At 44.0% G+C, this 144179-nt stretch overlaps 1 protein-coding gene across 1 annotated transcript; it reads right to left on the reverse strand.

Moving 5' to 3' along the window:
- Nucleotides 1–13249: 13249 nt before the first annotated feature.
- On the reverse strand, nt 13250–85773 carry LOC144828839 (transthyretin-like). Its single transcript, XM_078687374.1, has 4 exons — nt 85623–85773; nt 81601–81746; nt 23672–23807; nt 13250–13519 (listed from the first exon to the last, which is right to left on the reverse strand). Exons 1-4 carry the CDS (start codon nt 85683–85685, stop codon nt 13412–13414), a joined length of 453 nt encoding a protein of 150 aa, XP_078543500.1. The 5' UTR covers nt 85686–85773; the 3' UTR covers nt 13250–13411.
- Between the last annotated feature and the right edge of the window lie 58406 nt (nt 85774–144179).

Below are 144179 nucleotides of genomic sequence, written 5' to 3' on the forward strand. Positions count from 1 at the left end.
TGAATGTTTTAGGTGCGGAATAGTAATTTAAATATATGGCACTTGAGTAGATCCAAATTCTATAAAGGATTGAAATGTATTTACATCCTATGTTTGTATGTCACAATAAATAATTCAACTCAAGAAATCTTTTGAAATCAGGTAGATTATCAGCAGTGGCTGACATTAATTCAATATATGGGGCCAAAAGAAGCGACCACATCACACCTATTTTATCCACCCTCCCCTGGCTTCCCATCGAGGCAAGATCTATCTACCAGACTGCCTGTATCACTCACAAAGCCTTGCACTCCTCCTCTCCTAGCTACCTGGCGAATAAACGGACACTCTCTGGAGACTCTAGACCATCACGTAATGCGGAACCTTTACTGTTTGAACCCCCCACTTTGAAGAAGGAGAGATCAATGGCCCAATCCTTTTCAGGCAATGCAGTGAGAATCTGGAACTCACTTTCGCCTCAGCTCCGGACCACCACCTCTTCCCAGGCCTTCAAAACTGACCTCAAAGTTCTCCTCCTTCAAAGACACTTCCAAATTTAATTCATGCCTTCTCTATTATCTGAAGGAAGTCCTTCCATTATAGGAAATTCTATTCTCCATGACTATGGAAGTGCCTTCCCAGTGTGTTCTTGTGGTTTGAGTGTCTGCCATTTATTGCAGTATTATCCTTCTACTTGTATTTTGTACTCTTTTGTAACATGCACACATCACTTTTCTCTTGTAACGTATTGTTTGCTACCTCTTGCATTTTGTTTGCTTTTGATACTTGCACAAGTGACACCATTGCCTACGTTACGTTTGTTCTTGTGTTTTGAGTGTCTGCCAATTATTGCAGTATTATACCTCTACTTGTACTTTGTACGCTTTTGTAACTTGCTCATGTGTCTCTTTTTTCTCCTGTAATGTACTGTTTGCTACCTCTTGTATTTTGTTTGCTCACAATTGTCACTATTGCCTCATGTAACATAACGTTTGCGTTTGTAATTTGTTCACTTGTAATTTTCTCCTTATGTATCATTACTGTTCCTATTGTGAAGTGCTCCTACACCTTCGGCTCTATAAAAACGCGTAAAATAAATAAATAAAAATAAATAAAAGCTTGTACTGATTATGAATTATTCCTCTAAATCTGTATTATGAAGTGTAGTTCCAAGCTACTGCTATAATATGCCAAATTCTGACTACATTGCCTAATTGCTGATATTAATTTATGCATCTGAATTTAATACAACACCTACTTAAATCATAATTGACTGGGTCTCTAATTTTTCAATATTTTTCTCCCATAGAATGTGGACATATCCTTCCGATCTTGATGCTTAATAAGGAGAATCATAGTTTATTCAGAACAGAAGGTTTTGCTTATGTTATTTAGTAGCAGAACGTCTGGGCAGTATGCCATATGCTTCATCAGCTGTAAGTTAAAAGTAAGAGAACTGTCGTAACTGTTGTCCATGCTTGAAAATACATGAATGTGGTGTATGTCATGTATGCTGCTATTTTGTGCAATATTACTGATGTTATGATTAGATGGAGGGTTTCACATACAGTTGCACATTGTTTGTGACACGTGTCACTTAACTTGCTGTGTGTCATGTCAAATGCGTGACATGGGATGGTACATTGCTGGGCTTCAGTTGCTGACTGCAATGTGTATTGGCTTGGATTCTGTTATGGATAGCGGGGTCCCTATTATGTATGGTGCACACTTTCCCTATTTGCGCATGGCACAACTTGGAGTCGGTGCACTGGACACAAACATGAAAAGTGGGACCTATTACATAGATTGTGCTGAACCCATGGCTACCATGTACACATGCTGCCATGAGGGCAGCACTGTCAAGTGAAATGCAAAATAGCTTTCAATCAGCTGCTCCATATTTCACTGTACATACTGAAAGGCACATGCAATTTGAGAGGGAATTTCATGTTCCCTTGAAGGCTGGTGCAGTGATTGGCTGCACCTGCATGCAAGGCAATGTCTGTGGTAGCCATGGGATACTCATTAAGCCCTCCTGAGGGTTGCTCTTAGTGGGCACACTGACAGTGCACCACATCCAAGGTGGTGCACTGTTAGTGTGCATAATGAGAGCTTCTTGACCTCTGCGCCTGGGCCTGTGATATAGTCCAGGTGTAGACCCAATGGTATTTCCTCATTTGACTGGGAAACACCACCATGTAAGAGTGGAGACGCCCCTTTTAGACAGCTCTATTGCATTATGGGCACCAGCCCTATCAGCATTACACAAGGTGAGGTACCTGCATCTGTGGACACCTCTGTAATTACAAAGTCCCCTGGGTGCGCGCATAGGGGCAAATAGGCTCATGGCACACCCAGGGCACTGTTATGCTGCCAATGTGTATGTACCTTTCGACTGCATGTTGTGTGTTTATAGTGGATATGTGTGTTATCCTATGCACAATAACTTATTGAGTCAGTATTATATGAGGCCCAGAGATGTGCCTGAGGCCCAGAGTTGTGCCAGATGCCCGGCTATTGTTACAGAGAATTTTAAATGTTACTTACCTACAAGTAGACCATTGCCATATTGTCCATTTTGGAAGCGGTCATTGATGATGCTGTTGTGGAAAATATATGCATTATGCAGGCTATCTGGATATTTGGCCAGTACATTGGTGAAGAGTTCCCGATGATCCAAAAAGGTCTTGGACACTGATTGAGTTGGTATGTTTCCTGTTATGGTATAGATGGGCAGATGCTGCAGGAGAGACCAGTTTTACATGCGTGCAGTCTATTGCCCCAAGAACATGTGGAAAGCTTGTGATGCCATAGAGGCCTTGTTTTATCTCCATCTGCTGATGTTGTGTGTTGTGTGTTGGGGAATTGTGGCTACTATGGTGTGAGGTGAATAATGGCATCCAGGACGGATGGAGGAAGGTTGAAAACGATGTACGGGAGACGGATCGCTGAAAGAATATCGACGGACAGAATATCGACCATCAAAAATATCGTTGAGAAAATATCGACAGTCAAAATATCGAGTTTCTATCTACAAACAGGTAAGTACAAAAATATCGAGTTAAAAATATCGTTTACAAAAATATAGTTGTAAAAAATATCGTATTTACTAAAAACAGTGTTAAATTAAATTAATATTAATAATTAATTACTAAAATATACTTAAAATTACTTAAATTAACTTATAATAATTAAATAATTAATGAAAGTAAAATAAATATTTTTTTATTTCATATTTATTAAACATATATATATATATATAGTAATAAAATATAATAAAATAATACCCAAAAACTGAAAACTGACCCTGAACCCTAAAATACCCCTTTACCCAAAAACTGAAAACTGACCCTGAAACCTAAAAATACCCCTTTACCCAAAAACTGAAAACTGACCCTGAACCCTAAAAATACCCCTTTACCCAAAAACTGAAAACTGACCCTGAACCCTAAAAATACCCCTTTACCCAAAAACTGAAAACTGACCCTGAACCCTAAAAATACCCCTTTGCCCCAAAACTGAAAACTGACCCTGAACCCTAAAAATACCCCTTTGCCCAAAAACTGAAAACTGACCCTGAACCCTAAAAATACCCCTTTACCCAAAAACCCAAAACTGACCCTGAACCCTAAAAATACCCCTTTACCCAAAAACCCAAAACTGACCCTGAACCCTAAAAATAAAAACGATATTACTTCACTTACCTTAAAAACGATATTACTTCACTTACCTTAAAAATGATATTTTGGCTGTCGATATTCTGTCCTGTCGATATTTTCTCCAAACGATATTTTGGAGTCGATATTATGTCCAAACGATATTTTGTAGTCGATATTATGTCTGTGCACCACGGGGGAGACACCTGCCACTGGTGCTGCTGTGGTCTGGAATGATCTGGAGCCCAACATGTGTAAGATGGGCAGGAACTTGGACTGTGTTGCAGTCCCTGTCAGTTGGTGGCTGTAGCCATGGTGAGATCTGATGCAGCAAGATCACAATTGACGCCCTCCTGTGGCGATAATATCTTATGACATCTTCATCCCTCAGCCCAATGAGGGTGATCCTCTGGCGATAGATGGGCTCCCTTCTCCTGCGCTGCCTTTGAAGTGGTGGAGGTGGGGGTGGTTGTGGTATTTGGTCTGCTGGTGGTTGTTGTCTTCTCTGTCCAACTACCAGCTGCAAGATTTGGAGGTCCATGTTTTCTAATTTGATGCCAGACTGTTCTGCCAGGCTTCTCTTTTGTTTCTATAGCACATGTGTCATTTTCTACTCATGGGTTTGTGAGGTGCAGGGATTCTAATGCACTTTTAAAATTCCATGGCGCAGCCCAGAGATGCTTCTGCACGCAGAATGGTTGTAAATATCCCTGCATCAGTATTGCAATACATTTTACGTAGGAACGCCTACCTTGCATATATTTAAATTTACGTTTCACAGCAAATTTTCCACGCAGATCTATTCCAATGCTGGGCTGTCTCCCATGATGCATCCCCCTCGATGCATAACTTTGTAAATGTGGCCTAAAAAACTTGCATCACAAAAAATTCCCCCCACTTTCTAACAACTATGCTGGCACCTTCCTGCTTTCCTTAATCTCCTTGAGTCTTTTCATTCTGAACCATCCTCATTCTAAACATAGAGCCCTGGTTAAATGACTTTAGGATCTATTTATGTTGGGAAAGAGGAATGTGAATTTCTTTAAGGGACATACATTTTTATTTTTCACTATTTGTGTTCTTGAGGTTACACTCATTGCTTATCTAATTCTACTGAAACTGAATTTACTTCATCTAATCACACATCCTTTCTGAATTCTGTATTTTTACAGTGCTTGATTTGCATTGATTTATTTGATGACTTGTAATAAACCCACTTAAATTTAGCCAGCGATTCCAGGTCCTAATTGTGTAGCCAAATGAGTGAAACAAAATGTAATTGTTTTGTTGAAAGCTAACTCCTTTTGCCTCTCAGTCAACCAGAAAGATTTATCGGATGAAAAATGGTAACCGCGTTCCAGTGCACCATCAGATGGTAGCAGAGAAAGGTTGGGTTCTGAAGCAAAGGTAGTTAGGACATCCCATTCTGAAATTGTCCAAATCCAGTCCAAGCCCCTAAAGCCCATGTGTTGCGTCTGAGGATTGATGGAGTTCCAGCAGTTTGGGAGACACTTGTAACCATGGAGAAGTGAGCATTATTTAGGTGGTTGTTTGCATTTACATACATCTATCTTGCGGTGTTATGCGGAGATTGTGTGGTTGATGCAGTAATGTTTTAGGTTGTTGTGTGAGTGTAGCACTTAATGCAGAGAAGTAGAGGGTGATATTAGGCTCTATAAAGTTATTAGGGTAGAAAACACTGTTGTTATTGTCCGCTATATTTTGTGGTGCTTGTCGTGAGACGTCATCGACGGCACAATTGAGATAGGGAAATTTAGCTTTGTGTGAGAGTAAGTTGTGGTTGGTATAGTGGATCCTAGTGCACAAGGAGAAGCTACATCAATTTGGGTGATTCCCACTGTTTGAGGAGGGTGAACTGCTGTGAGGAGTGAGGATTGCGTCCCAGTGTGCTGCACTGAGATTGGTCAGTGGGTGTTAAGCGAGGAAAATCCACCTCCTTGTGATATTTTTCCTAGCTCACCCTCCTCAACACCAAGTTGACGGGCACGAGCGAGAAAAGTCCACCTCTCTGCAAGATTTCTCAACGCAGGCGGTCGATTTCTCAATGTGGGCGGTCGCGGGTGGTCACGACCTCTTGTATTGTGAAACCTTCCGTTCGCAGAGAGAAAGTTGCCGGTCACGTAGAAAATCTACTCGACAGCAGAATAGAAGCAGCGCCCTCTTGAACTGCGCATGGTGCTGTTCACATTAATTTTCCAGCACAGGGCAAACACCCGGTGGTGAAAATCAACACGAAAGGCGTGACCAAGCGGAACTCCATTTGGCGTGGTGACGTTTTTGGGTCACTTCGCAGAGTTCCACGTAGCGGAACTCCACAAACTCCATCCAAGCTTACCTTTTGTAGGGAATGTTGGCTCTATACAAAGAATATGTCAGCAGGGAACTCCTATGATGCAAGGTGGCAATGGCTCCCCACCACAAGGTAGAGGTTGTGGAGTTTTGATTGACCTGAATCATGGGGTTGATGTGGCAACTTTGAAGAGAATGAATCCTTATGATTATTTCAATAAATTGGAGCATTGGAAGTGGGAATGTCATCTTAATCCCCATATCATGGTGAATGAGAACCAGGTCTAGAATTTAAGGTTTGCACTGCCACAGAATATTAATTCCCTGGAGTCACAGTATGTACAGAGACCAAGAATGCTACATTTTTAAGTGCCACAAGCTCCAGTAATGCAGTCTCCACAAGCTCCGATTCTGCAGCAAAATGCGAGCGGTCCACGATTTAATTCATATTCAGTCCCAAATTTGATTCAGCATTCTTTCTAAAATCAGAGTGTGTTTCAACAATTTCCTCTGTTTGAAGCATTTGAGGATTACAGTTCTGACCTGTCACAATGATCGTGCCTGAGGGGGAGGAGGATTGCGTGCTTGGTACAGTCTTAGCGGTAGATCAGAGTGGTCCATTTGTAGAAGGTGAGGTGAATGGTCACCCGTATAATTTCTGATTGATACTGTTGCTATCTGCTCCACTGGCAGAACAGTGTAAGTTTCAAGCCTACCTTTGTCAGGAAAATGAATCCAAGTTGTAGAAATTGCAAATAAGAAAATGGCAAGCCTAGTGACAGAAGAAGAACCTGTTAAAATAGAGTCCTTTGAGGAGAATCACAAGTTTGTGGTGTGTGACTCGATGCCTGTAAATCTAGTAGGGCATGATCTGTTGTGCAAATTGAGCCCCACCATTTACTCTACCCCATAGGGTGTAGAGTATTAGACCTATGAAGAGGATGTTTCCATTAAATTGCCAAGACAAGGTCCAGACATTTGACTGTTCCCCGTGATGACAAAATTATGATTTACCTTCAAGTCTTAAAGATACTGTGAAACAAGAGGTCTGAGATTTTTCAGGAAAAGACATAGGTCTCATCAAGAGAGTTGAGCCGGTCCGCAATAATGTAAAACCTTGATTATCCAAGAACACCGCAATATAATCTGACCCCTGAAACTTTTGCTGGATCACTCCAGTGATTGACTTAATGAAGGTATTTTGAAGTAGATAATGGTAAGTCCATGTAATTCACCTATTATGGGCTTACAGAAGCCCAGCGGCAAGCACTGCATAGTCCAGGACCTGAGAAAGATAAACAACATAGTTATTCCATGTTGTCCGTGGTACCAAATCCAGCTGTGATTTTATTTCAAATTCCACATGAGGCTGAGTGTTTTACTGTCATTGACTTACATCCAGCTTTTTCCCATACTGTTGCATGAGGACAATCAGTTCCACTTTGAATTTCAGTTCTAGAACCGTGTTTTGGCTTGGTGCGAGTCTTACAAGGGTATATGGAGAGCCCCTCAATTTTCAATCAGATCCTTTAAAAGAATCTTGAGTTTTTGGTTATGCCCGGTAATTCAGTTCAAGTATATTAACAACCTGCTGGTTGTGTCACCTACACAGGAAGCTTGTAAACAAGGCACTATGGCTCTGTTGAACCACCTGGCTGAGAATGGACTTAAAGTGTCTCCAAGCAGGTTACAGTATTGTCAACAAGAAGCCCTGTATTTTGGACATCACATTGACAAGGGAACGAGGAAAGTGTCACAAGAAAGATTCTCAACAATTCTGAAAATTAATCTATCAACTACTCAGAAAGAAGTCAGGATGTTTTTAGGAATGGAGGGCTACTGTAGCCTTTGGATTCCCACACTTTCCGTAGTGGCCAAGCCTTTAAGGAGGCCAACACACAAGGATGTGTCTGATGTGGTACCTTGAGATACTAACTGTTTGATTGCCTTCCTAGAGCTGAGAGAAAGTCTCTATTGTGCCCCAGTGTTGGGAATTCTTGATTACAATAAAGCATTTGCTCTTTTTTGCAGTGAGAGGGAGGGCTGCACTCTCTCAGTGCTAACACAGTTATATGGAAATGGTCAAAGGCCAGTGGCCTATTTTATAACTACGCTTGATCCCGTAGCTGCAGCGCTGCCTGGAACCCTTAAAGATGTGACAGCAACAGGTGTCAGTATAGAGCAGTGTGAAATTATTGTGATGGGTCATCCCTTACCGTATTTGTGTCCCATTCAGTTGAGATATTGTTGACCCGTACCCAACACTTAACAAAGACTCACCTGACCAGATATGAGCAGGCCATAGGGGCAGCAGATAATGTGACTTTGAAAGGATGTACTACCTTGAATCCTCCTACCCTCATACCCCTGCCTGAAGTTGAGGATGAGGAGTGGCAAGTAGAGAATGACTGTATTGATGTCACTGAACTATGCACAAAGCCAAGACAAGATATTCAAGATGAGCCACAGCCTGAGTCCAATTTTTTACTGTTTGTGGATGGGTCCTGCCTATGAGACAATGAAGGACACTTGAGAGCTTCCTATGCAGTTTAGTACAGTCTCAAAGATAATCAAAGCTTCCTGGCTTCAAGGAGGGACATCAGCACAAGTGTTTGAATTGATCGCTCTTACTAGGGCGTGTTGGGTTTCTTCATATCTGAAATTGACAATTTTCACTGTTAGCCAGTATGGCTTTGATGTTGTTCACGGCTTTAGACAATTATTGTTACAAAGAGGAGTCATGACTTCTTTAGATTCCCCTATTCATATTGGCGAGGATGTAAAGAGGTTGCTAGCGGCATTACAGTTGCCTGGCCAGATTGCAGATGTGAACTGAAGTCGCACGATACTGTGCCCATGGTGCTTGTATATTAGATAGTGAATATTGTAACGAATCTGAAGATGAGACCAATCACACACTTTTGTAAACCATAGCTAATATGTGAGAGGAGGTTAAGAGGGTACAGGAAAAAGTGTCAGAAGCAGAACAGCAAAGTTGGGTCAAAGCCGGTTGTGTCAAAAGAGATGATGACATTCTTGTTTCGGCAGATGGAAGACCTGTGTTGCCAGACAGTCTGTTGCCCCCAATGGGTACCATTATCATGGTCTGCCTCATGTAGGAAGGGATGCTATGTACTGTGCATTCCTGCAGACTTGGTTTAATCCCAGATTCAGATTGATGGCTTAATGATTGTGTCACAGCTGTGTTGTGTGTCAGCTGATGAATGTAGGGAAATGAACTGCAGTAACATTGAGCCACATAGGGAGATCAGGAGGTCCATTCAACAATATGCAGTTGGACTTTATCGAGATGCCTCTATGGAACGAGCTGAGAAGATTCGTACGGTGTTTGCGTGCATCTTTTCCTATTGGGTTGAAACTAACCCGACCAGAAGAAATAACAGTCTCGTAGTAGCTAAATTGTTGTTGAGGGGTTTAATATCAAGGTTTCATTTCCTGACTTCTCTGGAGTCAGACTGAGGGACTCATTTCAATAAACAAGAGGTCCTGAAAATGTTATGTGTGGCATTATAAGAAAAGCAGAGACTACATTGGAGTTACCGACCTGAGGCTTCAGGAATAGTGGAATAGGTGAATGGCATGCTGAAATCCAGACTAGCTTAAGTGTGTACATCAACATTTTTAATATGGCCTGATGCTTTGGCCATGTGTTGATGGGTCTGTTCAGTGTTCCTGATTGTAGGACAGCATTGTCCCCTCATGAAATAATCATGGGCTGAACGATGAGATTGCCAGCTGTACCCGTAAATGCGCTTGTGAACATTACAGATGACATGATTCTTGATTACTGCAAAGGACTGGCTCATGCGGTGCGTTCAGTGTCTCACCAGGTTGGAACCACCACAGCCCCACCACATTAGGAGCACTGCCATGACATCAGGCCCGGCGACAGGGTTCTGGTGAAGAAGCATGCTAGGAAAACATGCATAGACCCTCATTGGCGTGGTACTTACCAAGTTATTCTAGCGACAACCACTTCTGGCAAGTGCAGGGGTCTCCCCAAATGGGTGCACACTGCCAATACTTGCAGATTCGAAAGTCCCCTTGATGATGTGACAGAAGTGACAGTTGTAACCAAGAGAAATCGGAAGTAGGTTAGATAAGCTGTAGGGGACTACTGAGATTCTGAAATGTCACATGTTTGGTCCGAGTGGGGTCTTGATGAGTCAACAGTTGAAGCTGGGGCAGGAGAGTCCGACCCTGATGAAGGTCCTAATGCTGTAGTAACATGAGCGAAGGCTGGGGAACGTTGGCCAAGAAGGCAAGAGAGCGAGATACCGAGATTGTCAGAGGAACATGTGCTACACACTATTCCAGAGGATACTCAGCATTCTGACCTAAGTGACAGTGAATGTGAAGGGCTTGCACTCAGGAGGTCCAAAGAGCTAGAACCCCTTGTCGAAGATACATGTCACTTGACTGGACATACCTTGCTGTCAATGACTGAGAGTGAGAGTTTGGGGATTTTGAGGCTAACAGTACAGTTCCAACTGAGCCTTCTTGAACTGAGTGTTGTGGCTGAACTGCATTTTGAACTTACTCTGCCACTGAATAGACTGGCACAATTTATCATTGACGTGATCTCACATTGAATTTGTATTGTACCTTTATCAGAGGCATTTAAATAGACTTTGTTGAACTAAGAAGGTTACCTAGGCTCGACACTGCTGAAGGAATGTAAGGGTGTCATGTAGAACACTGAGTAGGGCTAAGTATGATTCACAAAGACTTTGTAAATAGTTTAATAGCACATCCTTTGAACTTTATTTTGCCATTTGCACAGGTGGAAACTGACAACGAAGTCTCTGATGCTGCTACTTTCCACGCAAAGATCTGATTCTAGAAGAGTAATGGAAACCAATAACAATATTAGACATAGGTTCATTATAGCACGTGTGTTAAAAGCTGTAGTTGCAGTACTAATTATGTTGCTTGTAGGCTTATATTCACCCATGTCCTGAAGTTTAGCTAAGACTAGATCTAGAACTACCCTTATCCTACCAAGACCCACTGATAGTAGTTTGCATTCACTCGATGGGAGTGAATTACATGTAGAATTATCTAGAAGATATCTTTCCTCAAATGCTTACTTTAAATTACTTAATGAGTGCATTGACACTATGGCTGGAAGAGATTGCTACCTCTGTACACAATTACCTGCATCAGCTGCAGAAGGTATCGCATACGAAGAAATATAACAAGAACATTACTGGTCCGAAGGAAGATTTGAAGGAATTAGAAGTGACTGGTGCTTGGAAAGGAATTGGAAATGGATTTGCTGCAGTAGGTAGAGGGTTTGTAAACCTGGGATTTGGGATATCGAATCCCATTTTGGAGTCCCTTGTGATAATTGCTGTTTGTGCAATAGTCCCAGTTGTGATCTTTAAGTGTTATAAAAGCAAACAGGCAAAGAAGGGAGTGAAAAAAAGAGAGTGGCTGTGGAATTAGATGAGATTCAGTGTAGATACTATGATGACATGAAACATTTGGAGTAGTCCAGACGTAATTGTATGAAACCCATGAAGTTCTGACTGGTCCATCTGATAAGATCTATATCTTCATTGTGATGGCTAGATTCACCATCAAGAGGGCATTGGAGCAGCACAATTTAGGCTCCACCTTTGCATGTCACAGTTGAGCAATGTCTATGTGCACTTAGCACCATGTGCTCTGTGTGTTTTAACTTTATTAATGTGACATGGTCAAATGTACTGCTGAAATCCATTCAGTGTAGAAACTAGAGATTCATATATGTGTGCACTTTAATATTTAGCTTAACCATGAAGAAATGTAGTTCTCATATCTATTTACACTTATATTCCAAGTTATACGGCATTTAGTTGAAGGTGCATTGTATATGTAACCATGAACTACTTTATTCATGTATTGAATGTATTCATGTTGCATTTATTTTGAAGTTACGCGTGCACATATAATCATGCATTTGAAGTGCACATTGTAATGCTTGACTTAAGTTAACGTGACTAGGCCATAATGTTGAAATGCATTTTGTTTTCTTGCGTGTTCTCTTCTCTGCAGGTGCTTTCCCAAGGTTTCCTAGCTAGTGAAAGGAGTATTGTTGAAATGGTGAAAAGGAGACATGAGAAGGAAATCTTGGCAGAAGTGTGAGGAGCTAACGAGCTGAAGAAATCTTCTGTTAATTCTGTATAAGGAACCGCGAGGTATCCAAGACTGAAACTATCATTTCTGCTTGTGGGATAGGATAGTCTGGAGATGATGCAATCATACTGGTGGACTTGAACGCCATTGGTCCCTAGAGAAGTGGGGAGAGATACCGGCTGATGTTGAAGTATCTGTGTTTTAATTAATGTATGTAATGTTAGAGTTTAGAGCAGACCCCTTTGAACTTTGAAAGATACTGACCTCTGTGCCTCCCTTTATTCTCATGGCTGTGTAGCTATATGCTGGATACTTATTACCTGTTTTAGAAGACTTCTACTGGAGTTTTTACTGTGCTGACACCTTCCAACATTCCTATCTCTCCCTGAGACTTTTCATTCTGAACCATCCTCATTCTAAACTTAGAACCCTGGTTAGATGACTTTAGAATATATTTATGTTGGAAAAGAAGGCTTTGAAATTATTTAAGGGACATCAATTTCAGTTTTCCACTATTTATAGCCTTGAGGTTGCACTTATTGCCTATCTAATATTACTGAAACTGAAAGTACTTCATAAACACACTTCATTTTGGAATTCAGTATCTTTATGATGTCTGATTTGCATTTATTTTAATTACGTGCTCACTTGCAATAAGCCCACTTAACTTTAGTCATTGATTCCTGGTCCTTATTGTGTAGCCAAATGGGATACACAAATTTAAATTGTTTTGTTGAATGCTAACTCCTTTTGCCTCTCAGTCACCAGAAAAATGTTTTCGATGGAAATGGTAACCGCGTTCCAACTCGCCATCACTGTTTTGTTCCATTTGGACAATGAAAGTTCTATTTTTATCCAGTGGAATGTGTGGTCAAAGCATTCAGCCATGTTTGTCCAGTTCCTTGGTTACTGTTTTGGCACATGTCGATGTGGGTGGGAGCACACACTTGGAATTAGATGTGGTGACTGTCTAATATAGTGGATAAAAAGTTTGAAACAGCAGAACTTAGAAGCAGTTTGAACCTGACATTTATTTGCGTCTGGTAAAAACTTAATTTGCAGAAAATCCACTCAGCCCTTACATGACACACTCAACAGTGTATTCCACAATTGCCATACTCTGTCAATCCTGCTGCAAACCACACAAAACAAGGGAGTCGATAAAAAGTGAAGACAGCTTTTATATTTGATACACATTTTAACACAACTTGAAGTACGAGAAATGCGTTTGCACAGAACAAACAAGCCATACCAGTCATAAAACACACCTAACAGTCATATACCGAGATTAGAAAAGTAGGTAATTTTGCAATTTGATGCTTAACTTAATTTACTGGCTCGTTAACTACTGCGCTGATTGTATGTGAATAAGGGCTGAGAAGAGCAGCAATGACATAGTTGCGGCGTACAACTTGATTAGCCTTGAAGATCACCTGGAAAAGAAACAGAAAGCGACATTAAAGTACTAACAAATTCAAGGTAAGCGAAAAAATATGTGAAATGCTTCGTAGCTGCACCCCAAGCGGGGTCCTATCCGTGGGTTATCAACTTAAACATAAATAGCATTCTTAGTGTAACAATCACTTTCCAGACATTTCTGGCAATAGTTTCCTGATTTCATATTCTTTACTTCTTAAATTGGAATTTGCATGTTTGCAATCATTTAATGGCATTTTTTTAATTAATTTGAGTGCCTAATTTTTTATTAGTAGACTAAAACAGTTGCTAGGACTAGGTGTGGACATTTCCCCACGAATTTTGCTTAAAATCCTGCCCCATCTCACAGATTACCTTCAGTAGGGGCATGGTGTCTGAAGAACTAACATTGTAATTCGCAAATCCGAGCAATCACATACATTACTATTTCACCACAAAATGTTTTAGTGCACATGGACAGTTTAAAAAAAGCGATTAAGTCCATTCAGCATAAATTGCAGATTGGGAAGTAATTTAAAAATGTTTTTTATTAATACATCACCATAACGCAGCAATTTCCATTTATATTTCGACATATACGCCCCTTTCACGTCCTACCTACTTGTGAATCGGAAAAAGATCATAAAAGCCTTTTTGTGAATCGCAACAAATTTTGCAACTATTAAAAGAGCTTTTGTACTTAACAAAAGCTCTTCTGCCATTGCAAACCTTAAATGGCCGGTAGAGCCAGCTATGGAGTGCACTAAGGCTATTAGAATATTCTGCCCCTAGAGGGAAAATGTTTCTAATTTGTAAAAACAAAGGCCTTTCGGGGCCCAAGGGGCTTTACATCCCCTCGGGCTCCGAGAGGCCTTTGTTCACAGCAACAACTGTGAAATAAAATAAACATTGGAACGTTGCTCTACGGGGTTCTACCAGCCATTAGAAGCCCGGAGCACTCCATTGTTTTCAATGTTCTAATTCATATTATGTTAATATTCTTTCAGCAGGGGTACTAGTGCTATACAACTGTTTGTAACGTGCACTCATTGGGTTCTCTATGCAGTATTACTAAACATACACTACACGTTGGTTCGATAGCACAGTACATATCACATGTAACCATAACATGATTAGAAAGGCCCCTGCATTTCTTGGCAAGACAAAATATATATACAAGGAGTCATCTGACTGCAAGAGAAAGTTCTGAGGTAATCTTGAATAAGTAAATGTAGGTAGTTAGCCTGTAAGGTAATGGGTAGTATAGGTTAGCTGAGGCTAGTAGGTGATGAGACCAAAAGGAGTAGTTATGGAGCAGAAAGAATTTCTTTATGCAAGACAGAGGCTGACAGGCCACCAAGAAGTTTGATAACTAGGGAGAAAAATTTGACATCCTGCATTTTGTACATAAGCAGATGTATGGAAGAAATGGAGAGATTGAAGGTTTTCAAAGTAGAATTAATTTTCCTAGGCAAATGAGTGAAGTCGAGATCAAGAGATATGTTGCAGCTGTTGACAAGTTTGGTGATAGCTATGACTTAGCTCAGAGTTTTTGCTGAGTGGGGGAGGGGTATCACTGGGATGAAAGTAGATTTTAGTGATGAACTACGCGAGGTTCATTTCACTGTCAAACTAGAATTCACATTTGTGGCCAAAAGAGTTGTGTGTGTTAGTGCATATTGGAAAGGAGATGAGAAGCATACAGTTTTTGGAAATGCACAGAACTGAATAGATGTGGTTTTCGTTTCTGGCAGAGATCAGCTGTGGACACTGCATGCGGCTGGCTAATCGCTGTCAGTATAGCAAGGACTAGAGGATTACGCTAGAGTCTTGTTCACTGGAACATAGAACAGGGATTTCGGGAGCATCTTTCTACTCACCGTGCATCCTGATACATATCCGTAGCATCGTCTTGAGCTGCCACAGCACTCTGACGTCATTGCATCCATGCGTCACACTGTATCTTTTGTGCACGCATGTCAGAATGGCAGCCATCTTTTCACTGTAATTGGTCACCAAGCAATGAAGCCTAACTATACAATGTGGAAATTATTGGACTGTGGCACATACTTTGCTGGAACAGGATCCTCAAGAGCTTCATATATCTAAAACTCAGAGCCTCACTTCCGGCCTCACCCAAGTCAGATATACATGTAGATCCTCATTATTGGTATGGCATGCTGGTACATTATAACATTTACCATTCTATCTTTTTTTATTATCCCACAATCTTCTCTATTCTAGTGTGTCACCTCTTCAACCATTTGGGACAGATTTACAAGAAACGAACACATTTGTATGGATGCGTCAGTTTCCCTGTGCCTCTATGCTAATCCCTTATGCCACAATGGATGCGCTGTATTTACTGTTTACTGCTGATGCATCTGTTGGTGCAAAGTCACACATTGCTGGAGTCGTGTTGCAAGCACGATGCAAATCCAGCAATTCACAGGGAGGCCTATTCCCAATACACAGTGTCACTTCTAACACCTGCTCCAAGCAGATGCAGGGTTTCGCAGCAGTGACGTCTAGAAGTGGCGGAGTGAAATCTTGTAGATTTCACTTTGTCACTTCTATGGGGCTTTTCTACCTGGGAACGCCCACCCAGCATACATTATACCTGACGCAGATATTATGTTGCGCAGGGCTTTACATGGTGACACATCTCCCTAGATGCGTCACGGTGTAACTTAGGCGCAATGTGGCGCATTGTTTACGCCGCCGCTGCGTCACAAAAAGTGACGCAACAGCAGTGCGAAAATATTGCAAGGGGTTTGTAAATCTGCCCATTAGTGTGTACATTTAACTGTTTTTGTAAACAATGGCTACTGGACAACATGTGATTCAGCCTCTGCCATTCATACAGCTTCCTGGTAAACCTCCCTTGAGGTGGAGTGGCTGAGAGTTTTTGAGAACTACCTCATTGCCATCGATGTCAGTAAATATGATGGTATGTGATGTACTGCCCGGTTGGGCAATCATTTAGGGGAGACTGGCTAACACGTTTTTGACAATTTGTCTGACATGGTAGCACCTCAATCTGGCTTGGTATACGAGAATATAGGATCGGTATTGTGACGCTGTAGCCCAGAACGAGAAACAATATTCGGATGAACCATCCATATTTTCAGAACAACACAATTTCTTGAAACCGTAGAAGGGAAGGGAGGAGACTATTGAAGAATTAAAATGCCATCTTTATGTATCTAAGTGGCTATGAGTGAAACTGAGTATTTTGTTGACATTTACTTAATTTGGCAGCACATAGGCTATACTTAGATACAGAGAAGGGGACTAGCAACCTGCAAGGTGCCCAATCTAACTATTGTGTACGCACTACTCTCCAATCGCAGCCCTGTGACGAGGATCTCCCCCGGCTCCCCCAATGAATCCCCTGTGGTCCAGGGATAAATGAATGAGAGTGCCTCACCTGAAGTTCTCAATAACAGCATTTGTCCACCTTTAGCTAAGAGGAAGCCTCAATCGAAGCACACTGGCACCGCCAAATTCCCAATTAATTCCCAAAGGAACTGTGACTACCCTGACCTCTTCGGTTACTTCAAACTTGGAAAGGGGCCATATATTTGTCAAACATAAGGACACCATCCCACAGTGTGTTGCTCCACTAGTGGAAAGGCTTCATTGAGTCTGTTGTGTCAGATTTATCCAAGACCATTGTGACTGTTAATGTAGCTATTAACTCTCTTCTCTTTGTAGACTCTGGTTCCTCTGCCACTTCCAACATAACCAGTCATGTGTATTCGTACCCTCCCTGCTCTACGCTGAAGATGCAGTATCACTGTCCCAAAAAGCCAACAGCCTTAAAGTGCTTGTTGACCTTTTTCGTAGCTTCATGGATGAGCTGCAGCTGGATACCAATATCACTAAAACACATTATATGGTATGTGGAAGGAAATCACCAAAATCCATGCCCATCACCATTAGGAGGAAAACGGTTTCCAGTGTGTCTGCATTTTCTTACCTGGGGTTTACATCCTTGATAGGGAGTAAACTCAATTTGCCCTTACTGCAAATATACCAACTGAAATGTCTTCCTGTACTGCTGTGTGGTGCTGCAATTTAAGGGTACAGCAACTGTAAGGCCACCAGCAAGAAGAGAACCGTTTTTGCAGGAAACCTCTGGGTTTGGGTCTAAACAGTCCATAGCTACTGGCCAATGTTCGCGATCGCAAAGAACCCAAAACCTCAGGATTTCAGCTTTTCTTCACAGTATGGGCTCCACTGATCTCAGCCAAGGGTCCAGGACCTGGGCAGACTGCCCTTATGGATCAGAAAATTACTCCAGCAAAGGGCAACAGGGCTCAGGCAGGTCCATTTGCAGGTCCATTGCAACAGGTCAGCTCAGCAGTTGCAGGGAGGCGTCTGGAGCTCGTTGTGTCCAGGTTGCTCAAAGCAGGATGGCAACCACCTGACTCTTGGAGACACTCTTGCAGTCATGGGATCAAGCAGCAAGGCATGCCTCAAGCAGCAGGGCAGTCCTCTGAGAGTACAAGGCAAGCTTCAAGCAGCAGAGCAGTCCTCTGAAGTACAAAACAGTCCTTTTGGGAGTCCTCTGCAGGTCCGGGAGTGAACTGAGTTTGTCTGAGGGTCCAATATTTATACTTGGTGCCAGCTTTGAAGTAGTAGAAACTTCTCGACTTCCCTTACATTTGGTTCTAGAATTTCATTCCTTGCGCTGCCCAGGCTCTAAGATGTCTCAGCTGACAAATGACTGGTGTCATGTCCTTTGTAAGGGAATTGAGGCAGCCCCTTTGAAATGTAAGTGGGGTGGAGAACATCTCTGCTCCTCCCATCCTAGCAGAATGGCCCATCCTGCCAACATCGAGGACCCTTTTGTCTCACTGGGAGAAATACACAAAGGCCAACTGTCAACTACACCTAGTCATGTAGCCCAGGAGACAGGCTTCAGGCACCAATTGGTTAGGACAAGAAAATTCCAATTTCCTAAAAGGGCCATTTTCAGAAATGTGACTTAAAATCCGACTTTACCATTAAAGAGATATTTAAATTACAAACCATTTCAGACTAAACATGCCATTTCTACCTGTTCCCAAACAAGAGTTACAACGTATTACTTATAATAAGGTAACGCAATGTTATAGTATGGGAAAGGTAGGCCTCACAGTAGTGAAAATATAATTTAATTGTTTTCCACTACCAGGACATGTAAAAGGTAAAGTACATGTCCAACATTTTAAATACACTGCTCCTTATGCTAGTGGCTGGTTAAGTCGAATTGGCAGTTTAAAACTGCACACAGGCTGCAACGGCTGGCCTGAAACATGTTTTGAAGTGCTACTTAAGTGGGTTGCACAATTTGTGCTACAGGCCCACCAGTAGCATTTAATTTACAGGCCCTGGGTACATTTAGTACCACTTTACTAGGGACGTTTAACTGCATTAAATGTATCAATCAGATGGAGGTCAATTTTACTATGTTTTAAGGAGTGAGAAGAAGCACTTTAACACTGGTTAACAGTGGCAAAGTGCACAGCCAGTGTTATAGTGTGCAAAGTCCTAAAGCCAACAAAAACAAATAGCAACAACAGGAGGCAAGTAGACAAACTGTTTGGGGAAGACCACGTCACAGACTGTCAAATCTAACAACAGGAAACTGGTTTGTAAACTGTTAACACATTGCAATGCAGTAGTCGTTACTTGTTTCCTTAACTGGTGAAAGGTTTTGGCGGTCATGATGGATACAGGAATGTTGTTTGAGATCCTGGGTGCAGTGATAAAAAAGGGCTGCTGCCTTGTTTTTTTCTTGTTTACACTTTTTAGTCTGAAGCCTGTTGTGTACTGGCTGAGGGTGTAAAAAAAGTCACAAGAAATGGTAAGGTGTCTGCACGATACAAGCGGGTCCTGGTTGTGATGGTTTTGCAAATAATGGAGCTGGTTTTGAATATGGTGCGGAACGGCAAGGGGAGACAATGGAGTTCCATCAGGATGAGGACAATACAATCATACTTATACTGGATGAGACATTCTGCAAAGTGTAGAATGCCTTTTAGGGGTGTCAATGTGGAGTCTGGGAGGCCAGGGAAAAGACTACTAGGATGATCCAGATGCAAGAGTATAAGAGCTTAAACAACAGTTCTGAAATCGTATCAGTAAGAAACAGTTTCATTTTCTTTAAAAGAGTAACCTGTTTCAAGGCTGTCTTTGTTTTTTGGCAGTGTGTTTCTTATGGGTGAAGTCACTGTCTAAGGGGGAATCAAAGTAACTTGACTTTCAGTGAAAGTTGGGGTTTGAAGCCATCAAGGATTATGTCATTGAGGCCAGGTTTGTACTGTTTCTTGCTGGTTGTTCTTGGCAAATAGCAGGTATTCTGTCTTGATTAGGAGAGGTTCAGGTAGGCACTGGACCTCTAGATCTGGATGATGTGCACCCTGTGTTTGAGATGCTGGCTGTCTGAAGCAGGTGCAACATTCATCAAGTAGAGTTGTGTATATCATCAGCATATTGGTGAATATTGATATTGTCATCTGTGAGTAGAGCATCAATCATAGATTTAATGTGCTATTGCTGTTTTGTTTGTTTGAACGTGCATAACCTGAGTATTTGTAAAGCCATGGTCACCCAAGTGTATCTTGGCACTAACAGATGTTTATTTCTACCCAACTCAATGGTACTCAGTTTATCGACCTTGAAAGTATTAAAGGCTGAGTGGACCCGTTGGGATCAGAACCTGTGACTATGAGGTAGAACACAGGCCCCTACAAGTGGACGCATTGGAACCAGGATTAGAACCAATGACCATGAGGTCGAATAGAGGCCCCTACAGTGGACGCATTAGTCCACTAAACCACCAGACTCAGCTAGCAGGGAAGTGGTTTTGAAGCTCAGTAGGAAAGTTTTGAGGCTCAGATGGACTATTCCTAACTCCAGCAACATGCTGTGATAAGTTTTCAACATAACAAGGAATCACCTGTCACAAAGGTTTAGGATGGCATGTCCATGTTTATGGACCTCCCTTAAGGAGATTGGTAGATTTACACCAACAAGTAAGAGAGTTAAATGCAGCCCAAGAGAGAGTCAGCTTGTCCTCCAAAGTACCTGAGAGGAAGTATAAAGGTGTAGACATCTAGAGCATCATATTGGTTAAGATCGATAAGTAGATTTTGAACCATGTGATCTTGAATGCCAATGAAAAGCGTGTTGCCTTAAATATCTTAAAACAGTGGTATCTCTTGAGCTAGGATGTCTGATTGGATCATAGAGATGGAAGTGGCAAGAGTATCTGGGACCCCAACACAGGATACAGAGTCAGTGTAGGCACAGGCAGGGTAGGTTGAGGTGGAACAGGCATCTAGGCACCACTGATGCAGAATGTTGAAGAACTGGAGAGTACTATCCTCCTGAGATGGCAATCTGTGATTTTAGGCAGATGATAGTTTTAATGCCAGGGAGAATGATCTCCGACTGCGATTCTGTCCTGGAGTAGTCTGAATATGATATTCACGTTATTCTCCTTTTTCATCTTGTTGACCCATTCAACTGATAAGTAGAAGGACCTATAAGGTGATGATTTCCTCAATGTCAAGTACCTCCTAAACAATGATATTGTGTTTGACTGCGACCTGCCAGACTTCAACATACGTACCTTCCTTGATGTCAGCACTTGACAGTAAGCACATCACCATGTATCCCACCTTGGATAGCATGGATCTCAATATCAAAGTGCTGTGTCCACGTTTCTTTCCTGGATACTCCTAATGAGGAATCCCTGGAAATTGTGGAAAAAACTGTGGTGGGGAAGCACCATCTCCATGACCCTCAGAACTTCTGGTATATCCTTCTTCATGCCTCTGCTAGACCTCCACCGGTCTCTGTAACTTGATCTTCTCCCTGTCCTTGAAACCCAGGATATTTCCTGACAAATTTGGCAATAGTATAGATGATATGAAGTGAGGAGGCACACAATACATACAGCATGAGGGTCTGTTTGGGCTTTCTTTCTTCCCCAAGCTGGCCACTTCACAAAAAGGGAAGGCTCTTTGTGAAGCCAAAATAGTTTCATTTGGGTAATCAGTAAAAATTTACTCTTTGTCTCTAAAGACGCTGCATGAAGATGTTTTTGAAAGGTAAGAATAAAACAACTTTTGAAAGGTCAAGCTCAGTTCTTCAGGATTCTGTCACCAGGAGCCAGAAAAAATAATTTGCTCAACTGCTGCCTACAGGGCGTGATAGGACACTGGTGGCAATTTTTCCAGCCTTTCAGATTTCAATCTATTGGACTACATTGTCCCTATTTCTTTTCTCCCTTCCATTATAAAAGGACTGGGAAAACGTTTTTATATTATTAGTAGTTGGCACCTACGTGGGACTTTTGAAAACAGAAAGCCTAAAGGAAGATGCCCTGGAGTCCAGGGGCGGCCGTCAATGGTAAGCACAGTGGGGCTGGGCGGGGGCGGTGAGGGGAAGAGGCGGGGTGGTAGGGGGGAATCAATAGATTACGGAATAGGTATAATTAAATAATACCTATTCTGTTGTCTGTCGACTCCCCTTTCCCCCAGCGGCTCCTCGACCTGCCCCACTGCCACACCATGCTTACATTTGCTGCCCGCGGCTGCTGGAGTCTCAAGTTAAGGAAGCTGGGGGTCCGGTACTATTTCTGTGAGGACAATGAGGGCAGTAAGCTGTAAGAATGCAATCATTAAACTCAAGATGTTTCATGTAAAGTCAGCTTAGTCAAACCAAGCCACTTTTGGCCACAGGCTAGGGCGGACTGAAGACACTTCCTCAGACAACATCTTAAGGGGATCTTCAAATCTAAGTGCAACCAACTCCACCTCCAAGAATGGATATTTTTTTCTATTTCAGGAACATTGGCTGGTTCGAAGTATAACTGTAAAATGCGTATATGATAAATGTATTCATAATGAGTACAATATTGATAGAAGTTGGTGTTGCAACGCAGTATATTATAGACTCTTGAGGGGATTTTCACCCTTGTCCTTTTTAATATGCCCCATAGAATGGTTTCCATGCTGGAAAGAAAAATCTGCAGACCGGGATGTGCACTTTTCACTTGAAATCAACTGTTCAGAAAAGCATCTGTTTTCTGACCAAGCATTAAACGGAAGAAGTGTATGCCTGGAAATCTACCAATTTCATAGATTTCAATGCACACCATTGATGAATTTTTGTTCCTCTCCTAAAGCAGATACATCTAAAAAAATATATAAATGTAAGCCTTTGAGTAGTAGACAAAGGGACATATTAGCAAGGACAATCGATAATTATCGCTAAACACACATAGCGCGTTTTTAAATATCTCTGTCTATCGCTGTTTTACTTTGCCGTGTTAGCAGTAAATCAGCAATGCTTAGCACTTAGGCGAAGTAAAACACAGGGACAGATGGCAATATTCAAGATTACAGAGGGAAATCCAGCGATAATGTCATAGAAGCTTGCTAATGGGGGAGTGTGGATTTAAGCTGTCAATCCTCCTCCCAGTGTGAAGATAGCTAAGTAAAGTTGAAAGCAGGCGTTACAATACGGCGATAACCGCGGTTAGCGTGGCTTTTCTTATCACTGGGGCTTCATTGTAAATAGTGCGATGTTGCGTTTGCATCGTCTATCATGCAGACATTGTGAGGAACGCCCACTTTGCATGTCATTAGCGATAATAATCGCTGACATGCAAAGTGGAGTAAAAACGGCTGCCAACTCAGGGAAACATGCGCTAGCGTGTCCTTGATAAGAGTGAGAGATTTTAATCGCCACTTTTCGGCTGAAAATGGCCGCTAAAGCAGCGATATTGGGTTTGATAATATGGCCCTTAACCTCAGGGCAGGTCTTAGGAACTGAAAAGCAGCCCTTCTGCCCTGGCTAAAAAGCTCTAACCAGCCCCGCTCTCTTCGTCTCCTCCATCTGGTCCTAAGGTTCCAGCCCGCCCGGGAAATGTCCGTGGAATAAAGGTCCTGCCCAGCCTGGATTGGACTGGACAGACTCCTTTTTAATAATCGAACCCAAATTGTATTGGAAATACAATTCTAGAATGCTGAACATGGTACGACTGGAAAGTTTGTGGTAAAAAATATTTACATGCTTTCTTGGAAACAGAAACAGCATAATGAGGTACATGCCTCAGTTTGTTTTGAAGTCTCAGGTGATGCTTCCTGAAGGCACAGTATACCACTTACTTGCACATTTTCGTAGAATGGGGTGATGCTCGCTTTCTTCCAGTACGCCCAAGAGCAAAGTTTAACTTTGTAAAGTCCTTCGCCAATTTCTTCGTCTGTTAAAAGATCCGAGATCTCACCTAATGTTGATGTTTTCCTGTTTAATGCATAAAATATAGACATATGAGTTTGTAGGCATGGAACTCCTGTAATATTTATCTGAATCCGAGTTATTACTGAAAAAAATCAAAAGTTGATACATTATATGACGTATTAAGTTATCAGCATTATTATGTTAGGTATAATCCCGAATTACTATGTCCACAAGTAGGATGGTGGTTAATTTTGCAAAGACTTGTTGCTTCCCCATCCACATTACATTAATAGTATGAACACTAGAGGCTGAATATCGGAAAAACTTCTGCATTCACAAATCCTATTCACAGAGTTGCAATCACAAAAGTGTTATATGCAATACACTTAGGGTCTTATGTACAGGGCCCCTGCTCCACCGGAATGTAACTTTTTGAGATGCTCAGGTGGCACTGGGTCCTGCTCCATATTAACCAGGCAGTTGCTTAACGCGGCCTTGTAAATATCATTCCCTTTGACGTAGATCTCAACATTAAAGTGGTGCTCCCAGCAACACCTCTGGCTTTTTGAGACTGCCCCAGATTTACAAGGAGTCAGAAATCTGATGCAGCACCAAAAACCTATGCTTGCCCAGAAGAGGTATAAGGGTGGCACAACAAGGAGAAATACTTTTATTCCTCCTCATTGTTTGCTCTTTCAATTTGTGCTGCATTCTGCAGTGCACACAGAAGGAGAAAAACACCATTAATAATTGTTTTTGTGTAGGAAGGTGTCCCTTCCTGCACAACACCAAACATCGCTGCAATGCAGACACCCTGGCACCATGGTGCAAGCGTGACTGCGTTGGTGCTCGGTGCTGTTTGTGCACCAACCAGCACAGTGGTGAGTACATGAATGCGCTGTATTGTTCTGAATATCACGCACAATTACTTGTGGCACCATTTGGAATGCAAGTAAGGGAGGGTTAAAGAGGGAAGCAATATTGGGTGGGTTTAATTGAGATCACGAAACAACAGATTACTGTTTGTTGCATTCACATGGTGCAGCGGTGAGGAGGAGCTGAGAAGGTATAACGACTAGGAACAGCATTTAGTATGTGCAGGTACAAATGATTATGGATATTTTGGGGAAGTTTGCATGACATGGGGGACAGTTTGGTAGACACTGGGTGGCATGGAGTTCCACAGGAGGAGCTTTTGGTTGATGTTGTACATTTAGTTTTTTCATTCACAATGTTAAGTAAGACAATTTTGGGGATTTAAGAGGCACAGGTGTATGTATAATTGTTTGTACCGAACTTGTATGGATAAAGAGTGTAAGATGTTGTGAGATACAGCAGTTTTTGCTTTACGTCTAAAGTGGTAATATATTAATTGTGGTTTTTATTTTGAATTTATAGGTACCCCTGAGGAATCGGGTCAAAGCGAATACAGCTGCCTAGGCTGAATTATGTATTTCCACATGATACTAAAAAGGCCTGGATAGGCATTATTTGAGCATTTGAAACAAATGGGAAAATAAGCAGACTTGTATGTGCATGGAGAAGGCAAAGAGAAAGTTATGAAATTAAACATTGACCAAAAATGGATTAAAATGGATGATTTAACTAATGATGGAGTCTTTTTAATATTTTCCGAATTGACTGTGCGACTGGTGGATGGAACGTAATGTAGCTCCACATGGTATGAATTCACACATCCCTGTGGGCCATGCCTACCAAGCACTGCATGTGGTGTAGGTAATTCATCCCTATGGAAGGACTTACCACCCTAAGGCAGGGTGCACTATACCCATGTGTGGGTATATCTGCAGTAGTGGATGTGTTCCTGTGAGATCTAAGCTCACCCATAGATATTATAAGTTTACAGGGATGCCATGATGAGTACATGGGACACTCATGGTGACAAGTTCTCCAGCTACATGATGGCTTCCATGTACGCCAAGGTGTTTGCTACTAAACACCTCCTCTTGATAAACCCACACATATGTCAAGGCTGGATTTATTAATAAATGCACTCAGAGAGCACCTTGGAGGTACCCCCTGAAAACCTAAGTGGAAGTAATATCACACACCCTTTGACCCTAATGAAATCACTGGATATTACATCATATGACCTTTGACCAGGAATGACGTACAGGAAACGGTGTCACATGGCCTTAACCATGAAGACATCACAATATTTCACAAAGCTGAAGTTCTATGATAACTGCATGAACAATTTAACATAACACAAGCGCATGTCGATTTTGGATACCACCTATATTAGGTTGCTAACATGATCTTTGAAAGTGGTAGGACGTAATGCCCTAATTTGTAGCATGCAAATGAGCCAGACTTCTTCTATGATGGCTCAGATGAGGGTTGGGTTCTCCCCCACAAGAAAAGTTTATACAAAATGGGATTAACTAGTGCATTTATAAGGACAATGTTCACCTACATTTGCAAAAATAGCTGTAGGATCTGAAATGGTACTTGTGAGAAAATGAATTATCAATTGCGTTCGATGGTAGACCACCAGAAGTAGTAATGTCACTAACTTGTCAGGTCCAATCAAAGGTTTCGTTACTTTAAACCTGAGCTAAATCTCTTGTAGTTATGGCACAGAACAGACATGCTTAACTTAGAGATATATGCAAAGCATTTAAAAGTAATTGAACAGTTACAATTTTAAAAACACAACACAGTAAAAATTCCACAAAAATGTATGAAAATAGGGAAAATGTTAATAAATAAAATGACACCAAAATCGCAAATATTAATCAAGGACCATGGAAGTAGAGAAGTTTGAAAAAGGTTTAAGTCCGAGTCTGAAAAGGGACATCGTCATTTTCCTGAATAAATACTCTTCTCTGCCTGGGACAATCTTGAAAGTCAATCTAATTCTGTGTAACTGCAAACCGGATACTTTTCACGGTAATTACTCGAAGATTTTGAGAAACCGTTTTGAAAAAAATCACCAAATTTCTTTTGGTACCCACACAACCACAAGTGTACAATCCTAAGCCCTCACCCAACCAGGACCCCATGGGTGTACATATTTATTTATAGAGACTCCCAGGGTCAGTCAGAGGGCAACAGCAAAGTTCACTCCTGGTCCAGTTGCCCCTGGCCTGCTGGGATTCTTCATAAATGTTTTCTCATCAGCTTTTTTTTATTCCTGGAACCACCCGTGGGATCAGCAATTCTGATCCTTGGGAATCAGCCATTCTGATCCTTGGAGAGCAGGATTTTTGTCCTTCGGCTTAAAGTGGAAGGTGCTCCAACCTCCTCAGGTCCTTCTCATGGGTCACAGATGCCAAGTGCAGCAAGTTCGGTCTACCTGGTATCCTATTGCAAGTCCAGCAGGTCCAGCTTTGTAGGGTTCACAAGCTTGTGGGTTAGGAACACTCTAAGACACTCCTTGTCCTTCTCTGACCAATGAAATAATGGTTCAGAATCCCTGATCTTTCTACTTTCGTAATAGTTCCTGTTTGTTTTACTTTCAAAGTGGCACAAAAGCACTGTATCATGGCGAATTCAAGATGGAGAAGGTCTTCGTCCACACTAAACTTGGACTCTGAGGCTGGGGGTGTGAGTGGGAAGTGTACTATAGTAATACTAGTGTCCTCCCACATCTAACAGTAAAACCTAATTTGAAGCAGGTACTGTACCCATAACAAACCCAGACACAGAAATCTGGTAGGACAAAAGCAGGGTCCATCACCAACCAGACAGGGGATGCATACGCATTACCCTGGCATCCTGTTTCTCTCTTTGAAGAGGGCACAACTTTTCATGTGTATTAGACAGTTCTGTCATGCATGATTTGACACTGTGGTGTCAACAGGAGGCCACATGCCTCAACATGCATAATCTACTGAGCTCAGAGGAGTCATATCTGTCCATTCTGGTCATCCTATTATGTGCTCTTGGGAGGAATGTCACACCTTATTCAGTCCAATTACAGGCTGGGAGAAACTGGAGAGGTGACTTTCGGTTAATATTTTTTAAAAATCTGACTGCACCACTGAAATGGGCTCTTAATAACTATTACTATTAGTTGTTTTGAATTATTTGTTTAGCTGGTCCCATTCCCGAAATGCATTATTAGGGCTTGATTCACAAAGGTAAACTTATACTTTTGTGTAATTCTACTCTTTTTGGGTATTCACAAAACACAATTTAATAGTAACTTTATGACTCCCCAGTCGGGACGATAAATCTGCACATAGGAAGATATGTCTGACCTATCTTTTTATATGTGGAGTTCTCTGCCCCAATGGCAGAGGCTCCACAGTCACAAAGTTATTATTAAATTGCCTATTTGTGAATACCTAAAAAAAGTAAACTTACACAAAAGACTAAGTTTACCTTTGTGAATTGGGCCCATGGTATTTTAATTTGTACTTTGATTTTCTACATAGAACAGATAGGCCTGCAATAGTGAAAACATCTTTTAGGGCATTGTCACTCTAGGACATGGTAACATTAATTTTCTACAGATTTGACTTGTAAATACTATGCACCCTACTTGTGTGTTACAGGCCTACACAGGGGTGACTTACTAATAATTAAAATGGAGGCTTTTACTTGTGAAAAAGGGGTATTTTAACAGGTAGCACCACAGATTTTACACTGCTGCAGGCAAGTTTCCGAGGTAGGCCACTGGTGAATTGTACAATAAGTGTTGCAGTCCACGGGTGAATTTTAAAATGTCATTCCTTGGGTCTGTTTCCACACCATATATTTTGGCCTTATAGCAAAGTTAAATACACCAATCAGGGATTAGCCAATTTCTCCATGTTTTGGGGATCAGAGCACATAGACTGGGCACTGGCATGTATGTTATCATGGTTGCACCATTAAGCCATGGTTTTCCTCTTTTATCCCAAGAAGTACCTCCAGTGAGCCTGTGCCTGTATTTTGCTACAGGTAGTCCAAGAATGTTCTCAAGCAGACCAGCATTCTTCCACACATGCCTCATATGCCGCAATTACACCCGGTATGCGAGAACCAATATTTATCATGGGTGCCCATTGTGCCAAGAATTACTTCTAGACCGCCATTATGCCAGTATTTAGTCAGAGCTGCCTCTCATGCCAATAATTGCCTCAGGTATGCCCGTGAGAGCATTATGCAATAGGTGACTATGTAAGGTTTTATATGCCCAGGCCAATTGCAGACTCGCATGTATAACACCATATTGCCACTCATTCTCACTCACTCATGCCCATACATTCATTCTCAGTCTCTTTTGCACTCACTCTTACTCACTTCATATAATAGATTTATTTTCACTTACATAAACACACGCCCACAAATGCCCACAAATACACACACTCACATACAAATACACTCTCACCCGCAAGCACCGACCACAACATAAATTTAGGATTTTCTTTTTATACTTACATCATCTGCCACTGCAGGTCTCGTTTCAGTTCCTGGTGCTTTATGTTTTTTATTACACGAATAGTGAATAACAAGTTAGTATTCTCTATTAGTGTCATGACAAAATGGGATGGAAACAAGCCATTTATATGACACAATTGAAAATTAAAACATCACCATCCCTAGAAAGTGGCCAGTGCGAGGTATCAATTTTCTGAATTCTGCATCGGTTCTGCCTTGCCCGATCCAATTATTCATGGATGCGTCTCATGGTATCTAAAGCCCCAAACTTATTTTGTATACGTTTAGATAGTCAAGCATATATTCATGCCGATTAGTTAATGAAAAGCAACTGCAATGAAAATGCTATTTTACCTGGGTGCTCTGGCCACTATAAGGCATGCAGGCCAGTGCCCCCCGCCAGCCAAACAACGTTTTGGGTATTTTGTACTGAAGTATCTTCCAACTATTAAGGCAGAGCTGCTTTTGTGAGAAAAAAACCCAGAGATGGCAGATCCATGGTGTAAGGCAAATCTGTTAGAACTTTTGTTTTCCCAAAGCTAGCCGCAAAAGTGACAGTCTGTCTTTGGAAATTTAAAACCAATGGTGGCTCACATAGGGTGAGCTGCGGCCAGTGGGGCGGGGTGGGGGGGTTGTAAACTCAGACATACGACTGAACGGAGGAACGTAATAATTACTTTTCCATCATTTGTCCGAGTTTACTACCCCCGCCCACCCTGCCGCTCCCCCTCCCCCACCCCACTGCTCCTCAGCACGCCCTATGTGTGCCGCCACTGCTTAAAACCAATGTTTCAGACGGACTGGGAGATTTCTGCCAGCAATGTTCTACATGGCAGACACACAGGGGTAGATTTAAGAACTTGTCACACAGTGCAGCACAACAATTCACTGTGCTGCAGTGCAATGCGTGGCAGGGAAGGGGCAGGAATGTGCCTTATTTAAGTCAATCCGGCACATTCCTGCCTTTTCCCATGTGCTGGCACCCTTTTGGCAGCCTAGCGCCAATGCAGGCACCCTTGGGTGCCTCCATTGCATGCAGGATTGTTTTTGGGCAGGAAAGGGCACCTTCCTGCACAGAAACAATCCTGTGAGGCATATTCCTCTTTCTATGTGTGAAGACAGAAGCAATGAAAACAAAGTGGGTAGCTGAACCGTTCCTGAACAAGGGATTATGTGTATTTGGCGTGACCGGGGGTGTACATGTGGCACCCTGGGGCATCCATTGTGTTGGATGTATTTGCCTCACACACCCGAATGGGTGTCATGCTTCATCATTGGCGTTTGCTCCTCGTCGGGGAGGCGGTGCAATCCCCGACGGGCTCACCTCAAAGAGGGGCTCTTTATCGGAGATCTTTTGATCCAACTGCCTTATGGTGAAGTGCGGGTATGTGGAAGAATGGGGCAAATAGCCAAGGAAGTGATTAAAATGTAGTAGGGAGTACCAAAAAGTACTACTTTATTCTGGGGGTCTCCCGCTACGGTTAAAAACGTGGATCCAACTCACTTGATACCACCTAGTTAGGTGTGGTGGTACTAGATGAAGATGGATAGAAAATTGGTCAACATGTTTCTCGCATGAGGAATTATCCGCGATTCATCAGGACCTTAAAGGTGAAAGAATAATAGAATATGCAGTCATTCAGCAATATGCTAGTGTCATGTGTGGAATGCAAGCAAAATAGGTTTAAATACCTCTGTAGTCATGTCCTATGCCTAAATTGGGGAATAAGAACGAGTTTGAAAGGTTATTTGCATTAAATCATAGCAAAAACACAGTTTAATCGCGCCACAATTACACATAATGTGTCATGCTAGTGTTGATGGAAATTCAACTAGCTCAAGTGAACTGTGGCCGTATGATAGCAGCGTGCAGTGAGCACAACAAACCAATCGTCTGTGTTGAGGGAAGTGCTCTTTAATCAAACTATGGTGTAGAAATTGGTAAAAAAGGCAATTAAAAACGATTAAAAACAGCAGTGTGATGAGGAAACACCAACTATTTATTGTGTGGTGCACATTTAATATTGAAAGTGCTCACTCAATATACGTAGTGTGATGACAGGCATACATCCATCTCACCTAAGGGTCGAGGATTATGTACTGCATGAGTGTTCGGCGGTAAAAGAACATCAGGAGAGCACCTTAAGATGTTGCTGCGGGAGGAGGAAGTTTGTATATTAGTAAATCTGAACCACTATTGCCGGGGGGCGAGGTTGCAAAATGCGTGGACAACAGTTTTACCATAACTTCCCACCACAGGGACCTCCTTTGGGTCCACAAATGTGGCAATATCCACAATTCCCCCACTTCCAACTACCCTTTGCCCCGCAATATCCACCCTACTATGCCCCTCAAGGGGACATACGCCCCCCTTTTTTAGGCAGAGGCTGGGGCAGAGGGCGAGGGCGAAAGCGAGGCAACGCTCCGGAGAAAACAGTACAGTGGGAAGACAAACGCCCACAAGGGATGGACACGCGGACCATGAACCGGTCGGGACAAAGATAAGTTTGGTGGTAAACTTATCAGACCATCCCTTGACAGATAAAGAGGAACAAGTTTTACAAAAGGGACTGGGCTTTGTACCGACCCCCAAAACTGACCTCTTTCAACAAACGGGAAATCCAATCTTTCTTCCGTAAGATCAGATTGTAAGCCTTCTTTAATGAGAGGCCCATTGACCTGACGGAAGATTCGGGACTCCATAATCCCTCAACCTTTACACCTCATAATGGGATGATTCCGAATGAAGTCCTCACCTATGAACAGGCTGTATTAAAAGATCTGAAATTTGTAGACCAGCAAACAAAACATTGTAACATCTCCCGACAAGAGATGAATATTCTAAGATCACTGGCTGAAAACCCCCTGATCACTATCAAACAGGCGGATATGGGTGGTGCTACAGTGCTGCTGAACACTGTGGATTATGACCATGAATGCAACAGGCAACTCAACGATAGACGGTACTACACACCGATCCCTTGTGATCCTACACCACGCCTACATACCATAATCACAGGTCTGGTTGATAATGCAGAATGTGAACAGTGGATTACCAAGAAAGAAGCAGACTTCCTATCAAAAAAAGATCCCAGGGTCCCGTACTTCTACATTCTTCCTAAAACCCACAAAGAGTCTAGACCGGTACCCGGGCGACCAATCGTCTCGGGGATTGATTCCATCTTGGAACCATTATCACAATTTTGTGATCATTTTTTACAACCCCTTGTGAGACGCATCCCCTCATACATCCAGGACACTTCCGATGTCCTACGCATACTGGACACTGTCCGGGACACAGGGCAGATTAATCTTTTAATCACCCTCGACGTAGAGGCCCTATATACGAACATTCCTCAGAGGGCCACACTTGAGGTAATAGAGGAAAGACTTGGACTAGAAACCTGGAGTTCAACCACTCCACAGACATTCATCATGGAGTGTGCGACTTTAGCACTAATGGAAAATTATTTCGAATTCAAGGGCCAGTTTTACCATCAAACCCAAGGGACGTCTATGGGCAGTACGTTTGTTCCTTCGGTGGCCTGCCTCTACATGGCGGAATTCGAAAACAGACATATACACAATGAGTCCAATCCCTTCCTTGACAACATCAGGTTGTGGAAAAGATTCATAGATGACATTTTCATTCTATGGACAGGACCACCAACCTCACATGAGGCCTTTTTCAATTGGGTGAACACATTTAACCCCTACCTTCACTTCACGATGTCTGCTTCACCAAAGGAAATTGCCTTCCTTGATCTCACGATAAAACTGAGTGAGGGAGTACTTAGCAGTACTATGTACAGAAAGCCCACCGACCGGAACAGCTTGCTACACTATTCTAGCCACCACCCCAAAGCCCTACGGTCCAACCTTCCTTTTGGACAATTCCTCAGGGTCCGGCGAAATTGCAGTGAACTAACTGATTACAAACAAGAATCTGCAATCTTATCTAGGAATTTACTAGACAGAGGCTACCCTAAGAAAGAGGTCACCAGGGCCCAAAAACGAGCAAGGAATAACAATCGTGAGGCCTTGCTTGAACCACGGGAGACGGTACCTATTGAGAATCAACCAATTACCTGCGTAACAACCTTCACCCCTGGTTCCAACAAAATCAAAAGTGTGATCAAGCGACATTGGGACATCTTAAACACAGGGAACCTCAACCTTGCAACAACTAGGTTTGCGTTCAAAAGGTCCCAGAATGTTAAAGACATCTTGATAAGCACGAGACCTAAAGTACAAAAGAAAGGGACCCAACAGACTCTGTGGAACTTACCTCCAGTTAAAGGTCACTATCCGTGTGGGGGTTGTGGAGTTTGTGCCTATACAACCATACATAAGACAGTCCAACTAAGTGACACATTCATCTGGGACATCAGGGGGCATACCAATTGCAACAGCTCCCACTGTATTTACATGCTTACATGTCCATGTGGACTACAATACATTGGGATGACGACCCGTCCAGTCAAAACCCGTATTATAGAACATCGCAGTAATTTCCGCTGCAAAAAGACTAACACCAAAATGTGTAAACATTTTGTTGAGGCAAACCACACTGCAGATTCACTCAAATGGCTAGTGCTTGAATCCAGCGCCAATTGCCCCAAACAAGCTTTGTTTCGCAAAGAGCAAAGATGGGTTCATCCCTTAGCGTCTGATAGCGGTGGCTTGAATGAAGACATCCCATGGCATGCCCTGTGACATGTTCTGCCACCATGACACCTACTATACCACTCTACACGTGACCTGTAGCTGATGTTCCAACCAGGAAATCCACTGTCACACTCACTAGTACTGCCTATTGCTATTGAGTTCATTGAGACACTATACATTGATACTGCATACGAGGAATAACTGTTCATATTCCAAATATATCCTAACCCCCAGCATGTCAATTACACACAACCTAAATTGTTCGTACAGTTTGGATCAATAGGCATACTATATCATACTCATAGCCGCCATGTTGATACTACATACTGACGTTACACAATACGGACAAACCCCCAGCCCCGACGCTGATGTATTTTCCTAGACCCACAATTGTGTTTTACCACCGATAACAGACAACTCCGTCACTTGGTGCCATTACAGTGTTGTTCCGTTCCGCACACCTACTCCAACATGGGCGCCGTATTGACGGATCCCCCGTCCGAGTGCGCACGGGCGACCCGTGTACTTGTGAACACACCCACCCTAATCCACGTCGTGTTTTATCCATTAGGTGTATCCACATACATAATCTGGGCAATGGCTAATTAGGTCTTGCCCGGTTTTACATCTGCGGGATACATGATCAATTAGCCAGTATCCATTCTAAGATGGCGGCCACAACGAACACCCGCATCACGTGACCTACACCGAAGGGCGGAGCACTATCCCGTTTCCAGGACGCTCACCACTAGATATGGCGGGCGCCGCCGAGCACTTCCATCTACTCGAGCTCGGCGGTGATGGGTAGGTCACAGAGCAGGAATACAGGCTGACAGAGGTAAGACTGGGGGTCCGAATGGAACTCTCATTTAACCGACTTTGACCGCGAAGTGGGAATAGGGGACGCATTTTGCAACCTCGCCCCCCGGCAATAGTGGTTCAGATTTACTAATATACAAACTTCCTCCTCCCGCAGCAACATCTTAAGGTGCTCTCCTGATGTTCTTTTACCGCCGAACACTCATGCAGTACATAATCCTCGACCCTTAGGTGAGATGGATGTATGCCTGTCATCACACTCCGTATATTGAGTGAGCACTTTCAATATTAAATGTGCACCACACAATAAATAGTTGGTGTTTCCTCATTACACTGCTGTTTTTAATCGTTTTTAATTGCCTTTTTTACCAATTTCGACACCATAATTTGATTAAAGAGCACTTCCCTCAACACAGACGATTGGTTTGTTGTGCTCACTGCACGCTGCTATCATACGGCCAGAGTTCACTTGAGCTAGTTGAATTTCCACCAACACTAGCATGACACATTATGTGTAATTTTGGCGCGATTAAACTGTGTTTTTGCTATGATTTAATGCAAATAACCTTTCAAACTCGTTCTTATTCCCCAATTTAGGCATAGAACATGACTACAGAGGTATTTAAACCTATTTTGCTTGCATTCCACACATGACACTAGCATATTGCTGAATGACTGCATATTCTATTATTCTTTCACCTTTAAGGTCCTGATGAATCGCGAATAATTCCTCATGCGAGAAACATGTTGACCAATTTTCCATCCAACTTCATCTAGTACCACCACACCTAACTAGGTGGTATCAAGTGAGTTGGATCCACGTTTTTAACCGTAGCGGGAGACCCCCAGAATAAAGTAGTACTTTTTGGTACTCCCTACTACATTTTAATCACTTCCTTGGCTATTTGCCCCATTCTTCCACTTACCCGCACTTCACCATAAGGCAGTTGGATCAAAAGATCTCCGATAAAGAGCCCCTCTTTGAGGTGAGCCCGTCGGGGATTGCACCGCCTCCCCGACGAGGAGCAAACGCCAATGATGAAGCATGACACCCATTCGGGTGTGTGAGGCAAATACATCCAACACAATGGATGCCCCAGGGTGCCACATGTACACCCCCGGTCACGCCAAATACACATAATCCCTTGTTCAGGAACGGTTCAGCTACCCACTTTGTTTTCATTGACTCCTTGGGGGCATTGGCTGACACTGGACCTTCCACTTGGCTAAGTGGTAAAGAATGCCCCGCTGATCGATTGATCACCCTCCCCTCTCTTGAAAACTACTGAAGACAGAAGCACACATAGAAAGGGGAAGTAACAAGGTGAAATAAAGATATTTCTTCTTGCCATGCCTCTCCTGAAAAGGCGTATCTTTTTGGTTCATTCCCAGGTTTACCAATTCTGGTAAATCTGAGAATTGTCAAAACAAAATACATGAGAGTTGCATGGGAACAACCATGCAACGCCCATGGAACACCGTCTCAGGGCAGAGTAAGGCAACAAATCGATTCAGCTGAGTTGCTTTACTCCAGATTTATGGAGCCACTCAGGGCAACGCAAAGATTTGAATTGCGCATGTTGCATGGTGGAAACATGATACAAACTGGGTCAAGGGAGTATAAAAGCTAGCAGACACAGGGGCATATTTAACATATTTTGTCGTAGGGCAACGCCGCAAGCCTTCTATCTGCGCTGCCCTGTGTCAAAAGAAAAGGGCCGGAATGTGCCTTATCAACAAGATACAGTGCATTCCTGTCCTTTCTGCCGGCGCACAAACTGCAGCCGAGCATCAACTCGGGCCCCCTTGCACCACGATGCGAAAGTGTCTGTGTTGTCGGCATGATTGTTTTTGTTCAGGAAGGGACACCTTCCTGCACAAAAACAAAAATAGGAGGCATTTTCTTCGTTCTATGTGTGCTATAGAATGCAGCACACGTGGAAAGAGAAAAAAAACAAGAAAAATTGCAAACATTTCTCCTCTTATGCCTGTTTTGGAAAGTTGTCAGATTTGGTGATGCCCCAGATTTACACTATGCTGTATATCAAGGGCAGTGTCAATAACCATAAGTGTTGCCTGGGAACACCCAGAGCAACAGCCATAGAACGCCCCTTCCATGTAGAGTAAGGCATTGTCTTACGCCATAATTACAAGGCCAAGAAAAGTCACGCAATATGCCCCACAGTGTCAGAAGGGCTAGCCTAAACATCACAGGACAGATTTTCTAAGCCTTTGCATTGCGCAACGCAAGGACAATGAAAAGGCTTCAGTAAGATTTACCAAGCCACACAAGGGGCTATTCGCACCACCTTGCATGACTTTCTTAGATACATATAACGCAACGCTGCAGCTTGTGCTACATTGCATTACATTTCGAGCTGGTAGTAGTTCCATGGGTGGAGCATGTGTGTACCTATGTATCCAACCATCAATTTGAGGCTGCAGACAAAAGCCTATGCACACACTAGAATTATAAATGCAGTCCTGTAAAGGTCATGTAGAGACGATTAGGATAGTTCCAAAATAACAATAGTAATACAATTTCAAAGGCAGTTGTAATTTCAGTTTCAAGAATAATTTAATGGTTCCACAACCAGCCGACACATGTTTTGTCGCGTGTTCAACAGTGTGAGTGCGACTCCTCAGGGCTGGGAAGGATACAAAAATACATCATATAACATCTGACAAGATGTGTACAGTTTGGCGTTCCTAATAAGCATCCATATTGTACGAAGTCCAAAACGCAAATGCCACCCTGTAAGACGACAGTCAAGTGTGTTACTGAGCCCAGTAACAGGTATAAAGGAAAGTAACATCCCATCTGTTCCTGCATGCACAGATGTGAAGAGACAGAAGATGCATTCACAGAAACCTATGTTGTATTTCATGCAACATCAAGGATGCATCAATTTGTGGATTAGCGGAGTGCGTTAGCGTGACGGAAAAATCAATAAATATCACAAATATATCTCTTTTTAAAGGTGCCTAACGGTGCTCTGTGCTCATTAACCAGGTTCTAGGTTATAATAAAAACCAAACAAACTTGCGGTGTGTATGTAGAAGACGATAGAGGTCTGGTTTGATAAAAAAAGGTAGAAATAAAGCAAGAAAAAGGGGACAAGGGTCTGAAATGAGAGCAACTCTGGAACAGAAGGTTGTACAAGTATGTGTGTATTACACATCTGCATAGTTTGTAACAACAAAGGGAGAGGAGTAAGCTCACCGCTCCACCGGTCATACTTCCGACCCAGTGGGGCCCGTGACCAAAAAGAGGGAATCCTTAGCAAGGATTTTTCTGTACACACTCCTAGCACCCATGACACCACAGCGCCTTCCCACTTAGCCAACAGCCCACCTCCAACCTCACTGCCAGCTAGGTACTCAGAACCTCACGCCTCCCTCCACCCTACTACCCCACCCCACAACAAGACCTTTCCCCCTCCGACCCTGAGTCCCCACTCCCACAGCTCCACCCCCCACCCACTCACACACCTCCACCCCCACCCCTAGTCACCCCTCCTCCCCCACCATCCCTCCCCCTACCACTAGCCCCCTCACCTCCCCCACCATCCCTCCATCTACCCTAGCACCGCATCATACCGACACACCCTTCCTCCCCCACCCCAGTATTTTAGACACACACTCGCCTGCTATAGTAACCTCACCCTCTCCGTTTCCAGGCAGAGGTCACTCCTCTTCTTACAACACCCCCACCCTCACTCCCCCTTTCTTGTCCCATACACCTTCCCTACCACTGCCAGCTGGACACTCAGAACCTCTCGCCTCCCTCAACCCTAGTCTCCCACCCCACAACAGGACCATTTCACCTCCCAGGACCATTTCCCACTTCATCACCCCTGCCACCCCTAATCCCCACTCCTCCCCCACCTTCCCTCCCCCTCCTCCAACCACCAGTCCTCTATCCAGTCCCACCACCCCTCACCCTACCCTAGCACCGCCTCATAATGACACACCCCTCCTCCCTCACTCTAGTATCTTGGACACTTACTCACCCCCTTTAGAAACCTCACCCTCTTCGTTTCCAGGCAGAGATCACTCCCCCTCTTACAACGCCCCTACCCCCACTCATCCTTCCCTTTCCCATATACCTTCCCTACGCCACTTACTCACCAAATCAAAGAGGATCTTCATACCTTCAAAGAGTTGTTCTCTAATAAACCCAGACACCCCTAACCCACCAGTACCCTGTCACCTAACAAGTCCTCCACCCATCTTACACACTCTCGCAAACAAAACTCTCCATACTGGACCTCAATCCCTGCCTGTAATTCCACCTTCCGCCCTCGATGAACCATCAATCCACTCTCAGGGTACGACATACGCTCCCTCCTACGTTCTTATGATCCCGCTCTCCTGACCCAGATAGCCACCACACACCTTCCCATTCCCACTATCCACTCAAACCCACATAGGTCCCCCACACATAACAATAGAGGTACCGTCCCTAATGACCTTAAAAAAGTCTCCCTCACGCTAGACCCCTCCTCCTCCCTCGTCACCCCGCGGCTCAAGTGCACGCTACTCAACTGCAGATCTGCCCCTAGACATGCTTCTGACATAGCTGACCACATCAACACACTGGACCTTGACCTGACCATTCTCACTTAAACCTGGTTAACAGAATCCTCATTGCCACTCATTGACATTCTAGTACCCCCCAACTACCACATCATCAGATTGGATAGGACTGTCAAGACAGGCGGTGGAATCACATGCATTTATCGGAGCAACCTCTCAGTTACTAGAGCCACTTCCCCTATACTCTCCTCTTGTGAACACATCTGCCTCGACGTCATTAGCGAGGGCAAACCAGTATGCTCTCTGCATATCATTTACCATCCACCAGGGGACAACCTCACCTTCACCCAACAACTCATGGACATGATCACAACTAACTCTGGTCGTCAAAACACTCAAATATTCCCTGGTGATTTCAACATCCACTGGAATGATCACAGTGACGTGGTGGTAAATAGTCTCAAAAACTTCCTCAACGCTCTAGACCTCCACCAAATTTGCAACAGCCCCACTCATGATAAAGGCTCTATCCTTTCCACCAAACTTAAGGTCTGGAAAAGAGACCTGAGGAAACTCAACCCCAACTCATTACCTTCCCCCAGCTACAGTCTTCTCCTACCCCCTACCGATGCCTCAGACGTTCAGGCTCTCACCGACCACTACCTCAACTCAATGACCTCAATAATCAATGAGGTCGCCCCCCTGCAACTTAAGAGAGTCTCCGCTAAGAACTCAAAACCATGGTACCATAGTATGCTTAACAAAGATAGACGAGCCATGAGACTGGCAGAAAGCAACTGGAGATCAGCCCCCTCGGCTATGCACCTTAAAACACTTAAGAAAAAGAGAAACGCCTACTTTAGGAAAATCAAATGCACAAAAGCAGATTTCTTTAGCTACCAGCTTGACCAAGCAAAAAAACGACCAAAAAAACTGTTTGAGTTAATCAAAACCCAATCCAAGAAACAACCTCAACAATCACATAACACGACTAGCACTCTACCGTCATGTGAAGAATTCTCTGCTTTCTTTAACCTAAAGACAGATAACATCAGGAACGATCTCCTCAATGATCTAAGCCTTTACTCCAGCACCCGCAGCATAACACCCATTGAATCAAAAAACAATGCCACATGGTCGTCCTTTGACACCCAAACAGAAGAAACGATAGGCAAAATGCTCAGTACCCTGAAACCCTCTAATCACCTCACGGACCCCCTGCCTGCAAACGCTGTAAAGGACTTCATCCCACTGCTTCTCCCGCTTTGGACCAAAATTATTAACAGCTCACTTCAACAAGGACTCATCCCTGACTCCCTCAAAGTGGGACAAGTCTCGCCCATACTTAAGAAACCCACAGCAGACCCTACGGACCTAAACAACTACCGTCCTATTTCCAATATTCCTACCCTGGCCAAATTGCTGGAGAATGTGTACACCTCCAATTGACTAAACACATTGATCAGTTTGTCCTCCTCAACTCACACCAATCAGGCTTCCGAGCAGGACACAGCACGGAATCAGCCATGACACACATAATTGATGACGCACTTCAAATCTTAGATCAGAACGATACTTGCCTCCTCATCCTACTCGACCTCTCAACAGCCTTTGACACCGTCAAACACGAAAACTTAATCGAGCTGTTGAATATCAGAATGGGTCTATCAGGGACTGTACTCTAGTGGTTTACCTCCTTTCTGCATAACCGGACTCAGAAATTCTAGATCAACAACACAATGTCCTCACCCGTTCCTGTAACACTAGGTGCCCCTCAAGGATCCTCCTTATCCCCAACATTGTTCAATCTAGTCATGGAGCCACTCACCACACTGCTGCAAGCATCTAATGTACAGTTTCACATGTACGCAGACGACACCCTACTCTACCTCAAAATACAATCCCCTGAAGACATCAAACTACTCAACACAGCACTTAGGAACACACAGTCATGGCTGGCCGAGAATCATCTCAAACTTAACGCTCTAAAAACGGAATTCCTTCTAATAGCACCTCCCGCTAAAATCCCCATCACTCAGGCTCGGCTTAAACACCTAACTGCACTCAACGTCCAACCTACCATCATGGACTCAGCGAAATCTTTAGGCGTAACACTTGACGCCAATCTCAATATGCAACATCATATCAGCAAGGCAACTAAGGGAGCTAATTTCCAAATCAATACTTTGAGGAAGCTTAAACCCTTCTTCCCAGGCAAGGACTTCCAAACCGCAGTACAAGCCTTAGTTATTCCTCGGATAGACTGTGGAAGTGTCGCCCTCTGTGGTCTCCCCATATCTACAATCGCACCACTAAGAGCCTCTATGAACGCCGCAGCGAGACTTATCACTGGATCAAAAACGCTTGCACATTTCTCTTGACTTAAAATCTCTGAACAGGCTGCCTTATGAAGCTAGAATCCATCTGAAAATCGCTTGCATGACACACAAGGTTATACACCACAACTCGCCCAGCTACCTCACTCAGAAATTGACAATTTCAGGTGGTTCAAGAGCCACAAGAAGCACACAAAATCTTCTTCTGAAACTACAAAGATTCCACAAGGAAAAAACCTATAAATGCTCCTTCTCAGGGATGGCACCAAGGATCTGGAATGCCCTCCCTCCAGAAACCGGACTTATCTCCTCCACGGCATCTTTCAAAAAAGAAGTAAAAGCAATCCTCATGGCTAAATTCACCTGAATATATGCTATGGAACTCTCGAGAGTCGTCATCTATCTTTTTACTACATGTCTGGACTGATCTACTATGTACCCTGTTACCTTACCTTACTTTTCTCTCCCCTGATAACCTTCTGCTACTATGTGCACAAAACCTTTGTTAATCACTCACTTGTTTTTCTTATCCCATGTATTTGTAAAGCGTTCTGATATCTGCAAGGATCTTGTTCGCGCTATATAAAACTTTCAAAATAAATAAATAAAAAATAAACATCCTTTACAATGCATTCTTTTACCTACCATGCAATTACATCGCATTTTTAGAAATTACCTTTACAACGCATTCCAATACATTGCATTATACCTTTACAACGCATACCATTACAATGCATACCATTACATTGCATTTAGGGTAAGTGTTGGATAGTATAGGGGTAATAATTAATATTCTAACTCCAGTGAGTGCAACAGTAGGGTAAGTGTTGATAGTGTAAGGGTAAAAATTACTATTCTAACTCCAGTGAGTGCAACAGTAGAGTAAGTGTTGGATAGTGTAGGGGTAAAAATTACTAATCTAACTCCAGTGAGTGCAACACTAGGGTAAGTGTAGGATAGTGTAAGGGTACTATGCGTTGTAATGGTATGCATTGTAATGACTTGCGATGTAATGCCTGCATCGTAGTGACATGCGTTGTAATGACATGCGTTGTAGTGGCTTGCAATGTAATGGCTGCGTTGTAATGACATGCGATGTGAAGGATGTTGCAATGTAATGACTGCTATGTAAATGTAGTGTGATGTAATGACTGTGTTGTAAAGGTTGTTTCCCGTGTCATCACCCTCTATATGACCATTTCTATGGGAAATGGGCATATGCCTGACCATAGAAGGCTAATTCCATCCTAAACAAGATGGAGGAATCTGAAACGTGGGGTCCACATCAGCTGGCCCCGCCCTAGGGGTGGTTCTGGCTGAATGTAGGCCCACCTTCTAATCTTACTAATTTTCCCACCTATCTTGCCACCAAAAAGTGGGGTTGGTACAGAGGGTTGGGTATCTCCACTCTCTGGAAAGGCCTGGGTCGCATTACAAAGGTGGCAGGGCCTTCCCGTGTGGAGGAGTTGTGAACACGTCCGCCTGGAGCAGGCTTTGTCCCCGGCCTCCGAGAGCAAAGGCTCTCACCCCAGGAGGTCAGAAATATGTTAATGGTGACTGGCTGGTTGAGACTGGTCAGTCAACATAGTCATAGTCGGTAGGTTTTCAGGGGTCACCACTAAGGTGCTCTCTGGGTGCATTTATTAATAAATCCAGCAATGGAATCAGTATGGCTTTATAGAGACGAGGGGTTTGGGACCAAACACCATGGGGTACAGTGAAGCCATCATGTAGCTGGAGAACTCGTAATCAAGAGTGTCCAGCCTATTTACTCATCATGGCTTCTGTGTGCACTTGTAATATCTACGGGTGAGCTTGGATATCAAAGAGACATATAGACTACCTCAGATATGCCCACACCTCGGTATAGTGCACCCTTCCTTAGGGCTGTAAAACCTGCCATGGGGTGACATACCTATACCACATGCAGTGCTCAAAGGGATGGGTGCCATGTCGACTCTACATTTTTCTCTGCACAAAGACACGCAGGCTGCAATGGAGGTTTGCATGAGTTTGGTGAGGGGTCCATTAAGTTGGCACAAATCGTGTTGCAGCCCTTAGGGGCTCTCTTTAGTTCCAAGGCCCATATGGACCAGAGGTACCCCTTATTAAGGACTCACAGGGATCCTAAAGGGGTGCCAATTGTGGAACAATCATACAGTTTCAGTCAAAGTTGCACCAGATACCAGGCAGAAGGTGGTGGGTGACCATGTCAAAAGGGGCACTTTCCTACAATTTACTTCCAAAAATAAGAAAGCAAGATGCAGTCAAAAGTAAAGGGATGACTAACCTAGCTAGGCTGCTGTAAATGTATCATCATTCTTATTGTCTGCAAGCTTGGAACCATAGTAACAGTCTGCGACCTTTCTTTTACAAACCAAATTAAAGGTCTCATTCAGCTCTGCACCAGAATGTGGACCACCCAAGACTACTCTTAATGGCCAAATATCTAATCAACACCCAGAAGTAAACGTGCAAATGGCCTGGCTATCAACAGTGAGACCGATGCAGCGGTCCCCGGGTCCAGTTGTGATAGGGGTCCAATGCATTCAAATTATGGGTGTATTTACTATTGAACAAATAAATGATAGGTGGTGAGGCATTTTCCTTGCTTGCACCTGGCCCTATTAATGCCCTGCTATGCCACTGAGACATTCCAGAGGTTTCTTTCAATGAAAGACCTAATGCACATGTCTCAGGGAATAAAACATGTGAACACCATCAAGAACCTATTCCTTGTTTCCAAACACATAACAAAAACAATATTTGCATGCCTTTTTTGCAAAAGCAGTTCAAGCTTTTCCGGGATTAGCTATTGGCCTCTCTAAATCAGGGGACTGTGAGGTAAGGTAGGTGATAAGAGACAAAGAGGTTAGATGGATTTGGGTAAAAGTTCGAGTCCAAGCAGTCCCCTTTGATCTGCTTAATTTGTATGGCCCAGTACCAGATGATAATGGCCCCTTGAAGGAAATATTTGCTCCTGCAATGATGGAAGAAGGGCCCTCAATTTGGGGAAGCAATTTTAACGATATACAGGACCTCAAACAGAATACTTCTAACAGAAATAAAAAACAGTTGAAACCTTAATGGCACAGGCTATTGATTCCATGAAATATAATTTAAATCTGGTCAATTTGTGGTGTTTGGATCATCCGAACCAGACACAGTTTACATATTTTTCAAGTGGATATAAGACAGCTTCACAACTGGATTTCTTCTTAATCACAATGTTTTTTGAATTGGGGCAGAACGATGATTTGGGCTAATGTATTCTCAGATCATTCAGTAGTGGGGATCACAATAGAGATGGAAGCTTCTAAAACTTCAAACTCACAATGGCAGTTTGATAGGCCACCCCTGGTAGATCATATTTGGCTAGGTGCAACATGTAGGTTTATAAAGGATTTTTTTAAGGCAATTCAAAGTACTGCCTTGCCTTTTGCCATATGTGAATCATTCAAAGCCACATTTAGAGGTAGGATAAGTGCATATAATTCAGCTCAGAAAGCTCAAGACAAGGACATACAATGTACTCTACATAATGTACAAGATGCATTAGTAAGGGGAAGGATAGACTTAAGACCAGGATTTGGAGGAAAACATGACACGGCCAAGCAAAGACTGAGAGACATTTTTATCCTTGAAGAGATTAATAATACGAAAACGTTTCAGCATAAACTGTATGAAGAGAGCCAGTTGGTGGGCAGGCTGTTGATTTGGTCAACACATCTGAAACATGTTACATTGTGTACTGGGGAAATTAGGGATGCCAACTCAAATGAAGGGCAAAAATATGACCTTGATATAACACAGATATTCCTGCAGCATTATAAAAAAATATTTTCGGGAATTCTAATTCCGTCTCCAGATCTAGTCTTGAGGAATTTTACAGGCAGTTTCGGCTTCCGTGTTTGACCTACACCAAGGTAGAGACTTTGCTGCAATATATTTCATATGGGGAGGCAACATAGGCATTACAAAAGATGCTTAATGCCAAGGCAACTGACACCAACTGAATACCAACTGAGGTATAAATCAAATTCAGAAAAAACTTATGCCGCATCTGGTACAAATGTTTAATGAAATAAGAGGTGGACTGGGCATTTCTTTGACATTTAAGGAGTCAGTGGTGATAAGCTTTTTAAAAAAAGATAAAGATCTTGTTAATACAAATTTTATTGCCCAGTAAACCTGCGTAATGGAGATTACAAGCAATTAAAAAAATAGGGGCATTACGTATAGTTGTGGTGGGTCATGCGCTGATTCATAAGGAGCAGTATGGGTTTCTACCAAAGCGAAAAATAGCAACAAATACACAGTATTTGGTCCAGATTATAGACTACTTCTCCAGCGGTCAAGATAAAGCTGTAATAGTAATGTTCAATGTTGTAAAGGCATTCAACCTCGTCAATTGGGTTTGGATTTCCAGCTAGAATAGTGGCAATACTTATTAAACTATAGCAAGGGGGCGAAGCTTGTCTGATAATTAAAACAAGGTTTGCAGGCACTATACAATTTAAATGTGGCACGCGATAAGGGTCCCCAATGTCCCCTATACGTTTTGCCCTATTTATTGAACCATTATTGAACCATTAGGAGAAGGAATAAGTAGTGCCATAAAGATCATTACCCTGCTGCAAGGGATGTGCAAACTTAAGTTATTTGCGGATGATAGAGTCCTATACTTAAAAGCTGACCAAGTTAATATTAAGGTGGCGTTGAACGTTATTCAAGAATATATAAACCTGGGGGAATACAAAGTTAATAAAGATAAAACTGATACATTGCTTTTTAATAAGCAGGCATCAATACTGCCTGCGGACATAATTAAGAACTATAATAGTAGTCATCCCATTTGCTATCTGGGGACCTATGTGACAAATAAATACACTGATCTCTTCAAACTGAACTATTTGAAGATGCTGAAGACGGTGAAGTGTCTATTGAACAGGTGGTCCATGTTGCCTCTGACATTATTAGGAAGAGTGTTGTTAATAAAAATGTCTATCCTGCTGTTGTTTTTATTTTTATTCACAAATCTCCCATAGGGTATGCGTAGATAGAGCATACTTGAAAGAGCATATAAGTAAACTATGCTAGAGCAATCACGTAATGACGTGGCAATATTAGTTCTGCTTATCCCTTTGCTATCTTTTTACTATTTTTTGTGAAGCCATCAGATAAGGGTATATATAGACAGGCAAAAACATCGGTAAATTAGAAAGTCACCAGTCCAAGATGGCCGCCGGTATCACGGGTGAATGCTGAATCACGTGATATGATCGGCGTACACATAAATTAAATAGGAGTTTTTTGATTAAATAAAGATTTTTCCAATACTGTTAGCCGTTAAATAAGTTTTGGAAGCTGGGCTGAATGAGAGAAGTATCAGCAAATAAAGATCAATATTACGAAGCGGTGACCCCTGACCCGCACGTCCGTGTACGTAAATACATGACGCATGAAGCAGTACCTTTCTGCAATCAAAAGGGACACAGGTTGGATGCAGGGAGGCCTTCACATATTACGAAGGTGAGAGACCTTTCTACAAATTAAGGGTTACACACTGGGAGTTGTGCGCAGAACCCGCCCCGTGTATTTACATATTTAAATATAGATTGTATAGGAGATGACCTAGAGATACTAGTGGATTGGTTATTATATGGAGGTCCCCCTTTTTTACCTTGTATCAAACTGCTATACGGGCCTCGTTGAGTAGGTGGGGCAATTGGGAGGCGATTTCGAACGTACGAAAGACTACGGGATATACTTTTTCCTGCTGTTGTTCACAGCAGCATTAAGATATGGCTCATCGGGTGGTCTACGGCCACGCTGCGTAGACGTATAATCGCACATGTAAATATATTTGTAGGTAGAGTGGTCTATAAATAATGCCATAATAAAGCCTAACCATTCGATAATTGTAATCAATAATGGTGGTAAAAAACGCGGCGGTTAGTAAGCACACCTGACAATAAGAGAAGATTGACACACTCAGAGGGGCAGCGCATGATATTACATTAATCAGCTTCATTTGAATTGAATAGGGTGATTTCACGCAACATTAAATATAGGTCAAAATTGAAAATCTCCTTTATATCGACAGGTCTGTCAAGATAACAAGAAAATACTTGACCTGCACAGAGTGGTCGAAAAATACACGACCAGGTAATAGGCATTAATTTTGGGACATTGTAAGATATAGGTAATTGAATTTAGCGCTGATAAATAAATATGGCCTTTTTAATACCAGAAGCCTATTTCTCGTAAAAACCTTTGGTGGTATCTCGAGTATCGATGACATCCAGTTGCGACTTGCAAGTAGACCCTATCAGGCTTCTTGACATGCATTATTTAGGCAAGTTACGAATTTCATGTTTTCAATTATAGAATGGAACTATAAATATATAGGGAAAAGGACTTATGTAGTTTATTTGTTTTTTGCCCTTTCAGCCTATGCTAACTGCATTTTTAATCAATACGGTGGCTCCAACTAAGGTCCCCAGACTTTGAGTTATTTTTCTATTGGTACGTATAGAACGTCATCCGCTATTATATAAACTTTAGCAGTCTGGGGTGATTTACTTACAATTCATGATGCCTGCCTTAAAGACTGTTTCTATAAATTTTCGGTATACACCTTGGGTGATATTTGAATTGGAACGATTGTTCTTCTAGCCTTGTACAAATCTCATGAAAAATAAGGTACGATGACGGTAATGTGCCTGTTTATCGAAATGTATCTTTAGTCAATTATAAAAAATAAAAAACAATGGCACAGCTAATATGTGCTTTAAGTTATGCTGCCTTTTGCTGCTCACTATATGAGTTTTGTAGATCTAAGAATGTCTATTTGTAAATAGATATGTCTATTTTGAAATGTGTGAAAATAATGTGAAATTGTTTTTAGATATAGTTAAATATGTTTTAGAATAAGAAGGGATATAGTGGTTGTCGTCAGCAACACGAGTATGTAATAATAATACAAATATTCTCTACTATTTAGAAAACTGTCCTGAAGAAGGTGAACACCCTTTTGAAATCACCGAAACGCAGCGTCGACTTTGTTTTCTGAAGTGTATTGTAAATTGGTATAATGAAATGTTTTTATGGAATAATTCTGTTTTAATTGTATGTGTAATAAATTGAACAAACAGTTTTTTATACATTGCTTTTTGGATGCAAAAACACAAGTCAACAGCAGATGACCAAGGTTTAGCACATTAACTTCCTCTGTTTCTTATGTTGTTGTGGTGCTACCGCTCTCCACATCCACTGCCAAGGATGTCTATTTCTCACCAGCAACTACCAAAATTTGAGAGGAGCACTCAGTAATGTAATTAACAAACAAATGTTTATGGATTGATATGGATCTTCCGTTCCTTCTTTAATCGTTTCTTTATTTCATTTCTTTACAAAATGCAGAGGCACAGCCAACGCGTTTCATTCCCTTTTTTATGTGCCTTGGGAATTTCGTCAGGGCAATAGTTTCATAGTCTCAATCCCCTGTTCAAAGGGAAAAGCTCACCATGGGCGCAGACGAATAGTTATCAATAACCAACTGTCCAATACCTTCATAAAAGATGATATCCCAAGGGGAAATCCAGGTGCGTTCCTCCGTGTGTGGGAATAGGTAATGCTTGCAGGCAGGGCAAACAGGAGTTCTTACCCCCAAAGGGCTGTAGTAAGTCCTGTTTCCCAACAGTTCCTTTGTCTAGAAGCAAGCGCAATACCGGGTAGCGTCCATGAGAGTTGCCAAGAGTAATATAAGGTGCTACCGTGATACCTTTAATAGGGTTCACGGCACCGTCAGTTCCTTCAACCGTGTTCGGAAAAGTGATCCTCAACAGCCCGCCATTACCGGAAAAGGTATGCTTTTTGGGTTCATATGTGTATTATTTAGTGTTTGCTGCCGCAACATTTTTTAGGTCATGTTTTGTGATTAATGAGTGCTATGTAAGAGATTTCATGTTGTTTTTGTGGATTATATCCGTATATCTGTACTTATAATCTTGGGACACCTCTGTCTTGCCTTCCAAGCATTAAAGCTGGTACTTTTAGGGTATATAGTCAAACTTTGCAGTTGGATAAGTATTGCTTGAATTTTATTTCTCCATCTCTAGCCATGGCCAGACATCGCTGATATTACAATATTGGCAAACAATTATACGGTGCCAACTTTTAAGATGTGAATATAGAATCTTCAAAGGACATGGCTGTTTGAAGAAGAAGATGACTGGAGGATGGGCAGCTTGAGAAAATACCTTCAATATCCTCAACATCATGGTGCATCTTGAGGACAGATCTACAAATAAGTATGACCCTTGGGAATCTGTCCAACAGTTCAAGTGCCATATACTAGCTCCATGCAGGCATTGGGCCCCCAAGGGATGTAGGAGTGATCCCTATATGATCTCTGTGGGGCTGGGCTCTAGCCTCAAAGGGATGCGCTACGTGAAGCTACAAGGTTGTCTCTCTTGAAAGCACAGCTAACCACTGACTAGAAGTCTCTTCAGGATCCTCACCCGGGGGCATATTAGCAACAACTTGTGATAAGGATCTCAAACCGCCCTTAGCGCGATTTTTTATCGCCTCCTATTGCTGGATTTAATCGCGGAGATAACGCCGTATTACCAACGTTTATCTCCACGGCGAAAAAAAATCCAGAGGTAGCAGCGAATCCCATCTTTAATGTGAGATTTTCAGCGATAAAAATCCTATTGCTAAGGAAAATCTTGCTAATAGGCAGGTGGGGACTTAGCTGTAGAATCCACCTCCCATTGACTATTATGGCTAGGTCAGGTTTTTACCACGTGTAAAATCTTGGAGCTAATCGTGGTTAGAGTGCCGTGGGTATTGCTAATAGGCGATAGCTGTGCTAGCGACTTCTTTCAGTCGCTACCAGTTTTGGTACACCCACTTTGCATGCCATTAGCGATAAATATCGCGAACATGCAAAGCGGGCCCCAAACCAGTCGCTATCACTGGAAGCTGTCGCTAACTGCTGTTAGCGACAGCTTGGTAATTGGGCAATAGAAAAATCGCAGCTTTATCGGCAAAAAGTGCTGACTCTCCCCTGCAAGCTGACATCCAGATTCACTCGCTGTCACTCATCAAGGGGCATATTAGCAACAATTTACGATAATTATCGCAAACAGTGCTGAGCGCACATTTTTTTATCGCCTCCTATCGCTGGATTTTCTCGCAGAGATAACACAGTATTACCAACGTTTATCTCCACAGCGATAAAAAATCCAGCGATAGCAGCAAATCCCACCTTTAACGTGAGATTTCCAGCGATAAAAATCCTAACGCTAAGGAAAATCTCGCTAATAGGCAGGTGGGGACCTAGCCGTAGAATCCACTTGCCAATGACTATTATGGCTAAGTCAGGTTTTTACCAGGTGTAAAATCCTGGTGCTAATCGCGGTTAGCGCGTTTTTTTTAGCGCTGTGTTAGCGACTGCTTTCAGACGCTACCAGTTTTGGTACGCCCACTTTGCTTGTCATTAGTGATAAATATCGCTGACATGCAGAGCGGGCCCCAAACCGGTCGCTATCGCCTGGAAGCTGTCGCTAACTGCTGTAAGCGATAGCTTGGTAATTGGCCGATAAGAAAATTGCCACTTTAGTGGCAAAAAGTGCCGAAAAAGCAGCGATCTGGCCCTTGCTAATATGTCCCCTAGATTTTTCTCAGGCATAATCAGTGACATTAGCCTTCCTTCCAGAGCAATAGGATACAGTGTACCTCCCAGCTTCCTAGGCACTCTAGCTGTGGCAGCCCCAGAAAATGGCTACAGGTGCAATGCAACACTCACACAACAATGAGACCTTGGCCCTATTATGATTGCCAAGCCTGTGAATCGCGAGAATGTAGGTTTTACAACAGCAAAAATAAACCTTCAAAGGATCTAAAACCAAGGGGCTTATTTATGTGTAGCTTGCAGCACCGGAGTTCACTTTTTTTGATGCAGCATCCATTTGCAAAAGTGAATGTTGTCCTTGAAAGACAGCTTCTCCTTTGTGAATGTAGGCTGCAGGCATTGGAGGGAGCACACAGTGATTTAGGCAACTCCATTCTGCTTCTCCTATGTATCTCACGTCATTAGCTGAAATTGCAGCCTCTGCCACTTCAACGGACAGGTTCGTCAAATACCGGACTTTTTTAATGTCCATTTTGGTATGGGTGTGAGTGGCGCACTGGCATCCCAGCATTTGCAGCCATATAGTAAAACTTGCAAAGAGAACTCTACCTCATTAATATGCTTGAGGTAGAACTTTTAAAAATCCAATTTAATGTCAGTTTTACAGATGTGCAAAATTCGAAAGGTTGGTCAATTTTCCAGTTACTGAGGTTTGGGGTTAGGGATAGAAATGGGGAGTCTAAAGGTGTTGGCAGTGCTTAATTTGAGCCTGTGGTTTCCAGCGCTCGTCACTGGCACTTAATTGACAACACCGGCACTTATGATTAAGTCTGAGTCTGTGTAATTTAGAGATAAGCACAACAACAGTTATTTATTAATTCAGTAAACATTAAAAAAATGACGAATACCTGCCACCCAAGCCATTCTTATAGCTTTAGGGGTGTGGAATAATCTGAGGTGTCCCACTTGCAGGAGTGTGATGGCTAGTAGATGTGGTGGTGCACTGGCAGCCTGGGGAAATGGCGGAGGATGCAGTGGCCTCTTGACAAGAGCCCTGGCACTGGGTGATGGTCATTCAAAATGCCTGGAATAAAAACCAAAAAGTTGCCCCCACTGCAACAATTGGAGAGCAGCACACAGAGCAAAAGGGAAGCATCTGTCTTTAACAATGCTTCTTTTGAGTGTAGGAGATTGTTAAAAACTGCAGGTTTGACTACACAAATCATCATTACTTTTACTTTATACATTTCCTAATAAATTATAAAAAGTAATCTCAATAAGAGTGCCTGGGGGAAGTGTCTACTGTTTCGTGATTTCATTATTTCATTATTGGATCATTCATCCAGTACTATATAATGGAGTGCGTCAGCATATGACATAGTTATGACATATTAACAGCAGTCCACAGTACAACCAGAAGTAAAATAAAATTACAGAGGTTTTTAAAAAGGAAACACCTTTGCCCGTCAGCGGTAGTGAAGTTAAGGGAACCAAGCCAAGGTCACCACATTCTTGCCTAAAGACTGCTGGCTTCTTACTGTGTGAATGTGCTTCTATTACACACTGGTGTTTACTCCCTTCCCATTCATACTTCCTGGAGGAAATTACAAAACAGCAAAAATGACGAAACACTTCTGAAAATGGCGTTCTTAGGAGCACAGAATAATGCCAAAGCCATGACTGAATTAGTAACTAGTGAAATAGTGATGTTGGTATACAAATCAGACACAGAAGGACAGGGGTATACCCGTTAACCCATTCGAGACCCGGGTAAAGTATGCATACACAAAACAATGTCGCAAATGGGAAATATTTCGCAAGGCAATTTAAATACAAAGAATTAATCATAAGGAGAGTTGGAACAAAGGGAGACCCAAAAGAATTGGTAGTAAAACAAAAGGTTCTTATTTGCAAATAGTTATAACAGCACCACAATACATTGCATGTATAAGTAACCATAATTGGGTTGTGCACTACACGTGTTTGTGACAGTGAACGGCGCAGTGACACAACGGTCAGTGTGGTTAATAACAAAAAGAAGGTATATACAGGGTAAGTATTTTGTTTTTAAATTATTTAAAGTGACCACATTGGAGCCAAAGGTAACGTTGGATGGTCGACGGTGTTTCGACCTGACTGAGTTCAGGTCGTCATCAGGACCAGGTTACTTGAGTTTGTAATAGTGCTGTATAGGTAAAGAAAAACAGGGATGAGGCCCAGGAGTGACCAAGGGTCAAGTAATAAAAGAGTGTACTATCGGAGAGCGCACTTCCAACTCATACAATTCTGTAACTGCAAGACCACTAACGTGATCTACTCCATCCGCTGCCCCTGTAACTTAGTATACATTGGCCAGACAACCCAAATGGTCAAACAATACATCTCACGACATAGGAGCCGCATTAGATGCAGCGTTGAGTCAGCTCCCTTTGTTTCGCATTACAAAAACCATAATCATTCTGAAACCGATATGGTCTCGCAAGTTATTCATCAACCAGTACTACCCATGCGAGGTGGTAATTTACATCTGCTTCTGAACAAATGCGAATGCCGTTGGACCACAAGATGTGATTCTGTCAATAATGGTCTCAACACACTTGATGAGTGGAATACGGCTATTGATACACCTTGACACCCCCAGTGCCCCTTCTGACTGTCCTCCTTGTTGTAATCAGTACCTTATGTTTTACCAGTTATTGTATACAACTATGACTTTTAACTTCAAACTGTACTGAATATCTGCTCTATGGCATTTGCAGTTCCTTGTATTACATTGTGTCCATTACAACGGTGTCCTTGTTTGCATTTCTCTCCATGTAATTATTTAAATTGCTATAATGCATTAATCCCTTTTTCACCTTTAGTTATCTTCCTCGAGGTCTTCCAGTCGTTCAACCCTATACTCACCATCCAGTCTATTTCCGTTCTGGTTTTCTTATTTACCCCTTCATAATGTTTCCATTCGGACAGGTCTACCGTATCATTAGTCCTGCACTTGTTCGTGTTTATTAACTTTCAATTCAAATTGTAATTGTATTTTTTATCTGTATTATTGTATGCAAACTGATTTATTCAAAGTGTACATTTATTGCCAATAACTAATGTTTTCTTGTTATAGACTCTGTGATTTAATTTAATTAAAATGTTACATGGCTCCACGTGTCACACAGAGTACCAATGTTTCGCATGTCACTTTCTAGGGTGCTCCGTCCTGCTTCCATTCCTTCTTCTGCTCCCCTGGAGAACCACAGATTGCTTCCTAGCTCTTGGACTAGTTCCGCCCGTATCACGTGACCCACCTCCCTCCCCTGTAAAGTAGTTCCACTCACTGGCCCCCAGTGTTGCACCATTGTATTTTGGGCACCAGCATGGGTCGTTTCGTTCCACTCGCTTGCCCCAGTGTGTTACTGTCCTTCGCTTTGACCGCACTTTACTTAAGGCGACTCAGCTTCACTTTCTCCCTCGCCCTGACCGCCATCGACCGTGGCAGGTAGTTGCTGCGGTGCCTCCTTCGCCTGCACACTCCGGATTGCATCCATTGCCCTCCGTAACGACGATCACTCCTACTATTTGCACCTTGTTTAATCTCCATCGGGTACTTGCCTTTGCTGCCCGCATTAGGCTTGACGGTCTCTACACCCAGACATATTCTTTTGTTAAAAAGTGCCCACGTTAGGTTTGATGGTTTTCACCACCAGCCATATTCTTTTATTAACCACTGCACCCCTACCCCTTTTTCTCCCGCAGCCAATTTTGCTTCGGGCTTAATCTTCCTCACCTATTTGAACTATCTTTTGTAAGCCAAGGGGACAGTCATCAATCCTACGGTGTTCTACCTGTCTCCTGCAAGTATCGATATGAGCTTCTGGCCTTCAATACTTCACTACCCTTTCCTTGTTCCATTCCATTAATCACCCCCTTCTCCCCTCCACCCTCTGTTTGGGACACTTCCACCCAACCTTCAGGTAGTTTTTCCTCTCAACTCTACCTTGCTCTTTTATTAATTGATCCATGGTCACTCTTGGGCCTCATTCCTGTTTTTCTTTACCTATACAGCACTATTACAAACACAAGTAACCTGGTCCTGATGACGACCCGAACTCAGACAGGTCGAAACGCCGTTGACCACCCAGCGTTATCTTTGGCTCCAATGCGGTCAATTTAAATAATTTAAAAACTGAATACTTACCCTGTATACACCTTCATTTTTGTGATTGATCACAAACTCTGTTATTTTAGCGCTGTTCGCGCAGTTTTCTCACTGTATTGTGTCTCTGCAGCATTCACCATCACACGCACGTACAGACCACAACTCACTTATGGTTACTTATACATATAATTTCTTGTAGTGCTAATATAACTACTTGTAAATAAGAACCTTTTGTTTTTCTAACAATTCTTTGGGTCTGCCTTTGTTCCAACTCTCCTTTTGATTAATTCTCTGTGTTTAAATTTCCTTGCGAAATAATTACTGGTTGAGACATTGTTTTTTTGTATGTGTTGGTAAACAACTGGCAAAAGAAGAACTTCATCCAACGTCAAAAGTACATTCATAAAGAGGGCATCCCGTCTTTATCAGCTAAAGGAGGTAGACCAAACCACCAAGATGGTATGGTGCATGCTGGACGGATTCCTGTCTGCAATACAGTGAGGACCCCTATATTCAACAGTGCTGACACTCTAAAGTCTCAGGTAGATAACATGCAGTGGGGTCTTGTGTGCTGCAACGCAGTGCAGACCACCCTAGCTAACACAGGCCAAGCCTTCAGTGCTTTTTGAGGAACCTCGTCTAAGCCTTCTGCCTCTGCCCTCTTAGACGCCTGAGTACCTAGGGAAATGAAGAGCCCTCTACCTCATTCTTACTTGCTTTGAGCCGATGTGTGACTGATAAATGTATTTATTCATTAGAATAAGAATAGGGCATCTCAATGCAGATACCGTGGGTAGTGAGAGGAGACAGTCCTGATGAGTCCAGAAGTTCTCTCTGATTGACCCTAGTACATCTTGAACGGCGTCCCACCTTTAAAAAAATAAATATCTGGCATAACCGGATTCGCCTCACTACCAGCCAGGGCCCTCACTATCCATGTATCCAGGACTTCTTCACCTTCCTTGCTTCTGTTCCCCAATACGTTCATGTTGGTCCTACACTCCCTGCCTTTCTTCATACATGCCCATACAACACCTAGGACCTGCTACTCATGGGGTATTAGCATTTTTCCTGTTGTGATATTGGCATTTTAGGAAAGACAATAGAGGGCCTGTCATGATCTTAAGCATTTCCTGTTTCCTACAGAACTATTCTGACTCGGTCTCAGCACCCCCAGCCTTTCCAAGGCTCTTATTCACAAACCAACTCTTTGTTTCATTCTGCCAACATTAATAACCAGTAGAGAAACCATCATGCTCTAAATCCATTCCAGTTTCCAACAACCCAGCTCTGTCTCCATCAAAGACCTCCAGGCCTGTCAGGTGCCAAATCATCTCATAAAATGTCTTCATTTACCTACATGTCTAGCTGTTTAACTAAGCTGGAGTGTTTCCCTGAATTGACTGTATAATGGGGCATATTTATCGAAAAAATCAAGCAGCGCAGTAAGCCACCTTGCTGCGCTACGTGATAAAGAAAGGGCAGGAATGTACAGTATTTAACATTATACGCGCATGCTTGTATTTTCCCTGCGCTGGCGCACGATGTGCTGCCTAGCACCAATGCATGCACCCTTACACAATGGTGCAAGAGTGCCTGCGTTGCCAGCAGGATTGTTTTTGTGTAGGAAGGGAGACCTCGCACAAAAACAATCCTTGGAGGCTTTTTCCTCTTTCTATGTGTGATGCAGAATGCAACCCACATGGAAAGAAGAAGAAAACTAGGAGAAATGCAGATATTTATCCTCGTTACGCCTCACCTGGGGAGGTGTAGCATTTTTACGTATTCCCAGGTCTACCACTCATGGTAAATCTGGGAATGCGCCAAAATCCATGGATGGATGCATGGGAACACCCATGCTCCACCTAAGGAATGCCTCCCTGGTGCAGAGGAACGCAATGCAGGCATTTGTGCTGTGTTGCACTATTGTAGATTTATCAAGCCACTCAGGGCCATATAAGGTGGCCTTGCAAAGCTTGATAACAATTACTTAGTAGTTGCCTCGCCTGTGTGCCCCGTTGTATGGCGCAAGGGAGATGCAACTGCTTCATAAATATGCCACAATCTTTTGAGTACCCTTTCCAAATCTATTGGTCATAGTGTTGGCCACACTTTCTGTGGTGGTAGTTTTCAACTTCAAGTGCAACCGCCTAACTCTTACACTCTGCCTACGTATCACCACTCACCAGGAGAAGAAAAGGCTTCTGTGAAGGGATACTCATCTCCCAATGGATTATTGTCCATGGATGTTAACATAAATGTAGCCCCACTGCCCCCTCTATGTTTATGTCACTGGGTGGTCTTGTGCACCTACTATCCAGAGACACAAAGATCAAGATACAAGCCACTAGATTTTTTTCAGTGACTTTTTGGGTGTTTTTAATGTAAAGTAACATTTTAGTAACATACCCAAACCCTGCTCTTCCTATGGAAAGTCTAACCTAACTACACAGTGGTGACCCCCAAAATATATATAAAATGCTTGCTTTACTCTGAATAAATGTTGGTGTTCCAACTTACCTGTGTGGAGTGCGGGCATGGATAATATATATATATATATATATATATATATATATATATATATATATATATTCACTGAAAAAACCATAGGTTATAGACCATATATAGTTAGGAATTAGCATTTACAAAACCTTGAAAATTCACTGAAAAAACCATAGGTTATAGACCATATATCGTTAGGAATTAGCATTTAAAAAACCTTATTTTACTCACACAAAACCATTGAAATTCCATATATAGTTAGTTGCACTAACTATATATCGCGCACCCGCAATCCACTGCTGATGATGTCACATATTACATCATTCATGACATGGTCAGTGACATCACTGATGACATCACTGATGACATCCCAAATGACATCACTGATGACATCACTGATGACATCATCCAGTGATTATGTGTTTCTGTAAAGTTTAAATATGTTTTACATATTGAAGAATGAGTGGATGTATAAGTGTCTGAATGAAGGTTTTAGTAGGTGCGTGATTGACTGTATGAGTGAGTGATTAAATGCGTCTTACTGAATGCACGGGTTACTGACTAAACTGTCTGAAAGTGTGCATCAGTATGTCTGTTGTTGTGCAAGCTGCTGCATGTGTTGATCAGTAGCTATATGAGTGGCTATATGGGTTATTGATTGGTTGAACAAGTATTTGTATGGGAGACTGAGTGTGTGTATGGCTGGCTGGGAGGTGTGTGACTCTGTGCAGATCAATGTGTACTTGTATCAGTGATTGTATAAGAGAGTAAGTATGTGTTAGTATATGTTTCAAAAATGTAAGGTGTTCTGTGTTTAACTGTATAGATGAGAAAATGGAACTGTGATTGATTCTTTTCAGGACTGACTAGGTGTGTGAGTAACTCCATGGATGAGTGGCAGAGTGTGAGTGTCTGTATAGGTGTATGAGTGCATATGATAGTGTTGTAAAGATGAGTGATTGTATGTATGAATGATTGTATGGGTGAATGAGTGAATGTGTGTGTAGACATACGAATCAGTGAGTGCGTATGTAGTAACTAGTATTGGTGTGTCAATGGTTTCAAAAATTATACTCTGTATTTAACACTGGGTGTAACGGAGGTTATATTAGAGTGTGAGGAGATGCATTGTATTATCACATGAATGATATCATCAGTGATGTGATCATTGATGTCAAATGAGATGTCATCAGTGATGTCATCAGTGATGTCATTTGAGATGTCATCAGTGATGTCATCAGTGATGTCACTGACCATGTCATGAATGATGTAATATGTGACATCATCAGCAGTGGATTGCGGGTGCGCGATATATAGTTAGTGCAACTAACTATATATGGAATTTCAATGGTTTTGTGTGAGTAAAATAAGGTTTTTTAAATGCTAATTCCTAACGATATATGGTCTATAACCTATGGTTTTTTCAGTGAATTTTCAAGGTTTTGTAAATGCTAATTCCTAACTATATATGGTCTATAACCTATGGTTTTTTCAGTGAATTTTCAAGGTTTTGTAAATGCTAATTCCTAACTATATATGGTCTATAACCTATGGTTTTTTCAGTGAATTTCAATGGTTTTTTAATAGCAAATATCATAAGCTGTCGAATGTCAAGTACGTGTTAAGTAAAAACATTTTCGTGTTTATGCACACTGTTCTGCTTTGAATGCTGCCCCCCCCCCTCATTTCTATTAGGAGTACTCTCTCTTTGCAGATAGTGAAAGGTAGTTAACGCAGGCCTTTGCCCCCGTTGTAATACGTCGTGCCTGCTTCTCTCTCCATTTGATTCATTGTTATCCAAGCATTTACTGTTTTAGAATTGGTTCTCTTTGGTTCATTCTCTATTTACAAACAAACACAGAGTCGCAATACTCTGTTTAGTCTTTGCAGATAACGAAAAAAAAAGTAAAAAAAAAAAAGGAATCGAGCAAAATCAGTAGGCCACTAATGGGATCTCTTTTTGACCTCGCTAAAATAGAAACATTAGGAACAACCCCTCATGACAAATACGAAACTAGTGAGATGAACTAAACTCCACACCATGATGGCTGCAATACAGCTCGGCTCCGCCACCCACCCCGCCCAAAATAACGATAAAGAGCGGCTGCCATGATTGCTCGCAGAATGGCCACGACGGAGCTACGAAATGGTGGTGCTCTCATGCTAACCCCAGCTTCAGTCTGAAACATCCAGAAACACTGTAGACTACCAATTCGATCAGTTCCGGTAGCGCCCCAACGTAACCCGGTAGAGAAGAACTAGCCCTCCCCTCTTTGACTGATGGTTCTTGTTGCCTGTCCCTTCTGTTGTCATTTAACAGAACTATTTAGCCTGCTGAAAGGGGTTGTGTTCCGACCGCTGGTTGGTGGAGACATTTCGACTATATTCTGGACCTGCGTTGTCGCGTAATGCGTCATATGACGCGCCGCGTTAGCGCATCCGGAAGTGATCCGGGGCGCGACGCGCAGCGCGTAACGTAAGCATAACAGGTCATGTGACTTGTTAATAAAACTTTTCATTGGTTCATTTTACTTTTCTTATTCTAATGATGAAAGGCTTGGTCATATGACCTAAAAATTACGCTTTTTATTACTTCCGAACATTATTTTTTCTTAAACATATATGTTATAATGTTCCAGGCTAATGTACTTTCCCGGAAAATTTACAACTGTCCTGCAAGTAAAATATATTCTTTTTTCGAGAAAAAGGGCGTTTCTTCGTCCCATGACGGAGCCGTTGAGCAAAAGAGGGTCGACCTGCTGTCTTAGTCGCCGATACGCCTGAATATGAGATTCTTATCGATCACTTTATGTTGCAGGAGTAGAAAACACAACAGCCCTTGACCATTTATCTTTACTGCGTTCCTGCGTATTGTACCTTTTACCCTTCATGTAATTGGTCTGCTTTATTTCACTTGCCTTTTACTGATTCTAAAACAGTGACTATTATTAAAAACTTTACCAATGTAAATACTACTACCATGTTTTCTTTTAAAAACCTTTATTATGAAAATGTCAGTATACAAATACGGGCCTATAACCACGTGCGCCGGCCACGGAGCAAACTGTAATCGTATATGATGAGGAGACATTTACACTGTAGAGGAACGTAACGGGCGGGCCATTAGGTTGCAAGAACTAAGGTGTCTAACAGTTGCGGAATCGGTGGACGTACATTTTATAATTAAAATACGACAGGGCCAGTTACAATAAAATTATCTAGATATACATTTGCGGGCAAGTACCATGGGTGTCGTTAATTCGAACTTTCAATAGTACAGTAATCAATAACACATCACAAATTAATGTCAATAGAGATGTCGAAATATTCAATCTATTCTCGTCCCCGCCCGCCATGTGCTTCAAAACTGCATACGTATCTCGTGATATCAAGGTTGTACAACAAGTACACAACAAGGAGTTACGAGTCCCATTTATTCCGGCGCCATTTTGGGCGAGGACGGGCAGGTCCAGGATATAGTCAAAATGTCTCTACCAACCATCGACTATGATGATGTTCATATGCTGTATTTATTAGAGTAACACTCATCTGTCCACATGAAATTAATTTGCCACAATCTAAACATGTCATTTTAATCTTTCCAAAGTTCTTCTAAATATTTGGGACCGTTTCCCTTGCCTCTGATGCTGTCAGTGCCACTTCTTTGATGAATGTACTGGCAGGTCGGGGGTTCTTCTCCAAATCTCTCTTTTATGCAGCACTATAATTAATCGGTGCCACCTCTCCATATGACGATGCATGGTATAGTTACCATAACTATATTTTTTTTCGGTTCCTCTGGAGAGTACATCGTGGCAGATGAAGCGTGTAACGTACCGGGCATTTACCTTTTTTTGCATGTAGAGGAAAGGAAAAAAAATTCAAGCGTCCGAGTTCTAAGGTGTCCCAGAGCCATTTTAGTGGACCAGGCCCAAATCCAAAGAACAGGCCGCCATTTTGAGAGTCCTGTTGCAGCCGCCTGTCGCTGTAGCATCAAGAGCGGCCGAAACTCAGCTGAATGGCAACTGAAACGGTAAAGGGGCGCCCCACTACAGCAGACGAGCCTCCACCTGGGAAGGCCCGTTCACGCCGCCTCCCCCCCCCCTTCGGGCACCCCACGCCGTTATTCGGAGCAGTATTGTAGGATGGCCACACCAGTGCAGCAACTTGCTAGACACCACCTCGGTGGTAACCGAATCTCAGCGCCTTGTGGTGTCTTCTAGTCAGAAAATATTGTTGCGCTGCCTTTGGCCCGATTCGCACATCGGTCCGCTACTGACGCCACCTCACAGGCCAACGGGGCGCCCCACGCCGACTTTTACCATTGTAGGATGGCCACACCAGTACGGCAACTTGCTAGACACCACCTCGGTGCCATCCGGATCTTGGCATCTCAGCGCCTAGTGGTATCTTCCATTCAGAAAATATTGTTGAGCTGCCTTTGGCCCCATTCGCACATCGGTCCGCTACTGACGCCATCTCACAGGCCAACGGGGCGCCCCACGCCGACTTTTACCATTGTAGGATGGCCACACCAGTGCGGCAACTTGCTAGACACCACCTCGGTGCCATCCGGATCTTGGCATCTCAGCGCCTAGTGGTATCTTCCATTCAGAAAATATTGTTGCGCTGCCTTTGGCCCCATTCGCACATCGGTCCGCTACTGACGCCATCTCACAGGCTAATGGGGTGACCCACGCCGACTTTCAGCATTGTAGGATGGCCACACCAGTGCGGCAACTTGCTAGACACCACCTCGGTGCCATCCGGATCTTGGCATCTCAGCGCCTTGTGGTGTCTTCTATTCAGAAAATATTGTTGCGCTGCCTTTGGCCCCATTCGCACATCGGTCCGCTACTGACGCCATCTCACAGGCCAACAGGGCGCCCCACGCCGACTTTCAGCATTGTAGGATGGCCACACCAGTGCGGCAACCTAGACACTACCTCGGTGCCGTCCGGATCTTGGCATCTCAGCGCCTTGTGGTGTCTTCTATTCAGAAAATATTGTTGCGCTGCCTTTGGCCCCATTCGCACATCGGTCCGCTACTGACGCCATCTCACAGGCCAACGGGGCGCCCCACGCCGACTTTCAGCATTGTAGGATGGCCACACCAGTGCGGCAACTTACTAGACACCACCTCGGTGCCATCCGGATCTTGGCATCTCAGCGCCTTGTGGTGTCTTCTATTCAGAAAATATTGTTGCGCTGCCTTTGGCCCCATTCGCACATCGGTCCGCTACTGACGCCATCTCACAGGCCAACGGGGCGCCCCACGCCGACTTTCAGCATTGTAGGATGGCCACACCAGTGCGGCAACTTACTAGACACCACCTCGGTGCCATCCGGATCTTGGCGCATTGTGCTGCCTTCGGCCTATTCGCACATCGGTCCGCTACTGACGCCGCCTCACGTGCCAACGTATTTTCTCCGCATTTTATCCCCTATGCCGCATAACAGGTCATGTGACTTGTTTATAAAACTTTTCATTGGTTCATTTTACTTTTGGTTTCCTAATGATGGAAGGCTTGATCATATGACCTAAAAACAACACTTTTCATTGGATGAAAACTTTTTTTTTTCCCAAACGATGAAAGCCCCACCTTGTTTCTGGATGTTTCAGACTGAAGCTGGCGTCAACATGAAAGCACCACCATCTCGTGGCTCCGTCGTGGTCATTCCGCGAGCAATCATGGCAGCCGCTCCCCACCAGAAGCCTGCAGGAGTCGGGGGCCCCCAAAACTTTTGTTGAATCCTCAAGGCGGAGGGGACGCTTTCGAGAATGGGGTCCAAGACCTAGCAGACAAGCGTGCGATTTCCAAGGTGTCCCAGGGCCATTTCAGTGGACCAGGCCCAAAAAGGAAAGAGCCTGCCGCCATTTTGAGAGTCCTGTGACAGCCGCCTATCGCTGCACCGCAAGAGTGGGCGCAACTCAGCTGAATTGCGGCTTTTGACACAGTGGACCAAAAGCGGACGGAATGGCAACTGAAACGGTAAAGGGGCGCCCCACTACAGCAGACGAAACTCCACCTGGAGAGGCCCGTTCACGCCGCCTCCACCCCCCCCGGGCGCCCCACGCCGTTATTCGGAGGGCGGCAACTTACTGGACATCGCCTTGGTGCCATCGTTCTGCTGCCTTGGAACTATTCGCACAACAGTTTGCTACTGATGACCCACCCCCCGCGACGCCCCACGCCGGATACCGAAATCAGTGCGGCACCCAGGCAACATCACCTGGGTGCCGTCCAGAAATCTGGACGTTGTGCTGCGTTGGGACTATTCGCACAGTCGACCGCTACTTCCTTCATTTTCCCTAAAAATGTTTAAATGTTTTTACTGTTTTTGTTTTGTTGTATATATTTATAAGTTATTAAAGTTTTATAATCTTACTACTTTGTTGGAGTGCTATATATTTTTAATGTGACACATAATTGTAAAAACTTTGATGTACAAAGAGTCATCCCTGGAATCTTCCGCTTCAGGCTCGGTCCCCTCCCCAATCACAATACAGGATGGTTTTCAGATAGTAGGAACGCGTGTGCTGTGACGGATCTCATCGGGTGTGGGCCTTGATCTACTATAACTCCTTTGAAGAGGGGTGATTCTTTACAGCTGGGGCCATAAACTACATCTGCAGGGCTAGCTGATAGCCTAGGACCGGCCTGGACAATCGGACACATTGGAAAAGGAGTGTCAGAGGGTGAGGTAGTGAATAGGGCGAAAGGGAGGTGTCGGGCGGGCACAGGGTGTGATTCTCAGGGAAGAGCAGCGCAGATGGGGGGAGGTTTATTACCCATGCATAAGACAGAGAGCGGGGGTGACCAGTGCCTGGGGGAGATGCTTGCGAGGGTGGGGAGCCATGCTAAGGATCGACAGCGTACAGAGAGTGGGTCTGGTCAAGGCATCTAAAATGGCTGCCGTGCACGACAAAAGTGTGGCATTTGAAAAAAGGCAAGATGGCGCAGACAATGTTTTTCAACACTTCCTGATTTCCTTCGAATCGAACGTTAACAGACGTTCGGGCATATTACCAAAGTTAAGCGATATTTATCCCTAACGATGCTTAGCAACGAATTTTTTACCGCTAAGCATCGTCAGAAATTATCGCAGATAAACCTTGCTATTATCAAGGTTTATCGCAAATGCGATGAAAAACGACCGCAATGCATTAATATCGCTGAAAAGTCAGCGATATTCATGCATTACCGAGCTAATGCTCTTAGCCATGTTATCCACCTCCCATTGGATAACATGGCTAAGAACTGCTCAGGGCAGGTGTTACTTTTTGGAGATATTCGCGCTTAGCGTGAATATCTCCAAAAGTTGGTAATAGGAGATAGCGATGTTAGCGACTGTTTCCAGTCGCTAACATCTTGGCATGCCCACTTTGCATATCATTAGTGATAAATATCACTGACATGCAAAGTGGAGCCCAAGATGGTCGCTATCTCCTACTAGCGGTCGCTAACTGGTGTTAGCAACAGCTAGGTAATACAGAGATAATTTTATCTCCGCGAAGCGGAGCGCTGTTACAGATATATATCTTTTTTTGAACGTTAATTTCTCAAAATCCACTGGAGCACATATATTGAGACCTAGCAAAGGCACATCGGGCTACCAGTCCCTACAATTTTGCCAAGTTTCGTGCAAATCCATTCAGCCGTTCGATTATTATTATTATTATTTTTTTTGCCCCGCGGGGCCCTTTTAAAACCTCCACATCAAACCTAAGAGGTCAAGGAGGATCTACTATGCCCCCTTATGGTCATTTGCCCCTTCGCTTTGGCCTCCTCTTGTCTCTCGATCCTACCGAGAGACAAGATGGCAGCCGCTACGGACTGTTTGGAATGTTTACAGACGCCGGAGAACCAATCAGCTTCGCAAAGCTCCGTAACGCGAAAAGTACGCGAAGCGGAGCGCTGTTACAGATATATATCTTTTTTTGAACGTTAATTTCTCAAAATCCACTGGAGCACATATATTGAGACCTAGCAAAGGCACATCGGGCTACCAGTCCCTAATATTTTGCCAAGTTTCGTGCAAATCCATTCAGCCGTTCGATTATTATTATTATTTTTTTTTTTTGCCCCGCGGGGCCCTTTTAAAACCTCCACATCAAACCTAGGGGGTCAGCGAGGATCTACTATGCCCCCTTATGGTCATTTGCCCCTTCGCTTTGGCCTCCTCTTGTCTCTCGATCCTACCAAGAGACAAGATGGCGGCCGCTACGGACTGTTTGGAATGTTTACAGACGCCGGAGAACCAATCAGCTTCGCTTCACAAAGCTCCGTACCGCGAAAAGTACGCGAACTGGAACGCTGCCCGGTCCGCTGTTACAGATATATATCTTTTTTTGAACGTTAATTTCTCAAAATCCACTGGAGCACATATATTGAGACCTAGCAAAGGCACATCGGGCTACCAGTCCCTACAATTTTGCCAAGTTTCGTGCAAATCCATTCAGCCGTTCGGGCTAAAAGTGAGGCCAACCGCCCTATGGAAAACTCAATGTTAAAAACACGCTTTGGGACCCCCCTTTTTTCTCGGCCCCCCCTTGACGAACTCCCCCCAAATTTCCAGGGGCTGCTCAGAAACAAAATGTTCAATTTTCCTGAGAATTTCAGCCAATTCCGTCCACAAACGCCAAAGTTATTAGACATAGAATTTTCATAAATCCCATAGAGAAAAAATCCTAACTATATATACCTACTGGCGACCGCCAGTAGGTAATATATATATATATATATATATATATATATATATATATATATATATATATATATATATATATTATATATATATATATATATATATATATATATATATAAATATATATATATATATATATATATATATATATATATATATTACCTACTGGCGGTCGCCAGTAGGTATATATAGTTAGGATTTTTTCTCTATGGGTTTTTTGAAAATTCTATGTCTAATAACTTTGGCGTTTGTGGACGGAATCGGCTGAAATTTTCAGGAAAATGGCACATTTTGTTTCTGAGCAGCCCTTGAAAATTTGGGGGGGGTTCGTCCAGTGGGGGCCGAGAAAAAAGGGGGGTCCCAAAACGTGTTTTTAACATTGAGTTTTCCATAGGGCGGTTGGCCTCACTTTTAGCCCGAACGGCTGAATGGATTTGCACGAAACTTGGCAAAATTGTAGGGACTAGTAGCCCGATGTGCCTTTTGTAGGTCTCAATATATGTGCTCCAGTGGATTTTGAGAAATTAACGTTTAAAAAAAGATATATATCTGTAACAGCGGACCGGGCAGCGTCCCAGGACGCGTACTTTTCGCGCAACGGAGCTTTGTGAAGCGAAGCTGATTGGTTCTCCGGCGTCTGTCAACATTCCAAACAGTCCGTAGCGGCCGCCATCTTGTCTCTCGGTAGGATCGAGAGACAAGAGGAGGTCAAAACAAAGGGGGAAATAACTATAAGGGGGCATAGTAGATCCTCGCTGACCCCCTAGGTTTGATGTGGAGGTTTTAAAAGGGCCCCGCGGGGCAAAAAAAAATAATAATAATAATAATCGAACGGCTGAATGGATTTGCACGAAACTTGGCAAAATTGTAGGGACTGGTAGCCCGATGTGCCTTTGCTAGGTCTCAATATATGTGCTTCAGTGGATTTTGAGAAATTAACGTTCAAAAAAAGATATATATCTGTAACAGCGCACCGCTTCGCGTACTTTTCGCGTTACGGAGCTTTGCGAAGCGAAGCTGATTGGCTCTCCGGTGTCTGTAAACATTCCAAACAGTACGTAGCGGCCGCCATCTTGTCTCTCGGTAGGATCGAGAGACAAGAGGAGGCCAAAGCGAAGGGGCAAATGACCATAAGGGGGCATAGTAGATCCTCGCTGACCCCCTAGGTTTGATGTGGAGGTTTTAAAAGGGCCCCGCGGGGCAAAAAAAAAAATAATAATAATAATCGAACGGCTGATGACCATAAGGGGGCATAGTAGATCCTCGCTGACCCCCTAGGTTTGATGTGGAGGTTTTAAAAGGGCCCCGCGGGGCAAAAAAAAATAATAATAATAATAATCGAACGGCTGAATGGATTTGCACGAAACTTGGTAAAATATTAGGGACTGGTAGCCCGATGTGCCTTTGCTATGTCTCAATATATGTGCTTCAGTGCATTTTGAGAAATTAACGTTCAAAAACAAGATATATATCTGTAACAGCGCTCCGCTTCGCGGAGATAAAATTATATGTGTATTACCTAGCTGTTGCTAACACCAGTTAGCGACGGCTAGTAGGAGATAGCGACCATCTTGGGTCCCACTTTGCATGTGAGTGATATTTATCACTAATGACATGCAAAGTGGGCATGCCAAGATGTTAGCGACTGGAAACAGTCGCTAACATCGCTATCTCCTATTATCAACTTTTGGAAATATTCGAGATAAGCGCGAATATCTCCAAAAAGTAACAGCTGCCCTGAGCAGTTCTTAGCCATGTTATCCAATGGGAGGTGGATAACATGGCTAAGAGCATTAGCTCGGTAATGCATGAATATCGCGGAGTTTTCAGCGACATTAATGCATTGCGCTCGTTTTTTATCGTATTTGCGATAAACCTTGATAATAGCAAGGTTTATCTGCGATAATTTCTGACGGTAAAAAAATCGTTGCTAAGCATCGTTAGGGATAAATATCGCTTAACCTTGGTAATATGCCCCAACGTCTGTTAACGTTCGATTCGAAGGAAATCAGGAATTGTTGAAAAACATTGTGTGCGCCATCTTGTCTTTTTTCAAATGCCACACTTTTGTCGTGCACGGCAGCCATTTTAGATGCCTTGACCAGATCCACTCTGTGAACGCTGTCGATCCTTAGCATGGCTCCCCACCCTCGCAAGCATCTCCCCCAGGCAGTGGTCACCCCCGCTCTCTGTTTTATGCATGGGTAATAAACCTCCCCCCATCTGCGCTGTTCTTCCCTGAGAATCACACCCTGTGCCCGCCCGACACCTCCCTTTCGCCCTATTCACTACCGCACCCTCTGACACTCCTTTTCCTCTGTGTCCGATTGTCCAGGCCGGTCCTAGGCTATCAGCTAGCCCTGCAGATGTAGTTTATGGCCACAGCTGTAAAGAATCACCCGTCTTCAAAGGAGTTATAGTAGATCAAGGCCCACACTCGATGAGATCCGTCACAGCAGAAGCGTTGCTATTATCTGAAAACCATTCTGTATTGTGATTGGGGAGGGGACCGAGCGTGAAGCGGAAGATTCCAGGGATGACTCTTTGTACATCAAAGTTTTTACAATTATGTGTCACATTAAAAATATATAGCACTCCGACAAAGTAGTAAGATTATAAAACTTTAATAATTTATAAATATATACAAGAAAACAAAAATAGTAATAACATATAAACATTTTTAGAGAAAAACAACGAAGTAGCGGTCGGCTGTGCGAATAGTCCCAACGCAGCACAACGTCCAGATTTCCGGCGTGGGGCGTCGCGGGGGGTGGGTGATCAGTAGCAAACTGTTGTGCGAATAGTTCCAAGGCAGCAGAACGCGCCGAAATCTAGATGACACAAAAGTGATGTCTAGTAAGTTGCCACCCAGCAAATAACGGCGTGGGGCGTCGCGGGGGGTGGGTCATCAGTAGCAAACTGTTGTGCGAATAGTTCCAAGGCAGCAGAACGATGGCACCAAGGTGATGTCCAGTAAGTTGCCGCACTGGTTTTGGTATCCTACAATGCTGCTCCGAATAACGGCGTGGGGCGCCCCGGGGGAGGCGGCGTGAACGGGCCTCTCCAGGTGGAGTCTCGTCTGTTGTAGTGGGGCGCCCCTTTACCGTTTCAGTTGCCATTCCGTCCGCTTTTGGTCCACTGTGTCAAAATCCGCCATTCAGCTGAGTTGCGCCCACTCTTGCGGTGCAGCGATAGGCGGCTGTCACAGGACTCTCAAAATGGCGGCAGGCTGTTTCCTTTTTGGGCCTGGTCCACTGAAATGGCCCTGGGACACCTTGGAAATCGGACGCTTGTCTGCTAGGTCTTGGACCCCATTCTCGAAAGCGTCCCCTCCGCCTTGAGAATTCATCAAAAGTTTTGGGGGCCCCGACTCCTGCAGGCTTCTGGTGGGGAGCGGCTGCCATGATTGCTCGCGGAATGACCACTACGGAGCCACGAGATGGTGGTGCTTTCATGCTGACGCCAGCTTCAGTCTGAAACATCCAGAAACAAGGTGGGGCTTTCATCGTTTGGGGGAAAAAAAAAGTTTTCATCCAATGAAAAGTGTTGTTTTTAGGTCATATGATGAAGCCTTCCATCATTAGGAAACCAAAAGTAAAATGAACCAATGAAAAGTTTTATAAACAAGTCACATGACCTGTTATGCGGCATAGGGTATAAAATGCGGAGAAAATACGTTGGCACGTGAGGCGGCGTCAGTAGCGGACCGATGTGCGAATAGGCCGAAGGCAATACAACGCGCCAAGATCCGGATGGCATCGAGGTGGTGTCATAGTTGAGAGTTCTGAGCAGCGGTTGTAACACTGTCTGAAGCTTATTTGCAGCTGCTGCAGCTTCACTACGCGCCAAGATCCGGATGGCACCGAGGTGGTGTGTAGGAAGTTGCCGCACTGGTGTGGCCATCCTACAATGCTGAAAGTCGGCGTGGGGCGCCCCGTTGGCCTGTGAGTTTGCGTCAGTAGCGGACCGATGTGCGAATAGGCCGAAGGCAGCACAACGCGCCAAGATCCGGATGGCACCGAGGTGGTGTCTAGTAAGTTGTCGCACTTCTGTGGCCATCCTACAATGTTGAAAGTCGGCGTGGGGCGCCCCGTTGGCCTGTGAGATGGTGTCAGTAGCGGACTGATGTGTGAATGGGGCCAAAGGCAGCGCAACAATATTTTCTACTATATTTCCGGTGTAGAAGAGACCACAAGGCGCTGAGATGCCAAGATCCGGATGGCACCGAGGTGGTGTCTTGCAAGTTGTGGTACTGGTGTGGCCATCCTACAATGCTGAAAGTCGGCGTGGGGCGCCCCGTTGGCCTGTGAGATGGCGTCAGTAGCGGACCGATGTGCGAATAGGCCGAAGGCAGCACAACAATATTTTCTGACTGACACCACAAGGCGCTGAGATGCCAAGATCCGGATGGCACCGAGGTGATGTCTAAGTTGCGGACTGATGTGCGAATGGGGCCAAAGGCAGCGTAACAATATTTTTTGTATGGAAGATACCACTAGGCGTTGAGATGCCAAGATTCGGATGGCACTGAGGTGATGTCTAGCAAGTTGGTGTGGTCATCCTACAATGCTGAAACTCGGCGTGGGTCACCCCATTAGCCTGTGAGATGGCGTCAGTAGCGGACCGATGTGCGAATAGGCCGAAGGCAGCACAACGCGCCAAGATCCGGATGTCACCGTGGTGGTTTCATAGTTGAGAGGCACTTCATCTGCAGTGGGGCGCCGAGATCCGGATGGCACCGAGGTGATGTCTAGCAAGTTGCTGTACTGGTGTGGTCATCCTACAATGCTGAAACTCGGCGTGGGTCGCCCCATTAGCCTGTGAGATGGCGTCAGTAGCGGACCGATGTGCGAATAGGCCGAAGGCAGCACAACGCGCCAAGATCCGGATGTCACCGTGGTGGTTTCATAGTTGAGAGGCACTTCATCTGCAGTGGGGCGCCGAGATCCGGATGGCACCGAGGTGATGTCTAGCAAGTTGCTGTACTGGTGTGGTCATCCTACAATGCTGAAACTCGGCGTGGGTCGCCCCATTAGCCTGTGAGATGGCGTCAGTAGCGGACCGATGTGCGAATAGGCCGAAGGCAGCACAACGCGCCAAGATCCGGATGTCACCGTGGTGGTTTCATAGTTGAGAGGCACTTCATCTGCAGTGGGGCGCCGAGATCCGGATGGCACCGAGGTGATGTCTAGCAAGTTGCTGTACTGGTGTGGTCATCCTACAATGCTGAAACTCGGCGTGGGTCGCCCCATTAGCCTGTGAGATGGCGTCAGTAGCGGACCGATGTGCGAATAGGCCGAAGGCAGCACAACGCGCCAAGATCCGGATGTCACCGTGGTGGTTTCATAGTTGAGAGGCACTTCATCTGCAGTGGGGCGCCGAGATCCGGATGGCACCGAGGTGATGTCTAGCAAGTTGCTGTACTTGTGTGGTCATCCTACAATGCTGAAACTCGGCGTGGGTCGCCCCATTAGCCTGTGAGATAGCAGTTCTTTGGATTTGGGCCTGGCTCGTCTGCTGTAGTGGGGCGCCCCTTTACCGTTTCAGTTGCCATTCAGCTGAGTTTCGGCTGCTCTTGATGCTACAGCGACAGGCGGCTGCAACAGGACTCTCAAAATGGCGGCCTGTTCTTTGGATTTGGGCCTGGTCCACTAAAATGGCCCTGGGACACCTTAGAACTCGGACGCTCGATTTTTTTTTCCTTTCCTGTACATGCAAAAAAAGGTAAATGCCCGGTACGTTACACGCTTCATCTGCCACGATGAACTCTCTAGAGGAACCGAAAAAAAATATAGTTGTGGTAACTATACCATGCATTGTCATATGGAGAGGTGGCACCAATTAATTATAGTGCTGCATAAAAGAGATTTGGAGGAGAACCCCTGACCTGCTAGTACATTCATCAAAGAAGTGGCACTGAGAGCTTCAGAGGCAAGGGAAACGGTCCCAAATATTTAGAAGAACTTTGGAAAGATTAAAATGACATGTTTAGATTGTGGCAAATTTATTTCATGTGGACATCTGAGTGTTACTCTAATAAATACAGTATATGAACATCATCATAGTCGATGGTTGGTAGAGACATTTTGACTATATCCTGGACCTGCCCGTCCTCGCCCAAAATGGCGCCAGAATAAATGGGACTCGTAACTCCTTGTTGTGTACTGGTTGCAGAACCTTGAAATCACGAGATACGTATGCAGTTTTGAAGCACATGGCGGGCGGGGACGAGAATTGATTGAATATTTCGACATCCCTATTGATATTAAGTTCTGATGTGTTATTGATTACTGTACTGTTGAAAGTTCGAATTAACGTCACCCATGGTACTTGCCCGCAAATGTATATCTAGATAATTTTATTGTAACTGGCCCTGTCGTATTTTAATTATAAAATGTACGTCCACCGATTCCGTAACTGTTAGACACCTTAGTTCTTGCAACCTAATGGCCCGCCCGTTACGTTCTTCTACAGTGTAAATGTCTATTTATCATATACGATTACAGTTTGCTCCGTGGCCGGCCCACGTGGTTATAGGCTCGTATTTGTATAATGAAATTTTCACAATAAAGGTTTTTAAAAGAAAACATGGTAGTAGTATATACATTGGTAAAGTTTTTAATAATAGTCACTGTTTTAGAATCATTAAAAGGCAAGTGAAATAAAGCAGACCAATTACATGAAGGGTAAAAGGTATAATACGATGGAACGCAGTAAAGATAAATGGTCAAGGGCTGTTGTGTTTTCTATTCCTGCAACATAAAGTGATCGATAAGAATCTCATATTCAGGCGTATCGGCGACTAAGACAGCAGGTCGACCCTCTTTTGCTCAACGGCTCCGTCATGGGACGAAGAAACGCTCTTTTTCTCGAAAAAAGAATATATTTTACTTGCAGGACAGTTGTAAAATTTCCGGGAAAGTACATTAGCCTGGAACATTATAACATATATTTAAGAAAAAATAATGTTCGGAAGTAATGAAAAGCGTAATTTTTAGGTCATATGACCAAGCCTTTCATCATTACAATAAGAAAAGTAAAATGAACCAATGAAAAGTTTTATTAACAAGTCACATGACTTGTTATGCTTACGTTACGCGCTGCGCGCCCCGGATGACTTCCGGATGCGCTAACGCGGCGCGTCATATGACGCATTACGCGACAACGCAGGTACAGAATATAGTCAAAATGTCTCCACCAACCAGCGGTCGGAACACAACCCCTTTCAGCAGGCTAAATAGTTCTGTTAAATGACAACAGAAGGGACAGGCAACAAGAACCATCAGTCAAAGAGGGGAGGGCTAGTTCTTCTCTACCGGGTTACATTGGGGCGCTACCGGAACTGATCGAATTGGTAGTCTACAGTGTTTCTGGATGTTTCAGACTGAAGCTGGGGTTAGCATGAGAGCAGCACCATTTCGTAGCTCCGTCGTGGTCATTCCGCAACCAATCATGGCAGCCGTTCTTTATCGTTATTTTGGGCGGGGTGGGTGGCGGAGCAGAGCTGTTTTGCAGCCATCATTGTGTGGAGTTCAGTTCATCTCACTAGTTTTGTATTTGTCATGAGGGGTTGTTCCTAATGTTTCTATTTTAGCGAGGTCAAAAAGAGATCCCATTAGTGGCCTACTGATTTTGCTCGATTCCTTTTCTTTTTTTTTACACGATTTTTCGTTATCTGCAAAGACTAAACAGAGTATTGCGACTCTGTGTTTGTTTGTAAATAGAGAATGAACCAAAGAGAACTAATTCTAAAACAGTAAATACTTGGATAACAATGAATCAAATGGAGAGAGAAGCAGGCACGACGGATTACAATGGGGGCAAAGACCTGCGTTAACTACCTTTCACTATCTGCAAAGAGAGAGTACTCCTAATAGAAATGAGGGGGGGGGGGCACCATTCAAAGCAGATCAGTGTGCATAAACACGAAAATGTTTTCACTTACCACGTACTTGACATTCGACAGCTTATGATATTTGCTATTAAAAAACCATTGAAATTCACTGAAAAAACCATAGGTTATAGACCATATATAGTTAGGAATTAGCATTTACAAAACCTTGAAAATTCACTGAAAAAACCATAGGTTATAGACCATATATAGTTAGGAATTAGCATTTAAAAAACCTCATTTTACTCACACAAAACCATTGAAATTCCATATATAGTTAGTTGCACTAACTATATATCGCGCACCTGCAATCCACTGCTGATGATGTCACATATTACATCATTCATGACATGGTCAGTGACATCACTGATGACATCACTGATGACATCTCAAATGACATCACTGATGACATCACTGATGACAACATCCAGTGACTGTATGTTTCTGTAAAGTTAAAATGTGTCTTACATATTGAAGAATGAGTGGAAGTATAAGTGTCTGGACAAAGGATTTAGTAGGTGCATGACTGAATGCATGAGTGAGTGATTAAATGTGTCTCACTGAGTGCATGGGTTAGTGACTAAAGTGTCTTAATTTGTGCATCATTATGTCTGTTGTTCTGTAAACTGCTGCATGTTTTGATCAGTAGCTATATGATTAACTATATGGGTTATTGATTGATTGCCCAAGTATTTGCATGGGAGACTGAGTGTGTGTGTGGCTGGATGGGAGGTGTGTGACTCTGTACAGATCAATGTGTACTTGTATCAATGATTGTATAAGAGAGTAAGTATGTGTTAGTATATGGTTGAAAACGTAAGGTGCTCTATGTTTAACTGTATAGAGTAGAAAATGGAAGTGTGATTGATTCTTTACAGGACTGACTAGGTGTGTGAGTAACTCCATGGATGAGTGGCAGAGTGTGAGTGTCTGTATAGGTGTATGAGTGCATATGATTGTGTTGTAAACATGAGTGATTGTATGTATGAATGATTGTATGGGTGAATGAGTGAATGTGTGTGTAGACGTAGGAATCAGTGAGTACGTATGTAGTAACTAGTATTGGTGTGTCAATGGTTTCAAAAATTATACTCTGTTTTTAACACTGGGTGAAACAGAGGTTATATTAAAATGTGAGGAGATGCATTGTATTGTCACATGAATGATATCATCAGTGATGTGATCATTGATGTCAAGTGAGATGTCATCAGTGATGTCATTTGAGATGTCATCAGTGATGTCATCAGTGATGTCACTGACCATGTCATGAATGATGTAATATGTGACATCATCAGCAGTGGATTGCAGGTGCGCGATATATAGTTAGTGCAACTAACTATATATGGAATTTCAATGGTTTTGTGTGAGTAAAATAAGGTTTTTTAAATGCTAATTCCTAACTATATATGGTCTATAACCTATGGTTTTTTCAGTGAATATATATATATATATATATATATATATATATATATATATATATATATATATTACTCCCAGTACGCCTTCTGAAACCACAATTCTGTGTAAAGAAGAAAAGCACTCCTGGGGGACGTTTCTGTTGTTTGTTTTCACAGAAAACTCGCACAACCAACAGACGCGTTTCGGTAACAACCTTTCTCGATGTTTACCGAAGCGTCTGGCCGCCATGTTTTTAAACATTACATTGCCTGCAACAACATAGAAAACGGATTGGCTATTTACAATTCTGCTCGCAAATGAGGCGCCATCTTAAAATTCCAAATTGAACATCAGATATAAACAGAGCACAACTCTGGGACACATCCCATAAAAAAAATACATATTTTGTTAAGGTAAATAATAATATTATTATTATACACCAATAATAATGCCCACAGATGGGATATTACGCGCTCTGTTGGCAAATACTCAAATCAATCTAGCCCTGTATGGGCTACCTCCCATTCCACTAAATTGTTGCAGGTTCCACTTAATTATCTCAATGGGCTTACTCTATACACATTTACATCATCCAAAACTGAAAATATAGGAAGAGAAGAAGAAGGTTCATGATCCAACAAATATATACATATCCTATTTACAAATATACAAGTACTTTTCAAATTTACACTGCCATATACATTAAAAGATCCTTCCACATGCCAAGATTCTCATCCTCCTAAATGTATGGCTAACTCCTCACTACTGTTGAGGCCCAGTGGTACCTTTGTTTGGAGATCCACTATAAACCTGGACTCCAATCTCCTTAATCTAAGGACCCTGTCACCTCCTCTGGGATTCAATGGAACCTGGTCCAAACAGAAATAGCTCAATAAATCTCTGTTGCGGTGATGAACTTTGTCGAAATGACGTGCGACCGGGTATGCCTCATCACCCTTTGCTATTGCCCTCATGTGCTGCAAAATCCTGATTTTGGCTGGATGAATGGTGCTTCCTACATAACGTAGGCTGCAGGGGCACACGAGGCAGTATACTACATAGGGGCTTGCGCATGTTAGGAATTTCCTTATATTCCTCTTCACCCCTATAGTAGGAATCTCATAGGTGAGAACTCTTTTGCTCCCCTTACAGGCTTTACACTTCCCACACTGGAAGAACCCCTGCATCTTACCAAAGGATGAGCTTGGGTTATCCATCAGATGGCTATGGACAAGATCGTTTTGTAATGACCTGGCCTTTCTAAAGGTCACTAGAGGGTTAGGAGGAAGGTCAGACCCTATCACACAGTCAGTTATCAAGATGTGCCAGTTCCTTCTCATAATCTTTTTTAAATCCCCCGCATTACTGGAGTAAGTAGTAATGAGGCGAAATTTACCCTCATTTACATCAGGATTACTCCTCTTGTTGGTATTATTCTCCTGCTGTTGAAGTAATGCTTCCCTCTTGAGGGCATTCGCCCTAGATTAAGCCTGCTCTAGGGCTTGGTTACTGTAGCCTCTTACTCTGAAACGCCCCATACTTTCCCTCTGATTAAGTGGAACCTGCAACAATTTAGTGGAATGGGAGGTAGCCCATACAGGGCTAGATTGATTTGAGTAATTGCCAACCGAGCGCGTAATAGCCCATCTGTGGGCATTATTATTGGTGTATAATAATAATATTATTACTTACCTTAACAAAATATGTATTTCGTTTATGGGTTGTTTCCCAGAGTTGTGCTCTGTTTATATCTTATGTTCAATTTGGAATTTTAAGACGGCGCCTCATTTGCGAGCAGAATTGTAAATAGCCAATCCGTTTTCTATGTTGTTGCAGGCAATGTAATGTTTAAAAACATGATGGCCAGACGCTTCGGTAAACATCGAGAAAGGTTGTTACCGAAACGCGTTTATTGGTTGTGCGAGTTTTCTGTGAAAATAAACAACAGAAACGTCGCCCAGGAGCGCTTTTCTTCTTTACACAGGATCGTGGTTTCAGAAGACGTACTGGGAGTAATTGATCGTGCGGGAACACCCCCGCATTCAAAAGCACCCGCCTGCGAGTGCCCCGCGCTGGAGGTCTAAGGAGCGAGAATATATATATATATATATATATATATATATATGAAGCAAGTGAACTCCTTCGCAAAAAAGAGTGTAGAAGCCACAACGGGGGAGTTTCCAGGGAGCCGCTTTAATTCACAGAAGTACAACTGGCAAATGCATTTCGGCCGTTAGGCCTTCTTCAGTGCCTAGTACCAATACAGTAGGCCTGCCCCATCCCTGTTCTGCTTTGTTAGTCCTGCTCAGTCTTGATTGGTCAAACCCTCCTCCCTCCCACTCTCGTTAGAGTGGAATGCCCAACAAGCTGTCCGCGAAAGTTCAACGGACATCAAGTCCCAGAATGCAATGTTCCGGTGAAAGGGATCCATGGGGCAGGAAAAAACCAAAAAATGAAGAATTACTGGCAGGTAAGTCAGGGAAAGGAGTATGACGGAATCCCACTGTGTTCGTAGAACCAAAGCACTCCCTCGAGTCCCCAACACCGCATCAACCTCTCCTTCCAGGAAAAATCTCAGCGAGGGTCTGAATGGCAGTGCACCAGACCCGGCGTGAGGCAGGATTACCTCAACATCGCGTCTTCTCCTCCCGGAATTACAAGGTGGGCTCCGGTCAAATCCGCTGCATCGGAAACAAAGAACAGACAGCCGAGGCCGCCTTTGCCAATGAACCGGAGCCTGCTTGTGATGCGGGGGCTTCTGGTGCCGTGTCACAGGCAAACACGGTGAAGATATGAAGCAAGTGAACTCCTTCGCAAAAAAGAGTGTAGAAGCCACAACGGGGGAGTTTCCAGGGAGCCGCTTTAATTCACAGAAGTACAACTGGCAAATGCATTTCGGCCGTTAGGCCTTCTTCAGTGCCTAGTACCAATACAGTAGGCCTGCCCCATCCCTGTTCTGCTTTGTTAGTCCTGCTCAGTCTTGATTGGTCAAACCCTCCTCCCTCCCACTCTCGTTAGAGTGGAATGCCCAACAAGCTGTCCGCGAAAGTTCAACGGACATCAAGTCCCAGAATGCAATGTTCCGGTGAAAGGGATCCATGGGGCAGGAAAAAACCAAAAAATGAAGAATTACTGGCAGGTAAGTCAGGGAAAGGAGTATGACGGAATCCCACTGTGTTCGTAGAACCAAAGCACTCCCTCGAGTCCCCAACACCGCATCAACCTCTCCTTCCAGGAAAAATCTCAGCGAGGGTCTGAATGGCAGTGCACCAGACCCGGCGTGAGGCAGGATTACCTCAACATCGCGTCTTCTCCTCCCGGAATTACAAGGTGGGCTCCGGTCAAATCCGCTGCATCGGAAACAAAGAACAGACAGCCGAGGCCGCCTTTGCCAATGAACCGGAGCCTGCTTGTGATGCGGGGGCTTCTGGTGCCGTGTCACAGGCAAACACGGTGAAGATATGAAGCAAGTGAACTCCTTCGCAAAAAAGAGTGTAGAATATATATATATATATATATACCACGAGGCTCACCTTCAACATAACGAAAAAGACGAGGAAGACCCTGATTTAGTGCAAATTTTAAATATTTATTTTCGTGCTTGCCATATCGTCACGACGCGTTTCGGCAGATCCCTGCCTTGATCACATGACAACAGTGTCGTGAGATACACCTGAATTTAAAGTGATAGTGCATTGATAGGCATAGAAGAAATACTATACATTTCTATTCTTCGTTTCTGTAAAATACACAATTTATAACTTTTGGCATTTCTTAATTTAGAAAATAGAATGTAAAGTGCTAATGCAAAGTTATATCCTAAGGATAAGTGGTTTTAAAGTGACATTCGTGCTTAAATGCGGTGGCTTTTTAGCTTTTATATGTCATACTGCCAAATTCCTCACGATACATCGCTATAATACGAATTCATTAATTTCATCAATTTGCCGCTGTCAATCTCAGACATACAATTTTGAATCCATTGTGACATTAAAAACCTCCTAATAGATCCTTAGTATAAACACCTATATAGTACACCAAGTGTATCCCTAAAACCAATATTCTTATTGAAAATTCATTATTTTATATTTTTATAATCATTTTCTCTTTTTCTTATTTTACTGTGAATCTAACAAACAAACAGGTGCTCCCTTGGTGAATAAATTATAAAATATAAAGAGTAAGATTTCAAAATATATACATACATATATATATCCCGCACACTAACATTTTCTTGGATCGCATCCCCTCTACAGAAAATATAATAAATATTTACAACTGCAAAATAAACTTTTGACAGCCTCCTTTACCAATACCCACATACAATGACATGTTGTGTGTTCGCTGCCCAGCTAACCTATACAAAAAAGTGAACTTGATGATCGACATAGTTGTGTAAAATATTGAATTCCATTTGATTGCCTTTAGTGATCTTATGAACATACATTCTGGCCGAGGATGGTAGTTAGTGGGGTTATTTTATTACCTGAGTAACTTTCCTAAAATGAGTAGCAGGGGTGATAACCCTGGCACCTTGATTTTGTAAACTCTGCAGCTGATGGATAAGAAATGCACTGATGCCCTGATACATAGCACTGCAGTGCTCACATGTCTAAAGGGGAGGTTCACATTTTGACTCTCTCAGAAGTCTAACAGGTTATAAGAACCTCTTCTTCTTTGTGGTTATGTATGTGAGAAACCTGGATTTTCCATGAACCTCATGTAGGTAATATAGACAGGCACATTCCCATTCACTTTGGATTTTGGAAGTCTCAGCTATCATAGGGAATGAACATGCATATAAAGTCCCCCACAGATGTGAAACTGCGAATAATTGTTGTTTTTGCATTTGATCCCCATGGACTGAAAAAAGGGGAGCGTGACCTCCTTAGCTCTGCAAAGCACTGTGATGTCCTCACTCTCATGACGAGAGGGAGCGTCACTGATAGCCTCGGCCAGGTCACTTCAGTTCTAAGTCCTAAAGTACCCAGGGCTGAGTGTCAATCAGTGACACCTCGTCACAGAGTGGGATGGAGCCAGCAGCTCTTACTGACCCCATCCCATTCTCTGATGAGCAAGGGACTGCCGCCTCCCCTGATCAGCTGACCCAAGGTCAGACAATGAGGGGAGGTGGCAGTCCCACCCCTCCAGGAACCTCGGAGGTTTCCCGGCTGCCAGCCGAGACGACTGGTGCAGCTGCCAAGTTGTTTTTGTAATGACTGGTAAGCGAGTGCATGTGTGTATGTACGAATATATTTGTGTTTGTGCACACATTCTATAAATGGGTCTGTGTGTATGCTTGTGAATAATGGGTGTACCTGTGAACGCTTGTGATTGCATGGGGGTGTGAGTGAATGTGCATGCAGATGGGTGGGTGTATTTTTGTCCGTGTGTGCCATGCTAGCCCCCACCCCCCTCCGCCCCCTTTCAAATTACCAGCCACCACAGCTCCTGACAGTGCTTTTTATAGGTACTTCCCCAGAAGGGGAGCTTGACTGTGACACCTGCTTGCGAGGGGCAATGTATTTACCTTAGTGCCTCAAGACTAACCCAAGCAGTTTGATTTGGTGTAATTCCACTCCACGTGCAAAACCATAAATGCATGAACTTTCCACGTTTCACTTTCCGCACTGGGATTTCGCACATTCCTAATATAGAGTATTCCTCTGCGAGCCGCAAGTGGATATTTAACCATGTCTCACCTATATTTCTTAAAGGGTATTTCCTGTATGTATATTTTTTATGATCTGTGCAAATCACACTATCAGCACTGTCCGTAAATATCTTTTTTTCTGTAAACTGCAACTTACCCATCGGCAAAGAAAATCCAGCTCCCATTTTCAGTCTGCTTATATACTTCAACAATCATATTGTTTGCAGGCTTTCCAAAGGCGGCATCCAGAATTTTCACCGACAAAGAGGATTTCGAATCGTTAGTCTCCAGGGCAGTGTCACCCTTAAAACATAAAGAGAATGCGGAAATATGTTAGTAGTAGTAACTTTACGACTGCGGAGACTAGTCTGGGGCAGAGAACTTCGCACATAAAAAGATAGACTTGTCCTAAAATTCCCTTCTCAAAGTGTTGCTGCCATTAAAACTGTGCAACATTGACAGATGGATTGAAAAAAGCAGAAAAAACAGATATTGATAGTAGTAAATCGGGATACCTTTGCTCATTACCTAAAAGTGACAGGTACCACGCCCCGAAAATGATGCAGCCGATCACGTGTCCCAGGGGGCGGGATCAAGTAGGGGAGGGGCTCTTTCCTCATTACAGTGTTAAAAATGTGACCCGCTTTTGGCTTGTTGCCTCGAGGTTTCATAGATTGTTTGGGTGTCCACGTTCTGAACCAAAAATCATCTTAAGTACCAATGTCCCATTATTTTAATTTACGCAGCACAAGTCTAACACCTCCACCCATGGCAGAGTTCGAAGCCCCACTTTTCACAGCATGGTCCATATGACCTTCATTAGACTTTGGCATTGGGAAAGCCAAAAAGTGAAAGAAATTTATTTTTTCTTGTCCATTTTCAGTACTTATGATTCCATTTCCGTCACCAGCTACAAGGCATTTAGGCCTCTTTCATGGGGCTGTCAATGCCACTACTGTAACTACTTGAACTGCACTAAATCCCAGAGCAGTACCATAATAACCTAAGCAGTACCATTTGAAGTAGACCCTTTGTAGGCAAAAATATTATTTTGCAAACATTTTATATTTTTTTAATTAAGAGTAGATATAATTATACAGATAAATCAATCTACATTTTAAGCAATTCTTGAAAACATCCACTTAATTATTAAAGCATGTAATATATCACAATACCAATATGTGGGCAGCAGTAATACTCGGAAAAATCAAAACAGTAGAAGAAAAGCAAGACAGTATAGGATTAGAATTCGTAATACGTAAGTCCCAGATGTACAAAAAAGTCTGTTTGCGATTTCCTAATTTTTGCAATTTGCAATTAGGAAATCGCGAACAGCTATACATCACAGGGTCTCAAACACTGTTTGTGGTTCCTAATGGGTCGCAGATGGACCTGCCTCATCAATATTCATGAGGTAGGTCGCAATTTGTTACCCATTGTGAATGGCTACAATCACTGGGATGTTGGCCTGCTCGGATCAGCAGACCACCAAGGCAGTGATTGCTTTTTAAATAAAGTTATATATATTTTTTGTAAGGAAGTCGGCTTACCTTTAAGGAAAAGAGGCTGCATTACAAAAATAAAAAATAAAAGTTTTCTTTCATTTTTGAGAGTAGGCAGTGGTCCGTGAAACCAGTGCCTGGTCTAAAAAAATGTTTTCACCCACATTCTCAAAGGGGTCCCTTGGGGATCTCTTCCCGTTTGTGAATGGGTTACTGCCTCCTTTAAGGAATCAGAAAATTATAAATGTTTTGCAATTGCATTCTGGCTGCAAAACATTCATACATATCAGTGCTTTTCGGTATTGGGAAGGGACGTGCTAAACACACCCTTTCCTAATACCGAATCACAAAAGCAAAATACTATTTGGTAACAAGTTACCGAGTCGAATTTTGCCTCTCGTACATGGCAAAATGCATTTTACCTGTCGCAAACGTGACTGTACAGATTTATGAAACAGGTTCTGCCCTGTAGAATCCCCCCACTGAAGAAAACAACCGGAGCTATTCACACACAGCTTAGTTTTGGGAATTTTATCACACTGCATGGATTTAACCGTTTCTGCTCTGGGTAAAGCTATGCACCCATTTGTTAATAAGTATTGCACAGGGGAAAAAAGACAGTGTGGCATAAAAGCATGAAGTGTAATAGACTATTTATTACCATTGTTGAGGAAGAAGAGGGGCATCATTCAAGGCTTCACCACTTCCCCTCTCTCTAGTGTAATAGTAAATACAACATTGCACCCTATGCATCTGCATACATACCACATGCATATGCAAAAAGGTTACTACTACTTTAAGGGGCGCAGTCCCAAATCGAGGTTGCAAAAGGTCTGTATTCAGTGACCACAGATCAGATGCAGGACAGACCATGCGTTTTGTGTGCTTTCTGCAGTACGCACACACATTTTAAGTCAGAATCAGACATCCCAATAACTAAACTGAAACGATAGTCACATGATCCCCTAGGATCCGAGGTAAGTTGTGTGCATTACATTTTTGTGATGCTCACAAGGATGTAGTCTCAGATGAACCTGGCTTTAGAACATATGGTTTCATGGTCGCAGAAGTTCCCTGGCATAATGCAATATTGCAACAACAGGGTTAAATTTTCCACCGGGCAGAACTAAAGTCTCATGGGAGAGAGTTTTGTTTTGTGGCTTCCTAATGCTAGCTTCGAACCATTCAATCTTCTGGACAACAATTCTACACTGTTCCAAAAAGTATCGGCAATCAGACGGTAACTCACTGCTTTACTTTAACCAAAACCTCAAGGGCTCGATGGTCACCGTTAGAAGGTACAGCAAGAGCCACTCCTACGTCCAAAGTCAATAACCTGAGTCCCAGGGCCAGCTGCCAACCAGAAGCGAAGAGACACGTGCAGCACCTTGGATATATGTACAAGCAAAGCTGCATTGTTACCACAACCCCGGCATGGTCGAAGGTGGCAGTAATACACAGTGGGTCTGATTCACAAATGTCAACATACACTTTTGTGTAAGTTTAAGATTTTTTGCAATTCACAAAGCAATGTTACGAGTAGTATCTTTACTACTCCAGAGTCCCACATGCATGGCGGAGACTCCTCACATAAAAAGATAGGCAATTGTAAAGGTACTGGGGCAGATCTACAAGAAAGTGCTGCAGCGTGGCACCACAAGCCCTTTGGCTGGGCCACTCTGCAGCACTTTCAGAGCACAGGAATGTGACATATTTACAATGATATGTTGTATTCCTGTGCTCTCCACTGCACTGGTGCACAAACAGCTGCCATGCGCCAGCGCAGACACCCTTGCACCATGGTGCAAGGATGTCTGCGCCATAGGGAAATTGTTGTTTTGTGCAGGAAGGGGCACCTCATGCACAAAAACAATCACTACAGGCATTTTTCTCTTTCAATGCTTGCTGTAGAATGCTGTAAACCTTTGGATGGTTTGGTTCCGAATTGTACACTAGAAAGGACAACAGTACTTTTTTTACACAAAAGTTTCTAGTGGCACAAGTTAAATACACAATTCACCATACAATGAGCCGGTGTTGTTAATCCACAGGCTTGTGTGATTTATTTCACAATTATTCTCTGAGAATAATTGTGAATTAAAACAAATGAGCTTGTGGATTAACAACACCAGTTCGGTGCTGAAGAATGCAGCACGCATTGAAAGAGGAAAACTTTTCTCCTCGTTGCACCTGGCTACGCCAGTAGCAAACTGACACATTTCCAGGTTTACGATTTCTCCTAAATCTGGAAATGTGGCTGGTTCCTTAGGTGTTGTGTGAGAACACCCACAGCGACAGTCAAGGAACGCCCCTTTCATGCAAAGTGCTACGTGTAAAAGGGCCTTATTTACAAGCAGAGGAGAGGCCATGCAGGGTGGCTTTTCCTGTCCTTGTAAATATGGGGCAGAGATATTCGTGCTGCCATTGCGTCAGAAAAAGTGACGTACCGGCAGCGCAAGGGGCTTGTAAATCTGCCCCACTATGCGTAAATTAGCCTTGTGAACAGTAAAAAAAATCGTAAACATAACCTAAAGAGGAGGTTTACCTTTGTGAATCAGGCCCACAATGCAAATCACTGTAAGATGATTCCCCTGCATTTTTAGCTGCCTGCCCCGAGTAATCAGTGTTTTGGTCTTAAGAAAATCTGATAAAACACATATCTAAAAAAATAACCTACCGCAGGTGCTGTTTCAGCCAATACCAGGGCAGCCAAGCCAAGAAGTATGGAAAGAGGTGCCATTGTGACGGAGGTTGGGGAATTCTGGCATGCCGTTTTCGGGCTCAAAGGTGAATTTATACCCCCTTCCTCTCACATGCGGGTGTTTACCAGTTTGCATTTCCCGCAAGACCTGCTGATTCGAATTATTTACTAAGTACACAAAGAGCAAATGAGTAACCCACACACATATGGACCTTGCCTAAAGAGATTACCTACCTTGGACTGGTGCATGCTGAAAAATATGTGCCTTCTTATTAAAGCCCAGTGTGGGGTCCCTTTCATGGACCCAGTCAGAATCCACAGAACATTTGCACAAAGGCCCCCCTAGCATCCCTGTTCTGTAACTGTGGCAGGCACAAATGAGAAAATATATATTTTATGCACATTATTGCAACAGCCTTTTTCCCCTGTGGGCCCCCTTAATTCGAATAACATTTCCAACAAAGATACATTCACATTTTCACAGATTCTATATTCGAAGAAGTGCTCATCTACTTTCACGTGCCCCAGTTGGGTATTCAAAAGGTGGACGTCACCGGGGTCATATTGATATAATGATTCATGTTTTATCCTGGCGTTGCTAGCTTGAAAACTAAAGGTGCTCTTCCTATGAGGCTACTGTTCCTGACCACAACCATACCATTAGAAATGCGGACCGGGCACTCTACCACCCCATCCTCTTCTCCCCTTTAGCCTGAAGCCAGCTGTATCATTTCACCAAAATCCTAGGCCTTGTGAACAGTGTCTGATTTACCAAGAGTGCGTAATTTAGGTGATGGCTCTTTCAGACATTGTTAAAACATGGGATCAAACAGCATGTTCTATGGCACATTTTTCATTACTTGGGATTACAGAAGAAGTCATAGACATGTATGCGGCCTTCCTGATATATTTATCTTCCAGCATATATTTTACACCTGCTCAACCCTAAGGGGATATTCTCTAATTTCTTTGGGCACATGGCCCCATGCAAATGAGGAAATGTCCATGCAGCCACATCATGTAACAGATAATGATGCCGGGCTAAATGGCCACCTGTAGGTGGATTCATTGTGCGGCACAAGTACTGCACAGTTGGAGTGCCTCCTGCGGATAACCATTAGGATGAGAATGGCGGGTCCAAGGAACCCACAGGCATCCCCGGGAAGGTATGTGAAGCCATGCACTGCCGTCTCTTGAAAATTGAGCCAGGTCTTCTGGCAGTGAAAGACCATGCCAAAGCCCCGAATCTCAAATGGTGGCTATATCTTTCAAGTATGCGCTCTCCCTAGGCCAGCCGTAGACTGTCAGGATAAATGCCTGCACTGGAGAAAGGACATTTACTTTTACATATTTAGGTGAACTGTCCCTTTCTACGCAGGTCGCACAGAATGAGAGTGCAGTCAGGGACAACACCCCAGAGCTGTGAGATAGGGGAAATTGGGACAGTCTTCATTGGATCCCTCCTAACATTGTCTTGTTGGTGGTAGACCCACTTGACTTACTCTGCACTTGCCCTTGCTAGAGGTAGTTATACAGGTTTTGGGGCAATGGCTTCTCATTCTAAGTAAGTAAAGGATAGCATGTACACACAGCTTTACATTAGAGCATTGTCAGGGTTGACTGCCTCTATCAAATAAAAATAACTTGCCGCCCAATAGGCAATTGGGTCTTCAAGCAATACCCTGATCACGGCTGGGGATGTTAAAAGAAATCACATATTTTGGAGAATACAACCATTTAATCTTGAATTTTTATATCACACATTCACAGGAGGTGACTTTCCTAAGTCTAGTCACCCATTCACCTAGGTCAGGAGCTGTAGGTTTCCCCCAAATGTTGCTTTATACAAATCGGTGCACAGTCTAAATATCGAGTTTTTAATATTGAATGGACAGGATATCGAGTCAGAAATATCGAGAAGTAAGTAATATCGAGGTAAGTAATATCGAATAAAAAATATATATATATCGAAGTTAAAAATATCGAATTCTTAATATCGAATGTTTAAAATATCGTATTGTTTGTGAGGTAAAAAATATCGAAAAATAAAATATAGAGTGTTAGAATATCGAAAGACATAATATAGAGTGTTAGAATATCGATGTATTAAATAAAGACTGTTAATAATATCGAAAAATGTATTTTTTTGTTTTTTTAAGTAAATAGAAATTAAATTATAATGAAATTTGTGCTTTTTTTATTAAATTCTTTTTTTAAAGTATAATAAATTTTAGGAGCGGGATGTGGGTTTATAGGGGAATAGGGTGGGAAGTGTTTTAAAAAAAATATATATATATATATATACAAATTTTAAATTGTAATAAAATATTCTAAATTTGATAACTTATTTTAAATATGTTTAGAAAATGTATTATACATTTTAGGAGCAGGATGTGGGTTTATAGGGGAATAGGGTGGGGAGTGTTTTGAAATATATATATAAAATTAAAATTTAAACATTTTGTAAATTTAAAAAAAAATTGTTTAAATATTTAGAAAATGTATATTAAATTTTAGGAGTTGGATGTTGGCTTTTAGGGGAATAGGGTGAGGAGTGTTTAAGGATTTAATATTTGAATTAACATTTTCAAATTAATTTACAAAATATTTAAAAAAAATTAAATATTTTTTATAAAATGGTATAATAATTTTTTACAATGGGATGTGATTTTTTATGGGAATGGGGTGTGTTTATTTTAAAATAATTAAAAATATATTTAAATTTTTGGGTATATTTTCAAAATTTAAATTTTAATACATTTATATAAAATATATTTAAAAATCATGATTGGTATGTTGGATTTAAGGTGAATAGTGTTGTGAGAATGTAAAAATGTTAATGTCTAAATTTATTGCAAATAATTTGTAAAAATTTGTTTTCAAATTTCAAATTTGAAATTAAAATTTAAAAAATATGTGATTTAGATGTGATATTTTTTATAAATTGGGGCTGATTTTTTACCAAATTAAAAAAAATTGTTATTTGTAAATTATAAATTTAAATTTATTTTATTTGTTTGTAGTTGTGTTTTGTTATGTATATTTATGGGTGTATAGGGTGTGTATTAATTAAAAAAAATTAAATTTAAATTTAAAATTGTATTTGAATGTTTGGAATGGGAAATTTAAAATTAAAAATTTTGTTTTTGAATTAAATATAAATTATGTTTAAGTTTATTTGGTTATGCTAAGTTTAAATAATAGATAATGTTTGTGTTATATTTTTATTTGAAATCAAATATTTTTTTTTTTAAATATTACATTTTAAAAAATATTAGTATACATTTTAATATAAAAAAATGTAAACAATATTCATAATATTTTTTTTAGTGGAATTATTAATAATTTGTGTTTAGTATGTTTAACTTTGACTGTTTTTATATTTGTTTGAGTGATGATATTAAATTATATAGGTTTACTGTGCAGCACCTTCCCTTACTTGATACATGGTAATGTGGGAATAGTAAATTAAATGAGTTTAGTGTCCAGCACCTTTTTTGACTTTATACTTGGTGGAGTGGGAATAGTAAATTGTATGAGCTTAGGGGTCAATTAGGATGGCGGGCGGATTGCCCCTGCCTGGCTGGCGGTAGCCACCGCCAGCCTGGCGGGGGCATTCCACCCGCCATCCTTCCCTGTATTCCCCCCCGCCATATTAGAATGGCGGGGGGACCACGGCGGAGCAAAACACCGCCCGCCACTTTTTCGCCCCGGTCGCATTGCGGCCGGGGCGGAAAATGATTAATATGGTGGCGGTGTCAAGCAGACACCGCCAGCCATATTACAATGGCAAGAGTGCAATGCCTTTCCGCGGCGTCAATGCCGCCACGGAAAGGCAGGCGGTGTTCACTCTGGGGGCCCCCTGTGGGCCCCCAGAGTGAAGGCCCAAGGGGGGTGGCACACGGGGGGGTACCTGTGGTACCCCCTGCATTTGCATAATCAAAGCAGCAGGCACCGCGCGGTGCCTGCCGCTTTGATTATGTAAATGATGCAAAGCATTTTTAGTATTGTGGCAGGCGGAGCAGAGAGCCCCGCCCGCCACAATACTATAAATACAGGATGTGCCCGCCACTGTGGCAGGCACATCCTAATGGTGCGTGCGGGACCCCTGCCCTTAGGGCGGGCGGTCCAGATTTCCAATAGGATCCATCCTAATGAGCCCCTTAGTGTCCAACACATTCCCTGAGTTAATACTTGGTGGAGTGGGAATAGTAAATTGTATGGGTTTAGTGTCCAGCACCTTCCCTGACTTTATACTTGGTGAAGTGGGAATAGTAAATTGTATGGGTTTAGTGTCCACAACCTTCCCTTATTTTATACTTGGTGGAGTGGGAATAGTAAATTAAATGGGTTTAGTGTCGAGCACCTTCCCTGACTTTATACTTGGTGGAGTGGGAATAGTAAATTGTATGGGTTTAGTGTCCAGCACCTTTTTTGACTTTATACTTGGTGGAGTGGGAATAGTAAATTGTATGAGCTTAGGGGTCAATTAGGATGGCGGGCGGATTGCCCCTGCCAGGCTGGCGGTAGCCACCGCCAGCCTGGCGGGGGCATTCCACCCGCCATCCTTCCCTGTATTCCCCCCCGCCATATTAGAATGGCGGGGGGACCACGGCGGATCAAAACACCGCCCGCCACTTTTTCGCCCCGGTCGCATTGCGGCCGGGGCGGAAAATGATTAATATGGTGGCGGTGTCAAGCAGACACCGCCAGCCATATTACAATGGCAAGAGTGCAATGCCTTTCCGCGGCGTCAATGCCGCCACGGAAAGGCAGGCGGTGTTCACTCTGGGGGCCCCCTGTGGGCCCCCAGAGTGAAGGCCCAAGGGGGGTGGCACACGGGGGGGTACCTGTGGACCCCCTGCATTTGCATAATCAAAGCAGCAGGCACCGCGCGGTGCCTGCCGCTTTGATTATGTAAATGATGCAAAGCATTTTTAGTATTGTGGCGGGCGGAGCAGAGAGCCCCGCCCGCCACAATACTATAAATGCAGGATGTGCCCGCCACTGTGGCGGGCACATCCTAATGGTGCGTGCGGGACCCCCGCCCTTAGGGCGGGCGGTCCAGATTTCCGATAGGATCCATTCTAATGAGCCCCTTAGTGTCCAGCACATTCCCTGAGTTAATACTTGGTGGAGTGGGAATAGTAAATTGTATGGGTTTAGTGTCCAGCACCTTCCCTGACTTTATACTTGGTGAAGTGGGAATAGTAAATTGTATGGGTTTAGTGTCCACAACCTTCCCTTATTTTATACTTGGTGGAGTGGGAATAGTAAATTAAATGGGTTTAGTGTCGAGCACCTTCCCTGACTTTATACTTGGTGGAGTGGGAATAGTAAATTGTATGGGTTTAGTGTCCAGCACCTTCCCTGAGTTAATACTTGGTGGAGTGGGAATAGTAAATTGAATGGATTTAGTGTCCGGCACCTTCTCTGACTTTATACTTGGTGGAGTGGGAATAGTAAATTGTGTGGGTTTAGTGTCCAGCACCTTCCCTGAGTTAATACTTGGTGGAGTGGGTATAGTAAATTAAATGGGTTTAGTGTCCAACACCTTCCCTGACTTTATACTTGGTGGTGTGGGAATAGTACATTTTATGGATTGACATTATAGTATTATTTAAGATTATATGTAATGATATTATGCTTATTTAAATATAAAATATATAGTAAAAATTCAAAAAATATATAAATAATTATTATAATTGATAATAAGACAAATTCTAATAATTAGACTGCAACAGTTTTTAATGATGGTATTATGTTCAAAAGAGTATTATAAAATCGGAAAATAAATGTATTGATATTTTTCAATGGTAAGTACGCATTTTTATTTGGATGATATATAGTTTAACAACATATTTATATTATTGTCAGTTCTTTATTGGTGAAAAATATTTTTTATCAAAATACATATTTTTCATACATTCATTTTAAACAAATAAATTTTTTTATTCAGTGTACATTTTTTACTTTTTTTTCACAATTTTTCTTGGAAACAAAGATTTTTTTTCAAATACATATAGAACTAAAATATGTAATATTTTTTAATACAGTGTTTGTATATTCACAATTTTTTTAAAGAAAACATAATATATATCATCAAAAATAAGTAGGTATTGTTCACATTGAGATATGATTGACAATTTATCTTAAATAAATTAAGATTATTAATATATACAATATTAATAATATTAATTTGTACGGAGGTAACATTTTATTCCATAGGTTATATTTTTTAAAAATTATTTGTACAAATAAACAGTAAATTATACTGACATGTATTAAATTGTTCCATATTTATACAGTAATATAAGTATTTTTTGTAAAGTAAATGTTTGCTACATTAATAATAAGTAACTGAAAATAACATTTAGGACACTGTTAGTAATTTTTATAACATTGTTATATTTTTAGATAATTAAAAAAAATACAATAGTTTGATAATATTGATTTAAACATGTATTAAATGTATTTAGAATGTTATTTAATGTTAATATGAATGGGACTATTTGTGTGTTAGGGACTATTTTGTAACCGCGTAATGTTATTTTGTGTTATATCGGCGTGGTAGAGCGCGCGGTTGGATGCTGTTTCGCGTGTGGAAGGGTAAGTTTCATTTTAAGTATATTATTTTAGTTAGATATATTTTTTGAGTGTTTGTGGAGTATGTATGGGTTTTCTAGTGTTGTGTAGTTGTAGGATGTGTGTGTTTTAGGCGGTAGTTACGGTTTTTGTCTTGGTTCCGGTTTCTCGTTTTGGGCTTACTATGTTGAGGTAGGAATAGGATTAGAAATGTTGATAAAATTATATGTGTAATGTTTAATAATGTTTGTAAATGTATGTTTGGGTGTATTGTGTGTGGGTGGGTATGTTTATTTTCTCTTTTTAAGGTGCTTCGCGTGGATCTCGTTTTTGGGAGAAGATTGCGTTTTTTTATAGTAAGAAGTGTGTAGATTATTATTTAATCATTTTTAAACACACTTTCTTATTTTTTCGCGTTTTCAAGGAGCGTTTTTTTCTTTTTTACATTTTTCGGGTTTTTATGGTTTATCGTTGCATCGGATTTGGAGAGTAATCGTCATGGATGTGCTTGTTTTTGGGTTCCTTTGGATAGTTTGGATCGTTTACTCATATGGAAGGATTTCTTTCATTCCAAAGGTTTGTCTTCAGCAACAAAGTGAGTAAGTTTTCTTTCTTTATTTTTTGGGTGGGATTGTTTATGTAATTATTAAAGTTTTTTAGATTATATGTTTGAAATTGTAAGAAAACTGTTCAGATATATTTCTATAAAATCATATAAAATATATTTGACAATTTTGTTACAGTTTCTAGCATATATTTTAGGCATATATTTTATGTGTATTATTTGTTATGTATAGGTATTTTTAGATGTGTTTAAAGAATTTTGTTTTGTGATCATAGAAAGATATGGTAGGCCTCTGGTTGTTGGGTATAGGGTAACTTGTTCTTGTAAGGTGTTGTACTTTTTTTTGTTTGTTTACTTAGCTTAGGGCCAATTAGTGTAACAGATTGTTCCATTCGGAGTTGTTGGTAACTTTGCTCCTTTTATAATGATTGGAGTAGTTTATGGAGTGTTGGGGTAGTTCTGCCTGTACTTGCTAGGAAAGCATTGTGCTATTCTTCGACTGCGTTGTTACTTTTAGCCTGTTTATTTAGTGCACTTAGGTAGACGTTCCACCAGGGAATTTGGAATTTGAGTTGCCTTCTGTGTCCTGATCTGTGTAGTCTTCCAACCCATGTGTCTTCGTAGTAATCTAAGAGAGGGCTTAGTGTAGTTTAATTTTTTTTATAGTAGGGGCTGTCTATTAATAGGTTGTAATGTTCTGCTATGTCTGTAACAGGAACGTAGGCTATTGCAATTAGTTTTTTTATCTGGTAGGCAAAAGTGCTGTCATTGCATTATTGGGAGCTTAGGTTAGTTGTTTTATATGTTTCCATATACATTGGTTAAAATGGTAGTAGCAACCTTGGATTGCTGTGTGAGGGTATGTTTTTAGGATTGTGTTTATCATTGCTTTTTCAAAGTCAATGATAATTTTTTGTGGGAAGTAATTATTGGTGTGTTCTTTTATTTTATTTAGTAGCTCCATATAGGTTGTTTGCTGTTTGTTGGGTAGGAGGGTATATATGAAAGAAATATTGCAGTTTTGATAGTGTCCATGGATGGTGTATAATTGGTAGAAAGGTTTTGGGCATACGGAAAATGTACCATCCATCATCCATGTTTCGCATTGTTGTAATTTCAACATATTGGGGGTCATTAGGAGACCGGGACCGCCCACCATAAGGGCGGGGGTCCCGTAGGGGGAATTAGGATGTGCCCTACATGTATATCATTGTGGCGGGCGGTGCACTCAGCACCGCCTGCCGCAATGAGAAACATGTCAGCACGCATTTGCATATGCAAAGCGGCAGGCACCGCGCGGTGCCTGCCGCCTTGCATATGCAAATGTGGGGGGGTACCATAGGTACCCCCCATGTCCCCCTCCACCTCTGCCATCACCTAGGGGCCCCACAGGGGGCCCCCGCATCAATCGCCGCCTGCTTTTCGGTGGCGGCATTGCCGCCGCGGAAAGGCCCCTACATTTTGCCATTGTAATATAGCTGGGGGTGTCCATTGGACACCGCCACAATATTAATCTATCAGCGGTGGGCGGTCTTTCCATCCGCCGCTGTCCCCTCCGCCATCCTAATCTGGCGGGGGGAATCAGGACATGGATGTCGGGTGGATTGCCTCCGCCAGGCCGGCGGTGGCCACCACCAGCCTGGCGGACGCAATCCGCCCGACATCATAATGACCCCTTTAGTCTGCTGTAGCAAACATTATTATTCTTTTTTCTGGACATGCATTATCGTATAGGATGAAAGGTTCGTTACTGTGAGTGATTTGTAGTTCAGGATGAATTTGGACTTCGTGAAAGGTTTTTGGGGTAGGGGGAGTAGCTGTAGGTAATCTTTTTTGTCTAGCTATTGTCCTTTTTAGTGAATCGATGGAAGGTAGATGGCTTGAAGAATGTTGCGGGAGTGTTTTTTAGTGTTCTTTAAGGATAGTTGTGGTAGGGAGGTCTGTGCTAGTACTAGCTTCTTTTAGTGAGTCTAGCATTTGTCTAATTTCTATTTCTGTCACGTTAGGATGGTGGTTATGTTCAGTAGTATTGGTTACAGTTGTTTCCTGTGTTATAGCGCGACCATAACATTTGTTACTATAATATTTGCTGCATTTCCAAAACACTTTCAATTCATGTTGTTTTTCCTGAGTATATGTATAGCCCATATAACATAAAAGCATTTTGCCCTTTTGTGAGGTAATACATTTTGCTCCTTCTGTCATTTTTCTTTCTTCTTTCTATAGTAAATAAATGGTACATGGAGATTTTTAGTATTGTTTGTAACTTAATTAATTGCAATTATCACATTTTCTCTGTAAATGTACCTGTTTCTTTGTTCTTTGGAGGGCTGTGCTGTCTGTTTGGATGGTTTGCTTCTCTTTATTTTGTTGATTGTTCTGTTGGGAAAAGAAAATGTGATTTATTGTATTTGTTCAGGTTCGTATTATTGGATGGTTTCCCATAAGGAAGTTTTTTTGCTTGTTTTAGAGTTAAAGTTGTCTCAGTTTTTTTAGTTTATATACTTACTTTTGTGTAATAGTTGATATAGTTGTTTTAGGTTTTTTCGGTAACTTTGATGTATCTGTAAGGAATGGAAAACGGAAAGAAAAGATATAGTTATTGATGTTTAAATGTATATTTTTAGTTTTCAGTTCTAAGTTGAGTAGGTATTATAAAGTGGTGGTACTTACTTTTCTTTGGTGTAGTTTTTTTTTTTAATCTAGCAGGTTTCTCTTTTGCTGGAAATGTAGCAGAGTTTCCTCTCCTTCAAGTTTTGTGGCGCAAAGTGTTATTTATTTCCTTGTTTGCTTTCCTTTTATAGTGTTCCTGTAATGTGTTGGTTGTTTTTATTGGTTGGCTTAATTGTTTGTTGTTTTGTATTGGTTGTTTGCGAGTTTTTGATGTTTTTTTGGCAGTATTGTTGTTTTAATGGAGGATTTCAAGTACGTTTATATTGTTTCGTGGAGCATTTTTATCTTAAATTTTATATAAAAATCTAATTTGTATTGTGAGTTATATCATGTTTTATGTATATATATATGATGTGAATGTATTACGTTTTAGAAATGTCAAAATATTCAAATTATTTGATGTTTATGAAGTAAGTTAATATAGTATGTATTTTTTATTTATTTATATTGTTTTATGTTTATCGTTATCATCATGTTTTCGTTAATTATTATGTTTTTTATGAGGTTTACAGAAGTCGATATGATGGTTTTCTATATTTTAGTGGTCGATATTTTTGTATTCGATATTTAGTCGTAGGTCTTTTTATTTGTTGAGAGTCGATATTTAGTCATTGGAAATGTTTTTCTTACGATAATGTTGTAGTCGATATTTTTTTGTTGCGATATTGTGGAGTCGATATTTGTGTAGTTTATTGTTAAAGTATTGGGAGTCGATATTTTGTAGTCGATAATTTTACTTCGATATTTTAGGTAATCGATATTCGGTCAGTCGATATTGTTTCAGTGATCCATAAAAATCTTGGCCACAGATAGACCTGTTGCCATCTACTGCTTTCTATGGTTGGAAACATGCACAATATCAGTCATTACATGGAGAACAGCTAATTGTGGTGAGGGGGTTATCTTGAGGCCAAATAGTTGCGTACGGCATACCAATAACTTGTCAAGTTTGGGCATTCCCGGAGTATACGTAATAAATTGCAAGCTGAATTACCACATATCCAGCAGTCTGAGTAGAGGAAAAGTCCTGACCTGTGCAATTTAAGGGGTGTCCAATAACCATTCCATAATAGTTTAAAGAACAAGAAAGAAATCATGTGTGGAGAGTATGGAGACACAGTTTTCTTCTGAGTACTCAGTTTCTAGAGTGTTCTGCCCGAATAATCTAGTCCTTGGCCGGTTCTGTCTAGTAAAAAGGTAATCAAAGAGTTCTCCTTACAAAGCTGAAGCCACATCTCTGTAAACATCCCATTTCTTGAGGTAGCCGAGAATAGTCGATGTTGACTCTCCAATCCACTTACATGAAGGAGGGTCAATTTGCAGAAAGGGGAGAATCCACAAACGCAGGGGCATATTTATAACATAGTCACAAAGTGCAGCTCAGCAAGTCACCTTGTTGTGCAGTGCTGCGTGACAGTGAAAGGGAAAGAATGCGCCACATTTAAAGGAATACAGCTCATTCCTGCTTTTCTCCCTGCCCTGGCCCTGTTTTGGCTGACTAGCGCCTTTGCAGCCCTCTTGCACCATGGTGCAAGGGTGCCTGTGTTGCATTCAGGGTTGTTTTTGTGCAGGAATCCTGCACAAAAGCAAGGCTGAGAGGGATATTCCTCTTTCTATGTGTGCTTCAGAATGCAGCACACATAGAAAGAGAAAGTAATGAGGAGAAATCCCCTCATTACTTCTCCCCTGAGAAGGCGTACCTTTTTGGCACATTCCCAGGTCTACCACTTTTGGTAAATCTGGGAATGCATCAAAAACCATGGGAGTTGGTGGGAACACCTACACAATGCCCATGGAATGCTTTCTCAGGGCAGACTAATGCAACACAGCAATTTGCGCTGCCGCGTGTTACTGCTAATTTATGAAGACACTCAGGGCCAGGCAAGGTGGCCCTGCCTGGCTTCATAAATCACATTTTGGACTTGTGTTGTGCTTGCATCACATTGTGTGGTACAAGCACGACACACCCCCTTTCATAAATATTCCCCTCAATGTACTTAGCCAAGGCCAATAAAGACACATGTGCTACCTAATTGACCAGGCTTCTCCAGTTCTCAGTTTTGCAGATATATTGAAATTCAGCCATAGCTCCACCGCTGAGGCGTAGGAGAACCGCCCCACTGCTATTTGAGAAGTGGAAATATAAAAAATAAAATGATAATTACACAATGTTATTATCATTTTATTTTTCTGAGGCACTTTCACGGGCTGGGCTGTTGTCACAGCCAGCGGGGGAGGAGTGGTTGGGGCACTTAAGTACGCATGATGGTTTGGTCAGCCGTCTTGCGCTGGCCAAACAGTAGTGCATACTTAGCATGTTCTCCACTGCACTGTAATGCACAGCCTGGGTGGAGAACATGCACATGCTCTCACTCCCTGTCTGAGCGCCAAACCACAGCGCTCAGACCAATCACAACACTGCTGTCATGCTGGTATACGAATGGACCAGGAGCAGATGGTGCAGGTAAGCGTTTTGAGTCGGGCGTGGGGACGACGATGAGGGAAAATAACATAAAAAAAGAAAATCACTTACCTTGCCCATGCCGCATTGCCGACTTGGTTATGCGGCAAGCGCAAGGTAAGTGGTTTTCTTTTTTTGAATGTAATTTTCCCTCCTCCTCGTCTGTCAACTCCCCCCCAACACTGTGCTTGCCTGCACCGGCCGCTCCTGAAAAGGACCACCTATATGAGTGAGAAAGAAATCAAGCAAAATGTCTAAAACAAAAAAAAGAGCAGTGACTATGCAATAAAAGAAATCTTCTAACAATGTGCACTGCAAACTGCAAAATGTAAAAGTCTTTAAAGACTAAAATGCCTAATTGTCTAAACCAAAAATGTCTAGTGACTAGCTGTCTCTAAATAACAAGCAGCACTTCTTCCTCATTACATAACATTTCCAACTAATTTATAATGTTCTAGACAAAGAAAACACAAAGATTAATGTCATGACATTAAGGGGTCGATTCCGATTCGGTAAAAAAAACGTCCGTATGATTTGTATCCGGAGCCCTCTCCGTACGAATCTTACCCGTCCGTCCGAGTCGCGTAGTATGATCCGTATTCCGTGAATCCGTCTGAATCGTCGCGATCTGTACGTATTGCAAGGCTGAAACCGTGAACCGTACGACTCGTACACATGCCGTACGACTCGTCCACATGCCGTACGACCCGACGAGTACGATCCGGACCGGGGTATGATGACGCGATTCGTACGGTCCACGTCGGGTAAGGGCGAGTCGTACGGAAAAGCACACATACACACCGTACGGTCCGTACACCCCAGGATCGCAGGGGTACGCACCATACCCCTGCGATCATGGGGTGTATGAGCCGTACCCCATGTACGATGGGTGTACGAGCCGTACCCCATGTACGATGGGTGTACGAGCCATACCCCATGTACGATGGGTGTACGAGCCGTACCCCATGTACGATGGGTGTACGGCTCGTACACCGATCGTACATGGGGTAGGGGGTACGGCTCGTACACCCATCGTACATGGGGTATGGCTCATACACCCATCGTACATGGGGTACGGCTCGTACACCCCATGATCGCAGGGGTACGGTGTGTACCCCTGCGATCATGGGGGGTACGCACCGTACCCGGGGGGGCCGTTCTGTACCTGTTTCGGCGCGCACTCTGCTTTTACTGCTGTTTTCAGCTCCCGTAGAAAAAGGGTCGTAAGGTGCGTACCCAACACGTATCGTACTTGCTGGGTCATAAAAAACAGCCGCGAACCGTACAGATGTCGCGTACAGCGGGTTTCGAGGGAGAATTGTACGAAGATTAGAGTCGTACGGTTTCTGTACGACTCGTAAGGAGTACGGATCCTGGTAGGAATCGTACTTCGACGTACGTACGGGGGACATTGAAGGGTACGATTCGTATGGGAAAAACGCTCCGAACGGCTATTTGGAGCGGTTTTTCCCGAATCGGAATCGACCCCTAAGTAGAAAGATGGTACTAAAACGTTACTTACACAGCAAACCAATCTGACTGCTAATTTCCAAAACACCTACTTGCAAATAATTTTAACCTTCAAACCGTTTCAAATACATCTCCTCGGTTAAGTAAGCTAGAGAAATTATACTTTTGCACATTCAGAGACAGACAATGGCTGCAACAATATTTCAAAGATTTTCTGACAAGCAAATTATAAAATGTACTTGTTCACAACATTTAAACAAGACAGCTCATAAATATTCACAAAGGGATTTTGCCACCAGAGCATTACTTTTTCTGGTGTTGTGGTGGCGCAATGCCCTGCACCATATTTCCAAATCTTCATTAAGCCACTCGTCGAGGCGTAATGGTGCTCTGTAAATGGATCACTGATAGAATATCGACAACACTAATATCCAGCTACAGAAATATCGGGGCACAAATATCATTGTCAAAAGTATTGACCTCCTATCTTCCTATGGTAAGTACAAAAATATTGAAAATAAAATATCGTTGTTAAAAATATCTAAGTACAAAATATTGTTTTTTAATATGTATAAAACATAATGTAAAATAAATTAATAATACATTTCTAAAATGTAATATATATATATATTTCCATAAAATAATGAATAAAGAATCATTTTAATTAATTATAAAGGGCCCAATTAGGATGGCGGGCGGATCGCCCACGTCGGGCCGGCGGTAGCCACCGCTGGCCCGGTGGGGCAATCCGCCCGCCATCCTCTTAGCAAAGACCCCCGCCATATTACAATGGCTTGGGGGGTCCGCGTCGGACCCAAAGACCGTCCGCCGCTTTTCTACCTGGTCGACAAGTCTACCGGGCGGAAAGTGTTTAATATGGTGGCGGTGTCTGTTAGACACCGCCAGATTGATGAACGTATGCAGTTTACACATAAGATACACCAAAATTGCATCCATTTTCTTGATGTTCGGATATTAGTCAAAATGACCACTATCAGACAACAATATTCCGCAAAGAGACTGACAGAAACAGCATTTTACATTTTCAGAGTTTTCACAGACCGAATCTCAAATGTAACCTTCCATACTCACAATTTCTTAGAGTTAAGAAAATTGTTTCTGATCGTATTGAAAGCGACAATCAAATCAAAGAAATGATGACAAGATTTGAGAAACGCGAGTACCCGCCACAAGTGTTACAGAAAGCATTAGAAAGATGCAACAACCAAAAACGTGAAGATCTACTAAAGTCAAGCCCAAAACCACCACAGAACCGTATGGTGATCACCTCAAAGTACTCCACAATGAGTGCCCAATACAAGAGAATTAGCATGAAACATTGGCCAATACTCACAGCTGAACCTGACTTTCACCACATTTATGCCCAACCACCTATGTTTGCCCATACCAGAGGAGCTAATCTAAAAGACATGTTAACTAAACCTGATCAGGTCCTACCAACAACGTGTTACAAATGCTTACAACCCTGTTTAAACTGCAGTAACTGCAACAATGTTATTCGTGGAGCCACGATGAACCATCCTATGAAAGGAACACCTATCAAACTTCGTTTAAATGCCACTTGCAATTCAACTAATGTCATCTACTTGATCAAATGCCCTTGTGGCCTTTGTTATGTATAGAAAACATCACGAAAAATAAGAATTCGTATCCTGGAACACAAAAGCAACATCCGCTTAAAGAATGCTAAATCGGCTTTGGCAGCACATTTCACCAATCAGAAACATAACATCTCTCAACTGCGATTTTTAATATTGGAGACAGTTGAAAAGAAAGAAGGAACTGATTTCAATGACAGGCTCTTACAAAGAGAGAACTTTTGGATCTGCTATCTTGACACGATGCATCCTAACGGGCTTAACGATAGGATGGAATTCCTTTGTTATCTACAATAGATTTCATTTACTTGTTTACAATGCTTTATACTAGACATGATGATGACTTTATTTGACTAGTTTTCGTTTTGTGCATTAACTTTATTAGACATTTTGTAGTATATATGCATGGTTATTACATACTGTTCTTTTACTCTTTCTTTCACTTTTCTCGCACTCCACATGAACAACGTGATTAACTTGTATTCTCAATTCACCTTTATAAGATGGCCACCATGAATACGCGATCACGTGATTAGACGTGTCCGTCGTCTAGTTTACGCACTCCCGAGCATTTTCTAAACATAAATGGCCGCCGCCACGAACATACACCGTGTTTGAATCTCTCCCGTCCGGAACACAGCTATTGGAAAACAGGCCGGTTCGTGCTTGTGTAATTTTGCGCAATGATCTGGCATATAACACTTATGCAACGCATAGTCGATACTTATACTTATTCACGGCTTTTGCCTTCTGCACCGTAGATTTCGTATAGCATTGGAACAGATCAGCAAATTCCGACTTCGCGGTCATTGGCGCAGTCGAAACTTTAACAGTAAGACACCTCTGTTTTATCTCTCTCACATGGGCCATGTACAGTTTGTCATCATTCATCACCAGAGAGCCTCATTCATACTAACATCGTATCTTCATGATTTGATTCACATGACTATTTATCCATAGGCGCACGTCCACATACACAATTAACAACCACCCACTATTATGTTTCGGTTTAGAATTGTCTTTCCTTTGCTTCTTTTTCTTTGATATTAAGTACCCACACTGTCCTTTTTGAGACTCTTTTTTCTAAAGACCTAAAACCATGGTTGAATATGTTGTATAGAGTAATGGAAATAGCACATTTCTTTTTGGTTGTACCCACAGAGAGGCCCCTGAAGAATGGCACACTGATGCCAGAAATGCATTGGGAACGTTTTGGAATGTTTTGAATTCAGGATGAATTAATATCAATGTATGGATTTATTTATCATTTGAAGATATGGAAGATAACAATTAAAATATGCATTCAAATTTCTGATTTTGAACTTTCCATTTATGCAACTTAAAGAAACAAAATAGAAGTCTTTTTTGGCTCCAACGCTGTGCCCTAAGGGACATCCCCTAATAAGGGGGTGCTTCAAGTTAAGTACTAAATCCCACATAAAATGTTATTACAAGTACAAAACTCTAGATCTAAACTAAAAAAGAAATGGCTTTATTGATGCTTTTTCAAGCTTTCTTTTGGTACTATTGAACTGGTGTAGACTAGGCACCTTGAACATTTGCTGTTTTTGTGTGCCTCTTTTTCCAAATTTTCAACATATAAGTAAGTATTATTTAGCATCACAAGGGCTTGAATGAACCGAAAAGGGGTAATAAGGTCCAAAATGCCCGAAAATATATCTTCATCAGAGCCCACAAATCCTTAAAAGTCATCGGCTAGGAGAGGCTGAATGAGAGAATGGATTTCCCCATGTGAATTGATGCAGATAGTGGCTATAAAACTGACAATTGAGGCACACCAATTGTTATGGCAGCCGGAGGGGATTGTTTTGTGTCCCATGCTAGAGAAAAGTAGAGCTATGATAGATATTAGGAGAACCGCTAGGAGTATTTCTAGTGTTGGAAATGCATGCTCCTGAAGGAGGCGCCAAGTGGGGGTGGCCTGCCTCTTCCTGTCAGTGACGGGTGTAGGACAGGACCGCCCTTGGCCTGGCCTTCTCATGGGTGTGGCCTGCGCGCATCCCATGCAGCGGGGCTTTACTGGCACTTGAAGGTGTAGCAGGCTCCTCCCCAGTCAGGGGTTATGGGACTCGTAGTCCCCAAAGATAATGGTAGTTCCCAGCAACATTGTTTAACCCCCAGAACAGCAGGACTGCGCTGTGGCTTTTTATAGGTCTTGAAGGTGTAGTAGGATCGGCCGCTGTCAGGGATTATGGGACTCGCAGCCCCTGATGATAATGGCAGCTCCCAGCAACAGTGTTTAGTGTTAAATGTGAACCTCAACTTTTAACCTGTGGTTTTCCAACCTTTTGAGGTACGGGGTTTCATGTTGTAGTTTGAAGTTTAATTAATTGACAAGAAAATTGTTGGAGCTTGTAGCTAGTACCTATTTCTTGGTAAGCCTAACTTAATATTTTTTTCCTCTCATTTGTAAATGTATATACATGATGTCAAAAAAGACATCTCAAATGACAACTCATATCCCCTCAACATTGATGTCATTGCTGATATGAATGGTGTCCATAGCAAATAAACACTCTGTTACAAAGTGCTTTAGCTCAAAGCATGATAAATGAATATTATATATGTTTTTCAATTGGGTTCTACACTAATTGTGAAATAGTTTTGAAATAGAAATCACTATTGCTCTATTGAAGGGACTGTAATTCGAAGTCTGACTTTCAACCTGCTGCTGAATTTTAGGGAAAGTGACACAGAGGTCAGAGCTTGTTTTGGTCACTGCCAATGAGAACTGGGTCTGCATGGGGCTTTGGGAAGGGCTTAGCCTCACACTTATTCACTTGTGGGTTATGTTCTTTTTGAGGCTCGGCACAGTGGCTGACATGATGATAGGAGCTAGGTTCACCCACTTCTGTGTGCCACCAAAGACAATGATTAGTGAGTTTTTCCCTTACAGGACCTTGGGGCAGGATCCAGCTGAAAACTAAGACCTCCAATCAATCCCTGCTTTGCGTGTCCGAAGGCATTGTGCCGTAGGCTATGTCCACAAGGAGGCCCTGCAGTCAAACCTGCTCTACATAGCTAGGCAGCCTGTTTTAGCGTCAGCGCAGACGATGATGACAGCAGTGCCATACCTTTGTAGATATAACTCTGCGCTGTGTTTTCTCCTTTGCGCAACACAGAACAACAACTTTGGTTGCTGTGCTGCATTGCACAACTTTCTAATAAGTCTGCCCTTATTAAGCAAGAGTTCGCTAAACATGCATAGGAGCAGAATTATTGTTTTGTGGTGCAATTCAAAGCAGCAAGCAAAGTTGCTATGCAGGGGGAAGAAAGCAGTGCAGAGCCATGTCTATTAAGAAATTGGCCTGCTGCTTCTCTCACCACCTGCCTTGGCTCTCAATCATGCTGCCTAGCACTCCACACAACCTTTTCAGCATGATGTAGAAATGTGTGTCTCATGTCTAGCATAGGTTATGTATGGAAACCCTAACTTTCCAGTACAAAATCCTAAACCTAGACAAACTGTATTTCTCCGCAAGTAACACCCCTTTGATGCAAAGCAGTGTAAAGAAGAGCAAAGTGCTATTTGTGATGTAAAAAGCACCTTTGAATCACACAATTCGTAACAAGAATATGCACCTATTTGAGTCACTTCCATGACTTAGCATGGCACAAACCCTTAACAAATCTGCTCCCTACATGTCTGTCACATTTCATGCAGCTCCAACTAATGGTGCCATATTTATTTACAAATCAAAAAATTTCGGTCACTAAACTTCTCTGACTTTGGCCCCCCACACTTTGTTGCATCTACACAAAAGTTGAGATTCCTATGCTGGGCTTAATTTTTTTTTAACTGGCTCCTAAATTGTGAACATATTCATGACATAGTGCAAAGTTATTAGCAAGTGAATGTTTTTAGTTCCCCTTCCTGAGACCATATAGACGAATTTTCACATACCTAGAGAAAACTCAACATGTTAAATGTCTGCCATTCTTTGTGAGGGTTGTCAAATGGTGCCAACGTTTTTAGGAAATGTACACTTTTTTTGCTGCCCCTTCTCTTTTGATGGATCTGCGCAAAATTGAAAATACCAGGAGTTATATAAACATGCAAAGTGTCTGCTAAAAGTCGTGAATATATGTGCCAGACAGTGCTAAAGCTATAAGCAAACCAAAATAGCCTTTTCAACTGTCAAGGTCAAAGGTATTACACTTTTAAACCCTGCCTGGTCCCTTAGTTTAATGCTAATTTCTAAAAAGTTCTAAACTGATTCACCCCAAACCACCAAAAGCATGCATTCAGAGTAAATTCCTTTTCATACCAAGTTTGATGTAATTGAGTTCAGTGAATTTTGTAGTAACAGAGGGCCCCATTAGGATTGCGGGCTGATGGCCCACTATCACTCCCGCCATATTACTATGGCGAGGGATTCCAGGTGGACGGTAAGACCGTCTGCTGCTTAACCGCCGGTCGGATATGCGACCGGGTGGAAAAGGGCCTGAATATGGTGGCGGTGCCTTGCAGGCACCGCCAGCCTTATTGTGATGTGGCATATTTCATGCCTTTCCATGGTGGAAAGGCATGCAGGCCCCCGGGTGGGGGGGTGGGGGGCTGCACTTGAGGGGGTACCTAAGGTACCCCCTCAACATTGGCATGGACAAGGTGCCTGTCACGCTGTGCATGTCAATGCACAACGGCCATTCACAGCATTGTGGTGGGCAGTGCTGTGAGCACCACCCGCCACAATGTTGTGAATGCGGGTTGCCACCGCCACCGTGGCGGTGGCATCCTAATTAATGGTGCGGGACCGCCGCACCACTGCTGGCCGGTCCCGGCACCGCTAGGGTGGCGGGCAGGCAGCCTAATGGGGCCCAGAGTGTAAAACGTCCTATGGAAGCTAAAATGGGAAAATCCTCTTTTTATATCTCCTTTTTTTAGATATTCTCCTTGGGAGGGGCCCGCACGAAATCTGACTTGCCAAAACTTAGAGTTAGGGCAGAAACCGTGTTCTGACCCCTATCACTGGAATTGGGGGTTGTCTTTCAGCAGGTTTAGCCCTTGCCAAATCTGTTTGTTCCCAGGCATAATTCAATACTAACCTTTATGAACTTTTTTTTTTCTGTAGTTTTATATAGCACAAACTTGACCCGAAGGTATCAGGTATCAGAGCGCTTTGCATGAGCTCCAGTTGCGTTACACAAGGACACATCCATTTTTAGGGCGAACCTGGGCAGCGCATGCACTACTCTACGAAGCATGCTGTGTTGAGTTAGGGATTTGAAGCTCCACCCACTCTCCGCCCATATTTTTCATTGGCTTGTGTCATTGACTTTCATAAATACTGGCTTCTGATTCCTTAATAGGCTTGTAAGTCCCTCCTTAGTACTGCCTTGTATTCATTCGTAACCTTTTGTCGCAGGGATTCCGTTCTCCTAAAGAACTGTGCATAGAGACTTGGAACCTCAGTGAATTAGGGTGTCCCAAAACTCACCATAGTACCCAAAATCCCCTACCAGACTAGCTACCGTGTCTCATTGGTCATTACAAACTCCCAATGCTTAGACACACCAGAAAATGGACTTAGTATACCTCAGGTAACGTGGAACACATGAACACTCTTTCGTTATACAATCATTTCAATCCAGAACAAGGAGTAAATGAGGCCTCGTGCACATTTGAAATGTTTATTTACTAATGCAGGGTTCTCAAACGCAGTATCTTAGCTAATACAAGTAAACATATTATAAGAAGCAAAGTAATCAGCATAGTTACTAGTTCATAGAATACAAAAGGTGACAGCATGCTAAAATGCTAAAATGAATAGGGTTAAACAACACCTATTTCTCATCCTCCCTAGCTAGTATATTATATTATATCTAAGAAGGTCTCTTCGGGTTTTAGCAGGGCAGGCCCATAGCTCAGATCCTAGTGGTAAGGGATCACATCATCTTCCACCAGCACTCTGCATGCGAAGCACCATCAAGTGTGTGTGTGTGTTCTGTGCAAAGCAATATAAAACGCGCCTAAAGCCAGAATATGGCCGCAGCTGCATATATGTTATGTCTAGGAAGGTGCGAAGATCAGACCTCACAACAACCACTGTGTCGAGTTATCCTTGAAGGTTTCAGCACTCACTGTACAGACACAGCTCACTAAGCAAAGCTGATATCAGAGTAACAACATATTATTCTCTTGTGAATCAAAACACTCTACTAGGCTCAAAGCTAAAATAACAGTTGTGTGTCGTGTGCAGAAGCAGCAGAAAGGTAAAATGGCGTTTAAGCTTCTAATAAGCTCATGCTAACTTAACACAGCATATAGGCAAAGCATATCTATATGACACCCTCCCATGACCCGAGCACGGATAACGAAAGATAAGATAAGATAAGGGGCTCATTTTTGAAATGCAGAGTTCAAGAACGATAGTCAGTTCAAATTTGAGGAAGTGAGAAAAAAATATTTTCGTCACCCAAAAAAACAAAATCTCACCATCATGACAATTTAGGGGTCTATTACGATGTCGGGCGGTTTGCCTCCGCCAGGCTGGCGGTGCCCACCGCCGGCCTGGCGGAGGCAAACCGCCCGACATCGCAAGCCCAAATCCCCCCGCCATATTAGGATGGCGGAGGGGAAGGCGGCGGTGAAAAATATCGCCCGCCTGTTTTCCGCCCCGGTCGCCTTGCGGCCAGGGCGGAAAACGAGTAACATGGAGGCGGTGTCTGTTAGACACGACACGCCATATTACTATGGGCTTTTTTCAATGCCTTTCCGTGGGTTCAATGCCGCCACGGAAAGGCATGCGGTGTTCACTCTGGGGGCCCCCTGTGGGCCCCAAGAGTGAAGGCCAAAGGGGGGGTGGCACACGGGGGGGTACCTGTGATACCCCCCTGCCTTTGCATAATCGAAGAGGCAGGCACCGCGCGGTGCCTGCCGCTTTGATTGTGAAAAGGCGTGCTTTTGTTTTTTAACATTGTGGCGGGCTGTGCAGTGAGCACCGCCCGCCACAATGTTAAATTGAGGAATGCGCCCGCCACTGTGGCGGGCGCATCCTAATGGCAATGTCGGGACCCCCGCCCTTTAGGCGGGCGGTCCCGATTTCCGCTAGGGTGGCGGGCGGGCAAAGCCCACTCGCCATCCTAAAGTGCCCCTTAGTGTTCACTTTAATCAAAGTCAATAGGTCTGGGACTTAAAAAGTTCTTCATAAGTTCAAAAAATCATAACGCAAAAGTTAAAAGTCAACAGAGGCCTCGATTGGTCTCAGCCTAGGACTGAATATGCAAAATAAGCAGCAACTGCTTCCAAAAGGAAGTCACTGTTATCATCTGTAAACAATTCAGCCATCCTATTCAATAGCGGGAAAGAACATTCATGCTCTTCAATTACCGGAGCCTCTAGCACCATCGGAGGACAACTCGGTGGGTTCTCAATGAAGCTGTGTGCCAAGAAATCTTGCGCCGCTGCGAATATATTCCAACGACCCAGTACTCCATGCATCGCTGCCAAGGCCCTAATCCCTCCGTCAGAACAAAGCAACTCATGAGCAACTAAGGGACTCATGAGGTGATTAAAATCCCCGTCAGGAGACACTATATTGCAGAGACACAAATCCAGGGCCCAGTCGAAATCGCAGCTCAGGCAATGAAAGTCAGGCTGGACACATGTAAAATAGGAAAATCGAAACGATAATCCATATGCTGCGCTTAAGATGGCTAGCGGCAGCGTGCCATAGTATTCAAGCATCCTGTTGCGAAACAGTGCCAGCCGTGAGAGCTTGTCTTGGAACACAGGATGTGCATCCATTTTTAATAAAACAAAATAGCACCAAAACGCCTGCAGCCAGCGCCAGTAAAACGGGAAATCCACCAAATAGGATGGAAAAGATGGAATGGAAGAAAGCAGGAATGACTCCAAATACCTTTTCAAATGAAGTCACAAGACCACTGCTAACTACTTTTAAAAAAATGCGCCAGCCCCGATGTGGAGGATGCGTTAAAGATTGTATGAATAAGTTCACTGAAATGTAACGGTAGGTCAGTATTTAATAAAGCTTGCACCTCTGTGTGGGTGTTAGCTACGTGAAGGACAAATGTTTCACGAGCTGAAGTCAGGGCTACTTCTTTTTGTGACAATAGGGCTCTTATTCTACTCATTCCATTGAACTCTCCCTTCAAGGTCGGAATTCTCGGCAAGATGGAAACATCCAAGTTCTCATGCGGGGGTAGATACAAAACATTTTTACAGCAAACCACCCGTTCACTGACTGTAACCACATAAGCAATGCCTTTTATTAACCAACAGCAATCCTCATTATTTAAAAGTAAATAACTGCCGTTTGCCAGTAATGTGAATGTGGGGGCGATTGCGGGAACGGGGGTACCTTTCAAAACACATGCTAAATTAGGCTGTTCTTGATTACAAGAGCCGTGTAATTGAATATGTCTACACATTAATGAGTGATCTGGTGTTTCTGTGCACTCTTCACCTTTGAGATAAACTTCCTTTCCTTCCCTAAGGCATCTGTTTGTAAAAGGAAGTGACCAGGCTTCATGGAGGTAGGAACTACCAAGAGGCTTGTATTTACCAATGGCAAAATATTTCATACAATTTGCAAATTTGAAAAGAGCAAACGGTAAAGTTATTAATCCGTGGATAAGCCACGTTGCAGCAGTGGCCTCTGCCACAGAGAATGGTAAAGACTCCAATCGTTCAATTTGTAACATGGAAAAAGATGCATCTGCTTGTCAGTCAAATTAAACGGGGCAAAGAGAGAGGAGACATTCATGTAATTCCAAGGCACTTTTCCAGCCTTAAGCGTCTGCAGGGTCCACGCAAACTGCATAATGGAAAGCAATTGATTTTGAACATGGTATAATACAGACACTTCATCTTGCACAATATCAACAACAGATGACACAATATTATCCAATGTATAAATGTGGGAAGAAAGCGTGTTAATGCTATTATCTACAACTGCAAGCACTTTTTCCAAGTTAGCTTGATCAATAGCGCTAAGGCGGGTAGCCGCCTCAATCTGTGATGTTTTCCAGATTTCCTTATAAACCGCATATATCCATCTTTTTGATCTACCTCTAGCCGGGCCTTTTATGAAATCATTTAAATCAACATCGTCAGTCAGCTTAGATAGATGCAGTTCAACTAATGCCAAGGTAGAATGTTTTAGCCAATTCTGACATAATTTGCCTACTGAATAAGTGGTGACAGAATGGTCATTCTCAAAACGGGCAATCAGCCCTGACTTGTGTAAAACCATCAGCTAAACCCAGAAAACAATGTTGGCACGAATCTGCACTTCTGTGCCACATCAACCAACCCTTGGGATCCAAACTGGATATGTTAAAGGACGAATTTTGCAATAGAGTTTGCAACTCTCTAATCGAAAATTTTGTAGTATTACCCCAACCCAAATATTCTTCCAAATCAGGGAAGGAAGGAGTATTTAATTTTTTAGAAGTAGCCAAGCCAAAGCATGTTGTCTGTGAAATGGTAGAATTCAAAAACAACATATGATTCAGAATGAGACATGCACGGTGCAAAGCCTCAGTGCCTTGTACCTGCCAACTTTTAGAACACCAAACAGATTTAAGGTCAACTGTTTCCTTCTACAACTCGTAGCCTCCAACAGCTAACTGGTCTAGAAAGGACTTTGAGTACAATAACTTAGTATCGGTAAGTCTAACCTTGGATATAAACTTTTCTGTCATTTTAAAATAAAATGAAGCAGGATTGGACTGATTAAAGTCAGTAAAATAAGTGTACTTTTTCAAAAAGGTACTTGAACTGCCTTTCAAAGGAGCTGGGCAATGCTCCCATTGTGTATAATTTACAGCACTCCTTCTGGAATTAGTTTTATGTAGATAGTGGTTGCCAAAATGTTGGAAACAAAATAAATCACCATAATTAGCAGATTCTAAATACAAATCTTCGCATCAAAGGCAGCATAATATTTCAAATCAGAAAACAATGCCTCTACGGCCTGAACATCCCAATCATCAGAACGTATGTTTTGTTTAACTACATCCCTCATGTTAACTCTAAGGACATTAGGGACATTAATGACCTCAGTGGGGCCATGAATTTGAAATTTAACAGCATCCCATACAATCCCATCCAGGACAGGCCAAGCAGTGATGTTAACAAATGCCAAGTCTCTCTTCAATCTGTGTGCAGTATGTGACGAGAAATGGGGTGCCAATGTTCCATTTAGATGTCGAATGCATGTTCTCTCTTAGACATAGTGTTCATTGACGAATTGGAAAAAATAAAACACAAAACCAATTGAACTAAAAAGGTAAATTGAAAAAAGTACCAGCCAAATATATGTCCAAGGGGGAATCAAAAAATGTTTTTTAAATAAGCTTGTATAGACTGCAATCCGTGAGGGCTTTCCTGATGTGTGTGAGACAGTGTCATAGGAAAATCTGGATTCTGTGGCCAAACGAGTTTGCAAATCAGGCATTGATAAGTCTGTTGGGTAAGTGTAGTTTATTTCATCAAGTTGAGTACCAGGCAATGTACTCAATAAAGGACTAGAAATTGTAGGCATCTCGATGGCCACCTCTGGTTCGGGATTCGAAGCAGTGGCCAATACAGAATTTCTCACAATCGAAGGACAGGAGACTGCCGGTGTCATACTAAGAAGAATCGGCTACTCTGTGTATCTTGACATTGTCAATGGAGATGTACCTGTTTTCCTAACGACCTGGAAGTGGTGGTAAAATGACTGTTCTTGTGCCCTTCACACCAAGCACAGGAACTGGAGCACGGTAAGACAGACCAAAAACTTTCTTGTTTTCGATCTTTTCCTGAACCAATTCTCAAACTTGGGGTAGCCAGCCAACTACCGGGATCTGCAACGCATCATCCGAAGTGGAGGGCAAATGTTCCTTTGCAAGACTGTCTCTTGTCTTTTGTAGAGTCTGTAAAACATTGCAATGTTCATCTATGTCAAAGGAGGTTGCATCAGCCAACGAGTCTAGACCGACAAGGTCCGTTACATACATACCAAAGAGCATTTCGTATGGGGTCCGCCCACCCAGAGACCTTCTAGGGAGATTATTAAGAGCACGCTGCACGCCATTGAGATGGGCCAGCCAGTTCCTGCCAGTGCCTATAACTCGAGCTGTCAATGATTGCTTTAAGTCACGGTTCATTCCTTCCACTACACTGTTGCCCTCAGGCTTGTATGGAGACAAAAACTTGACTTGGACCCCCAACGAAGCCATGGCATCCTTATACGCCTTAGAGGCGAAAGCAGGACCCTGATCCGAATGGAAGGTACCACAGGCAAAAATCCCTACAAAGACACGCAAATCCCTTACGACAGTCTGTGAATCAGCGCTGCGGTGCGGCCACACCCATACAAAGCGTGTGCATGAATCAACTGCTACTAAGACATACTTATATGCAGTATCAGAAGAAAAAGGACCGCAGTGATCTAAATAAACAAAACCTAGTGGCTTATTAGAAATGAACAGCTGAGTTTGGGGCGGACGCGCAGCAGTTGAAGGCTTAATCTGCTGGCAAATGTCACATTGAAGGACATAATCCCTCGTCTGTTTGTACAGTCCCCGCCACCAAAAACGCTGTTGCAATTGAGACACAGTGGCAGAAACGCCCGCATGCGCAGACGCAACACCTTCATGTGCCGCCGTGATCAATGTGTGTCTACGATCCGAGTTGGGAATCAATGTCTCCCCAACGTCAGGTATTTTCACATGAGGAACCTTATCGGGACTTAAGTGGTATGTGTACTTCGAAGGGAACCCTTTAGGATAATTACCTCCCTTCTCAGTAGCAGCAACAGCCGCCAAGATATCATCATCAATCTTACTTTTGGACTGTGTAACTGCTGCAACTAAATATGTTGATACTGCTGATTTCGCTGCCTCATCAGCAAGCGAGTTGCCAACAGCGTGAACTCCCACGCGCTGGTGACCAAGAGTATGAATTACAAACACGAGTGGTAACTGCTCTTTAAGCTCAGCCACTCGAACCCAGATCATTTTATGTTTTGTTGTGCTACCCTTGGAATCACAAAAATCATTCTGAATCCAAAAGAACAAGTTTTCATTGTAAGACTGGACACAGTAATAAGAATCACTTACAATAAGAGTCGTCACACTAGGATCAGCGTACTTCAATGCAAGTATCAGAGCACGAAGCTCTGCCAATTGTGCGGTGCAGTCCCCTAGAGTCTGCTGTGCACGACTCTGGACTTGAACTCATCGTTCATAATGGCACATGCGAAAACGTAGGCGTGTTTAGACCCATGCGCAACCTGCGCCGAACCATCAGTGTATATGATGCAATGGAAATCCTCCAAAGGACACATAGCCAAGGGTGCAGGATGAACAAATTCACATTGCAAAAACTCCTGCGACCGTAAGGAGGCATCAAAAATAAATGTGACATCTGGAGATGTCAATGAAGCAGCCCATTGTATCCACCAGGGGTGCAAAGCTTTAGAATTAGGTACACTGGCTTTCGTAACTGCATCCAAATCAGGACACGGGGTAACAACCAAAATGCGTTTTCCCTGTGACGGAGCACGTTCCTTAAGAATCGCCATCTGCATAGCCGTTAAAACTTTCTCCACAGTAGAAAATCGCATTTTAGCCGAAGTGTACAAGTGTGACTTGTAGGCAATAGGTACTGTGTCTCCTTTGTTAAAAGTAAGGTACGTGAAACCCACCGTCCCAGGAAATATTCTTATCACCAGGTTGGTGTGGTTGTCATGAGTCAGTAAGTATTTAGAAGCAAGCAGATCAGCCTGCAAAGATGCAGTATAGCTGAGTGTTCTGGCAGCCAGCAAGATTTGGTGAAAGTAGGTTGTATCAAAGCATACAAAGGCATGATACGCTGGGCATATTCCGGAATGTATGTCCTTCCGAAATTCAAAAATCTCAGCAAAGACTGTAATTTTTTCAGTGCTGTCGGAGCGCGCAATTGTGCGCATTTCTCCAAGAAGTGAGGAGCCAATCCTCTACCTTCATTGTTGAGCTCATAGGCCAGAAACAACACTGTGTACTCTGCAATGTGCGATTTTGCAAAGTTGAATTTGTAACCGAAGTCCGCAAAGCTACAAATTATGCGGTCAACTCGACACAGATGCTCACAAAGTTCGTCGTCTGTGAGATAAATCAGGGTCGATACTCTCTAAGAGAGACACTATGCGGGCAGCAAATACTCCAGGACTATTCTTATAGCCTATAGGTAAACGCCTGAATTGTTTTTGGACGCCGCCGCATGTAAAACTGGTCCATTGGGAACTTAGACCATCCAAATGGTGGGCATAAAAACCGTTGGAAATGTCAAGCGTGGTTTTAAACCGCTTACGCACAAGACTATCCACTAAGGCAGAGCCGTGAGTATTCTGTACTGCACAGGTACGGCAATGCGAGTTTAAATGCCGGTAATCCAACACCAAACGATACGATCCATCAGGCTTGGTCACAGTAAAAAGAGGGTTATTCATTGGCGACACACACGTTTCAATCACACCTTGATATTCCAATTGTTCAAGGATTTCTGAAACGGAAGCTTTAGCTTCACGTCTAATGGGATATTGAGGTTGAGGCTGTGGCTGAGACCGCAAAGGAATCTCGTGGTGTGGGGAAAATGTATCCCACCCACAGTGTGTACGGTACAGAGCCGGCGCGAGACCCTTAGCCCACTCTTCTGCAAAATTCAGCGCATGCTCCTTCGAGTGTGCACGAAACTAGGGAGGAGTACCTCCTCCCCTCTTGGAGCTGCAAGAACAAAAGGTGGGGGCCAGTCAGCCTCCGCTAACAAAATGTCATAGGTAGTTGTAAGATTTTCCCAAAATACCCCTTTCATGGTACGTTGTATGTCACCTTCAATGAACAGGACTATTTCATAAAGTCTGTCAGGGGGAGCAACCCTAGTGTCAGCTGTTTCCACAACAACATAACGCTCAGTCGCTGTCACCTTCAGTAGTGGGTGGAGCGCATCTCGTACTATGGTGATCTCCGCCACGCTGTCTAGCAAGGTCAGAGCCCATGTCTGATTTCGAAGCTGTGTTCTCACTATCTGTGGCATATCTCGCTGTTAAAGCGGCGACTTTCTTTTTCTGAAACTGGGGTATTTTCGGTGTAGAATTGTCCTGCTTGCCTTTACCGTCTTGCGGGTGGGGCTGGTCGCGTCCCTGCTGGCCACCCCGACCTCTGCCGCCTCCTCTACCACCGGTCGTTGAGGCCGATGACTCCTGAAAAGAACATTGATCAGAAAGTTGATCAGAAACCTGAAATTGATCAGGTGATTTTATCGTCGCGCGATCGCGCAAGTCATAAACACGTTCTGTGGGCGCAGGCAATGGAGATGCAGGACGAGACTCCTGTCTCTGTTGTTGTTGCTTACCCCTTTTCTGTTTTTTCTGCCAATTTTGTTTTTTGGTCTTGGGCTGTTCCTCAGTTTCTGACTTTTGCCCTTGGGGTTGTTTTTTCTCTTTTGTAGAAAAAGGCTTGAGACCCCTACTATTGCGGCCCACTGTTTTATAAGCCGCCACAATAATTTGTGCCAACTGTCGGGGTTTCTCGACCTCGGGTATCACCTGCAAAGCATTGGCTACCTGAAAGTTCACCGCATCCCCCTTGACATTAGCAAGTATGAGATCGTAAACCACATCCAAGGAGCCACAAAGGCGCATACCGAATTCCACAGCAGCCTCAGGTCCGTGCTCATCCTGAACACGTTTAAGGACTGTTGGCAAAACAGTCATAGACGGTGTGCCGTAACACCTCGCATAGACTGCCGCAAATGTTTTTCCCCATGTCTCACAGTCACCAATTTCTGGGGTCAAGTCTTTTGGCATGCTAATTGTCAGAATCCTGTGTTTCTCACCAGGAGTCGTGTTAGGAAATACCGCTTCCAGCTGGTCAAACTTCTCGGCAAGCCAGAAAGGAAAGTCAACCCTATCCTGGGGGCGCTTGCCCATCTCAGCGTTGACCATCACGGGACTGAGCTTCAAACTGCCCTGTTCAGCAGGAAGCGCCGCACCACCTGGGGCCCCGTCCGGTAGATTACGGGTTATGTATTGTACTAACGACCGAATCACGCTAATTGCGACTACATGTAGCCGTCTTAACTCAACAACGGTACATGCGCCATGTTGAGGATGAGGAGTAAATCCAGCCAAAACAGGCCAATTTGTGCCTGGAATGGACAAAGGACCTAACCTCGGAGCTGTCAAAGAGTTGTGTAGGGCACCATCAAACCAAACGCGGTGCTGCCAAGCATCAATAGGAACTTCCTGTGCCCTATATGGAGTATATTCCTGTGGCACAGCAGTGGGAGTGTATGTGTTGAACACATTAGTATTGGCGTTCCCAGCTGGGAAGGTCACCCACGAATAAAAGATTTCGTGAGGGTAAGCTACCTCTGCACACACCACCATAATCATGGCCATGCCTTCCATGGGAACATTATAATTTTGCAAATGAATGCGCACCGCAATGCGACTATGCTGCGGAATGTTCACCGCGGCCATAGCGACACAGAAAGAAAGAGGTACAAATAAACTTTGTAGCACAACTGGGTAGTAATTCAAGGAAACCGTTTTCAGAAAAATTCAAGCTTGAATAGACCTATGCAAGAATAGGTAGGTTTGTCCGACACCACTGTTAACCGGAAACAATAGTGACGGGGTTAAGGACCGAATGATGTACTACTCAAGTGTCATGTAATAACAACACGTTGGGCGCCATGTCGCAGGGATTCCGTTCTCCTACAGAACTGTGCATAGAGACTTGGAACCTCAGTGAATTAGGGTGTCCCAAAACTCACCTTAGTACCCAAAATCCCCTACCAGACTAGCTACAGTGTCTCATTGGTCATTACAAACTCCCAATGCTTAGACAACCCAGAACATGGACTTAGTATACCTCAGGTAACGTGGAACACATGAACACTCTTTCGTTATACAATCATTTCAATCCAGAACAAGGAGTAAATGAGGACTCGTGCACATTTGAAATGTTTATTTACTAATGCAGTGTTCTCAAACGCAGTATCTTAGCTAATACAAGCAAACATATTATAAGAAGTAAAGTAATCAGCGTAGTTACTAGTCAATAGAATACAAAAGGTGACAGCATGCTAAAATGCTAAAATGAATAGGGTTAAACAACACCTATTTCTCACCCTCCCTAGTTAGTATATTATATTATATCTAAGAAGGTCTCTTTGGGTTTTGGCAGGGCAGGCCCATACCTCAGATCCTAGTGGTAAGGGATCACATCATCTTCCACCAGCTCTCTGCAAGCGAAGCACCATCAAGTGTGTGTGTATGCTCTGTGCAAAGCAATATAGAACGCGCCTAAAGCCAGAATTTGGCCGCAGCTGCATTTATGTTATATATATGTAGGTGCGAAGATCAGACCTCACAACAACCTCTGTGTCAAGTTATCCTTGAAGGTTTCAGCACTCACTGTACAGACACAGCTCACTAAGCAAAGCTGATGTCAGAGTAACAACATATTATTCTCGTGTGAATCAAAACACTCTACTAGGCTCAAAGCAAAAATAACAGTTGTGTGGCGTGTGCAGAAGCAGCAGAAAGGTAAAATGGCGTTTAAGCTTCTAATAAGCTCATGATAACTTAACACAGCATATAGGCAAAGCATATCTATATGACACTTCCAAGAGGACTGGCCCTTATACTTCAATTGTTACACAGTATGTCTTATTTAGTCTGTGGAGAAGCTGGGATTCTTTTCTCGATTTTCTTACCAAATTTCCAGAATCCCAGACAAGGCCGACTGAACCTTTTTCCCTGTCATAGAAGCGTGGAGGGAAGATCTTTTGTTACAACTTTAGACAATGTAACTAGCGAAATTCAATTTGTACTCAAGAACCACTGACTACCAAGGAAGTTTAAAGGGTTTATTACATAGCCAAAAATAATTGGATGTACAAACATATCAGTAAACGGGAACTAATATATTCATAATCCTATGCAAGAGTCTCCGACGACTCAGACTAAATAGCAAGACCAATTAAAAAATCATCAGGCAAAGGATGAAACTCCCAACCTGAGTCCGGGATTGCATTACAGAAAGGAAATGAATCTGGTTAGTCTGTCCCTACACTGTCTCTGAAGTGACATCCCTACTTAGCATTTCACCCAGGCAAGAATAAAGGTGTCAGCAATGGTGACTTCCTAAGAAGTACACTTGCTTTCCCCTAAGTATCCTCCGCAAGATAACTCATTCTCAGGTCCTCCTTCCTACACCCTACTCTGCCTTAAGTGCACAATCTCCCTACATCTTTGCCTTTCCCCAGAAGTCACTCACTGCCTCTGCATCTACTCTCTCCTGAAGCCCACTAAAATCTGCCCTCCACCCTCGGGTGCTGTCCCTAATACAAAACCCCAAAACAGTTGACACGCCTTTGGGCATGCCTTAGGAACGCCCCAAGCACGCCCCTCTGGCAGGTATGGGTCTTCGTATTTTTCCAGGATGGCTCCTCTCCACCAAACGTCCGTTAGAGTGTCCTTGGGTCCCAGGCACCTCCTCCGCTAAATGGTGCACTCCCAAATTCCTTGGCATCTCTTCTGCGCTCGCTCCTACTATCCTAACTTCCAAACAATGGCTCCTTCTACCTAACGAGGCCCATGGCCTTGCACCTGCGAGCTGGAATATGTGAGAAGAACCCTTTGCAACATTCGAAGTTACAATTCAACATTTGCTGAGAACAGCCTTTCCCAGGAATAAGAATTATTTCTTCAGCTAAAGCTAAGCAAAGGAAAAATACAGTTAGGCCTCTACCAGCTTCAACACACCTCAGGCCTTGCACATTCTAAATGTGTTTCTATTATAACATGAGCATTACATTACATCAGCTAAACTTTAATTCTATTTTCAATGCAAGCAACGCTTCTTCATATTAAACCCTATGTTAAGTCACTCATTAATAAGCATTTTTATTCTTTCTCTAAGGCACTTCATTGTTAACACGACATTTCACATGAGATTACATTTTCTTCGTTTAAGCAAACATTTAGCATGATTAAAGCATTAATTTGTCTATGGTTAATAAACACTCCACTACATATCCCCGGCCCAAACGTTACATTTCTAAACTACATTAGTAAAATCCTCTAAATATGTGGGTGCTGACTAAGGGTGAGTATAATGCACCCCTACAATTTTCAGAATAACATGGCGCTCTCTCAGTTCCCCCCTCTGATGACCCGTGTCATCATACACAACACCATCCCTAAGGGTAAGAACTTGTTCATAGAGAACTAGTTGCCATCTTCGATCTTTTGAGCATCTCCATGTTTTTCAAATTCTGATACTGACTGTCCTGCAGTCTCTCCATGCGCCTCTCCTGTACTCTCATTGACCATGACTCACCAGGCCCCACAATCCAATCACACAACAGATCACTACGATGATTGGCTTTAGGATGTAACCAAGGATTCCCTTTCCAAGATGCGCAAACCAACTTCCAACCTGGCCAAATCCCTTGCCAACTTTCTCCCACACAGTTTCTTCCGGCAAATCTTCGATCTCATAATGGATTGCAGTAATGTTACTTATATATTTCTTCAGATCTTTGCTATTGTCTGGTATATAAGTACAGCATTCTTGGACCTTCAAAAGTTTACAGACTCCTCCCTCCTTTGCTAGAAGGACGTCTAAAGCAAGACGGTTTTGTAAAACCATAGTCCTTATCGACAACATCTCTCCCTCAACCAACAATAAGGACTTGGCAGTACTCATAGATAGCTCATCCACAACGGTTGCCAACCTTCTGATCTTCACATCATTCAGGATCACTCCTAAATTCGGTATCACTGCTCCAAACACATCTCCGACTATCTCTCCCACACTCGCACCATGCTTTACTCTCATTTGTTGTCCACCCTCCAGAAGTTCAAAGTCTTCCGTGTGATAAATCTTAAGGAAACTAATCGCTAAATAACACGTTCCATACCATTTCTCAGGCAGTCACACATAAGCATTCCTTCCACAAACTAAATACACAGTCGGAATCACTTGCACTACCCCCTGCAAGAAATCCTTTGCATAGTATTCCAGATTGAACGTATGTTCACATGTGGTGTGACCCAAATTGACATTCTCATAATATGTCTGTGGTCTGTGAATGCATAGTTTCCCCTTTTGCACCTCATCTAGTGCTATTGGACCATAACTTCCCTTTGACTTGTGAAGCTTCTCTTCCTCAGTCCAATCTACCTTGCCCTGTCCTGAATCACGCAGCTGTTTTTGTTTACGATGTCTATCTTCCACTTGATCTATGAACTTCTTTTCTGTCTGTGGCAACAAGCACGTCAAATTATGACGATGAGCGTACACTGTGTCCAGCCCTTGGGTCGGAATAAAATACGTCCCAAGCCTGTCCTCGGACTTATAATAATCATACTTATTCAAATGCTTGCACGCTGGCACTTCAGGAAGGACCGCATCATAATTCGAAAATAAATATTCAAAATGTTCTCGCTCATAAAAAATGCTAAGCAGCAAACTACATGAAATTCCATAAGTTAATGGAAGGTGATGGTATCTAATACCCTCATCTACAGAAGCAGGCAACTTCATACACACATAACAATCTTTCACATCCATAGCATCTATATATTCATATAATAATTTTGCATACGCATTAAGCTTGAAGTTGCCTTTAGACAGATCTGCATGTAAGCTACGACTCTCTTCTAGCAGCAAAGCTTTTCTGTCTCCTATCTCAACCTCTTTCTTGCTAGGAGTGGTAGGTGTAGGTGTTCCCTCAACCTCCACTGCCTGCTCATGTGGTGCCAAATATGAAACTAAAACTACTAAAATAATGAAAAGTATCACTCCTCCCACTAATGTGCCTACCATGCACCTAAGTCTACAGTTTGGGTTTCCAGCCTCCATGGTCTCAGGACTACTTTAAGTTCGTCGTTTAGTAACAGCACACAAAGTCTCTTTTCTTCTTCGACTGCTTGAAGCTCGAACCACCTCTTAGAAGCTGAAAGTCCCCTTTTTAATTTCAGTTCTTTATTTACAATGAGCAACAGACAACCCTAACCCTTCTCCGTCCTCTATGGGAAGTCCCTAAATTTCTTCTTCTTCCACTCGGACCTAGGTTATTTACAGCAAAGTATTTACAACAAAGCCTTTAGTCAATAGTCAATAATCAATTCAGATCCAACTGCTTCTAGCACATGCTCCAAAAGTTCAAGACGAAGAACCATTGATTTGTGAGATGGTATCTCAGGACCAAACGTAGGGAAAAGCAATCTACTTAGAATCAGGTGATGTATACCACTCAGTATCGGGGGATTCAGAACTGTGATTGTCAGTACACCTTCGATCTCAAGTCCTGGTACCAACAACAGCACATCCAACTTGATGTTAGGACTGGTACTGATCACTGTCACTGCCCTCACCCTCCCCGATCTCAATACACCTGGCATCAGTCACAAGATAGGTCCACTCAGGAGTTGCGTACCTCTGGCAAGGTACCCTCGTTCACCTTGACCTCCTTGGACCTCTTCGGTCTTGGTCTGCTTCTCCTCCTTCCGACTCAGACCCTTCAGACACGAGTGCAAGATCTCTTTCAGGGACCAGCCTCACATTCAATCGCCTTTGTCTCCTTGGCCACTGCTTCTCTGTTCCGCTGGTCCTTTCGTCTCTGTCTTGCACACTCTCCTCACAACTCTACCCAGCTGAGTTTGGCTCTGGGTCGCTCTCACAGTCACTTCCCCTTTCTGAGGGAGTTCCCGCATCGCTCTGACTGTGACCCTCCTCAGCCTGATCTAGTGAGCAACCAGCTTCGTCAGACACCCTCACAGCTTGACTTGTCCCCTCCAGTGGCCCTGCCACTTCAGCTGGATTTTCAGTTGAGAGAGGAGCTGTTTCTTCCAAGGGTGCTGGAACTCAACGGGTGTGTGAAGCATGCACCCAATTCGGCAATCCTCCGCACTTCACTGCAGTGTTCGTGACAAGGATTATCTGGTAGGGTCCCCTCCAGCAAACATCCAAACAGCTTTTTCTCAAGTGCTTCAGCACTAACACCCAATCTCTTGGGCTCAGGTTGTGGCACAGATCACTGGAAGCTGGGACCACAGCAGCCTGCACCTGATGGGACACAGAACGGATTACATCAGCGAGTCCCCTGCAATAATCAAGGATCATATCATCTGTGATACTCAGCAAGGCTGCCGATGGCACCGATGGTAACCTCATTGCCCTCCCCATCAACACTTCATGTGGCGAGAGACCTATTCTCCTGTCTGGGGTACTCATTAAGACCAGGGGCAAAGCGTCCAGCCGTTTCAGGGAGGTGGACGAACAAACTTTTGCCAGTCGAGCCTTCAAAGTCCCGTTGATCTGCTCCACTATCCCAGACACCTCTGGACGATAACTACAATGGAGTCTCTGATCAATGTTCAGTGCTGTGCAAAGCATCTTCATGATCTCGCTATGAAAATGCGTACCCCTGTCCGATTCCAAAGAGGTCGGAACCCCAAACCTTGGTACAAGCTTTCTCAGCAACAGTTTAGCCACTGTAAGTGTATCACATCTACACATGGGGTATGCCTCCACCCACCTTGAAAACACACACACCACCACCAAGATGTATCTCAAATGATTGCACCGAGTCATCTCAACAAAATCCAATTGCATTCGGTTGAAGGGCCCACCGGACCTTCCAATGTGACTCATGGTAACTGCAGTTCTCTTTCCCACATTCATTTGCTGGCTCGTGACACACCTCTGGCACACAGCTTCTGCTACTGCGCGAAACCTTGGGTTATACCAGGTCTGTCTAAACACTCTCATCATTGCATCTCTTCCCAAATGCACTGCACCATGAATTTGTCTTGCCATTGGGCTCAACATCTCATCTGGCAGGACCGCTCTTCCATCAGCTGAAAACCAAATACCCAAATCTCCTCTCACACAGCCTGAATTGATCCACACATTCTTCTCATGGTCTGGCACCTGTTCCTGCATATTCTTGAGCTCATCAAGTATCGGCCAATTCAAGCATCATATTCATCTGTGTTCTTTCTAGTAACCCGCCTATTTCTTGCTCAGTAAAGCTGTAATCTTGCTCAGCACAGTATCGTGCAACCTCATCTGCATAGCGGTTTCCAAGTGACACAATCTGTCCCTTTACCATGGGCTGTGCATTTCACAACTGCTATCTCACTAGGACATTGAAAGGCTTCTAGCAGCAATCAAACAAACTCCCCATTTCTGATAGGAGATCCAGAAGAAGTCATGTAACCCCTCTGGGACCATAACTGTCCGAAGTCATGTACCACACCAAACCCATATTGACTGTCAGTGTAAATTGTGATCCGAATTTTGTCTCCTGCTAATCAGGCACGCGTCAGGGCAATTATTTCAGCCACCTGAGCGGAGTGTACTCCTTCCAGGCATGCAGCTTCAACATCTCCAGTGATGGTGCATACAGCAAACGCTGCTCTCAACTGACCAACACTGTCCCTTATGCATGAACCATCGACAAAGAAAATTTCATCAGGGTTTGTCAATGGCACATCAACAATGTTAGGTCTCGGTTTGGTACAAAGTTCAGTCACATCGAGACAGTCATGATCCTCACAATCTTCATCAAGTGTGTTAGGCAATGGCATCAGAGTGGCAGGATTCAAAACAGAGCACCTCTTGAGGGTCACATTCTCCGCAGCAAAGATAAGCTGCTCGTAGCGTTTGAGCCTATTGTTTGTCAAGTGCTGTGTCTTGGTCCTGGTCATCAACAATTCAACTGAATGTGGCACATAAACTGTCAGTGCATGACCCATCAAAATGCTTTCACATCTCTCAATGCTGACACCCGTTGCAGCAACGAATTTGAGACATCCGGGCAACGCTGTAGCTACTGGATCTAAAGTAGCTGAAAAGTATGCAACTGGTCTACGGACACCTCCATGTTCCTGAACTAAGACTGCCAATGCGCAACCATCTCGTTCACAGCAAAATAATGAAAAAGACTTATTGTAATCAGGCATTCCCAAAGCCGGAGCACGACAAAGGTCCTCTCGCAACTCAAGGAAAGCAGTCATACAGTCATTGTCCCATGGTACCAGATCACTCACGTCCTTGTGCGTCAGTCTCTGCAAAGGCTTTGCCTTTAGTGAAAAATTGGCAATCCACTGGCGACAATAGCCGACCATTCCTAGGAACATCCTGACCTCTCTCTGGGTTGTCGGCACCATCATATTCATGATGGCCTGAATCCTGTCAGGAGACACCTTCCTTTTGCCCTTCTCAATTTTGTGTCCCAGATATTTCACCTCATTCAAACAATACTGCAACTTATTTGGCGACACCTTGTGCCCATTCTCAGCCAAATGATTCAACAAAGCGATGGTGTCAATTCTGCACGCATCTTCGGTCTCTCACGCAACAAGGAGGTCATCTATGTACTTGCCGAGAACTGAATTCTGTGGCAGCACTAGACTCTCAAGGTTCTTCTTCAAGATCTGATTAAAGATCGATAGACTCTCTGTGAACCCCTGAGGGTACGACACCACGTTAATACACGGCTTTCCAGTTTGAAAGTGAAAAGAAACTGGCTCTCTTCGTGCAAGGGTATCGAGAAAAAGGCTTGACACAGGTCGATAACAGTGAACCACTCAGCCTGGCACGGGATCTGAAACAAAATTACAGATGGATTCGGTACCACTGGACAACAAGGAACAACTATGTTGTTCACCCGGCGCAGGTCCTGTACAATCCTAAACTTCCCGCTCGGTTTCTGCAATCCCATAATTGGTGAATTACACGGACTGCCTAAAACCTCCTTCAGAATTCCCTGCCTAATCATGGATTCAATCACAGGCTTTATTCCCGCAATTAGTTCCGGAGTCAAGTTGTACTGAGGAGTTCTTGGAAATTCAGCATTCGGCTTGACCTGAATCTTAACTTGCTCAACTCCCTTAATCAAACCTATGTCTTCCCCTGTAAAGTCCCATACCTCCTGCAAGACTGAATCTCTTAGGTCTAAAGGAAACTCTTCCACTGTCAGCGCAGGGTACATTTCTATGCACACATGCTCATTCGCGACCTTAAAGTTATCATCATCGTCAATCGTCTGCAACTCTACTCCATTGGGGGTGCAATAGATGGTACAATTAAGCTTGCACGGGAGATCCCTCCCTAGCAGACACACAGGACTAGAATCACACACCACAAATTGATGTTGATCTCTGAACGTACCTATCTTCACAGGAATCGGTTCAGTCAGGGGGCTTGTTATCCTCCTTTTAGCAACACCTACAACTTGGATAGATTGTCCCGAGAGGGGTAGGTTAGGGACTACTGCAGACCTTACAGTAGAACGGGTAGCACCAGTATCAAACAAAAAGGTGGTGGGGTGACCATAAACATCGGCCTCTACAAATGGTCTCCTCTGGTCTACCTCCAAGACTGCCCCAAGAGTGCAGTCTTCCTCCCTCCTCAGGCACCGTCATGCCAACGGGTCTGAAAAACAATCATTGTTCTCATCAAAGAGAGGCATCTGCTGGTAAGTCCGAGTCCCTGTCGGGATCCTCGGTGGCTGGGGAACCTGGGCTCAAGGAGCTGGAGTTCCCCCTTTTATCGTCTTCGTCTTTGCCACTGCCAGTGTTTTCACCTAAGGTACCTGTGCCTGAACTACCTGTTCTTCCTGCTGTATCTGATTTTCAGGATTAAAGGGACACTCGTGTTTCCAGTGTCCAATCTGATGACACTGGTGACACTCGGTGGTCTTCTTCAAAGTCTCTAAATCCACCCTTGGCTTGGAGTCATCCCCGTTTCCCTTTTTCTGACTATTCTGTCTCCTCCCGAGGGTACCTCCGCCTGACTGTACCTGACCTCCCTTGTCACCAGTCTGCATCTGAACCAGCATAAGCTTATCTTTGAGTTTCTTATTCTTCGACTCTATTTCGTCACTACAGTATCTAGCGTACCTCAAAATCGCATTCAGCGGCTTGTTCTGCCAGCAAATCAAATGTTGCTGGATCATGAGACCGATATCAGGTCTCAATCCTAGGACAAACTTAGAAACAAACTGTCCTATATCCTTAGGGTCCATTACATTCAACCCGCTGTACTGTTTCAAGACCTGTAGCAGTCTCTCGTAAAACTCATGCACTGTCTCTTTCGGTTCCTGGATCGTGCGATCTATTTTTACCCAATCAATATCTTGCGGCGGCACTTTAGGCTTTAGCCAGGTAATCACCTGCTCGTACTTCTTCATCACCAAAGGTGACGGTCCATTGTTAAGAGCATCCCTATCTGGCTCCGCACCGGGCCATTCAATAGCAACCTTGCATGCTACCCACAAATCCCCTGGAACCACAATGTCAAACAAGGTTTTCAAGTCAATCCACAGAATTTTGGAGATCTTGACAAACCTCTCTACCTGTTTGTACCATTTCACCGGGCTCTCTCCCAGCTTTGGGAAATCATTCGTGAAAGCAGCCAAATCTCCTCGACTCCAAGGCACATGCACAAAACCCCCATGGGCCACCTCCCGCAAAGAGTATACTCCAACCCCTGTCATTCCTCCTCCTGGCGGGGGTGTCTCTGTCCCACTCCTTCTGACACTCTTTTTCTTTGACTACCTTTCCTCCCATTTGTCAAGTCTACTCCAAGCCCGTATTCCTATAATCAACTCCCTAATGTGAGTTTTCAACCCGATCACCCTTTTCTCTTCCAGGTCCTGATCAGTATAATGCAACCTATGGTTACTCATCAACATTTTCGTTTGTGATACATCCACATCATATTTGTTTGCCAATCCAATCAATTTCTCATGGGCCGATCTAGCTTTCCTAGTCACATCTTTCGCTACAAACAGCAATTCATTCGTTTCATAGAGTTCAACTCTCTCTATAGGCAAATTTCCTTCTATTATCTCATCCACTTCTGCTTTCAACCTCATCACGTCAATCCTCTTTGCCCTTATCATTGCACTCAGAGTACCTCGACTAGATGCACCGCTTGATTCCCTACAACCACTGTCCTGTCCCCCGCTCCTATTCATTTCGTGGGTATTGTGGGGAACCCTCCCACTCTCGGCACTTCGTCGGTCCCAATCCTCTCTATGCCTATCATTGTGACTCCCTTCAACTGTCTCCCAGGACCTCAAATCTGGCCTCAACTCCCCAAAGGATTTTGGTCTCGGACCCCTCAGATCCATCGGTCCTCTAGGTGAATCTGCAGTCGCTGGTAATGGGGTACTCGATTCTACAGGTCTCGACATCGGACCCAGTCCATCCACCACACAGCTCCCTGTATAGTTGATGCTCCCCTCTACTCCTGCCTGTGGTGGACTTCCACCTTTGCTTGTTCTGGATTGTATACCGACACTATGGGACCAACGGTAACCGGTACTGTAAGGGCATCTGGCAACCTCTGAGAATTGACACACTCTACCTTTGGCATTTCTCCGGCTGAAAGCTTTCCCACGACTTCCATCCTTCGAGGAATGTGTGATTCCCTGACTTCCTCTACTGGAGCTGACCTTTCTTCTCCCAACTCTGGATTATATGGGGGTGGTCTCTCCGACAACAACCTTTCTATCAAGCTATCATCCGTATCACTGTCATCATCCTCAGTATTGTTTCTCTGCGCTTCCCCGGCCTTGACCAACAACGGGTACAGCTTAGCTCCCTCAATCGCCTGCACTCGCCACCTTTTCTCCAGTGCATCCCATCTTGCCTCCTGGACTGCCCTAACTGATCTCATCACTCTTTCCTGTCACCTTTCTCTATTCCTCGCGTGCACCACTCTAATCCATGCATTCAAGGCTTCAAACTGTGTCGGTCTAGGTAGGGGTTTCAAGGAACCCATAATGAATTTCAATTGGTACAACACCTCTAGTCTAAAGGTTCCATATCTAGGAAACGCTAACTCCTTTTTTCCATCTGTCATCTTCACCCAGTTTTTAAGCCACAATAGTGGCGGCTGGTGAAATTTGAAAGTGGTGTGGCGTAAAATGATAATCATACTGTACTGTAGCGAGCGAGCTTAGCGAGCGAGCCCGAACCCCCTAAGGAGGGTTTGGGGGATATCCCACAATGCATTGCTGAGTACCTTACAGATGTATTTTAATAACAAACAAATAAACAGGACGCAAACTAGCAGCATTCAAACAGAGTGTTCACTTTTTGTAAATAAAATCGGCACGTCTGTTTTTAATGGAAGCAAACTTCTCAATGACTTGAACATTGAAGTCTGGTATTATTTTAACTAAGTCACTCTCTATAGAAAGCATCGCTAAGGCATTCAGCCTTTCCTGAATCATGGTATTTGTCAGGAATGTTTTAATTGTATTCCAAGCGGAAAAGCAACGTTCCACCTCTGCTGTTGTCATCGGAGTGGTGATGAGTATTTTTAGTAATTTCACTGTTTCTGTTAGTGTCTTTTCCATGTTAAGGTTCAGAATTAAAGCAAACAAGGAAATTGCACTAGTGGCCTGCCGGTATACATGCATTCCATACAGTACAGTTAATTCTGTTCTCAGATCCTCTTTGTTGAGCATAGGGTAAGCATCCACAGTGGTATTCAGTGCTTGCTCAGGGAAGGAAATATCATATTTTGCAAACAAATCACTTCGTACTAATGTGGCACTCACCAAATGCTTTGTAAAGGAATAGCGTTCCTTTGCCTGCATAATTATAGTGTCACATATCTCTTTGGAAATTCGGACCAGACTGCTGATGTTTTTTCTGCGGTTAGAGAAACTTGAATCATTTGGCAGTCTGCTGTTTAAATTGTCAACCTCTTCTCTGTCTTTGTTCATGCAGGTGACAAAGTCGTTGATAGCTGTTTCCACATAGACAGTATCTATTTCGGGGCGTGGCTTAGCAAGCCACGATGGCGGCTGTGTTTCACTGAGGCTCCGCGATCGGGCTGGCATCTTGCCCTGTTCCAGCGATCATCGGGAGCCTCCGCTTCTACACTTGGCACCCGGGGTACCCCAGCACCCAGCGACACCCCCTTGGTGTGGTACGAATCGCACTGCCGTGCGGTGACCCCTGTGGAAACTCCAGCCGGAGCCGCGCGCCGGACTGTAAAATGGCGGTCGTTGCTCCGATCTGCTGACGCCGGTGCCGCTACACACCTGCACTGCCGGTTTGAAAGCCTACCCGGAGCGGCCGACGGACTATTGCGGAGGTCCGGGCGGAGGGACGCGGCCAGCCCCGAGCGACGGGGACAAGATCGAGCTCCCAGCCGGGGGATCCATGTTTGAGCGCAAAATGGCGGGCGCAAGTTGGAGACTCCACGTTACCTGTGCCTCACTCCGGACGGAGATCTAGCCCAGCTGTTGCACCGACCCAGCTTGTCTCCCCGGCCTGACTGACTCTGCCGGCGGCGGCTCCAGCGGACAGCCACGTCTCGTCGAGGCGGTGAGTGCCGTCCCCCTCCCCCTGCCCGAAGGCTCTGGCTCCAGTGTCCCGGCGGCCCCCTGCTCATCCCAGAGTTAACCGGGTATCGCCTGGCTCCACATCCCCCAGGCGGACGGCCTGGTTCAATCCGGGACCCGGCGGCGACTCCCCGGCCAGATTTGCCTGACCATAACATGGCGCCCAAGGGAACACCGGCACCGAGCGCGCTGCAAGCCGCCACGTCCCCAACGTGAAGGCAGCGGCGCCCCCAAGACAGCAGCGGACACCCGCCACACAGAGGTAGTCCTCCATCGCATCGAGACCCCCTGGACCCTCCAACGTGTCCCCTGCCCGCCATCAACTCATTACTCACCCTGTGGAGGGGACGGGACTCTGCAGCACAAAGGGGGCCCCTGCCTCGACCGGGACCTGACGTGGGGGTACGCCTTCTGTTGGATACACACTTGACTCCTAGCCACCCCTTCGGAGCCACCAGAAGCCGCAGGCCGCTGACCTACTCCGGCTCCGGGCCCTCCTGGTCTTCATCTCCCAGGTGTTTTTACACTATCGTACACGCGGAGCCGCCTGACCACACCGGAGCGCCAGCAGTCTCCGCTTTTGACACTCTCCTGCTGCTCGCCACGCCAAGGGGACGTGATCACAACGCTGGAGGAGTCCCTACCTCACCCCCGCACCAACGCAGGCTGTATAACTAGCCCCTACAGAACTACTATCACCCTAGAGACCTGTTATCCAGTGCCGGCTATCCCCTCTGGCTGCACGGCGGTGCAGGGCCCATTCCGTCGTCCCCATGGGGACACCGAGAGGCCAGCAAGCGGCCGCCGTCCCTGAGAACATGCCGCAAACAAGGGCCTGGACACAGATCAACACCCCACACACCGACCCCACGCTGTCAGCGAAACTAGATCAGGTGTTGGCAGCCATTGAACTGTCCCGACTCTCGATGGAGGAACGATTGGGAGTCCTGACGACTGACATAAGCCTGATCCGCGATGACCATCGTAAATTGGCAGACAGGGTGAAAGAGGGGGAGCAGGTTGTGGCCGAGCTGCAGCCCAAGGTGAAGACTCAGGCGACGGACATGCAGGACATCGTGCGCCGTGTGGCGACCCTCGAGTTGATTTGGAGGGGCGCTCGAGGAGATGCAACATCCGCGTCCTGGGGCTACCAGAGGCAATCGAGAACTCAGATCCTCTGACCTATATGGAATCATGGACCAGTTCTTTCACCCCCGAGTCGGAGCGCTCGGCGTTCTTCTCCATCGAAAAGGCACATAGGGTCCCCGCCCGGGCACCTAAACCAGGTCTCCCTCCACGCCCCATGCTGGCCAAGTTCCTACACTTCCGAGACCGAGATGCGGTGCTCCGGGCGGCCCGGGCGGCGGGCCCCTTGCAGCGGGTCATGGTGTTCCCGGACTATGCCCGAGAGGTCCAACAACAGAGATCTACCTTTCTGGATGTTAAGAGACGCCTCCATGCGAACGATATCCAATACTCCCTGCTGTTCCCGGCTCGCCTCAAGGTGCTACACAAAGGAAAGGCCCTTTTCTTCACCAACGCGGATGAGGCACAGGACTGGGCTGAATTTTACTGCCCGCTCATTCCCAGAGCCAGGCCCCAACGAGAACACACTAGCGATCCGCGTCGACCCAGGAAACGAGGTACGAAGCGCACCCAGACGGGCTCATCCAAAAGCCAGGCCTCCTCTCCCTCGGGCTCACCCGACCTCACGCAAATCATGCAGGAGAGACGAGACGCTCTGAAGGCGGTGACAGATCTACACCTCTCCCCCCTTGCACCGGACCTTGAACGCCAACCGCACCTATTCACCCCTGAGAAGGACCGAGACAGCGACGGAACGATGTCGGGGTTTGGCCCGATCTCTTCCCCTCTCATTGTTGCGCACGAGATGGACGCTACCCTGATTGGACAACCTGACGCCTCTTCCTGAACAGTGAACTACCTACTGCTGTATCCTCTTTCATTGTTCGCTCTCTGTGCTGTTTGTGAGCCAATGTTTACATGATTGATTGAATGTGTGAGCGCATGTTCGATCGATCCTTCTCCTACAGAAGCCCGATTTGCGCACAGCCCAGCGATAACACATGCCGCCGCCCCCGCAGAATTTTACTTTATTTCTCCCCTAGTGGGACTCTTGGTTTGGATCTACCACCCCCGGTGATATATCCCTTGTATTGGGACTGTTTCCCACCTTTGGTTTTACCTGTTTTTACTCCCGACAGTTCCCCCACTGTACCTATGGAAGCAAGGCGCGCAGGAGCACACACGAGACACACAACCACACTGCCCTCGGGGATTACAAGGGGGCCCGGTTCACACGCACAATCCCTTAGTCATGACGACCCCACGGCCGGATGTTAGCATCCTCACACTCAATGTACGAGGTCTTCACACGCCCAGTAAACGTTACTCTGTCTACTCCTATATATAACGAATGTCAACTAATATTGCTCTCTTACAAGAGACTCATATTAAAGCTACTGAATTAAGCCGGTTGCAGACCAAATGGCGGGGGACCCTTTGTGCCACGACATATTCAGCGTTTGCGCGTGGCGCCTTGGTATGGGTTAGGCCAGGAACCCCTTTCCGAGCACTCAGACGGGTGGTAGACAAATACGGCAGATACGCACTACTGGAGGGTCTCTTGGACGGTCAGGGGATCCTTCTGGGAAGCATTTACGCCCCCAATACAGAGCAAGATATGTTTTGGGATCACCTCACGGGAGTATTAGCCCAGTACACTGACGTCCCATGGGTCTTGGGGGGGGGACTACAACTGCACATTGGACCCTTCGTTGGACCGCTCACACCTCCCCCCTGCACATTCCCCAATCCCCCGGCAAGCGGCACTGTTCAGAGCGTGGACGGCACATTGGGCGCTCACTGATGCTTGGCGACACTTATATCCCCATGCCCGCATATACTCCTTCCACTCGATACCCCACAACCTCCGAGTCCGGCTGGACAGATTCTTATGCTCTGCACCGATCCTCCCTAAACTGATCTCTTCGGACTACCTGGGTCGGATTGTCTCAGACCATGACGCCCACATACTACACCTGTCCTGGCGCCCCCGCACCCACCCGCCCCCACTTGGCGACTCCCTAAAGACTGCTTGACAGATCAGGTGTTCAGGGACTCACACCAACACATCATACAAGAATACTTTTTACACAATGCAAACACGGCGACGTCAGCACTGGTGGAATGGGATGCGTTCAAGGTGGTGGCACGGGGAGAATGCATCAAACAGATCGCAGGGGTACGCCGCACGCTGGAACAGACACTCACATCCACGGAACAGCGCCTAGCTACACTCACTAAACAAACCGATGATTCGGTAGAACACGCAGCGCACATAACTGAGGCGAAGTCCACATACCAGGAGGCCTGTGCCGATCTCAGGAAATACAATTTTAGGGCCTATGCCGCCAGGGTCCACAAGGACAGAGACAAAACGGGTGCGTTGCTGGCCTGGATGGCGAGGCAAGACACCGAGAACAAACCAATCACAGACATCGTCAACCTGGAGGGGGTACTAGTACAGTCCCAAGCTGATATCCTCCTGGCGTTCCAACGCTATTATGCACAGGTATATGGCGCCCCGACACGATCCTCTCTGTCGTTTGTGGACCACTTCCTTGACCCGCTGTCATTGCCCACGATCTCGGATGCTGACAGGCGTACGCTCGACACTAAAATAGCACCCTCAGATATCACACAGGCACTGCGAGCCCTGTCTCGCAATAAGGCACCGGGCCTGGACGGCTTCCCACTAGAATACTACCAGACATTTTCTCCCCTAGTGGTCCCTCGCCTGGCCCAGGTATTTGCAGCGGCACTTGATGCAGGAGTACTTCCCTGTTCACTGCGAGAGTCGGTGATTGTCACCTTCCCAAAGCCTCACAGAGACCCACACCACATGGGTTCGTATAGCCCCATCACGCTTCTATCAGCAGATTGCAAGATCCTTGGGAAGATCCTGGCTGACAGGTACGCCCAGGTCATATGTCCACTGGTCCACCCCGACCAATGCGGCTTCGTCCCAGGGAGAAATACCTCACAGAACATCCGCCGGGTCTTTCATGTCCAGGACCAGGTGCGAGACAGGTTCCCTCGCGCCGCCTGCCTCATCTTAGATCTAGAAAAGGCGTTCGACACCCTCACCTGGCCGTACCTTTTCTCGGTCATACACCGACTCAACATCGGCCCGACGCTTACAGCATATACACGCCTTCTGTATACCGATCTGACATCGCGTGTCAAAATTGGGAAACACATTTCACCTGCATTCGAGGTCCGCCGGGGCACCAGACAGGGGTGCCCCCTATCGCCTCTTCTCTTCGCCCTGGCCATCGAACCGCTGGCGATCAGATTGCGTCAGGAGGGAGTATTCTGGGGCATCCCGCTCGCGGACGTCACACACTGCGTTTCGATGTACGCGGATGACCTCCTCATTTATGTCCGAGACATCGAGATTGATCTTGCCCCCATAGCAGTGGCGCTTACTGAATTCGCAGATGCCTCGGGACTCCGAGTGAATTGGGACAAATCCATGATCTACCCCTTTCACCCCGAATTACCGCCCGAGACGTTCAACTGGGGACTCATAGGCTCGCATGGTCAGCAGAGACCCCCCGATACCTCGGCGTCCGTCTGTATCACTCCCCGGCCGACATCTTTGACGGTAATCACCGTAGGATGCTAGCTAGCCTTCGCCCGACTGTTGCCTTCTGGACCAAGCTCCCGCTCGCCCTGATAGGACGGATAGCACTAGCCAAAATGGTAATGCTTCCCCGGCTCCTCTACCATTTCACCAACCTACCCACCAAGCCACCAAGGTCCTTCTTCTGAGACCTCAACTCCCTCTTGGGCACTCTTGTCTGGGGCTCGGGCTGACACAGAGTGGCCCTGAAAACCCTACAACTCCCCACGACGCAAGGAGGGCTAGGGGCTCCCTCCTTCGAGTCGTACTTCTTAGCGGCGCAGCTCCAATGGTTATCATATTGGACGGCGGACCGACACACCCAGGAAGCTTGTACCCCGACTGGCAGAATTACAAACCCGGAGCTTATCCGTCTTCTCCTTCCGGGCACCAGACCACGACGTACATATCCCCTTCAGGTCGCGATAGCGCTTCAATGCATAATGCTATTAAGTCCACAAGGCCTTTGAATATCCCAGGATTTGCAGAACCTTACGATTCATCTTGCCCTCGTAAAGCCAGTTCAAAAGCACCACAGAAACGAATGTAATCGATGATTTTTGAAAGTACGTGTCTATTCCTATCAACTGCTTCATTGTGTTTCTTTATTGTTTTTCGGTAGGCCTCGCTTATGTGGGCTTCAATTGGTGTATCTCCCAACATTCCCAGTCTTGTCAGGTTTTCCATATGTATTTTTGTGTGTGCATGCTTCTTTACTTTATCTGACAAATGCTTCAAGTCTTTTACTCCTTTTTTGGTCCAAGGATTTTCACCACCAAACAGCAGGCAGGGGAAGCAGAACAGAGTATTTTTTGAAGGACATCCTGTAAGCCAATCAACTTTTGTGTACCAGGTTTTTGAGAAACAACGTGTGTAAATCTTCCCTCTGTCTAGGGAACTTTGTTGTAGGTTTAGGTCTGGCCGGTGAGGTCCTAATTGTTTTACAATTAGTTTCTCTTCACGTTTCAGTCCAATGAACGGCTTTGCAAGTAGTTGCTGTACTGTATTCATGGTGTAACCAATGTTAGTGTTACCTGTCAATAATCAAAGTACAACCTATGAGGTTTGGTGCATGTATTTAGACGCCACCCACCATGTACACAACTTACATAGCCCTTGACTACTAGAATGTAAAATATAGCAGCAGTTTCCTTACCTTAAACACTGGGGTTGTTGGCTGTGTTGTAGCAGAAAAGGAGGTTGGCGCCTCTTCTTCTCTGCCTTATTTGGCCAAAAATTAGTTCAGCAGCCTGAGGCTTTACCAAATGCTGAAAAGCAAATACAACAAAATGTAGTTCTGCCAACCCAACACACAGACTTTTAATTGTAAAGAACCCCAGGTCTCGGATCACAGTCATAGACATTCCATTAGGAAAACGGACACTGGAACCAGGAGGACAGCTTTGCACTTTGGCACAATTTCGATAACGATAAAAACACATTCTGCGTAGGATGTTGGAGTACTGCCTAACACACAACAACTGTAGCACTTAGTTAGCAGTTGATGTATAAATTATATAGGTAAAATCGTCTCCAGGGAAAATTAATTTTCCTTTGAAACAATACATGCACTATGGAAAATATGCAACAAATACAAATTCAAAGGAACACTGAAAACTGGTATTTTGTTGTTTTTGTCATTGCATCCAGATATATGATCCAACAAGTAACATCATACTTACAAGAAGTCAGGACTATTGGCTTTATCAATGGTTGTTAGTTGCAAAAGATAAATAAGCAGCAACTGTGGCTTGTATATAATAATGAAAAAGTTCCCACATAAAGCCCTGGTGACACCGCGACAATGTTGCTGCTCCTTAGTTCCGAAAAGAGAAGGGAAATCCAGAGAGAAATTACTCTCTTTAAAGGATTTCCCTTCCCCAATCCCCTATAACGCTCGAAAAAAACGGAGCTCCTGAGTCAGTGTCTCAATCAAACACGTACCTGATCCCTTTACACCACGAGGGAATTCTACTCTGAATGAGAAGCACAGCTTGGACCCCCAGGAGCGGAACTCACCTCCCCGCGGTGGGTCTTGTCCAATCACTGTGGTCCTCGGTCCAGAGAGGTGCACATCGCACCAGGGGTCATGCTGGCCAGCTGCTCTTTAGAACAGGTGCTGGCAGACGTCCGGTCCAAACCAGCGAAAGGAGGAATGGTTGAATAACAACAGACATGCAAAACCTTAAAGTGAACTCACTGGAAAGGACGGACACCTAACAGGGTCAGTCTATTTTAGGTGTGCCCAGACTAGACAGCTTTAGCGTTTTTCACAGCTCATGTTACTTACTTTTGTAGAGAGTGTTTATTGAAATTCACAGGCCTCTTCCTACCGCTATGGAACTGAGTTCGACAGCAATGCTATTCAGCTAAAGCCCTCTGCCCAGTGTGCCCGGGGCCTCATGCACATGGCAGACATTACCCTGGCTGCAACACACCTGTGCATGCATAGATGCGCGTGTCATCGCCAGGCCGTGTGAACATACATTGGCTGAAGCTGCTATTAGTAATTAATTGAATGAACTCAATAAATAATTCGAGTAAAATGCAAAACGTGTATATGTTTCCTCACACAGCGGCCATCGTTTCTGTGCTTTTAAATTTACATGTGAGAAAAGCATGTCTCTGCCCAAGCGAGTGGGGCAAAAAAATCTTAACCCCCTGCTAGCTTCAACTAAAGCGAGTGGGCCAAAAATTCTCCCTTCCCCCCTGCTCGCTTCATCTGCTCGCTCTATGTATGTCTCTTTCAGTCCGTCCATTCTCTTTCCGCTTCCTTCCTCCCTCTCTTTTCCCCCTCTCTCCGCTCTTTATCACCCATTCCTCTGCCCTCTCGCTTCTTCAGGCCTCGCGTGCCCTCTGCAATTTAAGTGTGGACCTTCCAAGCCGACCTCTGGCTCCAGCCGGTGGAATGAAAGGCCAGCCAGCCCAGCCCTGCCGGCTCCACCTCAACTGTAGGGTGAAATAACTCTGGCTGGCGCATGGCGCTATATGCACGCACCCACCCGTCCCAAAAACATTGTCAAAATGTCAGACCGCGCGGACTGCAGTGCTCGCATACTCACAGTTATGTTAATGTAACAGGTCGGAATTTCACACCACACGTCCCTGGTCCAACTCACACCGCTCCAAAATTCTAGTGCAGGTGACTCAGGCTAGGTGTAGCGAGACTAGGTGAGGCTAGGTGAAGGTGAGGCTAGGTGAGGCCTCAGGCCAGTCTGTTCCTCATGCGCACCAGTCACGACTCACGAGTCCCGACAAAAAGCATGGAGGAGGAAGGGTGACTGGCCGTGGGCCGGCCCGATTTGCCCAGCAACTAAGAATGTCCAATCACTGAATGGCTTAACACTAAGCTAGTACAGTGATTGGGCATTGGGGACCCACCCCCGCGGTGCGAGACTAGACTGGGAACAACACACAGTAGTACTGTCTACTGTCTAGTACAGTACTACACTACTACATGCTGGTCTACAGTAGCCAATCCTGACGCTGCTCTCTTCAGAGGAGAGCTGCTCTCTAAAGAGAGCAGCATCAGGATTGGACTGAGCAACCACTGGGGTCTGTGGCATTGGGAAAACACCGTACTCAGCGGGTGCTTGCTTTTCAAAAGCCACTGGGATCCTATCTGCAGAAAGGCAGCCGGGCAAACACCACATGCGCAGTGCGCACTGTGCCGGCACTCCAGCGCCACCCACAGTCTGACTCAGTGATTAATTTATTTGATGAAGTTCAAGTCAGACATGACGCTTGACGCCGGCCGCAGGGCAATAATTATCGGGCAATTTATTTGAGCGGCGAGTTAATTAATAAAAGTTTTATTAACGCACTGCTCCAATAAATTGCCCTATAATTATTAGTGGGCAACGCCCCACCGCCCAAATGGTAAAACCGCCACTGAGCCACAATATAGTGTGTAACCCAACATTCGTAGCCATATAATGAGCCGGAGTGTTCTCAGGTGGGGCTTCTTCTCCTCACCGAACTGGCAACTGTCTGTACACTAAACGACCGGACAATAACCTCAACTGATAGGTTACATCCGCACAGCAACTCACGACCCGCGTCAGTTACTCACACACTCACACATTCGTTCCCCCTATCTCGGTCCTGCGGGCAATCGATGGTCCCTCACAATTCCCTTAACAATGGTCGACAATTACTATAGTTGTTCGATACACCCGAACCACTTAAGCTGCTCCTTGAGCCTAAGATTCTCCCGGGCTGCGCGCGCTCACAGCCTGATCTCCTTTCATGCATTCCAACTCCGCCAGACATTACGACACAAAGCACAAACATAAACCCCGCAATCTAAAAACATAAACCCTATTCATACTCACACTCCCCGGAACTGCTGCTTCCGCCGCACTGCTACTCTCCGCCCGTTTCCATGAAACGCCGTCTTCCGCCAACAATCCACTGGGCAATCATAATCTAACTTCTATGGGCCTCGGGAAACACTTATCCTAATCTTGATCTCCCCTCGCTCCAGAAGGGAACCATCCTACACTGCTACCAACTGGAGAAGCTGGGATTCTTTTCTCGATTTTCTTACCAAATTTCCAGAATTCCAGACAATGACGACTGAACCTTTTTCCCTGTCATAGAAGCGTGGAGGGAAGATCTTTTGTTACAACTTTAGACAATGTAACTAGCCAAATTCAATTTGTACTCAAGAACCACTGACTACCAAGGAAGTTTAAAGGGTTTATTACATAGCCAAAAATAATTGGATGTACAAACATCTCAGCAAAAGGTTCAAGAAGTAAACGGGAACTAATACATTCATAATCCTACGCAAGAGTCTCAGACAAAAAAGCAAGACCAATTAAAGAATCATCAGGCAAAGGATGAAACTCCCAACCTGAAGCCGGGATTGCATTACAGAAAGGAAATGAATCTGGTTAGTCTGTCCCTACACTGTCTCTGAAGTGACATCCCTACTTAGCATTTCACCCAGGCAAGAATAAAGGTGTCAGCAATGGTGACTTCCTAAGCAGTACACTTGCTTTCCCCTAAGTATCCTCCGCTACTCAAGAGAAGCTCTTCTGCAATTACGACCTAACGCATGCCATGGCCAGATAATGTTCCCTGACAGAGGTAAGACGCATAACTGTACCTGTCCGGCCTGTGGTGTCCCAATACTACATTCTGTACTTAACAACCTCCACACTACAACAGGGCCCGACATCTGTCCCTCCCCAGATCAGCCCTCGACCTGTCGGCGCAAGCCACCTATTAAAACTCTGAAAAACGTGCTCCTTAATGTTAGGTCAATGCCAAAGCACAAACATGAAATCGCTGCCCTTATTATAGACAACAAGGTTGATCTGGCCTTCCTAACAGAAACGTGGGCCGCTGACTCATCTGGGCCTGACTGCCACACCGCAGTACCCACCGACTACTCTTCAGTAAATATGGACAGGCAAGGAACCACTGGTGGGGGGGTAGCCATCATTCATCGTTCAACTGCTACCTTACCCTTTTCCCTCCTGAGGCGGAAGCCGGGAGGTCTTCTCTCCATTCTTGGGCTTTTTTAAAACGAGTGTGTTTTTTTCGTGTTTGCAAACTGTATTTTAATTACTGTGCAGTCTAAGATCGCGCTTTTGTTATAAGCGCCCAGCTGCCTGCCTTTGACTTCCCAGCGCTTGTAAGCGCTTCGCCTGCTCCCTCACCCTTGTTTGGGGTTTTAGACCGCCCTCGGCTGAGTGTTGACGCCGAGGGCAGGGATCGCATTTCGGCCGCCATCTTGGGGGTAGGACTCTCCACCCTCGCGCTCTAGCAGCGCTATATAAAGCTCCCCTTTCCCTCCGCGCAGCGGACGCGGTCAGCGGACGCGCCGGACCTGCGCCGGACCTGCGCCTGAGTCGCGCCAGAGTCCTGCCCGTCTGCGCCCGTCAGCGTCCCGGAGGCGTTTGGGCGTGGCAGGTACCTCTGGCCACTATGCTTTCATACTCCGCTCAAGAGCTCTATTCGTTGTGCAACTGGAATACGTCGTGTCACTTAGTTTATCCTGGCCGATATAGGGGTAAACATAAGTGCCCTGCCTGCTATTGGCACCCTGTTCGCTCCCTCCCTTCCCCTATCCCTGTTAAGGAGTGTAGCATAAAACACCTTTGTTTACTCCTTAATACGAGGTCGTTGCACCGACACACTCAAGAGATTTTTGATCTCCTCTCGACGACCAGTCCCACCTGTTTGATGCTCACTGAGACATGGCTTAATGATTCCTCCCACCCGGATATTGTGGCAGCCATTCCCTCTGACTATACCATCCATCGACAGGACAGGGACAAGGGCAGGGGAGGAGGAGTTGCCTTGGTTGTGAAAAAATCTCTTCCGTGCACGGTCACGCATACTCACAACATTGCAGGGGCTGACTCTCTAGCCTTTACCATCTCCCTAACGCCGCAACAAGCGCTGAAGGGTATGATTGTTTATAGACCTCCGGGTCCAGTGGGATCCTTTCTTGATGATCTCCAGCAGGCCATGTCGGTCCTCGTCCTTAGATCGGAACGGTGCCTACTGGCGGGAGACTTCAATTTCCATATGGACGACCACAATGACCAGGACGCCATAAAATTGCTGGATATCGCCTCTACCCTAGGTCTCTCCCCCTATCTCTCTGGTCCGACTCACGACAAAGGTCACACACTTGATCAGGTTTTTTCCACCACACCGATCATGGCTGTAACACTTCTGCCAGTCGTTTGGTCTGATCATTATCTTGCCCATTTTGAAATACCATCCACCGAGGCTTCTCCGGCCAGGGCCACGAGGCAGCAGGGCAGCAGCTATAGGGCACTCCATCGGGTGACCCCAGATATGCTAATGCATGCTTGGGTTGATCACCCTGTGCCCTGTATGGGCGACCTGGAGAAAGATCTGGAGAGCCTGCAATCCTGGCTTCTTGCCAGACTAAATGAGCTCGCTCCCTTACAGCCACCCAGGTCCGCTGCCCCACGGGTCTCTGCCCCCTGGTTCACGGAGGAATTAGCCCACGCCCGTAGGCAATGCAAAGTTGCTGAGCGGGCTTGGAGAGCCCAGTATGAGCCTGAGGCTAAACAACGTTATAGAATCATGATGAAGTCATACCATGATCTAGTTCTTCAGGGCAAGAAATGTTATTATGCCAAGAGGATTGAAGGCGCAGCTAGCTCCTGTAAGGAGATTTTTTCAATCGTGCGTGAATTCACCAGCCCCCGGTCAATCTCTACTCAGGATGCCCCGGTGGAGACCTGGGCTTATACTATTGCCAACTTCTTCACCACCAAAATCAAGCAAATTCAGGACTCTTTTCCGTCGAGATCTCCAGTTGACTTGTCTGCGGTGCCGACTGAGACAGTCTCTTTATCTCCCCCAGGCCTAGCTTTGCTAGACTTCCCTTCCCTTCCGGTTGCTACTTCCTTAGCCTTGATGAGGAACCTTAAATCGGGCTCACCGTTAGATCCGTGCCCAGCAAAATTCCTAGCGAAAATGGCAGATGTCATCAACCCCATAGCTAATCCTATTCTTAATCTATCCCTGAGTCAGGGTTGCCTGCCCCAGGCCTGGAAGCAAGCCATGGTCATCCCCCTGATCAAGAAGCCCAATCTTGACCCAGAGGCGCCTTCCAATTATAGGCCAATCTCGCTCCTTCCAGCACTGACTAAGATCCTGGAGAAGTACGTGCACTGCGTGCTCTCCAACTTCCTGGAGTCTAATGAATTACTTCATGAATCCCAATCGGGCTTTCGCTCCAACCTAAGCACCGAGACGGCGCTCCTGGAAGTCTCGGAGATCGTTAAGGAGGTGCTGGACACGGGAGGCAGGGTGATGTTAGTCATGTTAGACCTGTCGGCGGCGTTTGACACCGTCCCCCATGAGGATCTCCTCACTAGACTTCATGACATCGGACTAGGGGGGACGGTGCTCAACTGGTTCTGTTCCTTTCTGGCCAACCGCCGGCAGACGGTCTGGGTCCCACCTGGGTCCGCCGAGATGCCGCCATTGGGAGTCGGAGTGCCTCAGGGCTCTGTATTGAGCCCTACTCTATTTAACATCTTTATGACCCCTCTGGCGACATTGGCGGAGTCCTATGGGGCCCGGATCGTCTCTTATGCTGACGACACCCAGCTCCTTTTCACCTGTTGTAAGAGCGAAGAGTTCGATGGAGAAAGGATCCGTGAGTGCCTTGGGGCTGTTTTTAGCTGGTTTTCACACAACAGCCTTAAGTGCAACTCGGACAAATCCGAAATACTATTCTTCGGATGCCCATCGGAACCAGATTGGCAGGGATGGTGGCCTGTTGACATGTTCCCTCCCGCTCAGTCCTCTAAGTGGGCTAAGAACCTGGGAGTTAAAATTGACAACGAGCTCTCGCTCAAATCCCAGGTTTCTACTCTTACGGGAACATGCTTTGGGATCCTTAAAATGCTACGCAAGTTCTTTCCCCTTCTCTCGGTGGAACATCGGAGGATCACTGTTCAGGCACTCATAGGGTCCAGATTGGACTATGCAAATGTCCTATATCTGGGTCTGCCTGAATACCTCCTCCAGCGCTTGCAGGTCACCCAGAACGCTGCTGCGCGTGCAATTTTTGGCCTACACCGTCGCACCAGTGCCTCTAATCTCCTTGTATCCCTTCACTGGCTTCCGGTGCGGAAGAGGATACTGTTCAAGGCCATGACGCTTGCCCATAAGGCCTTGCATGGCAATGGTGCCAAATATCTTCAGAGGAGGCTGGACTTCTATCGACCTGCACGATCCCTCAGGTCAGAAGCCTTGGCTCTTGCTCGGGTGCCACGCGTCAAAAGGGCTCGGCTAGGCGGCCGGTCCTTCAGATTCCTTGCCCCTCAGCTATGGAATACTCTACCGGTGTCCTTGCGAAACACCGCAAACCTGCTTGCCTTCAGGAAAGACTTAAAAACTTGGCTATTCGCTGGATAATCTGTCCCTTCTTCTAGGCCCCTGCTCTTTCACTTTTACTGTTATGTTTTTTCAGCTCTTTTTCTTTGGTCAGGAGCTCAAAGCGCCGGGACACTCCTTCGGAGTAGCCGTTGCGCTATAAAAGTTCCATTTTAACATAACATAACATAACAAAATAAACTTTCTCCCACAGCCCGGATTAGAAGCAGAGGCTTTATCCTTCACGGTTAAATCAAATAACCAAGTAATACTATCTGGCATCCTGGTATACCGCCCACCAGGTCCCAGAGGTTCCTTTACTAACGCCCTTCTAACTCTGCTGGAATCTACCATAGACCAACCTACCTTCACCGCACTAGGGGATTTTAATTTCCACCTTGAGGATAACAACTCCACCGAATCCACCAGCCTCATCGAGAATTTCTGCAGCTACGGACTCTCCCAATTAAGGACAGATCCCACTCATGCTGCTGGCCATACCCTGGATGCCATTTTTACTAACAATCGTCATATTAAAATAACGTCCACCACTATGTTTCCTTGGACGGACCATGCCGCTATTTTCTTTACCCTTTCAGCTACACTGACTAATCCCAGGATGAATGACCTTGCTCTTCCCACCAAAATTCGTCCTTGGAAAAAACTTGAAGCTACATCTCTCACCAATACACTCAGAAGAAACATGCCCCTTCTCTCGAGCACAGACAGTAACAACGGAGCAAATACATATCACACCTGGCTTACCCAGGCCATGGACGAACTAGCCCCAGTAGAAACAAAGAAACCCAGAACTCGCTCAGCTACCTCACAATGGTATACCCCCGAAGTAAAACTTCTAAAGATAAAATGTAGAAGGGCCGAGAGGCGGTGGCGAATCGACTACAGCTCTCAGTCTAGAATTGAGTACACTGCGGCTCTCCACGATTATAAGCTAATTATAGAACAAGCCAAGGCAGTCTTCTATACTAGGAAGATACAGGAATCCTCGAACTCCTCAAAAGAACTGTTTAAAATCATCACCCACTTAGCTAAAAGTCCTAGAGACACCATCTTTAAACCACGTCAAGATTTTGTGGAGAATTTAGCTCTATTCTTCCAACAGAAAGTTCACTCAGTCTATAATGATCTTAGTCGGCTACCCACTGGCCA

The sequence above is a fragment of the Lissotriton helveticus genome, chromosome 4_1 (genome assembly GCF_964261635.1).
Source record: "Lissotriton helveticus chromosome 4_1, aLisHel1.1, whole genome shotgun sequence".
Classification (NCBI taxonomy): domain Eukaryota; kingdom Metazoa; phylum Chordata; class Amphibia; order Caudata; family Salamandridae; genus Lissotriton; species Lissotriton helveticus.

Excerpts from the sequence above, each read along its gene's own strand:
- LOC144828839 (XM_078687374.1), bottom strand. The coding sequence starts at position 85,685 with ATGGCACCTCTTTCCATACTTCTTGGCTTGGCTGCCCTGGTATTGGCT. Across the intron at positions 23,808-81,600 it reads TGGATTTTCTTTGCCGATGG|GAAAACATCAACATTAGGTG; the intron begins GTAAGTTGCAGT and ends TGCATTAAACAG. Across the intron at positions 13,520-23,671 it reads CATTCTACGAAAATGTGCAA|GTGATCTTCAAGGCTAATCA; the intron begins GTAAGTGGTATA and ends TTTCTTTTCCAG.